A 144179-nucleotide genomic window follows, 5' to 3' on the forward strand; every position below is an offset into this window, starting at 1 on the left:
ATGCTAAGACAAGCTAAGCAACAATACATTGTGATATGAAATGATACATTCAGTATTGAGGGCAAACTAAACAAGAGGGCACAAGTACTCCCATTTGAGTACTATGGCTTCAGAATATTTATCATATATATATATTTTTAACATACTTTATCATACATAAATTGGAAGTCCCAGAAAGCAAGAAAAGAGTTATTTGAAGGAATAATAGCCACAATTACATAGATATATTTATTTGTATATTTATTTATATATGGAGATATATATATATATGTATATACATATATATATATGTTTTCCCACAGCTCACTGAGGCATTTTTAAGTCTTTTTTCTATGTTTCACTTTGCACAGTTTATATTACTATATCTTTGAGTGCATTAATATTCTCTTTCAAATTTTCTAATCTACTATGAATTCCAACCATTTATTTCAATTATTGTAATTTTTATCTCTAATTATGTCATTTTCATATTTTTATCTTCCATGTCTTTACTTAGTATGTTTAATCTTTCTTCTAGATTCTTGAATATTTGGAATGTAGTTATACTTTTCTACTTATGTCTTTGTCTACTAATTATGTCTTATTACAACTAATTATGGGACTATTGTCCTGGTTGTTGTCAATTTTCTTTTGTTTTGATGCCTGGTAATTTTTAATTAGATGCCAAATTGTGAATTTTACCTTTTTCGTGTTATTTTTCATACTCCTATAACTTTCTAAAACTTTGTTCTGAGACATAGTTAAATTACTTGGAAACAGCCTGATACTTTTGGATCTTGCTCCAATACATCAATTACACCATGCTAATTAAAAAAAAAAAAGGATAAATAAGAAATGTCTCTCAAGTTAAAACATTTGGGAAGTTTCATGTGCTCTAGAGAAGAAAAGATAAGTCCCACAAAGTTTCAGCACTTTGCTATCTATGTAAAATGATAGGGATTCAGTGGTCAGGAACATGCTAGAATATCCCCTACACAGTAAGGGACAAATTATTACATCTTATACCTCATTCCACAAAGAAGGAAGCATATTACCTGGTAGATCTCTTTGGGTTCTAGAGATAATATTTTCTTTATATTTACTTATTTATTGACGGAAAGAGACAGCAAGAGAGGGAACACAAGCAGGGGGAGTGGGAGAAGGAGAAGTAGGCTTCCTGCCAAGCAGAGAGCCCAAGGCAGGGCTCAATCCCAGGACTATGAGATCATGACCCAAACCGAAGGCAGATGCCCAACAACTGAACCACCCAGACATCCCTAGAAACGCTATTTTCATTATTTGGATCTACTACTATCTACTACTATCTACTACTACTACTACTACTACTACTACTACTACTACTAGGTCTACTACCCATATACCAAGTATCACAAAAAGCTGTCATCTTTGAATGGTGACCACAGCATGAAAGGACTGTGCAGAAGATCCAGGCTACACTGCAAAACCTCTACCCCTTACAGGATATTTGAGCCAGAAGAACATATGGTTTTTGAGGTATCAGTCATGAAAAAGATGTTGTGTGAAATCTATGACAAACCCAAGAGTAAAAAGTCACAATGGAGACCACCTATGTTTCTGGAGTAGAGGCATGCCATCTGAAACAAAGAATTATAACCCTTTAAAAAAATCCTGGGGCACCTGGGTGGCTCAGTTGGTTGAGCAACTGCCTTCGACTCAGGTCATGATCCTGGAGTCCTGGGATCAAGTCCCACATCAGGCTCCCTGCTTGGCAAGGAGTCTGCTTCTCCCACTGACATCTCTCATGCTCTCTCTCTCTTTCTCTCTCTCTCTCAAATAAATAAATAAAATCTTTTTTAAAAAATCCTGGCATGCTTCTAGACCCCAGTACAGAGAAAAAGTGCCTGATGATGGTGTAACATCATCCATACAACCAAAACACAACTCCATTTTTAGTTGTGTTCATCATGGTTTCATTTTGACCCACAGGGCTTTATGCTAAGACAAGTTAAGCAACAATATATTGTGATATGAAATGATACATTCAGTATTGAGAGCAAACTAAACTAGAAGGCACAAACAAGCTACCCATCTGGCAATCCAGCCTCCCAGGAGTGTACCAATGCTTCAGTTCATGACCAAGAGCCATATGGGGTTTCCACTATGACTAGCTATATATGATAATCAATGAAGTTTAAATGAGAGAAAATAGGGTAGCTGTTAATGGTAATTAGATTGTAGAAAGTTTTTTAAAGATATACAATTTTGATTATTTGCAAAGAGAATTCTATTAAAATAACTGAATCAATGCTCACAGTAACTTAATTTAAACTTTTGACAAAGATCTCAGTAGAAGGGGGAAAATTCTAACATTCCAGACGAATACTGAAGCACCAATTATGTGTCAAAAGCTATGCTAGGCACTTGGTATCTCTTACCTCATTGAATCTATAAAACCAATCCTAAGAGGCAATTATCATTACCACTCATTTCAAGGTGAAGAAGATGATGTTCAAAGGAAATAAGCAACCCATCTAAATATGCAGACTGCTCTTTACTTGGAGGGAAAACTTTGCCTTCAAAATAAATTTTTCCTGTACACCATTCTGATTAATAATGCAAGAATAGTCAAAATATAGTAAGATACATAGAGAATGTTTTGTAATGGCAAGCAGAGGGTTTGTTGCAGGAGCACTTCACAAGAGCATAAAAAGGACCCCTGAGACGGAATCCCCAACTCACTAGTAACCATCAACCTTGGCACTGAACCTGACACCAATAGAAAAGAGCCCTGCTGTCATTAAACAGAACAACTCTACATTTCTAGGGTTTTCCATTGTCACCCCAGCCTGTACTCTTCTTCTCCAATCATACTAACAACTACTACAGATTAAGCTTCAACAGATTATTATTTTAGGGTAAATATCACGACTCCTTTTTTAAAAGAGTTTATTTATCTATTTGACAGACAGAGCACACACAGGGGAGGTAGCACTCAAGGGGAGAAGCAAGTTTCTGGCTGAGCAGGGATCCCAACGCAGGACTCGATCCCAGGACCCTGGGATCATGACCTGAGCGAAAGCGGACACTTAGCTGACTGAGCCAGCCAGGCGCCTATGACTACTTTACATGTGTTTAGAGCATAGAGCTCTGTCATGTGTGATGTGTTTAGTGCATGTTTCTTAGAACAAAATTAATGATTTCCATCCCAGAATATGAAGTTCTCATATCTATGTGATTGTGGAAATTTAAAATTGAAAACTTCTGCATAGACCATTTAGTACAATTTTCATACTTTATGAACATAAAAAAACTCAAATTTAACTGGTCTGTACAAGATCACAGAACTGGGTAGTGGCAGAACTAATTCTGTAAATAAATACTAAACAAGTACCTGTTATGTTACAAGAACTGGGATTATAATGAAGGTCTTCCACTACCCAAACTCAGTACTGAGTTCAAATACCTCGGAACTAGTTTTCAATTACTCTTAGTATAATATAAGCTACATGAGATTTTGTTCTGTTCACTTCTGGATCGCCAGCAAATTGAGCACTGTCTGGTATCTGAATATTTGATGAGTATTTAAAGAATAAGTTAATGTGCCATCAATTTTCAACTACATAAACATCATTTCATGATCTACCGGTTACTTAATATTTTTATCAGTTCATCTTTGGGAATGTCAGTGACTACAATTCAAAGATTGCAGAATTCTGATTATTAATTCGAGTATGTTCATCTGTCTCATAAAAGTGGCATAGAGAGAGACAGAAGAGTTTCAAGTATGTGTGCTTTGTGATTGCATTCAATACAAGCAAGAGTTTGTTCCTCTTTTCCAAAACATTTTCATGTTTGGAGTGAGCTTTTCACATTTCCTTCCCTTGTTTGGGCACAGTGCAAACACAGCCAGAATCTATAATTGGCCAGGCTATCGCTGAGCCCTTACTTACCCAATGGAACATCAGCTTTATGAAAGCAGGTTTGCTTTTCATGTTCACAGTCGTGTGTTGAGTTTTCTAAAATGAGGCTCTTGCAAGCCATTATCAATGAGAAATAATAAAAGGCTAGTGGAGACCAGGTTTGCATTGCTTCTTTTTAAGGCTTTTTACAAAGGTATACTTGGGAATGCTGTTTTTCAAAATCCTGTCCTGACAAGTTAAGTACTAGCAGTTCTTTGTTGAAAGAAAGAACTTTCATCTTTTTTTTTCTTCTTCTTTTTAGGAAAGTTTCCTTCCTCTGAGATAGCCTCCTTTGGTCTATAAAACACATATTGTATGGCAGGCAGAAATTCACAGATTCACTCCCCACCACCACCCTTTTTATTCTGAACATAGGAAAATTGTTAGCTATACATATCCTTGAGTCTGAAGACAAGATGCATTCTTTATGTTTCGTAATAGTTATTTATCTCTCGCAAACATTTCCTGAGTGCCTAATATCTGCAAAGGTAGGCTACACGGGAGACCAGAAGATGCAATCAACCCTTAAAATTATGTACAGTTTATGTACAGTGGAAATGACTTTTACCGCCTGCTTTCTATATTCCAAACACTGAGTGAACCCCTGACATTATATAATTTAATATTCCAAACACCCCCATAAATTGGGCATTACGATTCTTATTCTTAAAAAGAACTCAGTAAGTCTCCATGAGATTAAATAGCTTTCCAAAGGTCACATAGATAAAAGACCCTATACCCTGATTTCAAACTGTCTTCATGCCCACAGTCCTCATGCATATTTCTGCTCTAACAGATTATTCTAACTTGAGAAGAACTCGAAAGGGATATACACAGACACTGTGTCCAGGGTACCACTGGATTACATTCTAAAGTAAAAGCGCAAAGGAACTATCCAAATCAAATGTACGAAATAAATTAAATATGCAAATAAATTAAACTGTGAATAAATTAATTAAAATAAATTATTTTTCACTAATAAAGTACACATGTATAAATTAGTAATATGATGACAATTATTTAACAGGTCCTGATCATTAAACCCCATGGTTTGGGGGTTTATTAAGCTACTTTTAAAGATCTGACTGGGCAAGATGTTAGACACACTGGTGAGAAAGAGAATGGTGCCTGGGAAATACAGCTGAGCCACCTCTAGGCCCCTGTCCTCTGATCTGTAGAGTGAAGAAGCATGCTTTCTCAGTGGCTTTCAGACTGGGCACCTCAGAACCCTGCTTTCTAGGCACCTCGGAGGCCCAAGAGGAAACCAAATGATACAGGACTTGGAGGCGGCCCTTCTCATTCCTCCATCCCATAACACATCTGTACTATTATAAGTTTGATATATTGGATTTCTGCTCAGGATTATCTTTAAAGAAAACATCCCAACTTCTAACAATAAGTTTTAAAAAATCAAGCCTGATAGCCACTTGACTCTAAGTTTTAGAGTCGAAGGCCTCTTCTGAGTCTGTAACTCTACGGCTCATAGAAGTAGTAAAATGTGTCTGGTGCAGCAATGACAAACTCATATGCCATCAGGGGCTAGAAAGAACCAATAAACTTATAAAAAATAAAAATAAACAAAATACCTGGTTTGAGACAACAGGGGTGATGCTATTTCATGATAACATCAGAGTGTATACCCTACCTTAAAAAAATTAAACCAGATATTTTTCCATCTTTAACACTGTGTTGACAAACAAGTATGTATCTCTAAACATGTGACTTCCAGTCTAGATACCACTAGAATGAGAAGCCGTCCCACAAGAACAAGAAACCGTGAAGGGAAAGATAATGTCTGTATTGACCATCTAGGTTTGAATGGGCATCATTATTATCTCATTCAAGAAGAACCTAACAAAGACTTAAAATTCAACTATGGTTTGTTAACCTTGTACCCAAATGTCCACACTGGGGGAAGCTTAGAACACAGATTAAACACAAACATGTGGGAAACTTACAACCTTTCATTTGCCTTCCATTTCCTCATTTGTAAAAGGGAGTCTAAGGATACCAGCTCTACCTACCATTACCATTGTCCAGCCTACAGGGTCTCTCTGCCTTGTTGTGATCCTCTGTAGGTTATTTTCAAATCATAGGTCATAGACTCTCCACATTGTCTTTTGCTAGGATGAAGTGTGTGCACGTGACACCCACGTGCACATGCACGTGCACGCACACACACACACACAGGCATGAAGTGGATGTGGGGAGACTTAATTCCTGCTGTTCATTGTTCAGTGCATCAAAGGGAGCCTGCCAGCCACTTCTCTGTGAATGCACTAGTCTCAGAGCAGGGTCAAGAAGAGCCTACTTCCTCTGGCTCTCAGCATTAGCTGTCTTATGTTTGACACCTCGTGCTGAGAGGACTTACTTGGCTGGAAACTCTGCACTAACTCAGCTTAATCTGATGAGCCACTTGGAAGAACCAAGTTGAGGCTGTCTTGAAACTGCAAAAAGAGCCAGAGGGTCAGTGTAGTCAGTTTGTAAAGAATCAACCTGCTAATGAAGGGGCCAGGAAAGTCCAGCTCACTAGTGTAAAGCTGTCTTTTGATGCTGCAGGGGGAAGGAATTAGCACGTTTATCTTCCAACAAATATGCTTAGAAACTCTGAATCTAATTTCTTCTCCATTCCATTTTATTCCCCCTTGGAATGGCAGAAGTTGGCCTGGAACATCAAAAGATTGGTAGGTTATCCTGAGACATTAAGCAGAATAGCCTTCAAGGAATAAGGAAACTGGGAGCAAAGTTGTGAAATGGGAGTGTCAAAAGCACGTTTGAGAAGAAGGGTCTATACAGGAAGGGTCAGAAAATACGTCTCTTACTATTGTTTACTCCTAGAGTAAAATGATACTTACAACACAGGATTGTCACTGATTAAATCAGAAACTTCAAGGAAAGTGTGTCACAGTGTTCTTGGTTCATACTAAGTGCCTAATAAATGTTGGTTATAATTTGTTCTCAGTAGTACTATTATTGGAAGAAAAGGTATTAATTAACACACTAACAAAATTCATGTTCTACAAAACTTACCATGTGACTATGCAGAGTGCTTGACATACATTAAATTGTTTAATCCACATATAAGGTGGATACTACGTTAGATGAAGAAACCGAGGTAGAGAGAGGTGAAACAGCAGGCCCAAGATTATCCAGTCGGTAAATGTAGTGAGACTCCAAACCGAGACTATGTGCTCCTGAATGTAGGTTTTGGTCACTGGGCCTTACTACCTCTCCAGATCTTTAGTGGCCAGGAGTGCCATAGTAAGAAGTATAGATCTCATTCTTCCTCCCGTGAGAAGCTATTTGTGGTTTTGAGGGAATTGAAATGGACAGACCATGCCAAAGTAGAAAAAGCACTGGAAAGCAGAAAAACTATAGATTTCAGAATGTTTTAAGAGGTTACAACAAAGCAAGAGAAGGCACTGACCCAAGGCAGTGATGAGATGGAAACAGAAGAAAGACACAACAGAACCACTGCAACTGACAGGAAGAGTCAAAGAGAACCTCAGCTCTGAAGCTTGGATTCCATGCAAAGAGAAGGAGGTGGAACTATTGTCCCCATGTCCCCAAAAAGGAGAACTGAAGAAATAATCAGGATTAAAGAGAATACATTTAGGTGAAGTGGAAGTCCTAAAAGGGTACCATGGAGTGAAATGAAAATACTGAATAAAAAGTAATTATCACTTTTTAAAAAAGTGATCTGAGTATTAACACTTTTGTTCAACTCTATGGAGGAGGAGGCTATAGATAATCAAGTAAGGGAAAAAAAAAATCCCAAAGGCATAAGGACTGGAAATGATAAAATAAAACTGTCACTTTTCACAAATAACATGACTGTAATTTATAGGCAAACTATTAAAATCACCCAAAAAATTAAATGGATGTAGCAAAGTGGTTGGATATAAAGTCAAAATGTAAAAATCATATAGTAACAAAAATAGAAAAGTGAATTTGTGCAATAATATCATTCATAATTGGTTCAAAAATATTAAATACCTAAAGATAAATCTAATGAAAGATGTACAAGATTGCCACACTAAAAACAGTAAGTATTATTGAGAGAAATTAAAGAAAATATAAAGAAATTACAGATAAGCAATGTTCATGGACTATAACACTCAATATTATTAACATATTAATTGTCCCCAAATAAATCCATGAATTGATTCTGATCCCAATTAAAATCCCTGGAGGGGTGTGTGTGTATGAGAAAGAGAGAGAAATTGTGGAAATTGACAAAGGACAGTACAGGAAGATTTATCAATTTACCAGAACTGGAAGATTTAGCATATCAAAATTTAGATGTAGTATTAAAACAATGCCATACTGGTATAAAACTAAACAAACAAACCAATGGAACAGAATATCAAAAAACAGACCCATACATAATCATTTGTTTTCTGAGAATGTTTATACATTTCAGTGGGGAAAGAAGAGCCAATAATTTATGCTGGGTCACTTAGATATCCATAAAGGAAAAAATTTAATTTTAACTCCTACCTCAAATCATAACAAAAGCTGATTCCGAATAGAGTGTAGGCATCTATATAAATCTATATAAATGAATAAAAAAATCAATAAACTTTTAGTAATACCATATGAGAATAACTTCATTACTTTGGGAAAGACATATATTTCTTTAAAAATACCCCACTATTCCTAATCATAAAGCGGAAAAAAATAAACTGTACCACATTAAAAATAAGAAATTTCATTCACCAAAAGATATGACATGAATGTGACAAGGCAAGTCACAGATTGAAGAAAATATTTATAGTATATATGTAACAGATTGAAGAGCATATCTCAAAAATATATATCCAAATCCTAACCACTGATGCTACAAACATAATGTTATTTGGAAATAGAGTCTTAGAAGATAAAATTAAATTAAGGATCTTGCAATGAGATCACCCTGGATTTAGGATCCAGTACCCAAAACCCCATACTGGATCTATGACCAGTGTCCACATAGGAGAAGGGAGAGGGAGATTTAAGACAAAGACACACAGGGCAGAAGACCATGGGAAGGTTCATGTGCACATAGAAGCAGAAATGGGAGTCATGCATCCCCATGTCAAGGAATGAATCCAGCGACCAGAAACTGGAAGAGGCAAGGAAGGAACCCCCTCTACCAGAGCTTCTAGAGGAACTGCAGCTCTGCTGATACTGTGATTGCAGATGTCTGGCCTCTACAATGGAGGGAATAATTTTCTGTGGTTTTAAGCCACCAAGTTTGTGTAATTTATTAAAGAAATGCTGTAACAACACAACTTGCAGCTTGCAAAGGACTTGTATTCAAAATACATGTTCTTTTAGATGTATCAATAAGAAATTAGAAAAATGGGCAAAACACTTGAACAAGAAATTTACCTAAGATGGTACTCAAGTGGACAGTAAATATATAAAAGATGCTCAACTGGGGCACCTGGGTGGCTCAGTAGGTTACAAATCTGACTCTTGATTTTGGCTCAGGTCATGACCTCAGGGTTGTGAGATCGACCCACAATCTCAGGCTCCATGCTTAGCAGAAGTCTGCCTAGGATTCTCTCTCTCCCTCTGCCCCTGCCCTGGCTCACACTTGAGCTCTCTCTCTCAAATAAATAAATAGATCTTTTTTTAAGGGGGGAAAAAAAAAAGGATACTCAACTTCTTTTGTGAAAGGAAGAATTAAAATTACAGTCAAAATGTGATAAAACCATACTGGACTGGAATGGCATGAATTTAAAAAGGAGGCAATAGAAATGCTGAATACATACTCTATCATTCAGCAATCCCTCTCTACTAAGCACTGTACATCAATTCTCAGTCTATGCTCATAGTAATCCTATGAGGCATATACATCCATTTTACAGATACAGATAAAGGGGGTTCAGATGAAGTAAAATAATTTCCCCAAGGTCTAGGACACATGGCCAGGTTTGTCTCACTCTACCCGGCCTGTACTTTACACAAGAACACATGAGACATTTGAGACCACAGATCTGGAGAAAGCAAAAAGTTCCAGAAGCAGAAGAAGCAAAGCCAGAAAAACACACAGTGTATGAAGTATGAATAAAAATTATAAATTCTTTTTATTGGAGGAAATCTCTAGAATCATACTGCCCAATGCCCCCAATTCATAAAACACTCACATCACTTACATGGCTAACTAGCAGAAAAGCTAGGAAAAACTCCAGATCCTTTGGTTCCCAGCTGCATGTGTTTGCTTTCACCCATACAGTCTCCTAACACCCATTCTTCCCAGCACCTACACCTTGATTAAATACCTACTCACACAGAATTGTCATAAAAGTTTCCCCACACATTCATCAAGATGGACCAAGCAAGCAAGCTGACAGGAAACCAGCGTTCTAATTCCGTTACCCGCTCTAAAAATCAAATTTGATAGATTATATGTAGAGGTGATTGCCTGCTTGTTAACCAATGGTTGTTATAAGTATATTATAATAATTATAATAATTCAGTCTGACTAAAGAGCCTTATTCTTCCTTACCTGGGAAGCCTGTATCTGTTGTACATGTTTCCTCATAACAAGTAATTTCTGTGGATCTCAGAGCACTTTTAAAACATCATACTACTCTCAGGCATTTTCATTGCCATTTCTGTGGACTATTTAAATCTCTTCTAAGTTTGTCATAAATTGAGGTGATCCAACAGCTCCAACTAGAAGGATTAAGTCTAGCCCAGTGGGGGAGCCATTAAACCTCCTTGCAAGTCAGCAAAAGCAAAAGTGACAGCCTGGTAGCAATTTAAAATTACTCTGAGACCACAACTGCCAATTAAAATAGACTTTCATGGTAACAGATGAACATCTGGTATCTTCCATTTGGAAAGAAAAATTAAAAAGAGTTTATATTTCTTAGTAATGAAAAACTTAGATATAAGCCTGTGATGTTTCAGTTTGGGCTTTGCTGAAATTATATACTTTCATTATGCCTGCCAACAGTACAATGTTTCTTTTTTTGTTGTTGTTGTTTTTTAATAGCCACAAAATGTTCATAACAAAACAAACTAGGCAAAAGTCAGAATTCATGATTCATTCATAGTCATTCTAAAAGCTGCACATTATCCTCCTCTTATCCTCTACAAAAATAGATTTGGAGGAGATTATCCTAAAGATGCTATTTTGATGAAATATATGTGATCTGAATTCTGCAAAAGCATTCCTGGAAAAGGACTCTCAGATCTGAGATGAGGAGAGGTGGGGGGAGGAACCTAGGGAGGGAGGAAGAGGGAGGGAGGAAGAGGAAGGCACAGGAGGAGAAGAGAGGAGGAGAAGATACACACACCCAGCCTAGTGACTGAAGCTTGATCCTTACTTTATGCTCTTAACCCCTTATATATGATCAAGTTTTTTTAACCTATAGATTCTTCAGTAAGTTGTATTTGATTAGAGGAAACCATACCAAGCATTTTAAGATGAGGATTCCAGGATAACTCATATTCCACTGAAAGAAATACATCTATGTTCAAATGTTACAACTTTTGAGAAATCCACTTTTACGATCTCAATTCATCCATGACATCGACTTCCTACAATGCCCATCTATGCCTCCATGGTAGTAATGAGTACTGAGTCATAGGGCTTGTTGCTATGTGTTCCTAAATAAGCTCTGACATATTTCTTTCTACTTCTTATCCACAACCCAAACTAGTATCTAACACTGAAATGAATCAAATAAAATCAAATAAAATTTAGATGAGTAAATGCTATCATGAAAATCCAGTGGAAATATTATCTGGAAGTGAACCTCCATCATTTCTGCCAATCAATTATGGACTAATTTCTTTGATTTTACCTGTAAAACTCAATTTTTCCTCATGCTCAAAAGCCTATGTTTTCCAGATTGTAATTATGTTGTTTGGTGACAGATGGTGACTGCATTTATGGTAGTAGGCAGCGAGTAATATGCAGAATGACTGAATCATTATGTTGTATACCTAAAACTAATATAACACTGTATGTTAATTATATTTCAATACATAAGTAAATGAGCTGTTTCTCATTTTTCCATGTCTTTAACAATGTGTGAACTAGAAAAGTTCAGTAGTACTAGTAGGTAGTAGTATTCACACATCCTTGTCACACACGTAATGTACAATGTACTCCTCTAGACAAGCTGGACTTGACCCATCTTATATAACGACAATCTCCCCTAAATCTTTTGCTCACCGTCTGGTCAAAAACAGCTGCTGATGTCATTTCCTTCCCAGACACACAATCCATCTGTCTTTATTTTCTTCAATAAGCTCAACCTTTCTTCACACTGATTCTCAAGCCTGTGTTGAGATGAGAAGACAAGGTCTGGGAACCTGAGGAAGGAAAGGCAGCCAAGAGAAAAGCAGAACTTTTGTGTGGTGTGAAGTTCCTAGTGGCGGGCACTGTCCTTCCAGTCTATGAAGTAAGTTAAATGACATCAATCCTATCTTTGCACACGGTAATATTAAAATATGGAGAGAGCAGGTAATTTTTCTATACATGAAGGTCTCAAAAATCTGTCTTTTAGTGAAAGGAAAATAAGTATGAAAATGTATCTGCTTCTATTAGGTCTTAAGCTCCTTAAATTCAGGGGCTGTATCTTATTTACTTTGTATCATATCATATCAGTCCATCCATTCAGTATTGTTAAATGAATGAAAAAAATGTGCCTAGCACAGGAATTCCCTAAGCTGTCCCACCTATAAACTTTACCTTCCCATCACCTCCTTCACGGAAAATGCAGAATTATGATGTCAACAAGTATGTTCATATATTATCAGTTTCTCCATTTTTTAGATAAGAAAGCTGAAGACCAGAGAATTTATGCAATTTGTCTGGTGTCACACAGCTAGTAAATAGCAAAGAGAAGACCCAAACACCAGCTCTATCTAAACTTCATAATCTGTGCTCTAACCATTATGCTTTTTTCTATTTATCATCTGAACCACTCATGCAAGACATTCATAGTGCCTAAAATTGCATACCCAAGATAGATGGACCCTATATACTTTATCAATCTATTATACAAAACACACACAGTGAGAAGTTAACCTATTACGTCCTACTCATTGGTGGGTATCCAACAAAACAATGGAGAGAAATTAGTCCAATCTCTTTGCTTTACCCATACAGAAATGAGGTTCCTGAAAGAGCATGTGATTTCCTCAAGTCTCTCTAGCAAGTGGTGCTAGAAATAAAATTAGAGCCTAGTGTCTGTCAACAAGTCGAGTCCTCATTCTGCCACAATACTCTGCCTCTCTTAATTAATTGCTGCCTCTATTATTATTTTGTCAATACCAGAATGGCCTTTGATTTAGTCATTCAACAAAGCTTTTATAGGACATTATACGCCAGTCCTTGGGATTGCTTCTAGGGGAGGCATAGATAAGACATGCTCCCATTTCATATTTAACAAGCCCCCCATCAATGGAAAGGAGGTCCTTTGTGAGACAGGCAAAACATATGTACACTCACTCCTTGGTATTTAAAGAAACTTCCCATTTATGATTCTGTCTCTTGCCTCCTGCCCATTGCCTTCCTTTTTATTCTCTCTGGCCAGAGTGATTAGGTTATGAAGCTGAGCTAATCCTGTTAGTGCCGGGATGACTTTTCTCACACTTGCGTGTCCCATAGCTCTTAGAAAGTCAGAAGGAATTACTGGGCATTGGATTCACCTTGCCAGAAAGATGACAAATGGGGGGAGGGAGGAAATGAAAGCGTGGATGCCCAGCTGACCTGTTCTTTAACCTCTCCCTCTGGAAGCCATTCTTCCCTCTGTGTGTGTCTGCACAGGCCAGAGGCATATGCCCTTGAGATACAAAGAGAGCAAAGTTGACGTCAGCTATTTCTTCCTGAGCAAACATTCCACTAATTCCACAGCCAGACAGCTTGCAAAATTGCCTTTGTAGGACTGCTGAGGTCTCCTTTCCCGTCAAGTTCACTTTGTATTCTTTCAGCAAAGATGCACCTACCACTGAGTGCTCCAGGAGACACCGTGTCAGAGTCGTGGTGAGCCCACTTCATGGATGATTAGCATTCTCTGACCCAGCCACCATTTTCAATCACTTGCAACTATAGACTTCTGGTTGCAGCAATTACTTCTATCCTTCAAAACCTTCTCCTTCTCAACAACAGCAGAGTAACTTTGTTAAAGCAGTCTCCTTCAAATGGTGCCTTGCTTGGAGTAGTTCTCTTTGAGCATGGTCTCTATCAAAATATACATATCCTAAATATACTTCACGGAAATCAGAATTCTGTGCATACCAGCATACCCCCAGTTAAGAATCACTGAATGAGATGAGTGACCCCTTGTCTAAAGCAGAAGTCCCAAAATTAACTCATCTGATTTTTATTGAGCATCTACTCTGTCCCGGGCTTGGTGTTAGACCAGTGTTCCTCAAGGTACAGTCTGGCAGCGTTAGCAACTCCTGATCCTTGCTATAAATGTAAGTTCTCAGGCATCACCCCAGACCTACTGAATTAGAACCTCCAGGAGTAGAGGTCCAGGTTTCTGTGTTTCAATGGGCTCTGTAGGTGATTCCTATCAGTGTTTAAGAAGCACTGTGGTGAACTATATATAGCTCAATGCCAGTGGGAAGGCTATCTGGCCCCTGAGATGTCAATATAACTGTTGAAACCTGGAGTCCATGGCCCAGGTATGCTAGTTTGCTAGAGTTCCTAGAATAATCAGACCAGGGGGCTTACACAACAGAAATTAACTGCCTCACAGTTCTGGAGGCTGGAATTCCAAGATCAAAACGTCTGCTAGGTTGACTCCTTCTGACAACTGCAAGGGAAAGATTTTTTTTTTGAAAGGTATTAAAAATATATATTTTTATTTAGCTATAAAGCTGATCTGAGGATAGGTATACACTCAGTGTCACCTTCTATAATGTCTCCATCAGTATTACTTTCACAGTTACCTCTGTGAAATAGAGAAGTTCTTATGAAACCCAAAGTTCTAAGCAAGTGAAACTCTCTTCTAGGGATGCCTGGTGGCTCAGTCGGTTAGGCATCTGCCTTCAGCTCAGGTCATGATCCCAGGGTCCTGGCACTGGAATCGAGCCCTGCATCTGGCTCCCTGCTCAGTGGGAGCCTGCTTCTCCCTCTGCCCCTCCTCCGCTCAGTCTCTCTCAAATAAAATCTTTAGAAAAGAAAAAAAAAAAAAAAAAACTCTGTTCTACCAGAAAACTTTCCTTCCTTCCCCCTTTCCCTCTTCCTTCCTCCCCTTCTTACTTTCCTTCCAGGACTTTCCCCTTCTGTAAAATGGGGAAAGATCTTTTGTAGTCCTCTCTCCTGGATTTGTAGATGACTGTCTTCCCCTGTGTCTCTTCAAATCATCTTCCCTCTATGTATATCACTATCCAAATTTCCCCTTCTGTAAGGACACAGGTCCTATAGGATTAGGGCGCATTCATCCTAATGAATCCATGTTTACTTGATTACCTCTGTAAAGACCCTGAAATACTAGAAGTATGGAATACTAGAAGACATGCTGAAATACTAGAAGTTATAGAATTTCAACATATGAATTTGAGGAGCAGGGAGTGGGGTACAATTCAACACATAGCCCCGAGGCACTCCCTAAGTTTAAGCATTCATTACTTTACAAACAGTCAGCTTTGGGCTAACACGTTGGTTTTTGCTCTCACACACAGCCATGTCACCCTGGGTAGGATATTCATCCCTCTCTTTAGTTCCCAGGTGAACTCTAATAATGCCAAGTTTTGGTAGAATTTACTGTATCCTCCAGATGATTGTCATGGGGAGACAAGTGTTGCTTGTGGCTTAGCATCTGCCCCCTACTTTTCCCTCCTTACTCCCTCTTCTGTTCTTGACCTAACTTTTTAAGCACAAACTCTTTGCCTGCTGCTGTGCTAACTACCAACGACTCCAAGGTGGAAGAGAGACCGCCATGATCCCTGTCATGTACATTGAGAGGCGGTACTTTAATGTTCTCACCCCTGATTTAAGATAACATGGTTAAAATTAGTATAACATTTGCTTCTGATTTGCTTTAAAATTCTTGATACAGACATTGTTAATTATGCCTCTCATTTCAAAAACAACATTCTTCCTGATGCAAATGGTTTGTGGCTTTCTGACTTTCAGATGCTCAAATGTTGTGAATGATCCTCAGTTTTTTTTATGAGTAGTGAAATGTAAATCACACACTCTATCAGAGCTCTATTAATCTTTATTGTTAGGAGCTGACTTTCATCCTTCTGTGAACATTGATCTTTTATTGCTAGTTCAGTAGATGCAGTGTCAATGTTAATATCAACTTTTGGAGGGGGATTGCAATATTTAAAAACCTATAGAGCACCTTAAATGCTTATTCTTTTATTAATCAAGCAGCATCTTTTATCAAGCATAACACCTCAAAGTTCAAATGTTCCAAGAGAACTCATATCTCCCCCTCAAAACCCAACTTCATCCTTGTCTTTCCCAATAAATGAGGCACCAGCACCAACTTCTCACCTTTTCTTCACTGCCCACATCCAATCCATCAGCAAATATGTCCAGTATTACCTCAAAAATAGATCTTGAATCAAGTCACTTCTCCCTGCCTCCACTTCTAACCATAGTATTAGCTGTCACATTTATTGACTGACTATCTGACATATGCTCCTGGCTGTTCCATTTCAACTCTCAATCCCCACTTTTCATTTAAATCGCAACAGCCAAAGTGGTTGTTTTTTGAAACTTAAAACAGTCATTTCTCTAGGTAAAACCCTCCAATGCTTTCTTAGTGTGCTCAAATAAAGTCCAAACTCGGCACCTTGACTTACAAAACCATGCACATTTCCCATTCTGACTTCATCTTGTGTAATGCTCATTAGGCCAGATACAGTGGCTTAATTCCTCAACAAGGAATGTCACCTTTCCTCATCACAATAGTGCCTTGGCACAGTGGTTGGTAGAGAGAACACTAGGGATGAGGATTTAATAAAATTAAAGAACTTTTCCCAAGTGCACATAGCTAGTAAGTTCTACAGTTAAAATTCATACCCAGTTTTTGGTATATATTACATGCCAGACACTGGGCCAAGTCCTTTAGACATATTTATTTATTTGGTATTTATATCAGCTCTGTAATATAAATATGTGTGTGTGTGTGTGTGTGTGTGTGTGTGTGTGTGTGTGTGTATCCTTCATTTGATGGATAAGGAAACTGAGATTCAAAGAAGTTTAGTAACTAGCTTATGGCCACACAACCAGTAAATGGCAGACTCGGGATCTGAACCCAGGCAGGTGGCTCCTTGTTCATGCTGTTATCACTCTACATTCGGTCACTGTCTTACTACCACTTGGATTCTCCACATTCCAGACTCTTTTTATCTTTAAAGTGCAGTTAAGCTACCTACCTACCTTAAAAAGTTGTTTAGGGATTAAAGGAATGAATTATACATGAAATTCAAAAAAAATTAAAAACAAGTTCCATTTAATCACTACAGTGAGAGGGAGTCTGGCCCAGAGCTCTCAAGTGTATGAGATAAATAAGAAGTATAAACTTCCGTGCTTGACAGTAGATTAAGACAGGGTAAAGGAAATAGAAATAACATCATCAAGAGGATAAATACAGATTCATGAAAAATGCATTGGCATCCATGGCCCTGGGGATATAAGTAGTCAAACTGAAGACACAGATGACGTAAAGTCCAATTTCTTAAATATACTAAGCCCAAAGCAATTTGGTAGGCGTGAGATCATAATTCCACAATGTTCATTTTCACCTCTTCTGTGTCCTTTCCCACTGCATTCAAGACCCAGCCTTCTCGGTATCAACCCAGCAGCCAGAAAAGTGGTGTGATCCCTGGAGGAGGCCACTTGGCGTCTGACTCTGACATGGTGCGAAGCCCACGTCCTGCTGTCTTTCACAGTTTTATTTGGAGACGATTCACAGGATGGTTCCTGTGGTTCCTGATCCAGCCAGGGGACACAAAAGTGGCAATTTGACTTGAAAGAAAATTAATGTTTCTCTCTAAATTGGCAACTACCGTGACCAGTCAGGGTTCCCCACCATCTCCATCCCAGCTGCACTCCGTGAACTACAGAAAGGAAAAGACAAAACTACGTGAACAATCTCTCTGTGTCCCTCAAAATCTACTGCTGCAGGTATTAGTAGCAAAAATGAATGAAGTATCTCTATTGATGTTCTTAGAGTTGCCAAAGGATTTCCTCTCTTGGTTCTTCCCTGCCCACTCTCTACAGACCACCAGCCTTCTGTCTCTCCCACTCTCCAGGTTCCATCTAGCTCAGGAACGTGAACATGTGTTTCTTCTCCATGGAACAATGTCTGTCCTGCTTGTTATGAGTTGAATTGTGCCCCCCTTCCTTCCCAGGCGAATTCATATACTCAAGCCCTAGGACTTCAGAATGCAACCTTGTTGGAGAGAAGGCCATTATGGAGGTAACCAAACTAAAATAAGGTCATTAGGTGGGCCCTAATCCAATATGAAGAATGTTCTTGTAAAAGAAGGAAATTTGGACAGAGGCACACCCAGAGAAGACAAGGTGAAGAGACACAGGAAGAAGATGGCCATCTACAAATTGAGGAATGCCGGCAGCTACCAGAGGCTAGGAAGCTGGGAACAGATCCTCCCCCAGGGCCTTTGGAAAGAGTAAGTCCCAACAGTACCTTGGTTTTAGACTCCTGGCTTTCAGAACTATGACAGAATAAATCCCAGTTTTTCTAAGCCACCTACTTTGTAGTACTTTGCTATAGCAGCCCTAGCCAACAAATCTACTGATCTCCGTATAACGATCTTCTTTCAATCCTTCAGACTAAGATTAGCATTCTCTGACCCTCCTATCTGAGGTACCTCTGGATGTCCTTATGCTTGCATCCTTTGTTTCGTTCAAAGTGCTAAACACAGTTCATACCTATTCAACCTCCCTCACGTGCTCTCTCCCTCTGTGTGTGTGTAAGATAAATCTCCTCAGAGAAAGAACTACAATTTTCCTGTTAACGTTTATATTCCAACCATCTGGCATAGTGTCTGGCACATAGTAATTGCTAAAGAAATAAACATATTTAATAAATGGAGAAGAATCTGGAAACAAAACTTCAACAAATGTTTAAAAAAAAAAATAGAACAAATGCAAATCGTACCTTCTGAGACATGTCCTACGAGTTTGATGACTTTGTCCCACCAGAATGCAATTTGAAAACATGGCCCCAACACAAAGCCACTCTAAACTCTTGATAAAAAATCCTTCCTTTTCTCTTGCCATTTGCCATCTCAGAACTTTTTGACTCCTGTTAAATTTCACCAGACTGGCGAGTTTGTAGGGAGCCACTCAATATTCATTTGGAGCCTCTGGGAAGTCTTGCTAAGGCAGGCCCTGTAGGCTTCTTCCTTACTAGGTGGGAAAGAATTGATCAAACGAGAGAGTGCTTCATGAGATGTCCGGGAGGTGAAGGGAATAGGAGAAAAGCTTGGCTCTGTTATTTGCCAGCCCCTGCTGGCACCTTCATGCCTGGAAAATCAGCATTAGGAAAGAAAAACTTATAAAAGCTGCCTCTCATTGCCTATAGCTCAAAGGTCAGAATTGAACAAATGCTAATACTGCACAGAAAATTGCCTCTGAAAAGTTCTCTTCCTAGATCTATATCCAACATGCAAATCTAGTAGTGTCTTATTTTTCCTTCTTAACTCCTAAGGGTTATAGATGTCTCCCTTTCATGCCAACAAGGGGGAGAATCTTGATCTTGGACTCCAACTCTGGATCCCACAGTTTAAAAGGCACATGACCAACACAGGACACAATCAGAGGAAGGGCAGAGGTAAGGTTGCAGAAACAAAGGCAGAAGGCAGATATTAAACCAGGGAATAGCATTAGACTGAAGGGCCTAGTGATACTGACCCTGGAAAATAAAATGCATTATGATCTGTGGGGATTGGGAGGAAAGAAGTAGGGCCAGTGAGCGTGACAATTAGATTGGACAGAACTTTAGCTCCATCTAAAAAGACCTTATATTGAGATGTGCTCTTTTAAAAGCAGCTGAGCTGCCTGTAAGAAGAGGCCGCTGTGTAAGAAGAGGCCACTCCCTGGCCTGTTGATAGGGGAGTCTTACAGAGGAATTGCACGGAGAAGTCTAAACCTCCTTCAGCACTAATAGTGGTGATTTCATAAAACTTGCCCCAAAGTCCAGCCTGTTTCACTTACCCAGTTTTGACCTGGAAGGAACCACTAATACTTGTAGAATTTATCATTTGTAGAATCCCTAAGATGTCTATGTGAACTGATGAGAGACATTGATGAGAGGCATCTCGTTCCTTTTCTACTAAGACTCCCTTGCCCCAAAGACTTGCCATTCAGCATAAAGAAGTAGCTGCTTTGTCAAGTTTTTCTTTGCCTTTCCTATAATTACCAGTCCCTAGGAAGCCTACAAGGCTCCAAGCAATGTGGTCAACTCTCCTCTGGCTCCTCATCATCTACAGGGTAATGCCCAATCTTGAAATCTTCCATAATCTGGCATCTGCCTCCCTCTTCAGGCTCAACTACTTTTCTTTACCCTTTACCCTTTTCTTTAACCCTTTCTCTACATACTCTATGACCACTCTGCCAAGATGTCATTTCCTCCCTAAAGCTTCTGGAGCATACCTGAAGGATCTCCTCTGAGATTCCTGCACAACATGCAGTTTGCATAATAAACATTTCTCTAATGCTACTTATCACACCATACTCTGAATATCCTATTCCACTGTGTCCTTCTTGGGAGCAGGGCTTGAACTGTTCACATCCAAATGTCCACTATCTAATGTATTACCACGCACAGAGGAGAACCTCAGTAAATATTTTAGGTCCATTATATATACCTATGGAATCAAGAAATTGAATTTACAGCCATAGACAACAGTCTTTCTATAAATTCTAGTAAAATATATGGAGTAGAATTTTTTAAATACTGTTTGTGATTTAGTAAATGAATATACTGTCCCTGGCACAAATATTTTGTTCTTCTCAAATTATATTAATACATTTAACTTAAACAATATTGTTCATTTAACAATACCAACATTTTTATTCACGTATTTTGTCTTTCAGCTTTTTCTCCTCTCTCCTTGATTTTCGCTCTTTCTTTCACCCTTCACTTTCAGCCCATTGCTCACCTCTAACAATTAATCTAAGCTGTTCTTCACCTTCCCTTGAAGTCTTCCTTTCTTTTCTAAGACATTCTTAAAGTACATATTAGATACCAGAAATAGTGAGCTTTGTGCTGGAGACCCAGATATTAAGATGACATGCTTTTCATTTAATGATTTTTCATCTGGTGGAAAAAACAGACCAGTGGAGCAATACTAAAATAAAGCATAGAAAATATGAAAATAGGCAGTGGTAAGGCTAGACAGCTATAGGTGTTCAGAAATGGGGTACCTTCCTTAACAGAAATAGCCTGGAATGCTTCCCAGAGGACATGATGCTCAATTCTGTTTTAATATCTTACCATAAATGGACTCGCCCAAACCCCAAAGCTGGAGTCAATATATTCTATAAATGGAAGACTAAGGAAAAGTCAACTTTTATGTCTTGAATGAAAAAATTCCTAAAGCATTGGTTATCGAAGTCCTAAGTCACTTCTATTCCTATAATAGTTGTCTTTTCCTTCAAATCATCTTCATAATGGGTACCAATTGCTAATGGGCCATATTGATCTTCTGGGAATTCACATCAGCTGTTAGGAATGGCTAGAGAGAGTGAGGGTAGATATTAACATGGACTGATTTCCATAGCTTAAATGTTCAAAAATTGAAAAATGAACTAACTAAATAGCAACATATTCATAAGATGAAATATTCAAAATTCAATAAAAATAATGGCATAGATCTATATTTACTGACTTGGAAATAGGCCTATTACATATATCTGAGTAGAAAGGCAGTACATTGTATGTACTATTTTATTTGGGTGAAATGTTTGCAATCATTGATGTCATAAAGAAACACAGAAAGGTACCCAAGTAAAATATTAATCCAAATGAATCATTTTTTGCACACCCTAGATAGGGAATTTGTGTTGCTTTTATTTTTCTTCTTTGCACATTTGTAGGTTTATTTGATTTTTTTAAAATTAGCATGTCATTGGAAGAGCAGTGATAGCATTTAAGAAAAAGGCTCCAGAATACATCCAGATAGCTAACAGACACATGAAAAGACGCTCAGCATCACTCAGCACCAGGAAAATACAAATAAAGACAACAGTGAGACACCACCTCACATCCATCAGAATGACTAAAATTAATAACTCAGGATAACAGGTGTTCAGGAGGTTGAAAAAAGGATGGGGTACTCTCCTGCACTCTCTTGTTGGTGGGAATGCAAACTGGTGCAGCCACTCTGGAAAACAGTATGGAGGTTCCTCAAAAAATTAAAAATAGAATTACCCTGTAACCCAGCAGGTGCACTACTAGGTTATTATCCAAAGGACACAAACATAGTGATTTGAAGGGGCATCTGCACCTCAGTATTTAAAGCAGTAATGTCCAAAATAGCCAAAATATGGAAAGAGCCCATATGTCCATCAACTGATGAATGTATAAAGAAGATGTGGTACATATATACAATGGAACTACTCAGCCATCAGAAAGGACTCAGAAATGGGCACAAAATGCTTGGTCATTTTGGTTACTTTGCACCACAAAATGAAATGGTCCCTGGAACATTGTTTTTAAGGAATTTTAATAATTATTGCAATGGTTATTTAACAAAAGCAATAAAAATATAGTTTAAATTATAGGGCTTACTCCTTCAGACCTTGAGTCAAGTTTCATCTCATAAAGCACTTCTCTGGCCAATGAAAGACCAAAAACAAACAACCCTTGCCCCTTTACCACCAACAGACACTCCCATTCCCTCTTTTTCCTCCATAATGTCTTTCCCTACTTTATTTTTCTCATTGGCACTCATTACCATCTAACACACTGTTACTCGTTTATTCATTCATTCATCCATTCTGTTTGCTCTAGATCTCTTCCCAATAGAATCTCAGGAAGAGGATTCTTGCCTCGTTTATTAATGTATCCTCAGCAGTATTGGCACATGGTAAAAATATAAATATAAAATAAATTTAAATATATTTACATGTATCTATTTATATAATACTAATATTTATGTTGATGAATTAATAAAATATTAATGATATGCTTGTTACTAGATCATTAATAATTATATTATATAATAATTAATAAAAGATTAATATGTTTATTACTATATCATCAATAAGTAATAATATATTAATAAAATATAATGGCACACTTGTATAATATTAATATTTATATATTTATTTATATTAATATATTTATATTATATTAATATAGCATTATATTTATTATAAAAATATAAAATAAACATCCACTGAATGAATGAATGTTAATAAAGTTTACACTGACATGGTAAATAGTATATGTTGGGCATATATATCTATTCAACTTGTCCTTTCAGTAGAAAGTGATTTGACCAATAATGCCAACTTAAGTGAAATCAACTGAGGCTGTTGTACACACTTGAACAAACTAGAGATGGAGCCTGATCTGAGCGAGGCTGGCGGAGCAGGGGAGAGGCAGGAATCGGCATGAACCAGCTAAGAAGTAACACACAACTGGTATCTCTCTTACTCAATTAAAGCAATGGTAAACAATTATGCCAGACTAAACTGGCTTCTTTTGGAGCTTCTTCTAGAGACTACAGCAAGGATGAGCCAGGCGATGAAGGAAAGAGTGATTTACAGAAGGAAGGAGAGAGACCATAAAACAAAGTCAAAAGAGACAGCGAAAAACTGACCAGAGTTACTGCCACCTCTAACAGTTCTCAGTTCCAAATACATGTCAGAATGGCCGTTCAGGAATGAGCAACCTCCTGTGTTTTTTGTTGGTTGGTTGATTTCCCTTAAAGGAACTAAAATAGCTTTTTGTCTTTGCAACCCAAAGATCTATGCTAACAACTGAAAACTGGTTAACTAGAATAAGTAGTATGCAAATTATGCGGTGAGTTTAAATCACTATTATTATTGCTATTGTTACTATTTTTATTACACTCACCAAAACAAGACTAGAAGGAAATGTTCATCATGCCATGTCACTGTTGTCTTCTGATAGTGGGATTAAGTTATAATTATTTTTGTTTCATAATATACTTTAATATTTATCTTTAAAATCTTCCATAATCAGTATGCTAAGAGCAAACATTTTAGGTATTTAAAAACCACTATGTAGTAAGTATTCAATACTTATATCATTGTTTGTCCATTTATTCATCGAGAAAACTCAAATGAAGTGCTTACTATTTGCCACCTATCTCTGTGGAGCAGTAAGGAGGATGATGTCATTGCTAAGTTTCGAAAGTTATTTTGAATCATTGGCCAGAATATTCCTGCAAATTAGTATTATATTTTAAAACTATTGCGAATTCTAATAACACTTTCTTATGTGGAAATTAATTGCTTTTGAGAAGAACTAGTTGTAGAAAAGCCTTTTTTCAGCTATCCTTTCAGGGATGATGCTCAGATTTTGATGTTTTTACCTGCGGAAGAAGATGAAGGTCAAAGTGTTAATTCCACTATCATTAATACCATGATTCTAATTATTATCATTATACGTTTTTATAGCACCTTTCATCTTAGAGACTTGCAGGAACTAACTGCTTTGTCGATGAGCTGATTAACTCCTCACTGAGTCTGATGAAAATTTCTAGATGAAAAATAAAGTAGATCATCATAATGGGGTTCGGATATCTCTCCCCACGAAGTGGAATAAAACTATCGTGGTTGGTTTCACCTTCTTTTAAATTCGATATAATTTGAGTTGAACAGAGACTAACTGGAAAGTCCTGGAATTATCTCCCTCAGAATGTGAAGAGTGACAGTATGTGATCCAGCGGTTTCAGAGAGTGCATTCAATTTTGAAAGGCCAGTTAGATAAGGGAATCTTGGCACAACTCTCCAGATATCCGTTCTCCAATTAACAATGTCATTTTCTGTTTTTCTAAACGGAGTCTGGGAAATTTGTCTTGGCAATACTGGTCTCTGCTTGGAGCTTATGCTTTTCACAGATGATGACTGCTCCAATTCCACAGCCTTGGAAAGATGTGGGCACAGGTGATGGAAGGTGATGGAGAAAATGAGAATAATAATATAATAATATATAAACACCACAGATTATACTATCCCTTCATGCCCTCCTGTGGCCAGGTTTCTACTTTATAGAAACCTATTTTTCAGTAAGAAGAGAGACACCTGACTAGACACACTAACAGAAGTCAACTACATGGGTTTGACTTTGCATGGCATAATGAATGGACATCCAAGAAACAAAGGAGATAAAAGATCAAAAATATTGTATCACCTTACACCAGTTAGAATGGCCAAAATTAACAAAACGGGAAACAACATGTGTTGGAGAAGATGTGGAGAAAGGGGAACCCTCTTACACTGTTGGTGGGAATGCAAGTTGGTGCAGCCTCTTTGGAGAACAGTGTGGAGATTCCTCAAGAAATTAAAAATAGAGCTTCCCTATGACCCTGCAATTGCACTCTTGGGTATTTACCCCAAGGATACAGATGTCGTGAAAAGAAGGGCCATCTGTACCCCAATGTTTATAGCAGCAATGGCCACGGTCACCAAACTATGAAAAGAACCAAGATGCCCTTCAACGGACAAATGGATAAGGAAGATGTTGTCCATATACACTATGGAGTATTATGCCTCCATCAGAAAGGATGAATACCCAACTTTTGTAGCAACATGGATGGGACTGGAAGAGATTATGCTGAGTGAAATAAGTCAAGCAGAGAGAGTCAATTATCATATGGTTTCACTTATTTGTGGAGCATAACAAATATCATGGAGGGCAAGGGGTGTTAGGAGAAGGGAGTTGGGGTAAATTGGAAGGGGAGGTGAATCACGAGAGACTATGGACTCTGAAAAACAATCTGAGGGGTTTGAAGTGGCGGGGTGTGGGAGGTTGGGGTACCAGGTGCGTGGGTATTATAGAGGGCACAGATTGCATGGAGCACTGGGTGTGGTGAAAAAATAATGAATACTGTTTTTCTGAAAATAAATAAATTGGAAAAAAAAGATCAAAAATAAACTGAATGTTTCTGTTGAGAAATTTTAGACTTGGAGAGACTTCAGCAATCCTGTTGCTCACTCCACTGTGGTAGTTCACAGGTGTGTTCAGATGCTTGACAAATTTTAAATGTATGTATGTGTATTTATGTGTGGTGCAGGGAATTCATGGATATATATGCTAAACACTTATATGTGTAAAGAATTTAGGATGACACATCCACTCTGCTCTTTACCTTTTCCCAAATTTCTTTATAACCAACAACAGGAATGAGTTCCTAATGTGGAAGATGAATTCAAGAATTACCTCAAGAAAAAAAAGAGTGAATATTGTTAATCTACAAAGGTTATTCTAGCCTACAGGCTAGAATAAATCCCAATTATCTGTCCTCTTGTTATACCAATCAACAGTTCAGACATATGCCTTCCTCAAAGCTTACCAGTCATTTGAGTTCTAGCCAATAGCCTACTTTTCCACTCCTTCTTTTCTTGATATTTATTGGAGGAACAACTTCATTTTACACCTAGACTGATTTATGAGTACATGGCCCGTGGTCCTTTCTGGTGACATGGTTTTTCTACTCTGTAGTAAGATTCTAACAAAGAAACTGGAGTCAGAAACTCTGACATCAGTTTGCATGTGCCCATCAGACACCAGCCCCTGAGCTTACTTGGGGCTTTTGCAAGAAGGTCAAACACAAGCCATCAATAACAGGCAACACTGACAAGAAGATAGAGCTACCAGACCGGGGACTCAATGGAACCAGTCACAGGAAAGAGCTTATCTTTGTTGAACACATGCAGTGCTTCTCTTGTAAAATATGTCTTTTGAGTGAAAAGTAATCATGTCCACTTGTTTAATTGATGCAGTGTCCATGTATTCTAATTTTATCTGGACAAACCTAGAAAAAGGAGAAGACATTGTCTGAGTGTTGTATGGTATTGGGGATGGGGGTAAATATGCCCAATATCCAACTGACCAAAATTTTAGAGGTCAGATAAAATTAAGTTGAGGAGGCATTTAATGACTTGCACAGAAATATTCAGAATAGTTTTGTTTCTAGTAGCTGAGAAGTAGAAACAACCCAAATGTTCATCAAGAGGAATATGGCATACTCATTTATACATGAGTATACAATGTATGGATTTCTTATTGATTCACACAGTGATTCATACATTGTGTGGATGGTAGATTCATACAAGGTGATATATTGTGATTTATTAATACAGAATAAGACACTGTTCTTCAATTTAAAAAGTATCAAACCATTAATATAACAGCAGCACAGATGAATCTCAAAAATTTTATTTTGAGAAAGTAAGTCAGAACCAAAGGAGTACATACTGTATTTTCACTGAGCTCCAAGAACAGGCAAAACTAAGGCAAAAACATTTTGAGTAGTGATTCTACTTGGAGTACCCAGTAGGGCCCCCTCATTATACACATAATGAAAACTGAGGCTGCCAAAGCAGACTAGCAAGGTTATGAGAACAATTAGCAACAAAACTGGGGTATAAATTCCCAGACATAGGCTGTGTCCTCTTGGCTCAAATTTATTCAGTCAACACATGCTCGTACACCCTACCCTTTGTTCCAGGTGCTAGGCATGAAAATCAAATGATAAAAATAAACTCGGCAGGTGCCCTAACTGGCAATAAAGCACAGAAGATAAGAACGCATTTATTGCAAACCAAATACATTGGACTCGTCGTACACAGAATAAAACTGCTTAATAGAATATAGGTTGTTCATCTCACACCTTTAAGCCTTCACCCTTCCCCTACCTAGGAAGAGAGGAATCTGCTAAGCCATGACTTCAGTCCTTGGATGCTAATTTTCAGTCCTTGGATACAGAAGCTACAGGTCTGTTCTTGAAGGCGGCCATGTGAGAGTATCCTGCCATTTCCTGCCCTATCTCCTGTACCTCCTCCATTCTGCAAAGTGAGGTCGCCCCTACTTTACTACTATGGTAAAGCTGTAGTTGTTTTAGATCTGATTGTTTTCTTCACAATATTGTGAACTCCTTGTAGGCAGCATATTATTTCATTCGTTGCTCTACCCACTGAGCATACACCCTCGTGTGCCGACTGCCTGAATTCTACACTCTGCCTAGCAGTCTAGACCCTTCCCATCACCCGCTGCTATATTCTTACTCCAGAGGCTGTGGGTCTATCTAATATATAGGTTCTACAGCCCCGTGTATCCTTCGCTCTGGAGGGAAAATGGCTCCACCAAAGGCTTAGATCTACTGTGGGACACGTATGTATTGATCGTGAGTTAGAACGGAATCCCCAGACTTCAGATGTTCTCCCATGGCCTCAGAGTCATTCATTCTAGTTCATCATCAGCCCCACTTCATCCAACCTAAAGGTCCAGTCAATCCTCAGGCTTTGAAAGAGGGAGCAAAGTCGCAAGGATGAAACCCTTACCTGATTCAGCTCATGGTCCTTGGCCTCCCAGCACTGGAAACCTGAACAAACAAAGAAGTGAGTATCCCTCAGGCCTATATCCTAAAGTTCTGTGAAAGTTATGTGACAGAGAAGAGGAAAAATGGAAGATAATTCTTAGAAGATACTACTTGGAAGAAAAGTCTCATATACGTGCCAAGTACTGAGTATACTATGACAAAATACACAGCAGAAAAAAGACTACTCAAAATCCTACTGTCAGAAAGAACCCCCCCCCCAAAAAAGCCTCATACCTGATTTTTTTTTCTTTTCTGTTCTACAGAGTTCAATGTGTAAACAACAGTTCAGAGAGAAATAACAGAAATGATGCATGTACCTACCTAGCACCATCAACTTCATTTGATGGGAAAGGATATGGGGCACAGAGCTAGGGACCAAGCTAGGGACCTCCTCCCCTCTGCAACCTTGCTTTTATCATTCTTTAACCAAAAAGTTAGATACGGCATGAACAACCTACAATAGAGCCTCAATCATGATAAAAATAAATAAGGTTTTAATATTTTCTTGTTATTAGTTATTTTTTGTTTGTAATTTCTTCAAAAGCATTACATAGCATTGGGAGTCTATATGAATTTCAACAGAGCAGAGGAAAGAAACTTTTAAACCCAAATGTATTATTGCTCTTTTGCCATGACCATGTGTTCAGCTTAAGAATATTTATTCAGGCCCCCAAAATAGCTCTAGGCTTTTCTTTTTTTCAAGTTCAGTCACGAGTTACAAAGAGCCTTCATTATGAAAATTTAATTGAGCCACGTGGCTTTGTATCAATGTGCACCGTGAAATATTTTGCTTCTGCCGGTGGGAAAGATATTATTCTTAGTTAGGTTTCTAAAATCCTACCACTTTAATTCTTCCCTACCATTCTGAAATAGATCTGGTTTCTGGCAAATTGAGTCAGTAAGTAGAATTTATTTTTTTCCTTATTAATTGTTTTATTTTCCTAAAAAAAAATATGTGCAACATGAAAAATGAAGCAGGACTAGAATAAATGGCTGTCAACTCAACAAACCTTAAGTAAATTTTATGCCTGGTGCTGCCATTGGTATTCAATATCACTAGATATTTTGCCTTGAATCATCACTGATGGACATTGATTTTGTCTTTGCTCTTCACAGCACAGCAAAATTAATGTGAAAGTCAGACTCAAATGAGTCCCAATGGTGTCCTCCAATCTCTGCTGAGAAGCACATTTCAAATACAGAAGAAATGGCAACCAGCTGAGACCCAGCGTATCTTGTATTGTAACAATTAATGGATATGAATAGCCCTCACAGGAGAGCTCAGGTTACCTTTATATCAACTTTGGAGGTGAGAGTCTGAAACAGTTCATTGAGGTTAATATGTAGTGGTTTTATGATTTGATTAATCCTCACCAATTAAAATGATGATGTTTCTCTTTTTTTCACATTATATTTTCATAATTATTCTTTTGGGTATGTGGATGTAACAGTAAAATGCCAACAAGGGGGCAATAATTTCATAGGAGTTTAGAGTCAGGGAAAAAATGTTTTCCTGAACGTAGTTTCTTCTTCTTCTTCTTCTTCTTCTTCTTTTTATTTTTTTTAAGAGAGGAAGAGAAAGATAAGCGTGTGTAATGTAGTGTTTAAGGAAAGTTTAAGGAAAGGGAAAGTACCAGTGAATGTAGGGCTTAGAGCACAGATCTCTATCCTTGATTCAAGAAGGTATGTGGTGACCTCTCACAATGACAGCGCCTAAAACTCCACGTTCCCATTTCTCTGGTTCGTCCTAATTCCGGTGACATGAGAGAGGACTGAAGAAAACACGAGAAACCACGTGAGGTGAGCTTTGGACTATTAAAGATGATAGAGGAGGTTTGTTCTTTGTTTTTACATCTCTCAGCACCTAATTCAGTTCACAGGGCAGAAAAGGTAAGTAGGTGCTTAGAAAATTTTGAAGCATGACAAATAAAAGCCTGCCTGACATTATTATGTTTGTGGAGCAGGTACAGTTGGTGGTCCATTCCTAAACGCTTGGCTCTCACTTCTAAGCTCTGTACTCACCAACGGCATTTGACAAAGAACACAGGCAGCGCTCTGCCTAAAGTTTTCTCCCATTATCCAAGCATTCTCATCCCGCAAAGGGCAAGCCATCAGTGCTAGGGATTTTTTTTTTTTTAAGATTTTTTTTATTTATTTGTTTGACAGATAGAGATCACAGGTAGGCAGAGAGAGAGAAAGAGAGAGAGAGGAGGAAGCAGGTTCCCCGCTGAGCAGAGAGCCCAATGTGGGGCTCGATCCCAGGACCCTGGGACCATGACCTGAGCCAAAGGCAGAGGCTTTAACCCACTGAGCCACCCAGGCGCCCCCAGTGCTGGGTATTTAACAGCATGAGAAACAGCCCTCAGTGAATGATGGACAGGAGGAGCTGGTGGATTAATGACACATATCTTCATCTCTTGAGCAGAATAACTCAGGAATACTCAGCAATGTCACTCAGAGTTCCTTAGTGGAACTGACATCAGGGCTCACAGAAGTAATCATCTGAGTCATGCTCCCTATATTTTCTGCCTTTCCTTCCCTATCTTACCTTTGCCCTCCCCTTCTAGCACCTCCTGGAATCACATCCCAGGTGCTAGCTACATTTTGTCCTAGGTCTGCTTCTAGGGAAATTCAAATTAAGACACATTGTTGGAAAACATCCCTCAGGATGCTTAAAAAAAAAAAAATGATAACACATGGCATCCTATGCCACAATGTGTTTTAAAAGGCAATGCAAATAGGTAGCTGTCCTGCTCAGATCTAGTACCTGCAACTTAACACCTTTTCATTACACTGAATGCTTCATACACGTGAGTTAAGTGCACACCTCCTACAGGTGTCTGTATTCTACTTTTAGCGCCTGCTCTGACACTAACACAGTAATCGTAGAAGCAAAAATGTTCTATGCAGTTAACTAGATTGCTTCATGGACAAGGGAAAAAAAAAACAAATCCAATCATTTATCTTCAGTGCTTTTCTAGTCCAATGTTACCCTTTCAGCTGTCTGTGCAACATACAATGAAGAGAAGATTTGGCAATTATTTGGTATAATTTAATCAAAATAGATGGCAAATCAAATAATGCAAGGCATAAAGTTACACAGAGACTAGATTTCATCTGTGTTGATGATACAACTGCCAAATTACTATTTTAATTTCTCCTGAATCTTTATCTCCCTTCATGGAACCAGTTGTAATACCACTGGATTTTCATTTTACCCTTTTCACATTCAACATCTTGATCAATTGGATTGATTTTTTCATTCTCAGTCTATCTCAACGTTTTGAAATATATTGTGTCAAATATTAAGACTAGATTATCTCTATGCTCAAAGTGAGAGCTCCCATTGATAACCAAGCACAAGAGATAGTAAAGAATCCTTGAAGCTATATACTGCTAATTAAATTTATTACCGATTGTGTGACCTTGAACAAAGTTCTTGATCCCTCTAGGCCATTTTTTAAATCTATATAATAAGAATGACAATGCCTAATTTTCAAGGACTCCATGAAAATTAATAATAATAGACTTGATGTTGCTAGCACAATGAAGGTGCTCAGAGCTATTTTTGTTTTGGTATTATGGCTAATTTCTTGCCCAATTGTATTAATTGCCTCTGAAATTGATTATGCTTCTTTGGAAAGCTTTGCATTTCATGTTTCCCTCAATTCACATAGGACCGGTTTTAGCCAAGGCTTTCATATGCTTACAATTTCATCAAGTCAACAAATAAAACTTTGCATGGTCAGCTCATGAGGTAGAACTGGAAGGGCCTGTTTAGATAGTTTCCATGGAAAGGAAATACAATTTTAAGATAAGCCTCACAATGTAATTAAGTGTAATGTGTCACTAAGCTAGGAAGAAAAGTAAATTTGAAATTACTATTTTGGAGTTTACGCTTTAGAATTTAGCGTTCCAAATTGCCAGCTCTAACAAATACTATTACGTATTGCAAAGATTAAATGAGATAACATAATTAAACCACCTAGCACAGTAGTTGGCACAAAAGCCATTCAAATAAGTATGACAACATCTTAACAAATGAGAAAAACATGAAATTGTATTACAATCCTTGCACTATTGTGGTCCAAGATGACTTGGATTGCAACATACTACTCTATCTTAATGTTACACATCAGCGATATTAAATATGCAACAAACATATCCTTACACATTTAAGACCCAGAGACATGATTTATGATGAAGCAGAATTTTAAATGACTTCTTCACTTTTTTTGCCCATAAACTGCATTTCCTTTCTGTCTTGAAACTAAACAGCTGGGAAATATTCCCAAACATTCATTCACAATGATTTAAATTTAAGATTTTGGGTTTTAGGAAAAATAAAGTACGCCAGTTCTTGGGCTTGTTTCTTCCTCTGAACTCAGATTGTCAGAACTGATGCATCCTATGGCACAGAGCCCAATTTGTAAAAAATGATTCAGATTTACAAAAAAAAAAAACCAGTCTAGGTCTAGAGAGCATTTCTAAACTTTCCATTTGGGAATCTGTATTCCCAGGAGGCATGTAATCCGAGAGATTGGTTCTATCCTGTTAAATATCCAAAAGATCTAAAAGACATTTTAGATCTGTGCCATAAGAATGCAATGTTGTGCACACATATGCACAAGATTGGAGCCAGCCCATTTTAATTTTCAAGCTTTCTACCAAACAACTCATGAGAAAATTAGTGCTATGTGCAAAGAACCTTTTCTTTTTCTTTTTTACGGTAAAATCTATGCATCTTTCTTTTGATCTTTTCACGCACACTCTTGCACTGCTTGTGTAAAACAACAGAAAACTGGGCACAGTGTGATGGCATCACCAAAGTCTCTTTAATTTCCGGAAGCATACATCACTTACAAAGTGAACCAATTCAGTCAGATAAATCCTGCCACTGTTTTGTAAAGGGAGGTCCTAGAGTTTAGTTGCTTGATAAGCTATGAAAACGTTTTACTAGGTTGAGTGGGAGAGCTAAGTGGAAAAAGCAGAGTTTGCATAAGATTTTCCTAAATATCTTTGTATTTTCATGATTTGTTTAATAACTGACCCATACACTATGTCTTTCCAAACATACTTTCCTCTTATTCAGGCCTCTCCCTTTACATTCTTAGCATAACTGGACATTTATAAATATTACATACAGTGATCGTGTCCTACTACATACTACAATAACAGTAGAGAATCTTCACATGGACAACTTTTTATTTTCACTAGGCATGCCCATTAAATAAATGGATGTGAAGGTCTGAGTCCTTCCCACCTTCAAATTAGCAGGTATGTTAACTAAATTTGGATGGTAAGCCATTGAATAATTCATAAGAAAATAAATATGACATAAAAGACCATTGCAAATTTGTACTGTTTGCTTTCCTCTTAATTATAACTGAAGGAGAGAGTTGGCTCTCTGGGTTGCTAATTGGGATGGAAATGGGAGTGGGGAGCTCATTTTCTGGAAGCACAGTTCCTGGGCTTGGTCAGCTTGAACTTCAACACTGGAAACAAATCCAACAATCATGATCCTAAAATGCTCCATCCTGGAACCAGGATGGCAGTCAGGTCTCCTTTCCTATTTCAGTAATAACCTATTGCCTGGCACATACCAATAGTACCAAAGCCAAGTTCTTTGCAAGAAAATGAATATTAGGTCTCACTGCTTGAATAATAATTAAATTTGGACAGTTAACTACACTAGATATGACAGTCTATTAGGGAATGTTCCATTAGAGAACTGAAGTGTTTGGATATATTACAGTCACAATGGAATTGAAAGCCCCTTCTATATGAAAATGCAGATAGAATTATCTTTCAGAGACAGGCATCCACGGACATGCCTAAAGGTCCAAATTTTCTGGAAATAAACTGGATTTTGTGGTCCCAAATAACCGTATAAGTGGTCAAACTTTTCAGAGAAATGTGTTTAGCAAACATTCACCTATCGATCAGACTGTCATAAAATTCCCTACAAGTAATCACCACTTTAGGGCTGAGGAAACTGAGGCTCAAAATGCATCAGTAACTTAGTAAACGTCTCAGGCTATGGCATATTGCATTTTCCAAAGACAGTCACAACAATGCCTCCACATGTTTTTCTACAATGCAACCTTGAGGTGGAGTCTATGTCTCCTCCTCTTTTTTCTGGGAACTCTTTTAACAGCTCTAACCAACAGAGTATAACAGAAGTGATGCTATTGGACTTCCAAGGCTAGGTTGCATGCAGCTTCTGCCTTGCTCTCTTCGGATACTAACCCTCGGGGGACTGTGTAAAAGCTCCAACTTCCCTGAGACTGCCACATTGGAGGGGTCACATGTAGGTGCTTCTTAGATAGCCCTAGCTGAGCTTCTAGCCAACAGCCAACATCACTGCCAGTCATGTGAGTGCACCATCAAGGACATCCAACCCAGCTGAGCCTTCAGATGACTGTGGCCACCAACATCCAACTGCAACTGCAGGAAAGATCCCAGATGGGAACTTCTCAGCCAGACTCTACTTAAATTTCGGACTCACAAAATCATAAGCAAAATAAAATAGGTGTTTTAAGCGATTAAAGTTTGGGGCAATAATAACTGAGAGATGTATCACCAAGCTAGGCTTTGGAGCTAAATGTGTCTGATCCAGGAGTATTATTTTTCCTAATTATATTTTCCCATTATTTTTCATAGTAAGGATGTGGTGTTTCAGTGAAGAGAACATAGAGCTTTCAAATCACCTTTAATGAACTGAGTGGTCAGATAAGTAGAACCAATAAAGACTGAGTTACAAGAAAGGTAAAAGAAAATATGGGGTAGAATGCTGACATTCATTAAGCCATTATGCTAAACCAAAAGCATTAAAGTACTCTTTAAGGCATGGAAGCTCTGTTCTTGCGCTTTAGTGATTAGTTAGGAGACAAAAATGTACCAGAATAAAAGCCTCTACCTTATCCCCACTCCTCAAAAATATCCTCTGTTCTCTCTCTCAGAAATCAAATACAAGTAATTGAAAAATAGACATCTATTAAGAATTTAGCTTTAACACAACTCAAAGAAGGGAGGGGACAGTTAATGGATGCAGCATTCCAGGGGAGGCAAGCATCTTTCATAAAGGTGAAGCAGAGCAATTGAATTTGTACTTGTCAATCATCATCAAACAAGGTATATTGAGTATCTGTGTAGTACAAAGAATCCTGAGATAGGGAAAAAAAAAAAAAAAAGGAACAGAACATAATTTCTATCCCCGGAGAGCTTCAGCAAGCTCTCTAGGGATAAGACAAGCATATGTGAAGTGATAGCACAATTTACTTACTTCTTGCTTAAACACATGTACATTCACAAAGGACCCAAGGGCAAAGTGAAAAACAAGAAGGAAAGAATACTGATATGAGAGAAGTCATCTAACATTTGAGAGTCTGAAGCAAAACTATAGGAGTATTCATATTTTTCTCATTTGGATATAAAAGGACGGAATTAGAGGAGTTGGGTGATTTGCTCAAAGTCACCCAACAGAGCTAAGTTTATTTTTGGAGCCTGTTAATTTAGAAGCACACTTTCTACTCATTTTGCAATGAAGGTGAAGGGTAGAGTAGACACAGAACTCTAGGCTCAAGACAGCTCTTAACTGTGATTAAAAAGAATAATATACACAAAAACTGATGTACATCCGTGTTAATCCATGTCCATGTTCCCTGCATCTCTTGATTTTCTGCATTCTTTGGTTTTTTTTTTTCCTACCTTTGAATTGGATTGAAACCAGAATCCCTACCACCTGCCATCCCAATTCCTGGAAGCATCTTTATACATGCTACCTTTCTGGTCTCTAACTTGCCTCTAAGACACAAGTGTGTCTTGGCACAACCAAATCAAGTGCATTTTTGAAAACTTTTTGCATGCATTTGTCTTAATTCCTTGATGATAAGCTAAGCTGCCTACCTTACCTTTGCATTTTCCTATGCTTTACAACAGCTTTCCCCTTGTTAAAAGGAGACGAGGAGCCCAAAATGGAGTCAGTTGTGCTACCCCCAAAGTCAGCAAACCAGGATTTAATACCTCCCCTAACTGTAGTTTCAACCCCCTAGGAATGTAACCTTCTTTTTTATTTTTTTTCCCCCTTAAGAAGCCTGAGGCAGGGCTCGATCCCAGGACCCTGGGATCATGACCTGAGCCAAAGGCAGCTGCCCAACTGACTGAGCCACCCAAGCACCCCAGAATGTAACCTTCTTAACCAGTCAACGTGGAATTACCTGGTCGGCACTAGTGAACATAACCTGCCCAATGAACCCATTTCATTGCCCTTAGGGAGGGGACCAACCTTGCCTGAAACAATGCATTCCTTGCTACTAATTTCCTTTTTCCATCCCCTCTGCACCTTTAAAAAGCTTTCCCTTTTTGCAGTTTGGAGGAGCTCTTTCCTATTTGCTAGTTGGGATGCAGCCTGATTCATGAATTGTTTAATAAAACCAATTTGATCTTCAAATTTACTCGGGTGAATTATGTTTTTTAACACCTCCCATTAGACTTGCTCATCTGGTTGTTAAGAAACCTAGACAATCATACAAAAAGAGTTCAAGGGAAAAAACTGTACCCGGACCTGAACTTGTCAGGAATGTTTTCCTTGATTAAGCAAGACTTGAGCGTGACATTTAAAATGGTGGAGTAATAAATATGCAATAAACACAGAGAGACTGGTGCAAGGTAAAGGTGTGGGATGGTAGGGAAAGAATTACAGCACATGACATATTACAATCAAATTTATTTCTAATGTTTTTTCCTAAATGGTGGAATGACTTACATTGGCAGGAAAGGTGGGAAGAGTATAATTTGGGGAATGGGTTGAAATACAACTGTCATAAAATGTGATTGCTTTGTCTTTCAGTAAAATGTTTTTTTCTAAAATTTACTTAAAATAAAAATATAAGATAAACATACCAAGCATGGAATCGACCTCGTCATTCTGCTGTGTATTTGTATGTGATTCACATGGATAATTAATAAGGTTTGCATGGAAATAAAAGATGGAGACTCCATTGTGGGCTAAATCCTATCTTTGCAGCTTGGAGGCTTTTTCCCATCACAAGGCAGATGATGTAACCTAGTCAAGAAGTCTCCAGAAGACAATTGTGTATTGAAAACCTTTTCTCAGATGCAAATTGACATCTGGGGCAGTTACCTTAATGGTCCCCTCCATCCTCACACAGTACTTAGTGCTTTCTGGAGAGCTTTTCTACCCTTTTAAAAATGACATTATTGGAATTTTATTTTAACTGTCTTTCAGAGTCACTGAAGTAAGAGCCAAGATGTTTATGGCTTTTAATTTTTTTTTTTTAACCAAATACTTTCTATCTGTGTTGATTATAAGGGCTTTCTTTCTTCTTTCAATTCTCTAGTCTAGTTTACCCTTTGATATCAAATTGATGATGGTCAACATTAGTTAAGCAAAAAGCTATTTTCCCCCTATTTGCCTTTTCAGCAAATCTGACTGCTGTAAGTCATGTACATAGAATAATAGCATAAAAGCATGGCCCTGGAACCAAACTGCCCGAGTTAAATTCTCAACTGTCACTCACAGCCTCACAGTGGATCTTGGACACCATGCTTGGTCCGTGTTTCAGTTTCCCTATTTGTGAAAATGGGGAGAATAATACAATCTCCTTCATAATGAGGTAATATATTTTATTGGATAAATCTGTCATATTGTGTACATGTAAGGTGTAAATCCCGCTTTCTCGATACTGGAGAGAATAATACAATCTCCTTCATAAGGAGGTAATATATTTCATTGGATAAATCTGTCATATTGTGTACATGTAAGGTGTACATCCTGCTTTCTCATAATATGGCTACCATTGTAATGATATTAACCTTATTACATATTTAAAATAAAATATTTTTTTCTATGTTCAATATACTGTACATTAAGTCTTTATGGCTATTTTAGTATTTGTTACAAGTTTGTACCCTTAAACACTACTAATCTTATCCCTCCGCACCCACGCCCAGATAACCACCATTTACTCTGGGCTTTTTTTAATGTTTCTTTTTCTTTCTTTCTTTTTTTTTTTTTTTTAAGAATCCACATATAAGTTATATCATAAATGGAGTGATATTTATAAAGAGCTTTGGGAAATTCCTGGTACATAATAAGCCCTTTACACATGTAAGCTATAGTAAGTACTGAGATGTAAGATCCAAGAGGGCAGAAGTTTTTTTTTTTGTTTTGTTTTGTTTTTGTCTATATTATGCAGTGTTGTATCTTGGGTAACCACGCTGTGCCTACCACATAACAAATGTTCAATATGTAATTGTTGAATAAGTATATAATTTCACTTGCTTTTTATATTTTCATAGTAACAAGGGACACACTACTAGAATTCCATTATCCCAGATAAATATAAATAAAAATTTAACTAAAGAAAAAACATTAAATCCTGCTGCTGACCAAAAACTTAGATATAATGAATTTTACCATAGAAGAGCCTCTGATGTCCCAAGAGAGTGAACATATAGTCCAGAGAATTTTAAGAGGAGTTGCAAATGCAGATGTTGAGTTGTAGCAAATATTTATTAAGCATTTACTATACACCAGGCATTTGACGTGCAAATCATATTGAATGCTAGCATAGCCCTGTGCTTATAAAAAGGCGATTTTTATCTTGATTTTACAGATGAAGCCCTTGAAGCTTAGAAAAGCTAAATAATTTGCCAAGGTCACCAACTTGGTGACAAATAGTAGACAAATAGTAGAGCTGACAAATAGTAGAGCCAGGTATGGAACCCAACGATTCCAGAGAACAACCATTTAAACACTACACTAACTGCTAACATACTCATTTAATAAAGAATGTGTTGTTGGGAATCTAAAATATGTCTGGCTCTATGTTGATTATTCTGCACATGAAAACAGGCTGGAGGAAGAGTTCCAATGGAAAAAAATGGCAGAGGTGCACCAGGAAAACTAAAGAGAAGATGAGCGTCTGAGTTAGTGACTAATGTAAAGGGATGTCTATGCTAAAGAACATGAGGAATACTGAGATCTTTCTACAAAAGCTGGACTACAAAGCCAGTGACTGGAAAGAAGGGGAGAGAGTCAGTCACAGGTCTGGTGAGCAAACAAAGAGGTGGTCCTCAGTGAAGCTGGTAGTTTGTCTTTGGCTTTTTCCCTTTCTCTCTGACTTGGCATAGATGAAAGGAATGAGGTTAGATGGCCCTCTCTACTGAGCACACCCTGTCTCTCCATGACTCCTTACCCTGTGTATACAGTGGCCCCTTACTATGATGCACGGTTCTAGTTTGTTTAAATGTTGCCATCTCTCACTAAATACCAACTGTTCCTGGACAAGAACCCCTGTCATTACTGATTCTAGTGTCACTTTCTCAGCTTCTTTCATTAGCACAGTTTACATAGTAAACGTACAAAACAAAACTGAATGAAACAAAACTTGCTTATTCCAAGTCCGGTGAACTCTGGAGAAGAGGACCCATCAACCCAAGAAGGTGTGGGATATGGTTTGGGGTTGAGATAGTGTCCTGGCCAAGGGGAGCAATCACAAAAATCCCTCAACTGATGAAAAAGCTTAAGTGGGCAGCAGACTATCAGATAGATGGGTCAAGGCAAATTACACCTGCGGCAGCTGAGGTAAGAACATGTAGGTACTTTTGAGGACACTTTCCATGAAGTGATTCAGCATTGCTCATATGAGCATCTACATATTGTACTCCTGGTACAGATTAGGTCGGGCAACATAAACACTGATCTCATCAGATGGCAGGGGTATGTGCTCCCTTGTCCACTGTCTTCTGGGAAGCTCAAACTACAAATATAAGTCTTAACCTCAGCGGCAATGTATATGTTTATCTTGAATTTCTGTTACATTGAATTTCTCTTATCTTTTATTCATCAGTGTCTATTCAATATTTATTTCTTTACTCCTTATTATTCTAGTGGGGAGAATACTCAAGTTTGCATGATAAGCATCTCCCTCTATTTATTAAAAATATAATAAATAGTGGTTTTGGATGGGCATGGGTGCTATGAAAGAAATAAGAAAACTCCTAATTATATCCAAGATCACATGAAAATCAGCGCTGTTAGTTCTGCACCTATGTTGAAAAGTTTGACTTCCTCAACCCCGTTAAAGCACAAAACTACATACTACAACACAGATGAACTTCTAAAAACATGTTAAGTAAAAGAAACAAAATACAAAAGGCCACATATTATATAATTCCATTTATATGAATAATCTTAAGTAAGCAAACTCAAAGAGAAAGCAAATAAATGGTTCCCAGGGGCTGGCGGTGGGAGAATGGAGAATGACTGCTTGATACATATGGGGTTTCTTGTTAGGGACAGGAAAATTTTCTGAAATTAGGTGGTAATGGTGGTTGTACAACATTGTAAATATAGCAAAAGCCAATGAATTGTACACTTTAAAATGGTTAAAAAGGTGAATTTCATGTTATGTGAATTTCACCTCAACTTTTTTAAAAAACTGGAAAACAAGATCTTTTGTCCACAAAAGTACTTTTTAACTTCGATTCCAAAGCTTCAGGATATTCATCTGAAATCAAACACACTGAAAGTTGACAACATTTACTCTTACAGAGATCGAGAAATTGAAAAACTGAATGGTTTGCTTCTAAAATAAGAAATTACCTCTTCCCCCAAAATAATCACAATAAAGGAACAAATCCTGAGCCACTTTTTCCCCCTAATCACTTCCAGCAGAGCTGCCCTCACACACGGGTATGTCTTCATTGCCACAAAAAATTGCTTTTTTCATGGGCGCCTGGGTGCCTCAGTCTGTTGCATGTCTGTCTTAGGCTCAGGTCATGATCCCGCTGTGCAGGGATCGAACCCCATCTCGGGTTCCCTGTTCAGGGGGTGCCTGTTTCTCCATCTCCAGCCTACAGCTTCCCCCTGCTTGTGTTCTGTCTCTTTCTCTTTCTCTTTCTCTCTCTCTCTCTTTCTCTCCCTGTGCCTGAAGAGGAAAATTACCCAGAACAGGCCCAGATCAGAAGGCACCAGAAAATGGAAGTTGCTAACAGTAAGCTGGAGATAACCAGAAGCCCTACTGGGAGCAAGAGATAACCAGCCACTTCTGCTTCTGTAAACAGGCTTCCCGCCATAGGCTTCCCACACTACTGTCCCCTCCTAAAGCAGCCCCTGCTCCCCCAGGTTAAACCCACCCACCAGCAGTCAGCAGAGCCCTTGGAACCTGACTACCTGCAGACCCCTATAAAAGCCCTATAACCCGGTTGCCAGGAACCCAGAACTTTGAGCATGAGATCTGGGTCTGCTGGCATAAAATCCATCTGAGTTCTCCCACTCCTCCAAATGTCACTTGGTTTCTCACCACTCTGATTATTTTCCACATTATGCCAAATAAATAAATAAAACCTAAAAATAAATAAAATAATTTTTTTCATGTCCATAATAAAATCTTAAAAAATACTTTAGGAAAACTAATTTCAGATGGCATAATAATATTATTTGAGTACTTATTAACCCCCCCAAAATAACCAATTTTTTTTTTTTTGGAATTTTATTTTTTTTTTAATTTTTTATTTTTTATAAACATATATTTTTATCCCCAGGGGTACAGGTCTGTGATTCACCAGGTTTACACACTTCACAGCACTCACCAAAGCACATACCCTCCCCAATGTCCATAATCCCACCCCATTCTCCCAACCAAAATAACCAATATTTATTTATAGTGAGTAAACGAAGGAAAGACATTTATAACCTAAAATATTTTGGTTTTCATTATCATTCTTTACTCACTTTAAATAGTCCAATCTCCCCACCGCTAAATTAATCAAGCTCTTGCCAATTTTCCCAAATACTACCAACATCCTTCCATCCATCATGTCCCAACTCTATTTAAAGTATTTTGCAATGTCCTCTTCCAACTCCAAGTATTCAAATGCTCCTTCAAAATAGACAATGACGTTAGAAGCAAACAAAAGAAGAAAAAGTGAAGCTCACAGAGTAAAGAGATATGAGACCGGGATAGGAAGCATGGAGATCATGGAGCTGAGATCAGAGCTTGATGCCCAGAAAGGACCAGTTGGGAGCCTTGCTAGTTACCATTGATAACATGGGCTACCTTCCATAGTGCATCACAATGCAGGTTAATGTGACAGGCTTGTGGTCAGATATCCCCGGGTTTGAATCCATGTCCTTATTTGTATAGTTAAATTTTTATCTACTCTTAGTCGCAGTTAATTTGTATGTGAAATGGGATTAATAATACCTATTTCATGAAATTATCATGATGAGTCAATAAGATTATGTTAGCAAATCACCTAGCACTGTATAGTTCATAGTAAACTTTAAGCATTACAGGGGCACCTAGGTGGCTCAGTCAGTTAAGCGTCTGCCTTCAGGTCAGGTCCTAATCCCAGGGTCCCTAGGATACAGCCCCATTTCTACCTCATTGCTCAGCAGGGCGTCTGCTTCTCCCTCTACCCCTCCCCACTGTTCATGTGCTTTCTTGTGCACTCTTTTTCTCAAATATATAAATATTTATAAATTTTATCTCCACATCCTGATGTGGTTTTGGGTTATATGTGAGGTGAGGTCCAGAGCCAACAACCAATCTCAAAAATTTGAAAATAGAGCTACCCTACGACCCAGCAATTGCACTATTGGGTATTTACCCTAAAGATACAAAGGTAGTGATCCAAAGGGGCACGTGCACCCATAATGTTTATAGCAGCAATGTCCACAATAGCCAAACTATGGAAAGAGCCTAGATGTCCATCAACAGATGAACGGACAAAGAAGATGTGGTATGTGTATACACACACACACACACACACACACACACACACTATGCAGCCATCAAAAAGATGAAATGTTGCCATTTGCAACAATGTGGATAAAACTAGAGGGTATTACACTAAGTGAAATAAGTCAATCAGAGAAAGACAAGTATCATATGATCTCACGAATATGAGGAATTTAAGAAACAAGACAGAGGATCATAGGGGAAGGGAGGGAAAAATGAAACAAGACAAAACCAGAGAGGGCAACAAACCATAAGAGACGCTTAATCTCAGGAAACAAACTGAGGGTTGCTGGAGAGGAGCCGGGTGGGAGGGACAAGGTGGCTGGATGATGGACATTGGGGAGGGTATGTGCTATGGTGAATGCTGTGAATTGTGTAAGATTGATGATTTACCGACTTGTACCCCTGTAACAAATAATACATTATATGTCAATAATAAATAAATAAATAATTTTTAAAAATTAAAAAAAGAAAGAAGAGGAAGAAGGAATTCTTGAGAGGTCTGGTGCAAATAGGTGGCTTATTAAAGCACAGGGATGGGACCTGTGGGCAGAAAGAGCTGCGGCACTGAGGTTGTGAGGGGTGGCTGATTATATACTATAGGGTTGGGGGAGGTAAGGAAAAAGGGAAGTTTCAAAGAATTTCCATATGTTAAAGAAGACACACAGGATACCAGAGGCCTTGCCATTGTCCGGGTTAAGGTTGTTTTTACCTCTAGCAAGGTTATTAACATGAAGATAGTTGGGAACTTCCTGGAGGAACATTATACTCTCCCTGCTTCAAGTATCTGTCAATGAGCTGCAGATTATAAGGACATTTAATTGTATTTACATTCTCTTCTGGAAGCTATTGCTAAGGCTTTTCCAAGTAAACTGAAGGAGACTCCTGTCTTGCAGGACTGTGATCTCTACAAGTTAACTGTTTTTCCTTTCAGGCAGCCAGGAGTGCCTGAGGAATGGCACATTTATCTTATGGGGGGGTTGGGAGGGGGGGGTGCTGTCAGCTTCTGCTTTGTCCTCCGCTTGCCTTCTGTTCCCTCATCAATCCTGATTATTTATTTTTTACTTACTTGAAGGACTTTTACATTTATTCCCTGTTCCTCTTGGATTGTATCATTCCCCTGACCCTTTTGGGACCTTCCAATGTCCCACGCTTGCCTGTGAGTAGTCTCATTTCAGTTTCTCTTGGTTGCCACCCTACAATTCCAAATCACTACTGAGACAAGCATCAGTCAACTGAACAACTGAAGAGGACCGTCCTTCCACTGCGTTTGCCTTCTAGACAAGACTAATAAGTTGATTCACAGTCCACAGCACAGGGATGAATCTAGCGAGTCTGTTCCCAGCAGGCGGGGCATATGCCTTCCCTGTAACAGCTGTCTCTTTTGTGCTGTAACTTCAAGTGCAGGATTGTGCTACGACAGCAAGTAATGTAATAAAAATGGGACAATTCAGCCTCCCCTCTATGCACTGGGGTGTGTGAATAGGAGAAATAAAGGAAAAAAAAAATCTGACTTTTCATCAGTGAAATGGAGGAACTGCCTAAAATACAGCTGGGGTGGAGAAATGGCCTGGGAGATGATCCTTCTGCATCTCCTCTGCTAAAGAGAAACCCCAGTTACTCTCTTGCTCGCCTTCTGATGTCTTGCCAGTAGCATCAGGTCCTCTGAAATGAAGGCAAAGAGATGCCAACAACTGTGCCCAGCGTGAAAACCACCAAACTGAAGCAGGTCTTGTGGCCTATCACGTGGCATCAAATGAGATCGGGCACGTTCAGGGTGGTATGGCCGTAGACTATCATGTGGCATCAAGCCAAAGGAAAACATCAATGGTGCACTTAATGAAATCTAAAAACAACTTGCACCCATCAGAGTATTTAGGAGAACTAGAGGGAAGAGCATCTGGAAGCACCATGGGCTCTACAGTAAATTTCTTTTGGGAAAATATGAAAATCACAGGATTTCCATGAATGTGCTGGGTGAATGGATGCAGTAAAAGAACTTATCACTATGCATGGTACCAGATGAAATTCAAGAAAAAAAAAATAGTACCTTTTAAGTAATCATAGTGCCCCACTATTTCACATGTATCATTCAAATGATCTTCATGCTAACCTTTTGAATTAGGGAGAACTTTTTAGTTGATAGAAACCAATTTCAAACTAGCTTACACAATGAAGAGAATTTATTAGCTGGTCTGGCTTCATGAATATCACATACCTTAGAGGATACTCCTGTCAAACTTATATTATTTTGTCCTTGGACAGAATTCCTCCTATTAGAAAGTGGAGTTCATTAAAAGAGAAGGAAAGTTTTGAACTTTCTCTCGTACTCAATTCCCTCCATTTGTATTTGTGAGCCAGCCGTCACCCTTTCTTCCATATGCCCTCAAGATCTTCTATTCCCACACCGCTAAACAAGTGTCAAAGACCTTGTCAAGAGGAAAGGAGGGAAGAGCAATAGAACAGAAGAAAGGAGAAATTATATAAATACTGTAGAAGAAGGAGGGCACAATCAATGGAATATGAAAATAGATTAATGTTCCAGAGTGCTCCCTTTTCTCTCTAAATATAATAATAAGTTAGGATTTTATTAACCTACAAAGATATACTAAATCTATACCACCTAATATGGTAGCTACTAGCCACATTATGTTACTTTCATTTAACTAAATTAAAATTAAATAAAATTAAAAATCCAGTTCCTCATTGCTTGAGCCACATTTCAAGTGTTCACCACATACTGGACAGCATGAATATTAGAACATTTGCACCACTGCAGAAGGTTCTCTTGGACAGCACTGATCTCTAAAAAAAAAAAAAAAAAAACCTTTTAAGCTTTCTTAAGCCTTAATTTTGATGAGGGAGCAGGAGGCTGACTGAGGACAAAGCAAAAGTTGGCACATTGTATTCCCTCTCCATCCGCTCCCCTCAGTAATATGTGTAGCTTTCCTCAGGCACCCCTGACCGCCATAAATGAGAAACAAATAGTTAACTTGCAGAGATCACAATCCTGCAAGACAGGAATCTCCCAACTATCTTGATGTTAATGGCTTGCCAAAAGACAACATTGATCAAGCCTGGAGTCCAGTCTCCTGGCACCTTGTAGGCCCTCTTTAGCATATGAAAACTTTGTTGAAACCTCCCTTCCCTTCACCTTCCCCCAACCTCAGGGTACATAACCTGCCATCGCTCACAACCCTGAGCAGCTCTTTCTGCCCACGGGTCCTCTCCCTGTGCTTTAATAAACCACCATTTTGCACCAAAGTGGTCTCAAGAATTCTTTCTTGGTCATCGGCTCCAGACCTCAGCCCACTGAACCTCACCTAGGTTCTAGAACTTCATCAACTTGGCAGGCAAAATAATGAGAAACATGATCCATACTGGGAGAAATAGAATCAGAATTGAAAAAAAAATAAGATTTCTGATGGGGGCAGGATAGATCGGCCTTTAGTGGATAAATGGCTCCATTTCAGGAAGAAGAGAGAAGGTTTGAGTGGGGAAGTGAGAAAACAGGATCTGTAATATGGGGCCTGATGACAATATATAGAGTCAAACCTCATACTTGAGGATCAGAGCTACATCACTCAAGGTGAGGAATTTTCATCTGCCTAAAAAATGTAGTTTTTCTTTCAATGGAACTGCCATAAAATATACTATAAATCGGCTAATCGATCAGGTTGCTCTATCAGTTTCATAGAGCAAATGCTAAAGGTCGCAAATTTTATTGTGAATTAAATACAAAATAATGCATTCTTTCTTAATTTTCTTAGGGGAGCAATTACACTCAAATGGTGTTGTTTGAGTCAACAGATCATGGATACAAATAACCATGATCTTAAAATGGAAACAATAAAATATTTTTTTAACTCCAGATTTAGCATGAATTGTGACACCAGATGTCACTAAGTATACATAACCTGAAATTTTTGTAAATCTAAGCCTCTGTGATCCAAGGCAAAGTTTGTTCTTTCTCTAACCTTCCAGATAGATTAGTACATTGACCCTGGAATCAGAATGTCCTATGATTCTTGGTATACCAACTGAAAATGAAGATGAAAGTCAATATTTTCTCCTTTTTTTGCAAGTATAGAGTGACCTATAAATCAAAGAAAAGGATTTTCAACTTAATAAAGATAAAAACATGTTTCCAATGTCCTTGACAGGTATTTTTTAAACTGTCAATGTTTAAAAATATATTTATTATCTCTGTAACAATATACTCATTATAATAGAAAAAATAGAATAAAGATACTCAAACATATTTTCACAACTTATATATAATCCCTATTGACATTTTGATTTTTCTTTTCCAATTTGTAGCTTAAATAAATATGTTTTTATGCTATATTTACATTTAGGATTATTTTTTAAAGCTGTCAATAAACGAATTTTGTTTATATAATTTTACATAGTATAATTTACTTAACCATTCTCTTTATTTATTTATTTATTAAACTTTTGAATCACCATAAATACAATGGCAACTAATACTTTAGGAGATAAAATGTTGCACAACATTCAGTGATTTTTGTGTTTAAACACAGATGTTAATTAGATCCTGAAGGCTGAAGACCTGATTCTTTATTTCCTATCTGTGGGATATCCCAAAGCTGTTAAAACTCTCTGTGCCTCAGTTTCCTCATGTGCAATATTGAATTCACAGAGTTGTTTTAAGAATCAAAAGAGATGACTGCACGAGGCATAAAATAATAGCCCATTCTCTTCATAAACAATAGTATCTCCATAGGGTAGATTCCCAGAACTGAAATTACTGGATCAAAACTATAAAAGGTTTTAAGTCTTTCGAGAAATTTTGCCAAGTTTGTTTTTTAAAGATGTTTGTCCATGGCTATGCCACCAGTCATGTTGGAGCATGCCTCTTCATTATCTAGTCAACCAGCCCTGCTTCCACTGGCTTTCTAACTTGAAGCAAGTAATCATGTAAACAACAGCCTTTTTCAGCCAAAATATAAAATAAACTAAAACTCTACACACACACACACACACACACATACACACAAGTCAAAGTTAGAGTCTTACTCTAAAACACCTGGAAGGAAATAATCTAGACACCTATTTAAAAATATTCACCACATATGTCTCAGGAGACCTTTGTTTACATTCTCAGAGGGGAAAACAATGTCCTACCAGTAAATGGAATATTACTGTTTATAAGTAAAAGCAACAGTTTGCAAGGGATTTAGAAGGGATGAATGGAAATGATAAACATCCAAATGATAATAAGAGTTTCATCCTTCTCCCCTGTTGCAGCTAAATAAAGCTTTACAGTAGATCCCAGGTGAGGGAATCTACTGGCAGGTTTTGACTATCCAGATTTTCTATCACATTTCCCAAGGTTAAATGCGTTGCCTTGAGGCAGCTGCTCAAAATGATAAAGGGGACACTGTAGGACAGTGGTGCTCTTTGTAATGTTAATAACCCTTGATTCTAATATCTGATGCAACTCTGGGGAAATCTGCCAGTTCCGGATGTTAAAATCTAACTCCGTTAAATGCACGTTATTGCAAAAAATAAAATAAAGTAATTTTTTTTTTAATTTGGCAGAAGCAGGAAGATAATTTGAGCTTTCCACATATTTAGATACTTACTTTATTTCTATCACTGAATTGAATTTGCACAGTATAACATGTTATGATATAAAATTAATGTGTGTTTTTTTCCTACAAAAGCAGATGGAATTTTATTTCAGAATTCACGTATATTTATAAGCTTATTGAATTCACTTTTATGGTATAAACTAACCAAGATAGTGATCATTTATCATACGTTTTACTTATTTATTGATTTAAGATTTATGCCCCATCTGGCTTCAAAGGGGCATGAGAAGTCTGTAAATGAAAGCATAGGTAAAATGAGACATAAACCTGTGGTAAGTTAATCAAAAAGAGCAGAAGGGGGGCGCCTGGGTGGCTCAGTGGGTTAAGCCTCTACCTTTGGCTCAGGTCATGATCCCAGGGGCCTGGGATCGAGTCCCGCATAGGGCTCTCTGCTCAGCAGGGAGCCTGCTTCTCCTCATCTCTCTCTCTCTGCCTGCCTCTCTGCCTATTTGTGATCTCTCTCTCTGTCAAATAAATAAATAAAATGTTAAAAAAAAAAAAAAAGAGCAGAAGGAATGGACACATTCAGAACCAGAATTAATACCACATCCTGCTTTGGGGGGAGAAGTTCCTCTATATTTTCTAATTGCTAATTCAAAAAAACAAGAAGATAAAAATGAATATTTTTAAGCACATAATTCTCCATCCCCCACCTTTTTTTTTTTTTGGATAGGAAGCATCCTCTGAATCTATCTAAAGAAATTAATGTGATGAAAGTATGGGGCCATAGGAGCCAAGAATAAAGAAGATAAAGAGAAACAGTACAGGGGATGATTCTAGAAGCAAAGGAAAGGGCCCTTCTTCAGTATGGCACGCACTGTGATTGGTTCAAGGAAGGCAATAATGAATACACTGATGTCACGATCATGGGAGGAGGTCCGACGAATAGTAATTGTTTAGTAAATGTTGAAAGAAATGAAAGTGGGTACTTTCTACATGGTTTTTGTTGTTGTTGTTTTGTTTTTGTTTTTAATTAATACAGCCACCGTTTAGATTTCCTTTTGAAGACATGGAGTCAATCAAGTTGATGAGGGAGCAGGAGGCTGGCTGAGGACAGAGCAAAAGCTGGTGCCTTGCACCCCCTCTCCACCTGCTCCCCTCCATATGTGTAGCATTCCTCAGGCACCCCTGACTGCCATAAAATGATAAATAGTTAACTTGCAGGGATCACAATCCTGCAGAACAGGAATCTCCCTTGCTCTACATATGTCCTAGAGACCTAAACAGGGAGGTTACCTTATCAATAGCACAAATTTCCAGAGGCAAATAACTCTCAGTTCCTGAAGCCCTAATGTCTCCCTCCCACCATAAACTGGAGGAGACTGAGGTAGAGGGAATGTAAATGATAGCAGGATCATAATACCCCACCAAGAATCTCCCAACTATCTTGATGTTAGTGCCTGACCTAAAGACAACATTGATCAGGCCATAAGGGCAAGGCCTCCCCCGGCACCTTGTAAGCCCTCCTTAACATGTGAAAACTCTGTTAAAACCTCCCATCCCTTCACCATCTCCCCAACCGCAAGGTATATAACATTCCGACCCTCACAACCCGGGGCAGCAACTCTTCCTGCCCACGGGTCCTGTCCCCGTGCTTTAATAAACCACCGTTTTGCACCAAAGATGTCTCAAGAATTCTTTCATGGTCATCGGCTCCGGACCTCAGCCCACCGAACCTCACCTAGGTTCTAGAATTTCATCAAAGTCATAATATACTTAATTACAGTTTTATGGAAGGCATTTTCATATTATTCAATTTGCTATCACCTTAACTCTCAGTAAATGCTAAGGATGAAAGGAACAATATAATTTGTATTCTAATGGTCTTTTAGGATAGAATTTGGAAAAAGCTGGAGAAATTCATAAACAACAATATTGACCTGCTCAAACATCAATCCCCTTACAAACAATAGTGCCACACACTAGGGCTCATTCATTTACTTATTAATTCATGGAATTTCCGAATTCTGTATACATATATGCTCAGTCATCATTGTCCCCTCGCTATCAATTCCCCACTTGTATGTATGTAGTGTGTAATTCTAAATTGCAAACTACAGCCATTAGGGGTATGTCCGTTGAGTTTTCAGTAGTCAAATAAAATGACATCAGAAGATTTCAAGCATAAATAGCTACTAAGGCAGAGAAAAAGATGTTAAGACTAGAATACCTGTGATCCAGCAAGAAGAAAATTACAGGCCATATTTTAAAAAAAAGTCATAGCTGATAGATAACATAAAATTAACTTGGTTGCATATACCCCTCTTCCAGAAATCACTGGACAGGGGAGAGAGATGGGCTGAAAATCATAAAGTAAGAAACAAGGAATGCGGGATTTACAACTGAGTTAGGCATTGTATCTGCCCACAATCGTGACCTTTGCATTTTGCCTTTCTGCGGTTCTAGAATCCTTTGGGGGCTAAAATAAGGGAACCTACTGCTAGACACAGGGATCTGCAGCTTGACAGTTTCCCCTTCTTAAGTACGACTTAGGGACAGAAACAGTTGCTTCTGAGGCACCTCAGGGTGATACTTGAAAGAGATGCCCCATAAATTTCTGCTTCTAATGTCCCAAGAGTTCTCCAGGCTGTTGACCTTCCTGAGATGCAAATTTTAGTATTGTGGCACCCAATCTCTTTTCTATAAATTCCCTTGGGGCTTCAGATAGCCAGAGCTACTTTTGCATCCTGCAAACAAAAAACATTACATAAGATAAGGCCTACATTTGGTAACTCCTAATTATCTTTTTCGCAAAATGTCAGAGGATACTGAACATGAGGTACATCAAACAAGTCCACTACAGTATTTTGATTGAATCTAAGGACTTCTGTCTTAGCTTCCACGGTAGAGGTTGGGATAGGAGCTTGTATACAAGTGGCTTATTTGGGAGGTGATCTTGGGAAGCAGGAGTCATGACTAGAGAGAAAAAATAGAGGAGGAAGGGAAACCAAGAAAAAAGTATATCATCAAGTTGGCCCTGATGATCCCACTGGCCCCTTTAAAGAGTGTTTAGAATTAGTCCCTGGAGGCATGAAAGGAAAACATAGGCTATGACCCCTGTTCCTCTTTTGTCGAGGGTTGCCTACAGACATTTACTGCTTTTTCTACAGTTCCTTGACTTCCCAACAGACTCTCTCAGGTATTCCCCGCTAAGCAAAGGCATTGGGAGAAAATAATAGCTAAGGCAAGAACTAAATAATAAAAGAAACTGATTAAGGGTAGTGGTGGTAGAGAAATACAGGAAAATATTCCAGGCCTACACATTACCTAATTTAATACTGAGATGTGTGATATTTCCATATACTGATGAAATAACTCACATTCTGAAAATTTAAATTATTTTCTCATAACCACAGGTCAATAGGCAATGAAATAATCACTTTATTATTAAATTTGGAAAGTCAATCTCAGTTTCCTCAGTGACTCTTGAAAACTGTTTTTAAAATCGGGGCACCTGGGTGGCTCAGTTGGTTGAGTGACTGCCTTCAGCTCAGGCCATGATCCCAGACTTCAGAATCGAGTCCCGCATCGGGTTCCCAGCTCCCTGGGGAGTCTGCTTCTCCCTCTGACCTTCTCCTTTCTCATGCTCTCTCTCACTCATTCTCTCTCAAATGAATAAATAAAATCTTTAAATATATATATAAATATATATATATATTTAATCTTTTTTTTTAATCTTAAGTACACATTCTCCACCTTTGCCTCTGATCTTATTGATAGGTATGTGTGTTATTTTTTCCCCCTCAGTATTTTTAGGCAGGTGCTCTTGTTTTATTTAACATGATTTTTCTCACTGTATTAGCTGGGAAAGAAAGGGGCAAAGAATAATCATAATAAATGAAAAATTTTAATTAAGCTTATATTAGATCTAGGCAATGTTCTAAGATTAAACATGCATTTGCTAATTTAATTTCCACTGCAACTCTATACCATAGCTCTATCATGATATTTACTTTATATATTAGAAAAATGAGGCACAGGACTTAAGTGAGCTGGCCAAGATTACCCAACCAGTCCCATGCTGAAGTGGTGCCTTAACCACTGTCATACATTGCCTCATATTGTGTTATGTGTCTGTGTCATTCAAAGCAATCCAATCATGAGAAGTTCAGTCAGAGACTGGGGAAAGCTGGGGTGTCTTCCGAGTTCATTTCCAAAGTTATTTAATTTTTGACCTCTGCATGATAGTTAATATTATAAATTCATACTGGAAATAGAAACTTTCAGCACTATTTTTGATCTATTGTTATGTGCTAAGTGTTTTACATAATGACTTAGTTCATCTTCTCAGTAGTATTAAGAGGTAGGATTTAGTTGGGGGATGAAGTCTGAGGCTCAGAGACATTCAATAACTTACCAAAGGTCACTCAGTTGCAATGATAGACATAATTAAATTAGCATTCTGGCTGAGACTTCAAAGCCTATATTCTGTGACCTAAATATGTAAGGATATTTATGGGAAGGATGGCTCTATTCGAACATCAAATATGGAGTTCGATGCTATAAAGTACAATGGCTTGCCTTTTTTTTGTTTGTTTTGTTTTTTTTTCAGTCTTTCCAATCATATCTAGAAGTACTAGAAGGACATTTATTTTTTACAGTGATAGCTTTTGAACAAAAAGCTACCTACATATCAAATCATCATGTTGTACACCTAAAACTAATACAATGTTTTATGTCAGTGATATACAAATTTTTAAAGAGCTACCTATATAAATATCACCATTAGTATTTAAACAATTTTATTTAATTTTTAATTAAGTTAAGATTTTTTTTTATTTGACACTGAGAGTGAGAGAGCACAAGCATGGCGGAGAATGCTTAGAGAGAGGGAGAAGTGGACTCCCCATGGAGGAGGGAGCCAATGTGAGGCTTGATCCTAGCTGAAGGCAGATGCCCAACTATCTGAGCCACCCAGGCACCCCTAATTTTTAATTACTTTAAATACAACCACCACTCTCTCAAAACATGTTTCAATTTGTTTCCTGGGCAATCTACATAGCAAGAAGATCTTCCTAGCGACTCACTGAAGCCTGAGGAAGCCTTAGTCCAGGGACTAAGAGGAAAATTTTTAGGAGAGACAGACAGAAATTACTTGATACTGGTAAGAGTAGGAGTTAAGTGGAGTAGTTCTAAGGTGTGGGAGAACAAGACACAAGCAAAAGTATCGGGAGAAGTTTGTGGAAACTTATACGGAAAATGTCATAGGTTCATTTTAAAAATTAAATGAGATGCACCATATAGTACTTAGCTCAGCATATGCCCTATAAATTTTAAAGTCTTTTACCTCTATCATCATCATCACCACCACGAATATTGTCATCATCATTATGATCACCATCATCTTAATCATAATTAGGCCCCTGCCTACCATTCAATATCAGCCTCCACTGCCCCCAAATTTTCCATAGACTTATAATGCAACATCATTTTTACTGTGAGCAGAAATTAATGGAAATATCATGAACTTTGTAGACCTTGGTAAAACTACATAGATTCTTTTTTTTGTTTTGTTTTTTGAGATTTTTTTTTTTTTAATTAGAGAGAGAAAGTAAGAGACAGGGCAGGAGTGGGGGCAGAAGGCAGAGGGAGAATCCCTGCTGAGGTGGGAGCCCAGCACAGGGCTTGATCCCAACACCCTGGGATCAAGATCTGGGCCAAAGGCAGACACTTAACGGACTAAGCCACCAAGGCACCCCAAATTACATAGATTCTAATGAGAAAATTATTATTTCTTATCAGAAAATTAAAAGGGAAATTTTACATAGTACTTGTATTGGCTGACATACAATAAATGTTCAATACATGATTGCTTAAAGTAACATAGCACTACAAGGTGATATGAAGTAGATATAAAATAGAAAGTCTATAAGCTAAAAACATGGCACTACAAAATTAAGATAATTTGAGGAGACTTTAATAAGGAGGCTATTTTAAAATGTGAGAAAGAGGATACAGAACCCATAAAAGATATTATAGTACCCTGGAGTTCTATTTTGACCCCTACTACTGACTGGGTAAGAAGACAGGAGGTTTTGCTCAAAGTGGACAGGACTGTGTAAAGAGAGCCATTGTATGCTATCAGAGAAGATTTGTTGAAAGATGGAACAAGGCTGCAGCAGGTCACAGAAAGGATCCAGTGGATTAAATACCCCTAACTCCATCTTCATCCTCCTTCTTTCCATAGATATAATATATACAGGTCAGCCTCTGACGGCACAAAACAGAGAGGTAAAGGGTACAAAGTGCATCTGAAAAGGCAAGAGGAAAATGTTCACTGAAGATCTATTTAAATAATTAGCTTCTGGAGCACCTGGGTCACTCAGTCAGTTGAGCCTCCAACTCTTGACTTCAGCTCAGGTGGTGATCTCAGAGTCATGAGACTGAGCCCCACACCAGGCTCTGAACTAAGCATAGAGTCTGTTTAAGATTTTCTCTCTCCATCTCCTTTTGTCCCTCTCTCACTGAGGCTCTCTTAAATAAATAAATAAGCTTCTGTACATATGCATAAAACATATAAACATACATATGCTCACTAGTGAATTAGGCATAAAGCTCTCTTCTATTACATCATATGTGATAACAGGTTTCCTTTAGCTTAACAGTCAAACAAGAATTCATATATTTATTTTTCTTGTTAATTCCTTAATGGCATGAATTTATTCCATTTTGTATCTGTTTTCACCACCTTTCAAAATGTACCTAGTTCGGTGTAGTTACTCCATAAATTGCTTATTGTATTGAACTGAATTAAATGTCTGTTGGAAGCTACCCTTTCCTTCAATTTGGAATCTCACATTGAACTTCAACTTTACATCTGGAAAATAACCTTATTGAAAGGGTTAAAGATTTTAGTCAAAGTCACAGAGTTGATTATCCATAATACTGGTAACAGCCTGGATCCCAATTTTTAATCCCGTTCTTTTCCAGTATGCCATTCTCTACATATAAATTCTTCCTATAAACTTGACACGTCCATCAGTTCAGCACCCTGGACAGTGCTCAGGATGTACAAATAGACCCTTTGTTGTTGTTTATATTCTTTTTCTTTTCGCCCTCCTGTTCTTTGATCTTACAACAGTACTAGGAACCCTGTAGGTGCTCCATAATGCTTTGTTGAGGAAGTAAAAGCATTGATGAATGAGTAAAAAGAAAGGAAGGAAGAAATTTGTTCCAAGCAAACAGCATATCTTCCTATTTACAAGTCTTTTCCCCTAGGTACTTTGTTTGGGCACCTTACACATATATGCAAATCAAGCAAGCACATTGCACCAACAGCTGTGTGCTTGAGCAATACAAATTATTAGGGCTATTCCTCAACAACAGCTGGTTTCATGGAGAGAAAACCGAAGGACAACCAAAGTAGAATTTTATGTAAAGAGACGAGTCATTTTTCTTTGTTCTCTTTCACAGCATTAAAATGCTATTCCTTATTTAAATACCAAAAAAGTATTTTATGTGCAGAGCTCATTCTGGACAAATTTCTCAATCTATGGGTGGAATGACGGAAATCTAGCTTTTCTCTCAATGAAAAATTATTAACGGAAGAGCTTTAGAGATCATTTCCTTGTGAAATATAAATCTGTCTTGTTGAATAAAGCATTCTGACAGGCAGAATAAAAAGCATTAATACAAGGTAACAATCTATCTATACTATGGGACTTTATTTGACTGTGAGAAAAACAGTATAAAATTCTATTATGGCACATCAGGAAGGCCCGGCTTTACCCAGGCCTTTGTATTTCTTTTACAGAAATCCTCATAAATCATTTAAAATCATTGACCATATCTCACACCTCCCTTTCAGCCATAGTTCAGATGGAAGCTGTGTTGTACTCTAAATGGCTTTGCTTCTCAGATGTAAAACAGAATTTATGTTTACTATTCTTCCTCAGACACCCACACTTTCCTTCTGCAAGATAAACCTTATAACTGCTTTAAATCATCCATTTTCTTCATGTGATTACTGAAAGACTGGCAGATTTACAGGCCTAAGACCATCTGTGCCAAGAAAAGAAGATGATTTTTTTTTCTTAATAGAAAAGATGGCATTGTTTTATTGTCACTTTTACGATCTTGCTTATCTGCACACAAGAATCCTCTGTTTGACCTGCAGGTACTCACTGACCGTCTCCTCTGCTCTCCTGCTCTCCCATAGGAAACTAGTGAAATGCAGCCAGATTTATGCTAAAGCAGGGTTTGACATTTGGAGAATGAACAATTTGATAATTCTTTGCTGTATGGGGGAATACCTTGTGCATATTAGGATGTCTAGCAATGTCCCTGCCTTTTTTTCACCCACTAGATGCCAGTAGCATACCCATCCCCTAGTCGTCAAAACAAAAATGCCAGATATCATACCGCAAAAAGTCCCCTGGGAGACAAAATCACCCCCAGTTTGAGAACTACTATAAAAGCATTCCACACCTGTTTAGTAAATTGTGGGGGGAAAAAATTAAAGATAAAGTACACCTACTGAATGTCTAAACAGAATTCATTATACCCGTTCATACATCTGTTCATTCATTTGCCAATTCTTTCTCCCATTGACTTTCTTTCCTGACCGTTTGGAGTTTCCACAGATTTTATCCCCAAATAAATAACATTCTCATGTAGAATTGGCTTTACAGTTATTTGAAGGGTATAAATATGCAGGAAGCTCTGGAAAGGACTTGGTGGTAAGTCCAGGAGAGAGTAAAATTGAATAAATGTGAAGCTTATAAACCCATGAACTCTGACAAGAGTAGTCGGCGCACTCTCACTCACCAAGATTCAACTTTACGTAATGGAGTTAGAAGAAAACATAATATAGGGTGCCAGTGCTTCTTAGGATACCTAATGCTTCAAGTGCCCCATCTCCTTTAAGAAGCCACTACATCTTAGTAAGCATTTAAGAGACAGACTTCAGAATATTTCCTAAAACCCATGGAGTGAATTATGCAATAATATAAGATAAAACTTGGATTATATTCTTTTTCATTTGCTTGATACTTGTCTGTAATTTGAAGTTTTTCTATAATGAGTGTGCCTTTCTTTTATAATTAGAAAAAAAATCGATAAACTTTATAAATTAAAGTTCATTAACATTTCTGGCTCCTATACATTTGAAGTTAAGCCCAGTGCCGTGAACACCTTACAGTACCTTTCAGCCTCAGAGGGGATTATTTATGGGTAACCACCGAGTACCCCTAGAGAGCAAGGAAATAAAGTTGACATGACAGCATTTTCCAAATTGCTTCTGAATGTACAAAACAGCAGCAGGTCTTTGAAGAGCAGGCCTGCAGTGCCTGCCTGGGAAACAGTGGTCCATGTAACAAAGTCATCTCTCTCCAGTCCTCCTGACTTCTTCCCCAAGTGATTTCTGCTGTGGCAGCTAAAGCCTCTAGCACCCCCATGCCCAGGCCTCTGGAAGGTCACATTTGCATTGGCTAGAAGGACGGTCCAGGTGGTGCTGCCCGTGGATACTGTCTGCTATTGCTCGTTTGCTTAATTACAGATTCTTCCCTTGCCAGCTTTTCCTTCCTGATCACCTCCTGCTGTGTGCTGTTTGGATGTTTAGCAGGAGATAGGAGAAAACGAAATATAAAGCTGGGGATCAAGCTACGATCTGTGAGAAAGACAATCTGCAAGTTGCATGCAGAAGGAAATGGGAGAAAGAGTCACTTGATGAGAATTTATTCCCTTAAGGACATGAATAAAATCTTTGTTGAGGTTGTTAGAAACACTGACTTGAATGCCGGGTAGACAAGGTTCCAATCCCAGCTCTGTGGATTATTAGCTATGGGACTTCTGTTAAACTCCCCGAATCTACTTTTCTTCTCCTGAAAAACAGACTTAATAATACCTGTCACAATCTGAAAATTAAATAACCACTACAAACCGTATTTAAGATAATCTTACAAGTCATTCATAAATTCATTCAATTAGTTGAATGCATAGTATGTGTCGGAAACTACTACATATTGAATAAGACATAGCCAACAAAAGTAAACACAGTCAGCCCCTCCCCTCAGGGAGCATCCAGTCTAATTAGAAATTCATAATCTAGGAAATAAACACATAAGTATATCATTCCAATGGTGATACATACCACAAGGCAGAAGTTGGTGGGGGCCATTTGAGGGTATGGAAGGCTGTGTTGAGTATCCTCAATCTAGAAGATAGAAAATTTACCAGGTAAAGGAAAAAAAAGTATTCAATATTGACAGAACAATATCAAAAAGTGTCTTAGGATATTACAGAACATATGGGGCTCCAAAAACAATCCCCTTTGTACACTCAGTACATGGCACAGTGCTTTGCACACAGAGGTCAATAAATATTTGTTGAATGAGTAAATTAGATTTCTAATAACTATTTTGTGAGTGTTGATTCAGTTACTTGCTAGAAGTACAGTCTTTGCCAAATGATTTACTTGTCTAAGAATTAGTTTCATTATTTTTTGGCTGCAATGATTCATAATACTGCCATCTCTAGATTATTTTTAGGATCACATGAAAGAGTGAACATGAAAGGACCTGCTCGGTAAACTACTGCACAAACTTCACTTAAGTCTCCCATTAATAAGAATTTCCCTCTAAAACTATCACTAGATGGCAAACCTCTTGAACCAAAAGCCAAAGCTACCTTGTTTATCCCTGCATTCACAGCATCCATCAGGGTACCCGGACTGAAGCAGATATTCACAAAGTATCTGTTATTAAAATATCCATTGGTAATAATTATGCTTTTATTTTTCAATGTGTATACAACTATGTGTACACATACATCCCTTTCATTTAGGATCCTGCATAATTTCTGTCAAAGGCATCGAAACCAAGATGTCAATAGTATATCAAAACAAATGTGATGCCATGATCTCTCTCTTGTGCTTCTTTTACTATCCACCAAGTCTATGCTTACCAACCAGCCTGAAAAGGCCTAAAAATATTTTTAAGCAGAGTTGGTGCCTCTACTAATTAAGCTTGTTCCCTTTCTCTCCAATTCAATTTGCTTCTGACAAATAAGAGTAGGGCACAAAAAGAAGATGTGGGAGATTTATGTTGTAATTTATTGGATTATCAATATGACCACCCCAATGTTTGAAAAGCACTAGAGCACAATAAGAGTTGGGAGAAGAAATCTGCCATGGACCTTGAGCATCTCTGCATATTCTTGCGGGGTATGTCATGAATGCTAGACCTTGAGCTTTATGTACACCATTTCTCAGGGCTATGTTAGCATAAGTAACCTGGAGGGATAAGGTAACGTCTCCTCCTCCTATATCACCACCACTCCCTATCAACAAATACCAGACTTACTTCCACTTACTATAAAAGTGGTTAATCCCATAATCTAGAGATTCTGTCCAGTAATACACTCCTTGGAAATGGCAAGAGGGGGACCAACCCAAATACACATAAAGCTCTGGTTACTGCTTTTACTGGGAGTAATAACTTTATTTGTCTCTGAGCCAGGAGTTTCATGTCTTCAGCCAGTGTCCATGGCACTATAGCAGACTAACCTGATAGCTTGTTAAGTACAATAAAATGAAAAACTTTACATTGTTCTGGATACTGAGTAATAATCTAATGTATCTTGGTCTATCTTTCCATTTAACTTTTCCACACTCTAGTTTTATCTTCTAACCTGAAATCAGAACCCCAATCACAAGTACTGAGCTGGAATTATATTCTTTCACTCACAACCAAATAGGTCTAACTACAGGATTGCAATAACAACAAAACAATAAAAAAATAAAATAACCACAAACTTAATGGAAATGAGTGGGAGAACTTATAGAGCCTAAGAAATAGTTAAATAACTATGTTACAGGAAAATCAGAAATAGTTCTGAGTGTCTCAGACAAGGGAACTCATGAACCATTTCTAGGGTAATTCTTAATGACACAACTCCAATTACCTTCAATCTTTTTGTTCAATATTCAAATGCCTAGATGAGGAATATTGATTATTTGAGCTTGGGTCATGTATTTTCCTTGTAGCCAACGTAATGTGAAAGGGAGAGAGAAAGAACAGGCATTTTACTAAATAACTGGACTAACTAGAGTAGCAAATTCCCAAAGAAAAAAGCAAAAACCACAGATACTCTTCAAATTTCACTCCTGACATATGTCAATGCTCAGTACATATTAAGTCTTTTTATGTTGTTTTTTAATGTTGCTGTTGTCACCATTATTAATAATAATAAAAATCATGTTACAAAGCGGTCAGTTACAGATAACATAAGCTCATTAAAAAAATATCTTCTACTGTTAGAAAATTCAGCTCTATGAGGGAGAGTATCACAGAAGCAAATTTAAGAAATACCAAAATTTTTTCAATGTTAAGTTTATACTGGTCTAGCACCCAGTCAGTGTGAAACCCTAAACTAACAATTCGTCTTCAAGTTGATAAGAAAATGAAGAATAGAACTGTTGGTTAAGAGTATAGATTCTAGGGATGCCTGCATAGATCAGTTGCTTGAGCATCTGACTCTTGATCTCATCTCAGGTCTTGATTTCAGGGTTATGAGTTCAAACATCTTTACTGGGCTCCATGCTGTGTATAGAGCTTACTTAAAAAAAAAAAAAAAAGTCAATAAATAAACAACGAATAAATAGGAGTATAGAGGCTAGCTGATTTGACTCTTAGCCTACCCACTTCTTAATTATTTGATTCTGGGAAATTAAATTAATCTCTCCATAGTTCAGTTTTCTCACAGTTAATTCATAGAGTTAACTGAAGCAGACGATCATCTTAAAGCATTAACACCATCCCTGATACTTAGTAAATGCTCAGTAAGTATGAACTACAGTCATTATTCAGTAAGCTATAGAAGTCCATGTCTTCACTCTTTCATCTATCTGCTCACTCCATATAAATAATGGGTAGATCTGCAAACTCAAGCATGGACTCCACTGGACATGTTTATAAACAAAAATAAATAATTATAACAACTCTGTATATGGATGATAAGGGCTTATCTGACAACATATTTTTCTGAGAAAAAGAAAAAGACCCAATAAGATTTTAAATTTGCCTGTAGAGAAAAAAAAAAAAAAAGTACACCTAAAGAGAGAGTTAATTATTTGGCAATAATATACTCCTCTTTTATTGTGATTTCAGGGGGTAATTTAAGCATGCTTTTTGATTCATGCGTATCTACATTTTAATCATTCAACTGTTTTAATTTAGCCATTTACCTCCTTTGTCTTAGAAGTTGCTTTGTTTTTTTGCCCTGAAACAAGCTTTCAAAAATTACCATAAATATTTGTTTTATATAACCACTGTTAAAGGAAAAGCCCCTTCACTTCCATTTAATTCTAAAAGGTACAGAAAATATCATGTTTTACTCCTCAAATGGCTAGGCTATAGTTATATAAATAGGACCCCTGAACAACTGAGCTTGCATTCACTGAACACTTGGTCAAAGTAGGACCCAGGAATTATAAAATGTGTTGATTTATTGATCTGTGGCATCTTTCCCCCATTTAATCTATGCCTTTTTAAAAATGCATAACTAACTAGGGATTTACCAAAATGTTAGTTATGTAATACCTATTGATCTCAATTGCTAATCACAACTTTTGAAGAAAAAGGAAAAAATTATCATTTTTGCATCTGTCACAATTGGGAATACCGACTCCTGTGGACCTTGATCCAGACAAACTTGGGCCCAAAGTCTATCTTTAACGTTTACTCCCTAACAAACGTCACACTTCAATAAACTTTGCTGAGCTCTAGTTTGTAGGGATCCTGGTCTTTTATATTATTGGGTCTGTGGGGAAATCATAGAATAATTTCCCCAAGTTTGTGGTCCCAGTTATATCAGAATGGTCCTCTCTCTCAGAAATGATTTCATTATTAACAATCCTCTTGGCCTGTATCTTCCTCAAACTTTATACCCATGACCAAAGAACTAGGTTTCCATTACAAATTCCTATTCTGCTTTTCCTTCTGCCTCTTTAATCATTCATTTGTCCCATCTACACTTCTTCTTCCTACCACCCCATGCATGGAAAGGCCCATAACACAACTGAACCCTTGGCCCTATATTCCCTTGCATCTTCATTCCTAGAAACAACTTTAAAAAATTCTTATCCCACCAATCAGTACCAGCTAGAATGGCAGGCACCATTATTCTTGGAACAATTCTACAAGTTAGTTCTAATATTTGTCTCTTAACACATTGCTTGTATTCCCAGCCTTAAAAAAAAACAAAACAAAACCTTTAAACCAGATTTGTCTGACTCTAACAATCGTATTCTTTCAGGTATACACACTGCTTCTTTATTTATATCTCTCAGATCTAGACTTGGCCACCTGAATTCCTGGCTTACGTGTTCAGCTAAGTGGGTCTGAGTGTTTTCAACTGGTGGGTGATCAATTTCCAACAGACATACTCCCCTATGCCTATCTCAGTTTCTGTCCATTAGAATTACTACTATCCTTATAATTCCCTCAAATGTTGGGGTATTATAGTACCTACTTCAAAGGGCTGATCATAAGAACAAAATAAATAAATAAACAAACAAAATAAATACGGATGGACAGTATCTGGAACATAGTGTATTCTCAAGAAGTTAGTTCTTATTATTATAATTTATATTATACTAATACTTCTACAGCAAAAACAATTACTACTACCCACTACTACTACTAAGAAAATGCCCTAAAATGTTAAAATCTAGAAAATGAGTAGATAGAGAGTAATAATTCAAAGAATTAAGTGCTCTAACAGATATTTGTAGATCCTCTATCACCATGGCAGAGAGTGCCTAAATGTACAATGTCTGTACTTTTAATATTTAGTCACTGAGGACACACACACACACACACACACACACACACAGACTATATGTGTGCCCCATACTTTGGGAAAGGAAAGCACACTGGTAGGATTCCTCTGTATCATCCCCAAGGGGAGGAAATTCTTAGTGACTACCACTTTGAGTTAAGAATTTCTATCTTCAGTTACCAGATTGTATCCCAAAGTAATTGAAACCTGTAAGCCTTAGATAGAAAGCTGATTGGTGCCATTAATTATAATAGAGTAACTTCAGTTGAGGTAACAATACTGTTTTTGAAGTGGGAGGGTTAGCTTAGCCTATGAAAAATATATAAATACATATTTATTTAACTATGCATATTTTAAAGGATTTGTATCTGAATACTGCAGCTCCTGAAACTAATTACATTTAATATAATAAGGCAGCCTACTCATTTCTTCCTGGCCCTTCCAACAAGAATCAAAATAATATTCACAGTGAGGTTCAGAAGGGAAAGCACAATGGCCCTGTCTTTCTCTGGAGAATTCTAAAACAACAGAGCCTGAACTTGGTCCATGTTGCTGCTGATTGGACAATTCCTTGCTGGCCACTATCTGAAGGGATGAGATTTCTTTTATCTTATTGGGGTCTGGAGTAGGAAGTAAAGCTTACTTCTACTTTTGCCTGTGAAATAATCAGAAGATTAATTCCTATTCAGAGCAATCGAGAGAAGGAAGTACATGGATAGACAAGGAATCATATGCCTCTTAATAACCTCCAGTATGTACCTGATGAAGTCACCAGTGTCCAGCAATCATGTGAGAGGCAAGGGAGATAGTCCTTTCATACAGAGGCACAGTGCTGAAGTACAGTGATACTCCAAAGAAGGACAAATGAAGGAATTCTTGAAATAGAACTGCTAGTGCTTAAATCCTAGCTATACCATATTTACCAGTTCTGGAGCCTTCAGCAAATGATTTTAACACTTTGAATTCCAATTAGCTCATTTGTATAATGGAGAAGATACTTATGTTAGATAACTATCGATAGAATTAAAGATGATATAAGTATATGGTGTGGCATGTAATATCCAGTCAATTGTGATTTTCTTCTTTGTGTTGCCTATCAACTCCATCTCCTCCAATAATACATTTAAGAGTTGAATGTTAATATCAGAATCAAATAATCAAGAAATGTTAGATTATTTTATGGTTAAAAAATAAGTAAGAGTGGGACAGCTGGGTGGCTCAGTTGGTTAAACCACTACCTTTGGCTCAGGTTATGATCCCAGGGCCCTGAGATGGAGTCCCACATCAGGCTCCTTGCTCAGCGGGGAGCCTGCTTCTCTCTCTGCCTCTGCCTGCCACTCTGCCTGCTTGTGCTCTCTCTCTCTCTCCCTCCTTCTCTGACAAATAAATAAATAAATAAAATCTTTTAAAAAAATGAGTTGAGAAAATATTTTTAAATTTTGTATTGAAAAAAATATTCTGAGGTCAAGTTAAGACCCATGTGGGTAGGGTATTCTTACTGGTTAACAATATCTACACAGTCAAAGGAGGAGGTGGTACCTACTTACATACTATGCAGTTACAGTCTCTGAACTAACATGTTTCAGAGATATCTGCAGCGTAATATATCAGATTTTGCTCACAAAGTCCAAAATATTTAACTACAAAGAACATTAAAAGCATGACTGACTTTCGCATTTTATTATATCTTATTGGCAGTGTAAAGAGGAATAAGACATAGTCCTTGTCTTCCACTTATTAGGTGAATAAAGATATAAAAGGTGTTCTAGCAAAGAAAACACATAGTGAGCAAAGGTATGGATTTGTAAGAGTATGTGAATTAATAAATATGTGTAAGGAACTACAGTTGCTCCACTTTAAAGAGTATGTAGTTTAAAGGGATAGATCTTTGGTGGTTGTAAAACACAGGAAGAGAAAGCAACTTGTTACATGGAAGAGAACTTCCATAAGACTCTTAGCAGATTTTTTAGCAAAAACTTTTCAGGTCAGAAGGGAGTGGGATAATATATTCAAATTGCTGAAAGAAAAAAAGACTGCCAACCAAGAACACTGAATCTAACAAAGATGTACTTCAGAAGTAAAAGAAAAATAGAGCTTGCCAGACAAACAAAAACTGAAAGTATTCATCACCAGGAGAATGACCTGTAAGAAATTAGAGAGAGAGAGTTCTTTAAACTGAAACAAAACAAAACAAAATAAAAATTATTAACATGAAAAGATATGAAAGTATAAAACTCACTGGTAAAGGCATATATAGTTAAAATCAGAAATCCATAATGTTATAATGGTGATAGTAGGTAAGTCACAGACAACTCTAGTATAAAGGTTAAAAGACAAAAGTATTAAAAATAACTATAATTATAATAATTTGTCAATGAATACACAACATCAAAAGATGTATATTGTGACATCAGAAACATAAAATGGGGAGAAAGAGTATAAAAAATGTAGAGCTGCTGTATGCATTTGAAATCATCAATTTAAAATAGACTGTTATGGGGCATCTGGGTAGCTCAGTGGGTTAAGCCTCTGCCTTCGGCTCTGGTCATGATTTCAGGGTCCTGGGATGAAGGCCTGCATCCAACTCCCCACTCAGCAGGAAGTCTATTTCTCCTTATCCCTTTGCCACGCCCCCTGCTTGTGCTCTCTCTCTCTCTCTCTCTCTCTCACTCTCTCAAATAAATGAATAAAATCTTTGAAAAAAATAGACTCTTTTTCCCTTTTTCTATTAATAATATGAAACCAGAATTAATTATAAGAACTAAACTACAAAATTCAAAAATACATGAAAAACAAACAACACACACTTGAGCAATGGATCAAAACAGAAATCAAGAAGAGGGTGGGATTATGGACATTGGGGAGGGTATGTGCTTTGGTGAGTGCTGTGAAGTGTGTAAACCTGGTGATTCACAGACCTGTACCCCTGGGGATAAAAATATATGTTTATAAAAAATAAAAATTAAAAAAAAAGAGAAAAAAAAAACAGAAATCAAAAGGGAAATCAAAAAGTATCTTGAGACAAATAAAAATGGAAACACAACATATCAAAACTTATGAGACTAGCAAAAGCAGTTCTAAGAAGGAAACCTGTAACAATAGATACCTACATTAAGAAAACATAAAGACTCAAATAAACAACCTATTTTTATATCAAAAGAATCTAGAAAAAGAACAAACTAAGCCCAAAGTTAGAAGGAAGAAGTAATTGAAATAAAGACTAACAGGCAGTAGAAATGATCAATGAAACTAAAATCTGGTTCTTTGAAAAGATAAACAAAATTCACAAACCTTTAACTAAACTTACCAAGAAAAAAAAGTGAGAGGACTCAAATAAATAAAATCAGAAATGAAAGAGACGATGTTATAACTATAACAGAAATTCAAAGGATCATAAGAGACTACAATGAACAATTATAGACCAATAAACTGGACAACCTAGAAAAAATGGGTAAATTTCTAGAATCATATAACCATCTAATTACTAGTAGGGAGATTGAATGAGCAATCAAAAACCTCCCAACAAACAAAAGGCAAGGATCAGTCAGCTTCACTGGTAAACTCTACCAAACATTCAAAGAATTAATACCAGTCCTACTCAAACTCTTCCAAAAAATAAAAAAGGAAGGAACACTTCTAAACTTACTTTCTGAGGCCAGCATTACGCTCATACCAAAGCCAGACAAGGACACTACAAGCGGAAGAAAATTTCAGACCAGTACCCCTGATGAATATAGATGCAAATATCCTTAACAAAGTATTTGCAAGCCAAATTCAACAGCACATTAATGATACACTGCTATTAAGTGGAATTCTTTCTGAAACAAAAGAATGTTTTAACAATGTAAATCAACAAATAGGTTACACAGCATTAATACGATGAAGGATAAAAATCATATGATGATCCCAACAAAGATAGCAAAAGTATTTGACAAAATTTAACAGCCTTCCATGATAACAACTCTCAATGAACTGGGTGTAGATGAAATGTACCTCAACATAATTAAGGCTATATTTTAGAAGCACACAGCTAACATCATACTCAATAGTGTAAAGCTGAAAGCTCTTCCTCTAAGATCAGAATAAGAAAAGGAAGTCCACTCTCACCATTTTTATTTAACATACTACTAGAATTGGGCAAGAAAAATAAATAAAAGACATTTAAATCAGAAAGGAAGGAATAAAACTGTCACTATTTGCAGATTACATGATATGTATATAGAAGACCCTAAAGACTTCACCAAAAATACTCAGAACAAATCAACAAATTTGGAAAGTTGCAAGTTACAAAATCAATATACAAAAGTCCGTTGCATTTCTGTATACTAACAACAAACTACCAAAAGAGAAATTAAGAAAATAATTCCATTTAGAATTGCATCAGAAAGAATAAAACCCTAGGAATAAATTTAACCAAGGAACTAAAAAACCTGTACACTGATAATAAGACATTGATAAAAGAAATTGAAGAAGACACAAATAAGTGGAAAGATTCTCCACAGTAATAGACTGGAAGAATTAATATTGTTAAATGTCCATACCGCCCAAAGCAACCTACAAATGAAATGCAATTCCTATGAAAATTTCAAAGGCATTTTTAAAAATTAATTAATTAATTTATTTTTTCAGCGTAACAATATTCATTGTTTTTGCACCACACCCAGTGCTCTAGGCAATCCGGGCCCTCTCCAATACCCACCACCTGGTTCCCCCAACCTCCCAACCCCCGCCCCTTCAAAACCCTCAGATTGTTTTTCAGAGTCCATAGTCTCTCATGGTTCACCTCCCCTTCCAATTTCCCTCAACTTCCTTCTCCTCTCTAACTCCCCTTGTCCTCCATGCTATTTGTTATGCTCCACAAATAAGTGAAACCTTATGATAATTGACTCTCTCTACTTGACTTATTTCACTCAGTGTAATCTCTTCCAGTCCCATCCATGTTGCTACAAAAATTGGGTATTCGTCCTTTCTGATGGAGGCATAATACTCCACAGTGTATATGGACCACATCTTCCTTATCCATTCGTCTGCTGAAGGGCATCTTGGTTCTTTCCATAGTTTGGTGACCGTGGCCATTGCTGCTATAAACATTGGGGTACAGATGGCCCTTTTTTCACTACATCTGTATCTTTGGGATAAATACCCAGTAGTGCAATGGCAGGGTCATAGGGAAGCTCTATTGTTAATTTCTTGAGGAATCTCCACAATGTTCTCCAAAGTGGCTGCACCAACTTGCATCCCCACCAACAGTGTAAGAGGGTTCCCCTTTCTCCACATCCTCTCCAACACATGTTGTTTCCTGTCTTGCTAATTTTGGCCATTCTAGCTGGTGTAAGGTGGTATCTCAATGTGGTTTTAATTTGAATCTCCCTGATAGGTAGTGATGATGAACATTTTTTCATGTGTCTGATACCCATTTGTATGTCTTCATTGGAGAAGTGTCTGTTCATATCTTCTGCCCATTTTTTGATATGATTGTCTGTTTTGTGTGTGTTGAGTTTGAGGAGTACTTTATAGATCCTGGATATCAACCTTTGTCTGTACTGTCATTTGCAAATATCTTCTCCCATTCTGTGGGTTGCCTCTTTGTTTTGTTGACTGTTTCCTTTGCTGTGCAGAAGCTTTTGATCTTGATGAAGTCCCAAAAGTTCATCTTCACTTTTGTTTCCTTTGCCTTTGGAGACATATCTTGGAAGAAGTTGCTGTGGCTGATATCGAAGAGGTTACTGCCTATATTCTCCTCTAGGGTTCTGATGGATTCCTGCCTCATGTTGAGGTCTTTTATCCATTTTGAGTTTATCTTTGTGTACGGTGTAAGAGAATGGTCGAGTTTCATTCTTCTACATATAGCTGGCCAGTTTTCCCAGCACCATTTATTAAAGAGACTGTCTTTTTTCCACTGCATGTTTTTTCCTGTTTTGTCAAAGATTATTTGACCGTAGAGTTGAGGGTCCATATCTGGGCTCTCTACTCTGTTCCACTGGCCTATGTGTCTGTTTTTATGCCAGTACCATGCTGTCTTGGTGATCACAGCTTTGTAGTAAAGCTTGAAATCAGGTAACGTGATGCTTCCAGTTTTATTTTTGTTTTTCAACATTTCCTTAGCGATTCGGGGTCCCTTCTGATTCCATACAAATTTTTGGAATATTTGCTCCAGCTCTCAAAGGCATTTTTCACAAAAATAGAATAATCCTAAATTTGACAGACAACCCCAAATCACCAAAGCAATGTTGAGAAAGAAGAATGAAGATGTTAGCTTCATGTTTTCCAATGTCAAACTATATTACGAAGCTATAGTAATCAAAGCAGTATCATATTAGCATAAAACACAATCAAAAGAACAGAATAGAGAAATAAACATATATATATATATACATATACACACACACACACACATACACACACATACACACACACAATGGGGAAATGACAGTATCTCCAATAAAACAGTGCTCAGAAAACTGGACAGTCACATGCAAAATAATGAAACTGGACCATTATCTTATACCACACACAAAAAACTCAAAATGGATTAAAGATTTGAATATAAGACCTGAAACCACAGAACTCCTAGAAGAAAATACATGGTAAGGTCTTCAACATTGCTTTTAGCTATGACTTTTAACTTAACACAAAGACAGCAAAAGCAAAAACACACAAATGAGACTGTATCAAACTAAAAAAGCTTTTGCACAACAAAGGAAATCATCAACAAAATGAAAAAGCAACCTATGGAATGGAAGAAAACATTTGCAAAGCACTTATCTGATAAGGGGTTAATATCCAAAATATACCTGAAACTCCTATGACTCTGTAACAAGAAAAAACTAATCTAATTTAAAAATGGGCAAAGGAGCTGAATAGACATTTTTCCAAAGAAGACATAAAAATGGCCAACAGGTATGGAAAGGTGCTCAACATCACTAATATCAGAGAAGTACAAGTGAAAACCACAAAGAGAGGTCACCTATACCTGTTATGATGGCTATCATCAAAATCACAAGGGATAACAAATGCTGGACAGAAGGTAGAGAAAAGGGAAACCTTGCACACTGTTGGTGGAAATGTAAACTGGTACAGCCACTGTGGAAAACAGTATAGAGGTTCCTCAAGAGATTAAAAATAGAACTACCATATGATCCACCAATCCCACTCTGGGAATATAGCAAAAGGAAACAAAGTCACTATCTCAAAGACCTGTACTCCAATGTTCATTGCAGCCTTATTCATAATAGCCAAGGGATGGAAACAACCTAAATGTGTATCAACAAATGAATAGATAAAGAAAATGTGAGATTTCTCTCTCTCTCTCTCTCTCTCTCTCTCTCACACACACACACACACACGCGCGCGCGCGAGCGCATGCGCGCACAAGAATATTATTCAGCCTTGAAAAAGAAGGAAATCTTACCATTTTCAACAACATGGATGAATCTGGAAGGCATCATGCCAAGTGAAGTAAACCAAACAGAAAAAGACAAATACTGTATGGTATCACCTATACAGAGAATTTTTTTTTAAGTTGAACTCATAGAAATAGAGTGGTGGCTTCTAGGAGATGGAGGAAGTAGGGAGAGGCTGATAAAAGTATGTACATTCTATTATAAAATAATTAAGTCCTGGGATGTCTGGGTGGCTCAGTCAGTTAAGTATCTGACTCTTGATCTTAGCTCAGGTCTTGATCTCAGGGTCATAAGTTCAAACCCTGCATCAAAAAGAAGAAAAAAGGGAAAAAAGGAAGAAAATAAAAAGAATAAAGTCCGAAAATCTACTGTATAACATGGTGATGATACTTTATTGTATAATAGAAATCTTCTAAAAGAATAGAACTTGAGTGTTATCACCAAGAAAAGGGGAGATGTAAATAAATATATGAAGTGATGAATGTGTTAATTAACTTGATGGCAGGAATTCTTTCACAATCTATATGTATATCAAGTAATCATGCTGTAAACTTCATAAATCATAATACAATCTGTCAATTATATCTCAATATAGCTAGAAAAAAAATGATAAGAGGAATATTGATACTCCTGTCATCAAGAGGTCCATGACCCTACCTTGAATCTGGGTTGGGCTGTGCTTTCCAACATCAATTTTCTAAAACCAACTGGATGTCCTATAATTCAATTAAATTCTATCTACCCAGATTTAGCACCAACCCCATGGGTTAAGGGGCTCAGTGCTATGAGACTGTCTCCCTTTCACACGATAGCCACAAGGATTACCTGCAGATTACCACACTTTTACCACAAAGGGCTTGGCTACAAATTCAGAGGTTGCCCTGAACCCCTGAAGTTTCAATAATTCACTGGAACAATTCACAGAACTCAAGAAAGTGCTATAACTGACATCACCATTTTATTATAAAGGATACGAAAAAACAGACTGGTGAACAGGTACATGAAGCAAGGGTCCCAAGCCCAGGAGTTTCTGTCCCTGTGAAGTCAGAGTACATCAACTTCTGGCACATCTGTGTTTCACCAGCCAGGAAGCTCACCAGCCCCTCTCCCCTCCCTGGAGGTCAGAGGGTAGAAATGAAGATTCCAGCACTCTAATCATATGGTCGGTTTTTCTGTCAATCATTCTGATGCAAAAGATACCCTGAACCCTCAGAAGAGGGTTTTGAAGGGTTTTTGAAGCTCTGTGCCAGGAACCAGGGACAAAGACCAGAATATTATTTATTATACCACAGCTTGTAATTGCTTTGACAAACAGAGAACTGCCTAAAGTGATTGTGTGGGATTTACAAAGCTTCTGCCTTTTTCAGTGAGACACTCATGCTCGGAGCCCTGAACCATACCATAAAAAGCCGAACCCTAAGATGTTGCCATGCTATAAACCAACCAAACTACGTGGAGGCAATCTGGTTGTGTCCTAACCTCTGAGTTATGCCAACATAGATATGAGATGAGCCTTTAGATCCTTGCTGGGCCTTATCTGAATTCCTGACCCACAGAATGTATAAAAAGGATATTCTAAGTTTCTTAGTCACAGGGTAACTTATCGCTAGAACAAGTCCTAGCAAGCACAGCTGGAGAAGTAGGTGGGAACAAAGTCATGACATGTTAAAAGTGCTGGGCTCAGTCCCATAGAAAACCAGTTTTTAGAGTGGGGAGGGATGCATCAGAGTTGGATTTCTTTTCAAGATAATTCATTCTGGCTGCTCCAAGAAGGTGAAATTTAAGGCAAGCAGGACTGGAGACAGGTGAGAAGAAAGAAAGACACTGAGGACACTTACTAGGACAGTAATGATAGAAATAAAGAAAAGAGGACAGTTTTAATGAGAACAACCCCCCCCCCAACAACAACAACAACAACAAAGTTAGGAAGGAAAAAAACAGCAGAACTCAATGGAAAAAAATCCAATATAGAATGGGGGAATAGGAGGGAGAGGGAAGAACAGAAGGGAGAAGGAAAATATCCCCATGTTTCTGAAATGAATGGCTAGGGAGGTGACAGAACTCTTAGTAGACTTAGGATAATAAAAAAGTTCACAGTGCTTGAGGATAAGATAATAACCATCCAGTTTCTAATGTACTGAACTGAAATTTCTTGTGGATTCTACATGGATATACCCAGCAAACTCCTCACAAGCCCAAAGCTTGAGAAAGAAGTTAGAATGGATGACCGTATAATTAAGAATCAACAGTCTCTACAATTAAACCAATGAGACTAGATTAGGTCATTTAAAGAAATGACACAAAATAAATAAAATGGAGAGTCAAAGATAAATCCCCACAGAACTCCAGTGTTTAAGACTTGAAGCTGCTTGAATCCATGAATCAGAACTTTTTTTCATACTTAAAACCTAAGGACCACTACTTGGAGTTCAGAGGGTTCATCCACATGTTGGTGCAACTTCTGGGAAAGTCACACAGACTAAGATGGATAATATGTATTCATTTTTTTTTTAAGTCCCACCCAGAGAAGCAAGGGGACTGCCATTCACACCAGTCCCCAAGGGAAGCCAGACCCTTCTCATTGTTCAGCATCAGTACAACTAATCGGTAAACGGCCTCTCTGCACAGAGGACCTCCCTGCTATTGTTCTGACCCTGCGCCATTACACCGAGTGGAGAGCAATTGAAAGAAGCTTTTATTACTGCCTTGAATTGAAATCCAGAAGCCAGGATTGTTCGGGAGCTAAAAGCAATTTATTCTTAAGCTTTCATTTTTATAAAGTTGAGATGATTCCCACATCCCATCCCCCACCCCTCCTGTACTTTCCATCTGCAGGTTCCAGAGCAAGGATGTCAGGATTGCGGGAGGGGGGTGTGTGTGCCGGGGTTGGGGGTGGGGGGGGGCTTAACTCCAGATGGTTTTAAGCTTTTGCAAGGCCTAAGAATTTACACAACCCCAGGTTTTGTCTTTAAACAGCAAGCCGTGTATTTTTAGATGTAGAAGATTTTCTTCCATAGTCAAACACACAGAACAATGCAAGTCCTATGCCTACTACTGGTAATTTTAGTAAGAAAATACCTGTCCCTTCAACGTGCTATTGAGGCGTGTGTGGGGGTGCCTGTGTGATGAAAAGGAGAGAGGAATAAGATCAATGATTTCAACCTGGGTCTGTTTCACCTTCCAGGAAACATCTGACAATGTTTGGAGAAATGTTTTGGTTGTCACAACTTGGAGGTATTACTAGCATCCAGTGGTTAGAGGCTAGGGTGCTGCTCAGCAATCAACAATTCCCAGGACAGCCCCCTTCCCCCACAAGGAAGTCTGCAGCCTGAGCTGTCAATAGTGCCAAGACTGAGAAAACTTGAGAGAGAGGAAGAAGAGAAATTAAGCAAATATTCCAGTGATTTTTTTTTCCCCCTTACACAAATTAAGCCTTGTCACAGAACCATCACTTCTCAGGGACAAGAGAGTATTCTAGTTAGGCAGTCTCATGAGCCATAAAATAAGGTGTGAGGATGGTAAGATTGGTTTGGGCATTATAATTCTATTAGACAGACTTGCTTGAATAAAAGAGAAAGCACGGAACATAACTCCATGATAAGGCTGCAAAAATGTCACCCTTGTGCTGTGACTAAAAACAGATAACCCCTCAAGCTAGCAACAGAAGGAAACTGGCTGCATGAGGAGACAACAAGAGAGAAAATATGTTTAATGTTCCATTTGGATAGAGGCGCCTGCTAGCTTCAGCTCTGAGATGGTCTTGTAGATTTAGGAACCAGAAGGGAAAATGGTCTTTGACCTCCAGGGGATGCTGGGAAACAGATGCCTGAAGATCCCAGGGAAGAATTTTTGACCCAACAACAGGCTTCTTGCATGTGTCAACTGGTATTTCTTTTTGTGTGAAAATTTGCTGTTTTTTATTAAAATATGAGAAAACGTCCAAATTCTCAGGCAGCCTCCCTGAGGTTTCAGCTCATCTGGTTGGCCACACTCCCTGTTGGAATTCCTAATACCCAAATTCTCTCACTGCATGTTACTTAAGGATTCACTGTTCTAGGAGATAGCATGGGGCTTTCCCCTTGTCTCATGGCTCACTGGGCAGCACAAGTCTTAGTAGAGATTTTCAATAAGTTAGATGTAAAAAAGTTAGATGTAAAAAGACACAAGCTCGAGGAACAGATGAGCCTGAGTATGAATACTGGCTAGATTTCTCTCCTACAGCACGTGACCTTGGTAACATCATAACGTCTCCAAATCTCAGTTTCTGAATAAGCAAATGAGGAAACACAGCTGTTGTGAGAATTGGGGGTGAGAGCATATTTAATTATGTCAGGACAATGTCTAGGTCATGGCAAGTGTGCATTCAGATTCCTACTATTGTGATAAGTATTATACTTCTTTTCAAATGTAAGGTCTAGAAATACTTCTCTACCTCTATTATTTTGAGTTCCTGCTTAAACCATGCTGAAACAAATACCACTTGAAGAATATGCCTTGTGCTTCTTACTAATCATGCTGGTGACAAAGCAACAAAGGCACAGGCCACACAGGATGGAGAAAAGAGCATTAAAAATTTAGATAGAGACAGCTTTCCTCTTGGAATCAATTTTAGGGTCTACACATATCGGTCCATATTTTTCCTGAACTTTTTCACTGAAATGGAGTCGAATGTCTTTAATTTCAGTAGAAGGACAGGGTTGACTTATAAATGCAGAGCCTCTTAAAAAGAAGATACTTTCTTAGACTCAGGTACACTTAATACCCAAAGGGGCATAGTGTGTATCATTTTTCCCCCTTTGCCACCATTTAGCAATGACCTCAATCCCAAAGTCCAGATCTTCCAGAGGGCAGTGGAAGGAAATGGATACATTGCTCTGAAATATACTGCATGAAATTTCATGGAGGCAGAGACTTCAAATGTGATATATGGTATTAGATGTTATGTCCATGTGGTAATACTAGTTATTTCGATAGTGAAGCCCCTAAAAATACAGAAAATATTTTTCTTTTAGTCCAGGGAGCCATTGGCTCAGCATGAGTACCTAAGTGTTAAAGCTTTTAAGAACCCCCAGCCTCAAGGGTCTTGAAGAGCCAAAGGAATAAAGGAAACACCACAGCAGGCCAAGACAGATGGTGGAAACAACAATATGTTTGGGTGTGATTCCTGATACTGGCAACTACTAAATTCTTCTGAGTCACAGTTTTCTCATCTGTAAACTAGGTACACTATTATCCACCTTGAAGTCTTGTTTGTGAGTATTACATAGATAATGCACATAAAACAGGTGAGATAGCCCCCTGATGATAGCCTTATCTTTGTTACTAAATTCCCATTTCGTCTTTTCGTAGAAAAGGTGCTTAGTGTATCTTTGGATTCATCTCAACTCCATCTGATGACTTGCTGCTTACTGTCTCCTCATTCCCTAACTGAATATTTTTTTTGCACTTTTTCAAACCAGTAAGAGAAATGCCACTTCATTTGGACAGATTCCCAGATATGACTACTGCCCTGTAAGACATTCCAGCCAATGACTTACAGACTATGATAAATATGCTATGAATATTGCAATCACCCTTGACCTTTTCAGAGCACTTTGGATGTTTCATCCCAATACCCTTCTCTGTGTCAGGGTTCTCCAGAAAAATAAAACCAATAGGATGTAAATATACAGAGAGATTTATTTTCAGGAATTATTTCACATGACTATGAAGGCTAGCAAGTTCAAAACCTGCAGGGTAGGCCATCAGGCTGGAGACTCCAGGAAGAGCTAATACTGCAGTTCAAGCCTGAAGGCTGCCTACGGCAAAATTCCCCCTTGTTCAGAGATCAATCCTTTTTCTATTCAGGCCTTCAACTGATTGGATGAGGCCCACCCACAGTATGGAAGGGAACAAAGTCCACCAATTAAAATGTTTATCCCTCCTAAAGCATCCTCACAGCAAAATCCAGAATAATATTTGATGAAATATGTAGATACCATGGCCCAGACAATTTGACACATAAAATTAGCCATCACAATCCTCTCTTAGGGCAGTTGTTGAATTCTCTCAAACCCAATGTAGATTTTCATTCCTTCTGTCCATGTTCTGACAGACAGCTTTCAGTGCTATGATACCAGTTCCTAATTATCAAGTTAGTATAATGTCCCTAGTCATTTCAGGAACTATAATCATGAAAGATATTTGAAAATGGTATTTCTGATAAGGAGTTAATATCCAGAATATATAAGGAATTTATACAACTCAACACCAAAAAAGTAAATAATCTAATTTAAAAATGGGCAGAGGAAAAATATACATTTTTCCAAAGAAGACATATAGACGGCCAATAAACAACTGAAAAGATGCTTAACATAACTAACCATTAAGGAAGTACAAGTAAAACCACAATGGGATATCACTTTACACCTGGCAAAACATAAGAAATAGCAAGTGTTGCTGAGGATGTGGAGAAAAAGGAAACTTCATGACTGTTGGTGGGAATGTATATTGGTGCAACCGCTGTGGAAAACAGTATGGAGTTTCCTCAAAAAAATTAAAAATAAAATTACTATATGATCTAGTAATTCCAACTGGGTATTTATCTAAAGAAAATAAAAATACTAATTCAAAAAGATAGATGCACCCATGTTTATTACAGTATTATTGACAATAGCTAATATATGGAAGCAACCCATTGTACCCATTGACTTACAGACTATGATAATGTACCCATTGACAGATGAATAGCTAAAAATGATATGGAAAAGATAGATATATAGACATATATAGATTTAGATGGATAATGGAATATTATACAACCATGAAAAAGACTGAGATCTTGCCATTGCAACAACATGGATGGAGGTAGAGAGTCTAACACTATATGAAACAAGTCAGTCAGAGAAAGACAAATACCATATGATTTCAATCACATGTGAAATTTAAAAAACAAAACAAATGAGTAAAGGGGAAAAAAGAGAGATAAAAGAAGAAATAGACTCAGTTACAGAAAACAAACTGAGGGCTACTAGAAAGGATAGCATGGGAGATGGGTTAAATTGGTGATAGGGTTTAAGGCGTGCACTTGTCATGATGAGCACTGGGTGATATAAGGAACTGTTGAATCACTACAATGTAAACGGGAAACTAATATAACAATGAACGTTACCTAGCTGAATTAAAGACTGAAAATCAAGAAAAAAATCAAATGAACAAATGAAAAAATAAAATGATCAAAAGACAAACAGAAAACAGACTTTTAAATACAGAGAACAAACTGGTGGTTGCCAGAGAGGAGATGAGTGATGAAATAGATAAAGGGGATTCAGAGTACATTTATCTTAATGAGCACTAAGAAATGTACAGAAATGTTAAATCATTACACTGTACACCTGAAACTAATATAACACTATATGTTAATTATACCTGAATAAAAATAAATTTTAAAAACAACAACTGTAATCATCAAAATCATAAATCTACATTTTAGGCCATCCCATAGTACACAGCATTGCATTCTTCAGACGGTAGTGTGTATCACAAATATTTGTTGAGGACATACCAAATTCTAGGCTTCCACCTGTCTTAAAAATGGCAGCAACAACAAAAAAGAGCCTCCTGCTCACACAAAACATATTTGCTTACATCATAATGAGATGTATGACATGAAGATGACCCCTTTCACTGCATTTATCACAAGCAGAAATCAACAAGGCACTGTGACAGAGTTTAGAGATACAGGGCAGATTCAGTTGTAAACGTCTGGGAAGGTCTCTCTGAAGATGACATTTGGACAGAAGTTGAAGGATCATAAAGAGCTGGGTATGAAAAGGGCTGAGAGCACCTCCAGGCAAAGGAACAGCAGGAAAAGAGATCTTGAGAAGCTCAGAACAGCGTGATGAGAGTACACAAGGTAAGGGGACAGGTTTGGAGGTGAAGAGGCTGAGATCACATAGGGTCTGGTAGGCCATGAAAGCATCTGTATTGAATTTAAAAGGCCACGAGAAGAAATGGATGCACTTCATGGGAGGATGTGGGACAAACCAACTTATATTTTTAAACTTATTCCCTGGGATTTTGGGGAAAAACAAAATGAGAAAGAAGATGGCCTACAATAACTGCCCCCAACTTATCTGTCAATTGTCTACAACACTGGGCCTTCTCATTTATATTTACTCCAACTGGCAGAGTTGGAAGATTTAAATGCTTCCATCATCCTCCTTGTCGTGATGGCTTAATTTCTCCCTGAATCCCATTAGTCCAATAATACAGGCTTAGTCACAGTTTTGGATAATCCCTGAAGCTTGAACACTCTTGGTTTCCACCTTAATCCATTCTCACCATTCTTTTAAGCAACAAGGGGCTTGTATACTTTATTACAGTTAGGGACAGGTTTTGAAAGGAATATAACTAATGAAGACGTTATAGTTCTTCAGAATCTCTTTGTTAATATTCATGTATTCACTTAATTGAAATATTTATTCATTGTGTATGATGAGTTAGACACTATGCTGGTCATTAGGGTTATAGTAATGGATAAGATGGGCTGTCCCTACTTGAATGAAAATAAATGACTGAATGAATGAATCTCAGAATATTCAAGTTGAAGGTCATATTGGCTAAAAGAATTTTTCTTTGAAATAAGAATGTGTCTTCACATGGAAATGGGGATGATAGTAGTAGTGCTGTAAGGATCAAGTGTTTTAAATCATTTGTCACAGTGACCAGGACATAGCCAAACACATTTTCAAATGCCATGTGTATAGAGCCCTTGATAGGAGAAATGGAAGTGCTTAGAATTACAGCGCTACTGTGATTTCCTGCCTATAATCAAGGCTTGTTTGAGCTGTGGATGTCAGTGGATTTTAGGAAGGGATTTTTATGTGATCTGCTATAGATGAGCAATTTCTTAGCAGATTACCTAAACCAGTTGGATGCATCCTTCAGTTATACTGACCATGCTCTTGTGTATTAACACGTGTTTCATCCATCAAAGGGGCCACAAGTTTGACTCTAGAAACAAAATTAGTTCTAAAAAGCTAATTTTTATATATAAAAAATGAGATACAAGTCTGAATCTGATTGATAGCAGAAAAACATCTTGGGACCCACAGAGAGGCAAGTGCACTTTCTTCCTGTTAAGACAAAGGTGAGGGATTGTAAATATTGGTAGTAACAACCACATAGTCTGTATTGTAAAAAAAAAAAAAAAAAAAAAAAAAAAGGCAAACTTTATGTATAAGAATCTTTTCTCCTAGATTGGTAGTAATAAAAATAAATCCCATTTATTGAACATAATCATGATAATAGTTATACTGGCATTTACTGACACTTACTATATGTCTGTCACAAGTACTTTGCATCCAACTTAACCCTCTAACCAAACCAAAGAAACCCTCTGTTATCTCACACACAGTAAAGTCAGGGCTTGAAAAAGTCATCCAAGTTGCTGGTGGAATGGATATTCAAACCAAGGCTTTCTAAATCTAGAGCCACGCTTGTGATGAGTATATTGTCCCAATATAGAAGGACAGTCTTGCATAGTAGGCCTAGGAGTCCAGAGGTGCTGTTGCAGACCTCCTTCTCTCCAGGCAAGCAAAGGCTGGTCAACAGCTCTCATGCTGGAAATGAGCAGCCTACACTGCCAATGGCAATGACACCAAAACCAAGTCCACTGGTGGTAAAGCGGAGCCTTTTGTAACAGCAAACACAGGCTGCCAGGCATTTGCCAATGATGCAGCAGCATCACACTGGCTGAGGAAGTCACATTTTCTGTAAAATCTGCGATTCTGCACACTCCTATTGTACTGTATTACTTCAGAGCATGCTAGATTTTAGAGCATTCTCTAAGGGGGAGGGGGGAAGCAAGCTCAGTAAATCCCCGTATTTTTACTGCCTTTGCCAAATTTGACATCTTTCAAAGTAACTGTGAGAAGCACGCACAATCTCTGCCAACTGCATGATTTAGCAGCTATAAAATCCCTCTGAATCAAACCCATTTTGAAATAAAAAGGAACCTGCTTGAGAATTTCATTGCACTGTTGGATACCTACTCAAAGATCAATCACCTCTCTTCATTCTGTATTCCTGGTATATTTTTAAGTTTAATCTTTCTTGCAGCTTACCCATTTAGTTAAGGGTAGAATTTTAAAAGACTAAAGATCGAGCAAGAAGGAGGAAGACACGAAATCTGAACAAAGAGCTTCTTTATATTCTGCACAATAGAATTGAAAAAGATGGTCTATTTTCTTTTCAGCTCTTTCCCCAATGGTGCAGTACCTAGAGTCTCAAAACTTGAGTGTCCTTTCCCCCAAGGAAAATAGTATCTCTCTGCAGGCTGTCTAGTAGGATGAAACAGCTGTGTTTCCTACTCCACAGGGAATTTCTTCAGATGAAAGTCTATTTTTTAGGCTAAATATGATTGGGTGAGGAGAAGACTAAACATATTGCTTATGGCTTGGCCTCCAATGACAACTGGAAAAAAATGCATTCATAAAACATAGTACAAAAGGAATTAAACTAACTACCTTAAAACTGAAATATACATTGTAAGGAAAATACTGATACAAAGAAATATAAAGGGTGAGTATCACCAAGCCTCAAAAGAACAAAAATAAAATGGTTTGAATTTAAGTTTTTATAAAGGTTTGGTGTATAAAGAGCAGAAAAAAAATCTTGGCTCTCTCTTTGAGTCTCAATGCAAATATTTCAATTATGACATATGTACAGATACTTTGCTTATGTAGATACATACACACTACATGTTTAAAGGTGACAGAAACAGAGGAAGACACTTTTTTTTTTTCACAGTAAGATGTTTACAAAGGACTGGTACATGCTGTTCTATAAAACTACTAAGAAAATTCTAAAAGCCTGGTATGAGCTAAATTCTCCTTATGGGGAAAAAGTATGTTAGAAATACCACATATCCTATATCTTCCTCTTTCTCTTGGAACAAGTCCCCAAAAGAATCACACTTAGAAACCATTCATAGGCCATAAATGACTATGAGACCACATTTTTCTAGTCTGGACAACCAATAACATTTTATTAATAGGCCAAATTGATTTCAATGGTAGTAAGTTCAGGGTGTATCCACTCATATGGAATTGGTGTGGCACTCCCAATATCAGGAATAGATTTGCAATCATGTCAGTATAAGACAAGATTTTTTAAATGGCATGTGTTCACTCTGCATAAGCCATCAAGTTACTAAACTGTGATTTATAGCTTGAATGCAAAGTGCATTACATTATTTTATCACATAGTACCCACAACTTTCTTATAAAATCCACCATAAACTCTGCAGTGTGTGTGTGTGTGTGTGTGTGTGTGTGTGTGTGTGTGTGTGAAAGAAGCTGCTCCACAGGAAAATTTAGAACTGGAAATAATAATCTGCCACAAAAACATAAATAAAAATGTTGGTTATTAGTAGGGAAATTATATAATTTATCATCAAAATGGATAATCATGAGAGTTAAAGGGGACACTATCAATGATTGTTCAGTGAGAACAGGCATAAACCAATGTACACTGTACATTAGCAAAATATTCTCTCCCTCATCAGAGCACAAAGTAACAACAGCAAAATTTGGGGGGGGTGTTATTTCATGATCTTGAGAAGCAGCTAGGCCTAAATTTAAATCTAAGCTCGAACATGTATTAGTCGTGTGCATTTGTTTCTATGCATCTCCATTTCTTCATTTGTAAAATAGCAGGGAATATATCTAACTTTGACTTAGGGTTTACAATGTATAAAAAATATGCCAAGGCATAAAATATAACAACTAAACCATGGTATTACTATTTTCCCTATTATACATATGAAACGATGGATTAAATGAAGTCAAGTGACTTGTTCACTGTCACTCAGCAAGTAAGTGGTAGAGCTGAAATATGAATGCTGGCAGTTGGTCTTTAGTATTCATACTCTTATAGAGTGTGATATCCAGAAGATAATAATACCAATCTTTCAAAGTTTTTGTTAGGGCTAAATGAGATACTGGATGCCAGACACCTAGCACAATGCCAAAAACACAATAGAAAATAAAGTCACTATAGACATTGGGGTACAGATGGCCCTTCTTTTCACAACATCTGTATCTTTGGGGTAATACCCAGGAGTGCAATTGCAGGGTCATAGGGAAGTTCTATTTTTAATTTCTTGAGGAATCTCCACACTGTTCTCCAAGGAGGTGCTCCAAAGTTGGTGCACCAACTTGCATTCCCACCAACAGTGTAAGAGGGTTCCCCTTTCTCCACATTCCCTCCAACACATGTTGTTTCCTGTCTTGCTAATTTTGGCCATTCTAACTGGTGTACGGTGATATCTCAATGTGGTTTTAATTTGAATCTCCTTGATGGCTAGTGATGATGAACATTTTTTCATGTGTCTGATAGCCATTTGTATGTCTTCATTGGAGAAGTGTGTGTGTAGTGAAAAGAAGGGCCATCTGTACCCCAATGTTTATGGCAGCAATGGCCATGGTTGCCAAACTGTGGAAAGAACCAAGATGCTCTTCAATGGACGAATGTATAAGGAAGATGTGGTTCATATACACTATGGAGTATTATGCCTCCATCAGAAAGGATGAATACCCAAATTTTGTAGCAACATGGATGGGACTGGAGGAGATTATACTGAGTGAAATAAGTCAAGCAGAGAGAGTCAATTATCATATGGTTTCACTTATTTGTGGAGCATAACAAATACCATGGTGGACATGGGGAGTTAGGAGAAGGGAGTTGGGGAAAATTGGAAGGGGAGGTGAACCATGAAAGACTATGGACTCTGAAAAACAATATGAGGGGTTTTAAGTGGTGGGGGGGTGGGAGGTTGGAGGAACCAGGTGGTGGGTATTAGAGAGGGCACGGATTGCATGGAGCACTGGGAGTGGTACAAAAACAATGAATACTATTATGCTGAAAATAAATAAAAAATAAATTTAAAAAAAAGAAAGAAAATAAAGTCACTAATAACAGAATTTTTTTAAATGATTATAGGTATGCCTGGTTGTTCCAGTCAGTTAAGCAACCAGTTCTTGCTTTTGGCTCAGGCCATGATCTCAGGGTCCTAGAATCAAGCCCCATGTTGGGCTCTGTGCTCAACAGGGAACCCTCTCTCCCTCTCCCTCTGCACCTCACCCTGTTCTCTTTCTTTCAAATAAATAAATCAATCTTTGACAAAAAAAAAAAAAAAATAGGGCATCTGGGTGGCTCAGTCAGGTAAGCATCTGCCTTTGGCCCTCGTCATAATCCCCAGGTCCTAGGATTGAGCCCCATGTCAGGATCCTTATTCAGCAGGGAGTCTGCTTCTCCCTCTTTCTATGCCCATCCTCCTCCTCATATTCTTTCTCTCAAATAAATAAAATCCTAAATAAATAAATAATAAATGTTTTTAAAAAACAGCTGTAAATGTTTTTTTGAGGTCACCCATATGGGACTACTTTGGAGGTAACTGTCCTTTGATGATTCTATAACTAAAGCTCTCACTTTGACTAGAAACCTCTACTTACCTGATTTATACTAAATAATAGTTTATAAATCAGAGGGTGACAGTGAGGGTACATTCATTTTATATTCCTAAAAGTCTGGGATTACAGCAATTACTGAATTTTTTTATTCAAGGCACTCAGTAATTTTTGTAAAAGAAGTACTTCTTCTCAAGAAGTAAGAAGAATCAACCAGGTTGAAAAATGTTTTGTCCAAAAGCATTTGACAAAGTTCAACATCCATTCATAGTAAATAACTTTCAGCAAACTAGGAATGGAGGAAACTTCCTTAAACCTAGTAAGTGGCATTTAATCAAAAGAAATGAAATCTTGCCATTTGCGACAACATGGATGGAACTAGAGCGTATCATGCTTAGCGAAATAAGTCAAGCAGAGAAAGACAACTATCATATGATCTCCCATATGAGGAAGTGGTGATGCAACATGGGGGCTTAAGTGGGCAGGAGAAGAATAAATGAAACAAGATGGGATTGGGAGGGAGACAAACCATAAGTGACTCTTAATCTCACAAAACAAACTGAGGGTTGCTGGGGGGAGGGGTTTTGGGAGAAGGGGGTAGGATTATGGACATTGGGGAGGGTATGTGCTTTGGTGAGTGCTGTGAAGTGTGTAAACCTGGTGATTCACAGACCTGTACCCCTGGGGATAAAAATATATGTTTATAAAAAATAAAAAATTAATAAAATAAAAAAAAAAACACCTAGTAAGTGGCATTTAGAAAAAAATCCTTCAGCTAACATGATACATCACAGTGAAAGGCTGAATGTTTTCTTCCAGAGTGGACAAGAAAAGTTCATTCATGCCTCTGCTATTTCACATTATACTGAAGGTCCTAGCCAATGCAATTAATTTTTTTAAATTAAACAAACAAATAAAAGGTATATATACTGAAAAATAAGAAATAAAATTATCTCTATCTTCTATTTTCAGATTATAAGATTATCTACATAGAAAATCCTAGGGAATCTCCCCAAAAAGCCACTAGAACTAATAACAAGTGAGTTTAGCAAAGTTGTAAGATGGAAACTCAATAAAATGAAAATCATATGAATTTCCTCACATAGCAATGAACAATTGGAAAGTAAAATTTTAAAGCTACCTTATTTCTCCCTTAGTATGTAGAAAGGTGGAATGAGTATCATTTTCATCTAACTGTTTTTTTAAAAGTCAGATAATCAATAAAACTATAACATTTCTCAAAACTACACAAGCTGGAATCTAAGGAAAGACAGACATCTCCAAGGAGAGATGCAGACACAGTACTGTTTTACCCACATCAGAGCACCAGAGAAAAGGCAAAGCTACTATAGAAGCAGGTCAAAAGACTGGTTAAATTTTTTTAACAAACTGCTAAAAGTCAGCTGTGGCCAGTGTGAGAGAAGAGAATCTGCAAGATCTACAGACACAAGGAGAGTCTACACCCATTTCTACACTTGGGGTGCTTATAATGGGTTGAAAATTTTTATGTTGAAGTCATAATCCCCAATACCTCAGAATATGACCTTATTTGAAGATAGGGTCTTTACGGAGGTAATCAAGGTAACACGAGGTATTTAGGGTGAATTTCAAACCAACATGACTGGTAGCCTCATAAAAAGGAGGTATACAAACAGAGATAGACATACAGGGAAGATGATGCAAAAGGACATAGAGAGAAGATGCTCATCTACAAGTCAAGTAGAGGCCTGAAATAGTTCCTTCTTTCACAGCCGTCATAAAGGACCAACCCTCTTGACCCCATGATTTTGGACTTCTGGGCTACAAGATGATAAATTTCTGTTGTTTAAAGTTCTTTGTTATGACAGGCCTAGTGAACTAATACCATGTTCATGAGAAAAATGGGGTGGAGTAGGAAACCATGAGACAGCTTCCTTCAGTAGTGTTGGCCAGGGGGTAAGGAAATAGCTTTTTTCTTCCACTCACTGTAAGACAGGTACAAAATCCCAACTGGATCCTTCTCTCCTATCTCCTCTACAGAGAAAAAGTCATAAGCAGCCAGGGCATAGGAGAAGAACCACTGAGGCAAATGGAAGGAAGCAAAAAGTAATCCTCAGCCTCTGGAAGAGAGACAAATCCATCCTGCATCCAGACCGTTAGAGATACCCTAACACTACCCACTGGGTAAAGGCTGGATCACAGAAAAATCTATATTCTCAAGACCAAGAAACAAGGCATGCCTAAGACGGAGGCGTCAAGAAGATAAGACAGAATGCCCCCATGACACATATCATCAGGCAGCAATTAAAAAGAAACATGTAACAGTAGTCTAATTCAGGGGAAAGGTTACAAGAGTGAGGGGGAAAAGCCTCATTCTTGATGTTCATATAGATAACAAAGGTCTAAATTTGAGAAGCATATTAAGAATCTTCCAACATCTTTTTGCCACCCTAAGCAAAACAATTTTGCCTATACAAAGGAATTGGAAGTCAGTGCTCAACTGAGAGGAACCACAGCAACAATAAAAACAAGAAAACACAAACCCAGCTCACCTCTTGAGTAAATTAACTGAACTCCACACAATAACAGCTTAGCAGAAAAAGAGCTGTGCCTATTTCGACACATAAATCTTAATCTCTGCTATTCTACACAGGATGTCTACCATTCACTCAAAAGCTCTGAGAAATATAAAAAAAGAAACCCACTGTCAAGACACAAAGTAATCAACCAAATTTAGACTCCTATAATTGGGACTATCAACAAGGAATTTAAGATTCCTTCAGAAGTTCCTTAAGACAGGGGGTGAAAATTAACTTCAATTATAACTCCAGTGGTAAAGGTAAAAAATATGCATGAGTAGATGGACAATTTCAACAGAGAGATGGACACTATAAAAAAGAAGGAAAAAGTATATTAAAAACATATACATACACACACAGTAACAGAAATGAATAATGCCTTTGATGGGTTCATCAGTACTCTACACAACTGAAGAATCAGTGAACTTGAAGTTAGGTCATAGAAACTCTCCAAACTACAATGCAAAGTAAAAAAAGTTTTTTTTTTTTTTAAGGAATATGCAAGAACTTTAAGGAAATAATAAAAGGTCTAGTATACATGTAACTGGACTCCTCAATAAAAAAAGAAAAAACAGGGCAGAAGAAACATTTGAAAAGATAATGGCAAAAATGTTCCAAAAATAATTATAGATGTCAAATCAAAGATTCTTGAAGCTCAGAGAACACCAAATAGGATTTTAAAAACAAATAAATAAATGCCACATTCAGACTGCTGGAAACCAAACATAACAAGAAAATCTTGAGGCAACCAGAGGATAAAAAGACATTACATAAAAGGAAAAATGATATTAATTATAGAACTTCTTATCAAAAGCTATATAAGTTAGTAGGCAACCAAGGGACATTTTTTAGATGCTAAAAGTAAAATAAGATTCTCAACCAAGCACTCCACACTTGGGGAAAGTATCCTTTAAATATGAAGAACCTAAAATGAGAGATACTAAACGTATATTAAAATGACTAAAATCCAAAACACTAACAACACCAAATGCTGGTCAGTGTGTGGCACAACAGAAATTTCAATTTATTGCAGTTGTGAATGAAAAATAGTACAGCCACTCTGGAAGGTAGTTTGGTAGTTTCTTACAAATCTAATCAATAGTCTTACCATAAGACCCAGCAATCAGGTTCATTTCCAATGGAAATGAAAACATGTCTACACAAAAATCTGGACATTTATGTTTACCATTGCTTTATCCCTAACTCCAAAGAGTGGGAAGAAACCAAGATGTCTTTCAATAGGTAAACAAATAAACACACAGTGGTAAACACAAAATTTGTCAGAGACCCAAAGGTAAACTCTAAAACTATAAAATTTCTAGAATGAAAATAGAAAATATTTATGATCTTGGGTTAGGCAAAGATAACTTAGACAATATCAAATTCATGGTGTAGTTAATTCATCTATTTAAAAAATTAATAAATTATGATACTGGATAAATCAGAATTATTGACTTCTCTGTAAAAGACACAGTTAAGAGAATGAACAGGCAAGCTACAGACCAAGAAAAAATATTTGCAGAAAATACAACTGAAAAAGTACTTGTATCCAAAGTACATATCCAAAACATATAAAGAAATCTCAAAATTCAAAAATGCAAGCAACACAACGGAAGAATTGCAGAAGATAGGAATAGACACTTCACCAAAGTAGATATATGATGGCAAATAAATCAATCTCTGAATGATGTCTGACATTATTAGTCATTACGAAAATGCAAATTTTCAAAAAACATCATGAGCCACTTCACATGTGCCAGAATGGCTATTATCAAAAACACAAGAAATACCAGGTGTTGATAAGGATGTGAAGAAAAGAGAACCCTCATGCATTGTTGGTGGAAGTGTAAATTGGTGCAGGCACTCTGGAAAACAGTATAGAGGTTCTTCAAAAAATTACAAATAGAATACCCAGATTCCAGCAACTCTACTTCTGGGTATTTACCCAAAAGAGATGAAAACACTAACTGAAGAAGTTATCTGCATCTTCATGCTCACTGCAGTATTATTGACAACAGCCAAGACATGAAAATGACCTGAGTGTTTATGAATGGATGAATGGACAAAGGAAAAAAAAATACACATGTGTGTGTGCATATGTGTGTGTGTATGTATGTATGTATATATATATATATATATATATAAATATATATATATTTATATATATATATGTATAAAATATACATGTATGTAAAGGATATTATTTGGCACAAAAAAAGAAAGAAATCTTCCCATTTGCCTCAACATGAATGAACTTTCAGAGCATTATGCTAAGGGATACAACTCAGAGGGGAAATATTATGTGATCTCACTTATATATGGAATCTCAGAAACAAACAAAAAATGAATTCATAGATACAGAGAACAAATTGGTGGTGATCAAAGGTGGGAAGTGGAGGATGAAAGAAATGGGTGAATGTGGTCAAAAGGTATAAATTTTCAGTTACAAATAAATAAGTCCAGGAATGTAATGTATAGCATGGTGACTACACTTAATAATACTCTATGGCATATTTTAAATTTGCTGAGAGAGTAGATCTTAAAAGCTCCCATTTCAAGAAAATGCAAATTTGTAACTCTATGTGGTGATGGGTGTTAATAACTTATTGTGATAATCATTTTGCTTTATGCCGTATAAAATCATCATGTCATATACCTGAAATTAATGTTATATGTCAATTATACCTCAATAAAACACAAAAACAAAAAAGCATAATGAGAGGGGTGCCTGGGTGGCTCAATGGGTTAAAGCCTTCGCCTTTGGCTCAAGTCATGATCTCAGGGTCCTGGGATCGAGCCCCATACCGGGCTCTCTGCTCAGTGGGTAGCTTGCTTCCCCCTCTCTCTCTGCCTGCCTCTCTGCCTACTTGTGATTGATCTCTCTCTCTGTCAAATAAATAAATCTTTAAAAAAAAAAAAAGCATAATGAGATATAATACCAACTGCTGCCAAATATGACTTGAAACTCTCATAAACTGCTAATGGAAATACAAAATGTTACAGCTACTTTGAAGAAGTTTGGCCATCTAAAATATTAAATATGCATATACAATGTGGCTGTGTAGTCCCTTTCCTATGCATTTACTCATGAGAAATAAAAACTTAGGGGCATCTGGCTGACTCAGTTTGTGAAGCATGTGACTCTCGATCTCGGGGTTATAAATTTGAGTCCCACATTGGGTATAGATATTACTTAAAAAATAAAACCTAAAAAAAAAATTAAAACTTATATTCACACAAAAAATTAGACATGAATGTTTAGTATTTTTTATTCATAATCATCTACTCTAGAAACAAGTGACACACCTACTGACGAATGGATAACTGTGGTATATCCACACAATGGAATACCACTCATCAATAAAATGGGTGAACTACTGATTCACATAACATCATGGATAAATCCTTTTATTTTTTTATTTAATTTTTAATTTATTTTTTAAATTTTAATTACAGTGTAGTTAACATACAGTGTTATATTAGTTTCAGGTATCCAGTATAGCGATTCAACAATTCTACACATTCCTCAATGCTCATCACGACTATGTACTCTCATTCTCCTCCACTGCTCCACCCATACCCTACCCACCTCCCCTCCAGTAACCATTTGTTTGTTCACTATGGTTAAGAGTCTGTTTTTTTGGTGTGTCTTCTTTTTTTCTTTGTTCGTGTGTTTTGTTTCTTAAATTCCACATATGAGTGAAATAGTGTGATATTTGTCTTTTTTTTTTTTTTTGATATTTGTCTTTTTCTGACTGGCCTATTTCATTTAGCATTACACTGCTCCATCCAAGTTGCATACTGCAAGGTTTCATTTTTTTTTTTTATGGTGAATCATATTCCATTGCATGGGGTGCGTTTGTGTGTGTGTGTGTGTGTGTGTGTGTGTGTGTACCACATCTTCTTTATCCATTCATCTATCTATGGATACTTAGGCTGCTTCCATAGTCTGGCTATTGTAAATAAAGCTGCAATAAACATGTATGCGTGTATCCCTTTAGATTAGTATTTTCATATCCCTAGGGTAGATATCCAGTAATGTGCTTACTGGATCATAGGGTAGTTCTGTTCTTAATTTTTTGAGGAACTTCCCACCATGGATAAATCTTAAATGCATTTTACTAAATGAAAGACCCAAAGGTCATGAAGGCAATTTGGAGGATGATAAAGCACCTGTCTTAACTGTCAGAGTAATTACATGACTACACGTTTTATCAAAATTCAGAACTCCAAACTAAAAACGAATTTTACTTTTAAATCTTCTCTATCTAAATTTCCATCTAGTTAAATTACCGATTTTCTCTCAAATTCTTTCAAATCAAACATTTACATCATCTACTTATAATGTTATAGAACTGTAATTAAACATCTGATAATGATGGATACCATTTGAAGTACTGTGCAAATAGAGAATTTTTAGAAAATTTGTTGATTCATTCTCTCAAAAAAAAAAACATAGAAGACAATCTATTAAAATGATTAATTAACACAGCATTCATCTGACCAAGGAGCCAATAAATTAATTGAAGTACATTCATTCTACTAGCTCATCTGATAAGGAAGAAGTTGACTAAATTGAGCATAGTCAAAGATTTTTTTATCCAATTTGCCTTCAAAATAAATTTTACATCTATGTATATAGACTTTTTTCATATGCTTATAGGAGATTTAATAACTTGGAAAATGTACCAAAATAACACTTAGGAAGACATTTTAACAAAACTCCCCAATCAGACTTTTTAAATCTTATGAGTATGATTTAGGATGCTAGCGTAGATAAAATTATTTTCCATCACCCATTTAGAATATTTGATTACTGATTTACATAGGCAAGGCATCAGAATATAATGAATGTATAAGTCACCTTTGAGAGAGAGCCTTTTCAGAATTGAAAGTGAGTACCTTGTTGCTTTCAACCTAAGAATACTAATGGTTCAAATACTTTTCTGTCCTATCGGGTGAAAGCACCATAGAGCACTAATATGCTGGGAAGTTAGACGGTTAATACAAAAACGTGTGGGTAGATGAAGCAATCTTTTATTATTTGATTATGAAGTACCGCTTTCACCCTTCAACTCTGAGTGATTTATTACAAGATGGTTAAGACCAGGTGCTGACACCTCAAAGGAACTATTTTGATTTACGACAATTTCACACAAAATCACGATTGGCTTGTTTAAAGGTATTCTAAGTTGCAGCCCATGTTTGAGTACAGAAAAATAATTTAAAAGTTTACCACAAATAATTCAATATTTCCATCACAGTGTAGATTCACAGGGAGTTTCTTCTTGTATATTTCTCTCCTGATGGCTAGGAGGCTTGTTCTTACACAGGGCATTATCGGACTACAATGTGAGAACGGTAGCTGGGGTTCTGGTCTGCTTAGCTTCTCATCCTACTTACCATGCTGGGAAGACAATTGTTGCCAAGCACAGTCCCTTTTCTAAGATATCTTATCAATCCCTAGCAAATAAAAATCCAGTGGCATTTTTAATGAGACGTTCATTAAATATTATCATTCTAAGTATTTCTTATGTGTAGGAGTGACCAAGAGATTGAGATGAACATTTAAATACTTGAGTTACATTAAACTCTGCTAAGAATAAATACCTCTATATTGATGGATAGATGGTAGTGTGGAGTATTAACCAACGAAAATAGACTTTAAAAAGGAGTTCCAGGGATGCCTGGGTGGCTCAGTTGGTTAAGCGGCTGCCTTCAGCTCAGGTCATGATCCTAGCATCCTGGGATCGAGTCCCACATCAGGCTCCTTGCTCGGCAGGAAGCCTGCTTCTCCCTCTGCCTCTGCCTGCCATTCTGTCTGCCTGTGCTCGCTCTCTCTCCCTCTCTCTCTCTGATAAATAAATAAAATCTTAAAAAAAAAAAGGAGTTCCAGACCTACCTCACCTAAAGCATGGGATCTTGAATATGTAATATTGGCCAAATGCCTGGAGCAATGTGCCAGCTATTCTGAAGCCACAGAACAGATCACTTGAGCTTTAAAAACTCACTGATTTTTCTTAATGTCATTGTAGTTTGAGAAGTAGGTGAGTATTCTTGCTCCCTGCAGCAGCATGGTTAAATTTGTTTCTGCCTTTCCTCTATCTTTTATAAAGTCTTTGTAGGAAGTCTCACACTATCTCATTTTTCCTCTACAAACCAAGGGGTTTTGTCACATCAGCACTAAGGTTTTTAAGCGGGTGGGCCAGGGGAGCGGGCAGTACTTCCCGGTCACTAGCATGGTGACAACATCTCACATCTTCCCCATCCGACTTTCCACTCTGAAGGTTTTTCTTCTGCCCGAGCTCCAGACATCCCTATTATTAAGGGAGGTGACTTTTCCTTTTCAGAACATCAAACTGAAAAAATTTTATTCTAGTGAATTAGTAATGGTAAAGAACTATCAGAAAAAAAAAATTTTTTTGAGAAAATAAAGTAAAATAAAAATAAAATAGTATTGCATCTGGCAGAACAACCCAATTATTCACAAGACCCGCAGATGCTTATGTTACTTGTAACTCTGACTTCATGTTAATTCAACAAACATTTTCCTATCCCTCCAATGAGCTCAGCCCTTGATCTCAGCCTTCTTTACCTCTGCAAGGCAGTTTATAGTCTATGACGTATTATCATATACTCCTAACTCATGTGAATTGGTGACTATTGAAAGGAATATTCTTTATTTAAATCAAGACAACTTGGGCGCCTGGGTGGCTCCATGGGTTAAGTCTCTGCCTTCGGCTCACGTTATGATCTCGGGGTCCTGGGATCAAGTCCCGCATCAGGCTCTCTGCTTGGCGGGGAGCCTGCTTCCCCCTCTCTCTCTGCCTGCCTCTCTGCCTACTTGTGATTTCTCTCTGTGTATCAAATAAATAAGTAAAATATTTTTAAAAAATAAGTAAATCAAGACAACGTCTCACGAGTGAGTAGGTAAACTTCAGGGGTTCTTTTTGTTCGTTTAATTGTTCTGGGCTTTTTCGTTGTTGTTTTTGTTTTTTCTGGATGTGTGTGCTTTTGCAAGTAGTACGGATAAGCCATGCAGTTATCATTCTTCTTGAGTTTTCTTGGGTCTTCAAATATGAAACTTACTACCCCTCTCATATTATTCCTCTGTCGGGGAGTTCTGTTAGCCTGAGATTGGCCCAGAGGGTAAATCTGAAGGTCTCTCAGCTTTTTGGCAGGTTTTAAGAGCCAATCACATCCCATTCTATAATCTCAAAGGGCAGAAAAGAGGAAGAAGCTGCTTTGTAGCACACACACTCTCCTGCCAGGGGTGGAATCAAGATCCTATTGCTTCTTTCCTCCAGTCTACTATTGAAGGGTGCACATAAGCTGTTTCTGGCTACTGAATGATATTGTCTCTACAATGTGACTGGGTATTTCACAGAGTCCTGGCAGGCCTCATCTTACTAACAGACCTTCACACCTCCAAGAGGCCACATGTCTGCATGACATGTCGTCTTAGCTGGAATTTAACATCTATTATTACTATCTTGTTTTGTGACCTTTGGCAAGTCTCTTAACCTTTCTGAGAATCTCTTAACATTTCTTCAGTTCCACACTTTGAAAAGTGTGGATAACAATAGACATAGCACTTGCCTTTCAGAGGTGGCATGAGGATTAATTATCTCGTGTTTGTTAAGAGCTATATAAATGCTAAGTATTATGATTATTCTTTGCTCATGTTAGCCCTACAAAATGTCAGTGTGTTGAGTGGGAGAAGATGGGGTTATAGGGCCCTGGTGGAGTATGTCTCTCCTAGAATTTCCCCTCTCTGATGAAATTACTAAAACTATGTTTAGTTACCCTGATTAACGGCTTCATGATTACCAGGAGATAGGAATTAGCTCATTTGAAATGATATATGCAACTGTGACTCACACTATTAAACAGACCAGAAAACTCAGGGAGGGACCCCACAGGATAATCTCCAAATCAGTGAGTTATAGAGGGATGTGATTGCTCTGTGGGGCCCATACCTGACTGCTTAGAGTGAAGCGTGCTCTGCACAGGATCAAGACAACATCATATGCCCCAAAGAGAACCGGGTTGTTCTACTAAATGATTGCTTATGTTCAAGTAGTTAGCCTGGCTGGTGGCTCTAGGCCCATTAATCACTCAGAATGTAACTCTCTCTTTCTCAAACCTGAGTGTTGAGCAGTAAGCAGATAGTTTTAAACAAATAAATACATAAATAAATAAATATACAAAAGCAAGAAAACTTTTGAGCCAATAATTCCACAAGGACGCATAACAGTTATTGACTCTGATGAATCTTTAGTTCCCTCTACCATGGCGTATAGTTAGTCTCTACTATCTGGATACCTGGAAGTGTAAATAGAGCCAGTATCTGGATTGCATAAATATCTTCACAGTGGTGTAGTCTTAGTTTAAAAGAAAATATTTTATCACTATTATTTGGATCAAAATAATTATTTTTTTCATGGATATGAAAAAAGGGCCTGCGTACAGACTCTAGTGTTAATATACTTCCCTGCATACAGACTCTAGTGTTAATATACTTCCCTAAAAATACAAATCAAAATCACTAAGAGATACCAACTCACACCAGTCAGGATGGCTAAAATTAACAAGTCAGGAAATGACAGATGTTGGTGAGGATATGGAAAAAGGGGAACCTTCTTACACTCTTGTTGGGAATGTAAGCTGGTGCAGCCACTCTGGAAAACAGTATGGAGTGTCCTCAAAAAGTTTAAAATAGAGCTACCCTATGACCCAGCAATTCACTTCTAGGTATTTACCCCAAAGATACAAAAGTAGTGATCTGAAGGGGCATGTGCTCCCCAATGTTTATAGCAACAATGTTCACAAAAGCCAAACTATGGGAAGAGCCTAGATGTCCATTGCAGATGAATGGATAAAGATGTTGTACATATACACACATACACATGCACAATGGAATATTATGCAGCCATCAAAAAATGAAATCTTGCCATGTGCAACAACATGGATGGAACTAGAGTGTATTATGCTGCGCAAAATAAGTCAACTAGAGAAAGACAATTATCATAAGATCTCACTGATATGTGGAATTTGAGAAACAAGGCAGAGGATCATAGAGGGAGAGAGGTAAAAATGAAATAAGACAAAACCAGGGAAGGAGACAAACCTTAAGAGACTCTTAATCTCGGGAAGCAAACTGAGGATTGCTGGAGTAGAGGGGAATCGGAGGGATGGTTTGGTTGGGTGATGGATATTGGGGAGGGTATGTGCCATGGTGAGCACTGTGAATTGTGTAAGACTGGTGAATCACAGACCTGCATCCCTGAAACAAACAATACATTATATGTTAATTTTAAATTTTTAAAAACGTTTTAAAATACACTTCCTTAAGAGTCTACATTATATTCTTAGCATCCCATAACAAATGGTTCCCAACCCTGATGGGTTGCTGGAAGCCACGGATATTTCTCTTTAATTTATTTGCATTCAGGACTTGAGAGACAAGAAGACCAACCTCTCATTCTTTATTGATAAGAGTGCTCTCAACACCCTGCCATCAACATGACCACCAAAAGAGAGTAAGAGAAGAAATATGCAAGGAGGCTTATACACAGAAGTGAGGTTAAGAAACCTAGTACTTCCTCTCATCCATGCTTTCTCATACAGGTCAGTTCCCAGATTGAGGCAGATGATCAGACATCTTCAAATGTTCACATGAAAATCCTCTATCTGACCATTCAGAGCTGGATAATAGATAAAACCAATTTCTGCAGAGACTATAGTATGCTTTGATGCTGTCTTATATTCCACAACACTTTTACCCTGACACAAAACTGTATTACTAATTGGCACTGAGTTATATAAAACCCCAGAACAATAGCCATTGGTTAGCAGATAGAGGTAAGGAATCCCCCAATAGATACACATTAATAAGAATCCAGGGTGAGTCTAGCAAAAAAGATGAACCTGCCCTGGACAGAAAGGTAATAGCATTAGCCAAAATGTCACATAATATTTAGAAGTCAACGACTTACTCTAAGATCGGACAAATGTTTCTCTCATTCATGCACTTAAATGTCTCCTTCCTCAAAAAAAAAAAAAGAAAAGAAAAGAATGGTGTTTGTCTTTTTCTTTTTCTCCTACAGAATGCCAGATTATTATAAGAGCATTTTGTATAGGTGAGTACGGTACATCAATTGAAATACAATTGTATCATCATTTCAAGCTCAATAGGTACAAAATACATCTCTTACTTGGCAATTCCCATATTGTTGTCAGGAAATAGATACAAATCAACTGTAAAGGTTGTATTTATTCATACGTAAGAAAGGTTTTCTTGTCAATAACGGTGTATGGATTTTCCCCTACTGATTTAAACAAAAGGAAGCTCTACAATGTTTTGGTAATTTATTCTTGTCTTCATTTGTATTTCTACAGAAGTAGAGTTAATATTATATGATGCCAATATATTTTGAGCAAAGTAATACTCTCAGTACAGCTATGACCTTTTCCCCTGTAATTAGTTCCAACTGAAATTAGATTCGGTAAAAGCATCGCTCCAATTAGAGCTAAATCAAAACAAAACTCAGGGCTTGATTTCATATAGCAAAATTGTTGAGGAAAAAAAAAAAAGGTGGAGGAAGAGAGGATCTTCTTCAAATTTAGTTCAGCAAATTGAACCAGATGGTAAATCCTTTGAACTCTAGAGAAAATGTGCATTTATTTCCAAACAGGCCTATGTTAATATTGTCCATGATTCATAGGGATTTTGCAGTCTCACCTGATTGACCAGCTTTCCCAAACTGTGTAAATAGCAAATCTGAACTGTGATTTGAAGCCTTCACACAGTGAAGAAGTCTTCACAGCTCTGATTGAGGAAAAGACCTAGTTTCTCTAGGAGAAGGAGAAAGAGAACTCTTCCAGCTTTCTTGGGGGATAACACCATAAAACAGAAAGCCATTATGAGAATTACTGGAAAGCACTGACTGATTGTCTCATGTCAAATAACTCTACATAATTTCCTAATATATAAGCTATACCATAGGAGAATTTCTAAGTTCAGTTTTCCTATCCATAAAACAAATACACAACCAAGAAAGCCAATAAACAAAAAGGAGATCAAAACTAAGTCCTCATTCATGAGACATATTATAAATGTGAGTTACATTTACTTCTCTTATCAAACTGGTGTTGAGGCATAAAGCATCAAAATCCATGTCCTAACCAGACAAGAGGCTTCACAAAATACAGTAGGGGAAACATTAGCCTTAAAAAAACAAGGTTGGGACTAAATCATTAGGAGCTTCAAAGTCCAGGTTAAGAAGTTGTAACAACTGTAACCATGAGCCTCACAGGCCTACAGGAAGAGACAACTATTATAGATATGGATTTGCCTTTTATTCACAGAAATCTATCCCAACAACCATTATCTGAAGACTTATGGAATTCCTGGTCCACAAGCATGAAATTCCATACAGCACAGCATCCAACCAGGGGACCTACATTACAGCAAAGGAGAGGTAGGCGTGGACCCATGACTATGAGGTTTGCTACTCACATCACATACCAACCAGCCAAAAGCATCCAGTTAGCTTCACAGAACACTAGAATAGCTTCTAAATGCACAGATATATTGGCAGCTTGGAAGAAACACTCTAAAAGGATGGGGTATCGACCTTAGGGGTTGAGATCACTATAGGATGCTAACTCCCCATCAGGAAAAATAGAGGGGTTTGGAAATTAAAAAGTAGGAGCCGAAGTGGCTCACTTACCATCTCTCACTTACCATCCCTTACCATCTCTCTCAATGACCCACAGGGGACTTTGTGCTTTCTGCCCCCATAATTCTCGGCTATGAAAAGTTGGAGGTATTAGACCCAAGACTCATGAGCAGACATCAGCATAGTTCATTCTATTAAGCCAGCAGATACAGCTGCTTCCAGGGCCCTTCAAACCACTTGTGTCCAAAGGCCGGCAGATGAGAAGAGTCACCAAACTGGCAGGGGTATTGTACTCTGATTAGCAAGGGATGTAATGCTACTTTTACACAGTAAGGGCTGGGGAAAATATATATTGAACCTAGGCTCAAGCAGGCACCTTGGTACTCTCATACCTTGGAATAACTATGAACACACACACGTAACAATGCTTAACTGAGAGAGGTATGATTATCGAATGTTCAGATCATTCAGGTATGGGGGTTTGCTCACACTACCAGATGAGCTACCCAGGTCTGCTGAGGTGATAGTTCAGACTGAGGAGAATTTCAGCTGCATAGTGGAGGAGAAGAGAGAATATACCAGTAGCAGCCCCAAGGTCAACTGTAGTGATAGGAGCCATAGTCCACCCCTATAGTCTCCTTCTTTATGAAATTCCCCTCAAAAAGACCCCCCGAAAACTATTGAGGAGCTCTTTCCTGAATCTTTGTGAAAAGTAGAAATGTGACACAAGGGTAGACAGTGGCAAGTATGAGAACGTTCTGCATAGACCTCCTATTACAACACCATCTTTTACCAGTGCACCCGGGTGGCTCAGTGGGTTAAGACCCCTGCCTTTGGCTCAGGTCATGATCCCAGGGTCCTGGGATCAAGTCCCACATCCAGCTCTCTGCTCAGCAGGGAGCCTGCTTTCCTTCCTCTCTCTCTCTCTCTCTCTCTCTCTGCCTGCTTCTCTGCCTACTTGTGATCTCTGTCTGCCAAATAAATAATCTTTAACAAGACCATCTATTACCCTCTCCCAAAAGGGGGAGAAACTCCAAGGACCTCAGTTTTAGAGGTTGATAGACCTCCATCTAGAAATCTGCCATTGCCCTGGATCACTGCCCACCTCAAGTCTCTATTTTTCACAGTATAAATTATCAAAGAACCTGACTGATTCAACTTGAATTAAGGGTCTAAACCTAGTCCAGTTGTCTCTTCCCAATGAGGTAAGGTTGTCTAACACAAAATGGCTGTCAGGCTCAGTCCTAGAGAAAGCTCCCACTGCACAGACCCCATCTGCTAAGAAAATCAAAAGCAATATTCTAAATTGATATGACAAATATACCCTCTACAATTCCTCTGATGTAAAAGAATCCACTTTCTTCAGAAGCAGCTTTTCCATCTGGGGATAGTTCTAAATATTTCTCTCTGTCCCTGGGTATTTTTGGAACTGCATGAGGCCACTGCCTCTTAAGGTAACACAGATGATATCTGCTGCCTCTCAGAATTTCAATAAGTGACCAGAAATCTGTAATCTCTTGAGCTTCTGGAAATTTCATCATTTGATGCGATTTCAACCACTTTTTCTCGCCATTCACTCCATGCCCCCAGCTCACCACTGCAAATGAAGACAATAGTTTAAAAATTTGTGTTATTTTCTAGTATCTCTTCAGGTTACTCGCTTGCAAGTGTTCCAATATCAATGGATGTTTTGAACAGAGCAAATCTTCATTTAAGTCATGAGGGTGATGTAGGAGAGAGGTTCAAATCTGTCATTTTTTTCTGCCTACTTTTCCATTTTGTTTTCTAAACCTCAACTCTCCATAACGCAATGTTTATCAGGATTCTGTATCTAAAAGAATTTTTGATGTTGAAAACTTTTTATCTTCCGTTTTACAAATGAAACACATCTCCCTACCTTGCACAACACCACTTAGAGTGAATCCCTTTGGGAAAGACATTAAAGTACTATTCAGCTTTAGCATAAGGAGCTCCATATGCAGAGAGCAAACACAAAGACATCCTCCTCTCTGGCCACTTCCAGAGTGTATTCTGAGAAATTTCTGGGAATTGGGCTACAAAAATTGATAAAAACAAAAAGAGCCTAACTGTTCGCTGTGAAAAAACTGAGATGTTTTTTCAACTCAGGCAAAGGAAAGAAATGCTTAGGGGTTCCTCTGAAGGCCAGACATGGGGCCTCCGAGGGCAGTAAAACATCTGACATTTACAAGGTGTCAGATAGATGGGCTTTATCCCCATTGTTTCCAAGGGGGCTCAGAAAGGATAAACAATTTGCCAGTATGGTCACACAGTTCATATATTAAGGAGATGGGACTCAAAATCACATCACCCTTTCATCAAAGTACATATTTTTGAAAAACCTAACAGTGTCCATTCCCTAGTCCTACATCAACATTACTCTTCCTCCTCCCTTGTCATTGATTATAAGAAGAAATTTGACAAGAATTCACATTGAGCGGGCAGTCGCTGTGCCTTCATAGCACGGTCTGTGAGGGCAATAAAGACAAAGAGGGAATAGAAAAATATAGTTTAGGGGTGCCTAGGTGGCTTAGTAAAGCATCCGACTTCTGATTTCGGCTCAGGTCATGATCTCAGCATTGTGAGATTGAGGAAGGGAGTTTGCTTGAGATTCTCTCCTTCTGCCTCTGCCACTCCCCTCCCCTAAAAAAGAACCAAAAAAAAGAAAGAAAAAGAAAAGAAAATATAGCTTAAAAGCTAACCAAATGAGTATAAAATGTCAGTGGCAATCAAAGTCATCTAATGTCCTACTCTTAGCCCTATCTACCATGGGCTAAAATAGAGAAAGTTTATATCCACATGGTAAGGAGAAGTAGAATTTACTGAATAACACTATGTGCTTTGTGTTTTATATGCTCTATTTTCTTTTATCCTAACAGACCGCTCATTCACAGAACACAGTTCTCATTTGACAAATGAATAAACCGGAACCCAACGGGAGTTTAGCAGAATCATTCGGGTATGGGCTACAAAAAAACCTAAATGTGGCTTGGGCAAGTAAAGCATCATTTCTCAGGTAATAGGAAGTCTGGGGTGGTATCAGAGGTTAAAACAAAGGGTCAACATTGCCATCAGGGCCTCAGGCTCCTTCTGCCTCCCTGATATGCTATCCCCAGTACATGGGGTTTATCCCTACTCTTTCAACGTGGCTGCTGGAACTCTGGACGGGAAGTTAAAGAACAAAGAATAAACAGGAAAGGGCCATGCCAGCCAAATCTCCCTCATTTTATGAAAATGACAGTGGATTTTCTGGAATTTCTATCCAAAGCTTAATCTTCTTGTTCGGAGCTCCATCCATCCCATAACCACCTGTCTCTGTAAGGGAAGCCAGTGAACTGAGTATTCTAAACTCAAGTGCAACCCTGAATAAAATCAGGGTTAATAAAGAAGTGATGTACGGGGGCGCCTGGGTGGCTCAGTGGGTTAAAGCCTCTGCCTTCAGCTGGGGTCATGATCCCGGGGTTTTGGGATCGAGCCCCGCATCGGGCTCTCTGCTCGATGCCTTCCTCCTCTCTCTCTGCCTGCCTGTCTGCCTACTTGTGATCTCTGTCTGTCAAATAAACAAATAAAATCTTAAAAAAAAAAAAAAAAAAGAAGTGATGTACGTAAAGTGCTTAGAATAAGGTCTGACATAGAGTGCTACGTATTTACTAAATGAAGAAATGAAGGAATTAAGGAATGAAAGGATGAAGAAAGAAAACTGGGTACTGAGTAAGCAAATAGAATAATTTCACATGGAGACAAATGACTTGTGTACATTGCCCAGCTAGCTTATGAACAGTAGTCATATAATTCCAACCGGATGTTTTCTGATTTTGAGGGACCTTTTCATTATTTTATTTTCTTATTGTTACATAATAACATCCCCCAAATAATAATAAGCAGGCCTGTCTAACCAATTTCATTCTCTAGTGGGCTCCTTAGTTCTTCATGTCTCGGTCTGGAAAAAGGGCATTCACAGAAGCCCAACCTTGGCTTAAACTTAAGAATCCCAGGCTAGGGGCACCTGGGTGTCTCAGTGGGTTAAAGCCTCTGCCTTCGGCTCAGGTCATAATCCCAGGGTCGTGGGATTGAGCCCCACATTGGGCTCTCGGCTCTGCAGGGAACCTGTTTCCTCCTCTCTCTCTCTCTCTGCCTGCTTCTCTGCCTACTTGTGATCTCTGTCTGTCAAATAAATAAATAAAATCTTTAAAAAAAAAAAAAAAGAATCCCAGACTATTGTAATTTTGCCACTTCATCTAGTGCCACAGATAAACTGGAAGTGAAAGCAGCACAGGACTCCCCAATAAATACTGACAAATGAGCACTTAACTGTAATGTGGGGGCTGCCTTTTATTAGCTAGTTGTCCAACATTTCTAGGTTTTAGGCGTTAGGATAGTGAGTGACCCCAGTGTGTTATGTCAATGACTGACAGTACATCTATATTATCAACACAGTTGGTAACCTTCTTTGTTTGACCTTAGAAGTCCTTAAAAGTCATATATCATCCTCCAAATACAGACACACCAGGTCGACATGAGTTTATCCTAAATGACAGAAGAGAGACTCAAAGATCAGCTCTTATAAAAATTCATTACTGATGAATATTGAAATATTACTGGGAAATTAATCAGTATTATTAAACATCGAGAGATTAATGCTGGCTTGTTCGATGGCAGACAGAATTAACCACTACGGAAGAGCTATTAAAAGTGCTGATATAAAACATTTAAATATATATGTATAGACTGTGAAAATGACTAACTTTTCAAAGGTCAACCAAGACAGAAAGCAAATGGGAAAGCTGAGAAGGAAGGGTTCAGTGGTATAGAGTATTGTCTGGGACCCTTCCCAACAGTCCTGTCACACCCCCAGAGTTCATACTGACTTTACCTGAAGTACCTCCTTACTAATCAAAGAAAGGGAGTTTGGCTTTTTGCTTTAGCTGAGATCCACTGTGGATTTGGTGGATATCCACTGACTAGGTTGAGACCTTAAAAACCCAATCAAATAATGAAATCCAATCCCTTCCCCCCAAAAGAAATTACTGTTTTCTTTTCATGTGGCTTATGACTAGTTTAAACCCCAATGGCTATTCCGTTTCTCCTCACAGAAGACAAATATTTGCTAATTAAGGGTAAGAACAGATAGAACCAGAAGGTCAATCTGCTTATACCTTGCTAGAAATTATACAAGGAATTTTTTTTACAAGACATTTAGAAATTCTCGTCTTCCACGCACACTGACACCATTATCATACTTTAATCTGCCTTCCTTTGTGAGATTGTGATGCAGTGTGAGCCCCAGAAAGAGAACAAAGAATGACTTCTGTTCCAGACACTCTTGAACTATTCAGCCCTGCATCCTGTATAATCTCCAATCCACCTTCTGAAATTAGAGACCCCAGGTGTGAATAGGGGTTCCACTACACTCCTATTATAGTTTCAAACAAGACATTTCTTCTTTTAAGTCAGTTTCCTCTTCTACAACACGATGATCTTGATACTGTGCATACCACAGACTGGTAGTTAGACTTAAAAGAGAACAAACACGTGAGGTGTTTAACATAATTCCTTGATATCTAACAAATAGCCAATATGTAATACCAGTTATTACTTAAAGCAGAATAAAGTGCTCTGTCTTAGGTAGATGGCATCAAATCTTCTTATAATGGATTTAGAGTACATTCACATGCAATATTTTTTCCCAGTCTATCCTTTCAAGAAATTAATAAGTGGCCTAACTATATGAATACAGTCCTAGAATCCCAATGTATCTTAAGGCAAAACCCATTCTCCAGCACTCAGTGGCTCGCCATCTGATTAATGGGTTAATTCCTTTCCTTTGCTTCTGGAATAGAGTGATACAGTAAAAGGAATGCAGATCTATCATCTGAGTAGGAAGCATCATCTATTCCAAGATGAAAGGTAAGATCTTTAGGGAATGTCAGAGCCCCCTGTTCATAAGCTTCAGTACATAAATGGATATGTATCAAGGTGCCTTTCATTTGCTTTAGTAAAACCTCCCTTTGAGAGACATTAATTAAAATATTTAGGGATCACAGCTGAGTCCACAATTTGAGTAGAAGCCAGATATTGAAAAAGGTCTCTCTTTCACTGTGTTATTTATTGTTGGTAGAAATATTCCAGCTGCTGCTCAGAATGCTAAAACAACACTTCAAAGATGTCATGCATTTAATCTTCGCCTGTCCCATGAGGACCAGAGAAATGAGTCAAGATGTAAAATGGTTCTCCTGCAGACATTCTGATGCAGCAACAGTGGAATGAGGAGAAAGAGACATTCTGGTCTCAAGCACGAAACCCAGAGTATAAAAGGTCTCTAAGAACACAGAGACAGACTGGCCCCAAATCCAAATTATTGTGCCAAATGGCCAATATCTGTGACCTTTCTAAACATCACTGTGTCAAATGCATCAACAAATTTTGATGAATAATTTCACATCTAGAATAATCTTCTAATAAAATGATCCGAGTCGACATATCTCTCACTCTCAAATCTCTATCATTCTACCCACACTCAAATCTCTCTTTTAAATTTCACAAACAAAATTCTTCAAGAATATATCACAGCTTTTAAACGTATCCCTCCTGGGGTGCCTGAGTGGCTCAGTCAGTTAGACGCCTTACTCTTGGCTCAGGTTGTGATCTCTCATGGGATAGAGCCCCATGTCAGCCCTCAGGCTCCTTCTTGGCTCAGAGGCTGCCTCAGGTTCTCTCTCCCTTCCCTCCCCACCCCCTCACTCTCTCTCTCCCAAATAAATAAAAATCATTAAAAACAAACAAAGAAATCTACTCCTCCCTACATCGGCCTCTCTAATCACATGGCACCACAACCTCCCCCAATGAACACCATCTTTGACGGCTTCTCCTTCCTAACTTTCTGAGTAAAACCATCACATCTTATCAGCATTATTTAAGGGGGGGGGGGGACATCCTTTTTCTCCATCCTAATTCCCAGTCTCCTACTACATTGGGTCCAGCTAGCATCCTCTACGCTTTGCTTATGTGAATCATTTCCTAACTAGACTCTGTCTGCTTTGCTCCCCCACCAAGGTAATCCCCACAAAGTCACCAGTAATCTTTCAGAAAGCATTTCTAATTATGTTGTCCCCCTAAGCCCATGGTTTTAAAATATTTGAAAGATTTTCACTGCCTTCAGAATAAAGAACAAATTCTTTCAAATTCTGTAAAAGTCTTTTCTTGATCTGGCCCAAGTTGTCTTCTCAAGAAGCCTATGATCACTCCACGTTGTAGATAGACTGAATTACTTGCAGTTTTTCTAACTCATCAAGTTTCTTTCTTGTTCATAGGTATTTGCATTTCCTGATGACTTACACTTAAAAGAGTGGCTCCTTCCCCAGTATTTTCATTTATCTGGTTAATTCTTAGTCACCTTTCAGATTTCAGTCTAAAGACTGCCTCTTCCTTGAAGTTTTCTCTGACCTTAGAGCGCCTGGATAGCACAGTTGGTTAAGCATCTGACTCTCAGTTTCAGCTCAGGCCCTGATCTCAGGGTTGTGAGATGGAGCCCCTCCTCAGGCTCCGCACTGAGGCATCTGCATAAGGCTCTCTCAGCCATTCCCCTCGGCGTGTTCTGTCTCTAAAATAGATTTTTTTTTTTTTAAAGATTTAATTTATTTACTTGACAGAGAGAGAGACACAGGGAGAGACTGAACACAAGCAGGGGGAGTGGGAGAGGGAGAAGCCGACTTCCCGCCTGGCACAGAGCCAGACGCAGGACTGAATCCCAGGACCCTGGGATCATGACCTGAGCCGAAGGCAGATGCTTAACAACTGAGCCACCCAGAAGCCCCTAAATAAATAGATCTTAAAAAAAAAAGTTTTCTCCGACTTCCAAATTTACCCAGTACTTATCATATGCCCCCAGCACTTTTCACACAATAATGTCATGGCCGTTTCTTCCTATTTCTCTCTAGACTTCTGCTTTTCCATGATTATTAAATTCAGCAACTTCATTTGTGGAGTTTTCAATGCATAAAACAGGGTCTCACACAAAATAAGTATTCAATAAAGAATCTTAAATAAATACTAATATATTCATCAAGGTTTGATTACAAAAACAAAAAAAAATTGGTAACTGCAAAATGCCAAAATATAGAAATGGGTAAACAAACTAGGGCACATATGTAAGGTAAAAACTAGCATTTTTCCTTTTCAAATTTAAAAAAAAAAAAAAAAAAGGTTTTTTAAAGTCTTCACAGATGGAAACACAGAAATGACAAAATACTGAGTAAAAATCAAACAAAATCTGCATTACCAGTATGATGTTAATTAGATAGATAGATAATAGATAGATGATAGACTGAAAAATACACAAAATATGATGACGGTTTTTATATTTGTCTTATGTATAATTTTTATTTGCTTCTTAGGCTTTGAAGTGTATTTCTGATTTCTTGTGATGAATCAAATAAAAAATAATAGAAGAGTAAAAGGGCTGCAGTGAATTCTGATTTCACCTGGGCCAGGATCCATAACCAAAGAAGTCACATTTGCCGGAGCACCTGGGTGGCTCAGTGGGTTAAGCCTCTGCCTTTAGCTCAGATTGTGGTCCCAAGATCCTGGGATCAAGCCCCGCAGTGGGCTCTCCGCTCAGCAGGGAGCCTGCTCCCCCAGTTCTCTCTGCCTGTCTGTCTACTTATGATCTCTTTCTCTCAAATAAATAAATAAAATCTTTAAAAAAGAAAAAAAGAAGAAGTCACATTTGCCAACGTGGAGCAGCACAGCTGGAATCTCAGAGCTAATGCTAAAGTTAGGTGGATGGAATAGAATACACTGGGGTCTGACACCAGTATCGAAGGCAGGAATGAAAACCAGGCAGCTAAGAGCAAGTCCAGAAGGTGGAACTCAGTGAATGGCCAGGAGAAATGTCCCAGAATAGCTCCTAGAATCATAAATTAAAACAATAACAATGTAGTCTGGATCCGGGTGGGCCAACAACGCCAAAATAAGGAAACTCAACGGATCAATTTCTGCAAGCAGGGAGAAATCTGAGCTCCTCCTTGGGAACTGAATCAGTCAGTCTTCCATTGCCTAGATTAGATATGCATGGTCAGAATTAGGGTAATGATTTGAGGGCATGAGGGTAAATATAAGATACATCCACTGATGTCAATAAAATTTATACAGGACCCCACTGGCTAACATAAATTAATTCCTCCATATATCTTCTTCAAAACGTGCCCAAGGCCTAGACAGGGACTAAAGCAGTAAATGACAGAATCATTTTATGCTTTAGAAGGGTGGGGAAGCCAAAGGCAGGAGGCGGGTAAGGGAAGCAATTGTACAACTATTCTTTGATAAAGACAATGTTCCAGCATTCTTCAGTAATTTTCAAAAATGTAACTAAATAATAGATGCTCTCTTCGAAAAGAACAATTACCTGGTTAAATTAAAGAGTGTTTTCTGACGAGGATTGCAATTAAAAATAGAGGGCAAGAGAAACTTGCCTTAGCCATTTGCCATCACCCCAGGGTTTGTTGATCAACTTTATGCTTCATTTATGTCTCCATAAATCATACCGTGGAATTAAGTGTGTGGCTGACATGAATACTGCCCACTCTGCAAAGGAAAAGACAAGGAGAAAGAAAAACTTTATGCCAAAGCATGACGCTATCATACAAAAATTCGTTATAATTATTATCTCTGCTTCCTCACAAAAATGAGATTACTCTCTTGGTGGATGTCATAGAATTGAGGCTTTGAAATGGAGATGCCAAGCTGTAAATTACATTTCTGAATCAATTATGCCTCTATCAGAAAGGCTATAAATAACATGCAGAATTACCAGATGTGTAATTTTTTGTTACACTTGAACATTTGGCGCGTTTAGAATGTCTAAGTGAGGGACTTGGGTTAATCTGTGAATTTCACGGATTCATCTGACAAGACAGCAGAAAAATGTGGGTGAGAATTATGATGACCTTACTTCAAGGAGATTTATCAGAACAAGGTCAACTCAAGAATTTCCCTGCATTTTTCTGAAAAGAGACTCAGATGGGAAACAATCCTGGAGCCCCTTGGTGTTCCTTGGGCTGAACTCTCGAAAGAGTTAGCAAAGGACACATTTGGCTTCAGATGGGTTACTTGAGCAAAATATAATTCATGGGAGAGCCTTTCATCTGACAGCTTTACACTGATTTTATTTTGTCACCTTTTTGAGAAGTCTAAGCAAGAAACTTGACCTGTGTGCTATGACCAGGCTCAGCATCTGAAACTGAAACATCAAACAGTGGGTACATATAAGGGCTAGAGTTTATCAAGCAGCCTCAGGCAGTGACCTTCCCAGAAACCTCACTTATTCCTGGGTCTGTTACATCATAGCATTTTTCCCCCTGTGGCAAGTTAAGCTTTTGTTACACTTATTTGTAGGGGAGCATTTGTGTTATTAAATTTAGAAGCTGTCAGTAATAGGACTAAGGGAAAAATATTCCTCTCCGTTTAGGAGAATTTTATACCTACCTTCTCCTGAAAAATGCTCAGGTCACGTAGGAGCTTGTGACTACACTAAAGGAAATCTGGCTCCTTCAGTGGACTTAGGTAAATACTACACAATCAAATAAATTTTTATCAGTCATGCCTAGAGTTGACTACTGCTTCTTAAAGCTAGGAAATGGAATTAGTCTGCGTTTTTTTTCTTCCTTAGTGCAGCATAATAAAACGAACAAAAAAGATGAAATCTGCTGGAGTCTGACAGATAAAATACATCTCACATCATAATGTTGAAAATGCCATACTATGGTTCCAACCCAACTCAGTTTTCTTATCCATATGATGGATATAATGGCATCTAAATTCTGGCATTATTTTTTAAATTAAATTGGATAATGTTTGCCAAAGATTTTTCATCATTCCCTATGGGTCCTAGAGGAAGCAGTTCTCACTATCATTTAGAGAGCTTTTTTTCCTCCTTCCTCAATTCCACATGCCTCTTCCCACAATTGCCTTCCACCCACAATCGCCTCCTCCCAGGGAGAAACGGTGCTTAACAGTTAAGAGCTTAAACCCCGTCTGGTTTTGGATCCTAGTTCAGACACTCATCAGCTTCTTGAGCTTCAGCTCGATATATAATCGACCTCTGCCTCTATTTTCTCATCTGTTAAATGGGGATAATAACAGTAACTGCCTCCCAGGGAGGACACTTTCCTTACCCAGGGAGTGCTTGTTTTCAGGAATTATTGGGCTAAAACAGGGAAAGCGCTCAGCACGCTGCCTGGCACATAAGAGCACACAGTAAGTGCTGCTTCTCCTACAAATACATTTAACATCTGTTGAACCCATTCTCTCTCCTCTATTTTGTAGGCTTTAAACTTCGATTTGCATGGAAACCCTGTTACGTTCGAGAAATGTGTTGACTTCTTCTAGTTAAAATGGTCATCCCCAGCTTTTGAGTAAGAGGATACAAAGTGGACCAGTGACTGGACCTCAGAGGACATTGGCAAATGTCAAAGCTAATGCACTTAGCAAAAGAAAAATCAGGCTCAGCTATCATAATGGGATGCACCCGAACCATGTAAGGTATGACTAGGAAGGCTAGTAACAAATCCTCCAAAAAAGTAAGCAAGAGTAAATAGGAGATGAAGAGGGGACCACAATCATGTTCATGTGTGTGATATTCTAGAGGGCTGTTCTTTAAGGAGCAGGAGCTCACCCACTGAACAGGCCACTTATATCCTGATTTCAATTATTAGAAAAGTAGCCTCTGTGCCTTTTTAGAAAGGTACTAATAAGGACCTGCTTATGAAGCCTTGAAAGCACTGTGTTTTTTGTTCTGATGGAAAGATGCATCCAAACACAATAGATATCTCCTCAACAAGGATGAGAAAAAAAAAACAAAAACAAAAACAAACCATGATTTGGGCTTTGCAATATGCAAAAGTATAAACAATCTGATTTGTTTTGTTTCTCTTTAATAACTGGCATCTTCTTTTATTTTTTCATTGACAGCAACAAGACGTCTTGCCCTGTCTTCCAGAAAGTGGTAGCTTTTCTGTTCATAGAGTTGCCACTATACTTTTCTTCAATCTCCTGCTGAGTCCTTAGGTGTTCAGAATGGTTTGCTAGCTATCTAGCTGAATTCCTGGGACGAGATGAAATTTCAGTCTCCTTCTCCTCTGCCACCTGAACTACCCCCTGAATTATTTTTCTTTTTACTGGGGGACAAGTTGTCACATCAGAACTTGTTCATGTACTTGCCCTCATAACAGATCAGTGAAGATGTGTTAACTCAAGAGTCAATGTTTCAACCAAATCCCAAAGATCCTGCAATATTCCGATGAACACTCTGCATATGGTTACCCTCAAAATAAAGGATTTTTTTTCCCATTTAAGGATAATAATAGAGTAATATCAAGCTTCCACACTGAAGTATAGTTGTCATATCATATCACATTATACTGATAATTTGCACATTAAACATTCTTATTTGTTTAAAACATGCTGTTTTGCTCCTCTCTGAATGATAGCTTTTTGGGAATAGAAAGAGAAACATTAAAATCTTAGAGTTTATTCTTTAAAACATATAGTCATCAGATACGAGTCATAGAAAGAAAATTGATGGGGTCAAATCTTCTCTTTGGCTAGCAGTGAAATGTGAGTAAATAAAAGGGATAATTGAAGTATTCTACCAGTAAAATACATGATACAAGTTTAGTACAACTCACACAAATTTAAAGCAAAAGTAGGACAGCACAGGAAAAACTAAGTACATTTGTAATTTAATGCTTAGTCAAACAGATGAATTGACTATGAAGACAAAAACAATTATTCTCACAATGTGAACATATTTAAAGATATGGCCTGTGGAGCATAGTAACACATGCGAGGCTATAATTTCTGAGTTAGTTTTTTGCTCTTGTTTCTTTTATAGGATAAATAGTCCTAAATTGATTATAAGCAGAAAATGAAAGGTATGAGCCTTCACTGCTAAACTTATGTGCACCTATTTTTAAAACTTATTAAAAAGATAGTTCTGGTAGTATGTGAGCATATTTTGGATGAACAAAAAAAAAATCCCATTGTTACTGAAAATCTCTGACCCACTGAGGAAAAGTGATTTTGGTAATTGACTTTATTCTCAGCATGGTTTCATGCAAGATGGTGTAGAGAGAGAGGAAGATGAGCATATAGATTTGGAAAATAGGAACCAGTGCTGGAAACACAGCATTTACCCCAGATCTAACTTGGATGAGGAACAGAAGTAAGGCAGCTGATGTGATTCAGGCAATGTTAGCAGAGAATTCATTCCCACGGGTATTCAGATGAACCTATGTAGCTGACCAATAACAATGGCAATCTCAATGCAAAAAAAAAAAATCTGTATATTCTCATTTATTACATTAGTACCTTGTTTGTAGTATTATATCCAATATGTTTTCCTCTAAAATGTAGCTAGGTGACAAAACTAATCCAGATTCTGGCTGGCTGATTTATTCTGTTAGTCCCATATTATATAGTTCAAATTTAAAGAAGTATAATTAGGTTAGTAGCAGGCTACAGATTTGGTTTTGTTTTGTAATATTTATTTATTTTAAAGCAAGAGAGTGTGACCAGAAGGAGGGGCAGAGGGAGAGGAAGAGACTCACAAGCAGACTTGAGAGCTTGACTCAGGGCTTGATCTCACGACCCTGAGATCATGACCTGAGCTGATATCAAGAATCGGTCACTTAACTAACTGAGCCACCGAGGTGCACCTATGGTTTTGTTTTGTTTTTCTTAATAAGAATTGATTTTATAAGGCACTTTCACAAATGCCACACAGTGGACTGTTGAATATGTACTTGTTCACTTATCACATTTTCTTGTAACAAGATCTTTGCAAGATGGGTAAGCTTCTAAATGGGGCTCTTGGCTCCTGTGGTCTCATTCCCCTTCCCTACCTTTTAAGGAAGGATGGTGATCTGGATTGGCCACACTCCAGGATGTCGTGACATGTCACCGACTGAGAGACTGGAAATGTCAAAGGAGTGAAAAGATCAAGCATACGACTAAATACTCTCTCTTCACACGTGTGGCTAATGTAAATAGGCCATGAGAATATTGGGAGCGACCCAGGGTATATAGCAGGGCCACCACTATGCTGGCTTCAGCTTTAAGCCATTTTCCTCCAGTCCTCAGGCAGGCGTGCTCAGACCTGGATGGCAAGAGATGAGGTACGTGTTCTGGCTATACCAAGGTATGGCAGTGTAAGTGTCTAGGGAAGAAGGTCCACATTTATAGATAAAGCCAACCCTCCAACTGGTAATAATGTGTTTCTACAGCTTACTTGTACCAGAAATTCACAAGGAAGAAGAATTTCTAGAGAAGCTCTATTTCTAGCAGTTTCTTTTTCTTTTTTTTAAAGATTTTATTTATTTATTTGTCAGAGAGAGACACAGCGAGAGAGGAAAAACAAGCAGAGGGAGTGGGAGAGGGAGAAGCAGGCTTCCTGCCAAGCAGGGAGACTACTGCGGGGCTCAATCCCAGCACCCTGCGATCATGACCTGAGCCGAAGGCAGACACTTAACCACTGAGCCACCCAGGCGCCCCTTCCAGCAATTTCTACCATATGAGTATATGTCCAGAAAATTTCCTATCTCTGTGGAGACAGAATTCCTAGGGCATTCCCCATAATTCCTTTTCTGAATGAGGAACAGGCTTGTGTTACATTTTTTATTTTCTTTACATTTTATTCACTTCGTATTTTGATAGATGGCTTAAGGGACTTAAAGCAAGGTCACTGTCATTCTGTTCATGATAAAATTATGAGAACAAATGAGAGAATACACACTCATGCTTACACAATCATAACTCACAGATTTCTTCATCTTTTCTTCATGTGCTTAAATTAGACACACAAATCACTTTTCAAAGCACTCAGAGACACCTACTCATAATTTCACAGGTTTTATGCACAGTATTGGCATTATGAAAGAAAATGTCAAAAGTCTTCTACTGAAATAATTGGGCCAATAACAGAATATGATTCATGGCAATAATTTAAACAGAAAATAGATTCAAGTTAACAAACATTTAACAATTTAAACAGTGACCAATTGATAATTTTTGTTGGTGGCCAATAGAAAATTCTGAATTTGTGAAGGGTTCATTATTCCTTGACCAACAACTGTTCACCACAGTTCATACAAATATTTGAAAAGATAAACTGGGCATATTACCCTCTTACAGACACAAGTAATTTCTGGTTTCACTCAAATAAAGAAAATCAGTACTTCCTTTATTCATTTTATTTTTCCTTTTCTTGCTGTTGCATTTTGACAAAGTACAGTGGGATAACTTTTTTAAGCCAATGAGACCTGAGTTCAATTCCACATGAACTACTTATTAAATGTTTGATCCTGACCAATCTGCTTAATTTCACAAGTTTAATCATCTATATAGTGGGGATGCTTATGGATGCTACTTATAAATAAGTCTACTGAAAGAATTAAATGAGAAAATACCCACTAAAGATATTCAACAAACACTGGGTCCTCTGTACTTAAGGTATTGTACAGGCATGAAAAAGTTACAAAGATATTTATGGGACACTTACTACTTTTAAATAAATTAGTAAGAGATTATATATATATATATATTTTTAAGATTTCATGTATTTGAGAGAATGAGTGCGTTAATAGGGGGCAGGGCAGAGGGAGAGAATCTTCAAGCAGAGTCCCTGCTGAGCACAGAGCCTGACATGGGGCTCCATCTCACAACCCTGAGACCATGACCTGAGCCCAAATCAAGAGTTGAGGCTTAACTGATGGAGCCACCCAGGTGCCCCAAAGATTATATTTAAATAATTAATTTTTATTATTTTCAAATAGTATTATTGGGACACAATGTGAAGATTGAATTAGGCTGCTCTTCAACCATGTCTGCCCCTTCCGTCATCAGATTCTTCTTTGCCCTGCTCACACCCTAAGACCATTTTTCTTGACTGACAAATCCATACCAACCTTGGCAATATTCACCACCATGGTGCACATTCCCTTGAGTATGTGTTCCCTGTTATTAGGAAACACTGACATTTAAAGGAACTAAACAGTAATATTTGTGAGAACAGAGACTGTATTTTTGTTAAGTATTTTATTATTAGGAAATAATAAGTATTCAATAAATTTTGGTTGCACGAATGAATGTCTGCTTTGTTCCCAAAACCCCACTAGAAGAAGGTGACTATGTGTTTTCCTAGTCAATTCTCCAAAGAACCCTGAGAGTGAAATAAAAATACTGTTTTACATGAAGAAAATCAAGTTTCAAAAACCCTTTTAAGTAAAGAAAAAGAAGTAAATAAGACTCTTTTTATGTTAAAAAAGAAAGAAAGAAAAAGAAAATCAAAGTTCAGAAATAATTATTGACTTGACAACCTCTCATATATGCTAAAAGATTGTGTTCGTCTTTATGCCAGATCTATGTAACTCCAAAGTTCCTGTGCTATCATCTACTTTAGCATTCTCTCTCCCTGCATAAGGTTCAGTTCATCACAAGAAAACAACAACAAAAAAACTACTGATAAATGCATTAGTGAAAACTTTAATGACCTCCTGTCCAGAGAATAAAAATGGACTGAGCATCCCCACTTAAGAGATGAAGTAATTATAATAATAATGAATATCCATAGTAATAATCATTGATACCTTCAACTTCTGGTAGAGTTCCTTAAAAGTTACAATTACTTGACACATTTGATTTGACTTGCCCACCATCACATGCCTATAAGTAATAGGGCCAGATTTCTCTGTGATGCTGAAGGCCCTCAATGAATTCATTCCTTATCCCCTAAAACATGCCAGCAATGTTGAAGAGGCAGGTACTTTGTCTGGACATTGCTTGAGGGCCCTCTTACAAACTGAATGAAGGACTCTTTCTTAATTGCCCTCCATTTCACTCCTCTCTGACAACCCCGGGACATGAGTAGGAAGGTCCCCTTCTGTTCAATGAAGGCTGGTAATAAATAAGCCTGGAAATGGCCATGGATACTGGTAAGGTTTACTTCTCCAACGTGCTTCACCAGCACGAGTATTCTAGAATATTCCCTCTTTGGATAACAACAAACTACAAACATTATCTTTGGATAACAACAAACATTTCAAAGGAACCAAAAAGTATTAATTCTGTAAAATTCTTAGAAAACATATCGGGGGGCTCCTGGGTGACTCAGTCATTAAGCGTCTGCCTTCAGCTCAAATCATGATCCCAGGGTCCTGGGATTGAGCCCCGCATCAGGTTCCCTACTCTACAGGAAGCCTGCTTCTCCCTCTCTCACTCCCCCTGCTTGTGTTCTCTCTCTCACCATCTCTCTCTGTCAATAAATAAATAAATAAATAAATAAAATCTTAAAAAAAAAAAAAAAAAGGAAAGGAAAGGAAACATAACGGGTCTGATCTAACCACTTTGCAGAAGAAGAAAAAGTCAAGACGGATGAGAAAGTCAAGATTAAGAACATTTCTTTCCTTCCTCCCTGCTTTCCCTCTACAATAATTCATTATCTGTCATTTGAAAGTGACAATGTAGCATTCAAAAGATACCTCAAAAGATAGATTGTTTTCCTATGTATCTGTATGTGTGTATCTGTGTTTGGGGCGGGGGGCGGGGCACATATGTGTGTATATGTTTTCCAAACAGGGCTCTTGCCACTGAAGATACAAGGTTGATCCTCCAGGAATTCACTGTCTATTATTAGAGAAGTCAAGTCATAAATAATCACCAAAAAATACATAGTCACACCTGTCATGATAGTGATATTGTCAAGATTGAGTACCTCTCCTTTGAGCCAAATCAGCTTGTTGGTGCCTTCTGTTTCTTAGTCTATAGCTTGTTTCTTCCCTCCAGATTGATTCTTACTGCCTTGTCAATTGTAGCCCTCCTAGGAGACCAGAGTGGATGACATTGTAACCCAGAGCAGACCTCAGGGACCAGCTCCTGTAGCCAGGACTATGACACTTTCCTTCCATTAACCCTGACTGAGTACTAAAGATGGAACATTTTGGTTTACAATTCCCTAAACACCTCTTGAGTTCAGCTTGCCTCAAGTAGGACCATACATCAGAATTACATTTTCCCTAGCTTCAATGTCTTATATTCTGGTTAGTTCCAGGGGTTCAGGTTTCAAGCACCAAACCTTATTCTTGAAGTCACTCTTTCAAAGAGTCATGATGTTCTATTTGTTTGTTTTTAAACTCAGTGGAAGAGATTAAACAGAAATTTTAATCCATTTAAGAAGAAGCTAGTAGAGAAGCTGGATTATAATTAGTACCATCGCTAAGTATAGGACTTCTGTTTGCCTGAAGGCTAGTTAATTGCCTACATCATCCAATATTTATAGCTGATATGGGCCACTGGTATCCATTTTTTTAAAGACTGTATTTATTTATTTGAAATACAAAGATCAAGCAAGCAAAAGAGGGAAGGGGAAAGAGAGAGAAAGAGCACAAGCAGTTGGCAGAGGCAGAGGGAGAGGGAGAAGCAGACTCCCTGCTCAGCAGGGAGCCCAACGCAGGGCTTGATCCCAGGACCCTGGGATCAATGACCTGAGCTGAAGGCAGATGCTTATACAACTGAGCCACCCAGGCACCCCACTGGTATCCATTTCTGCATCTAGTGAATGCTTTAGAGAAGGGGATTACATAAAATTTTAACCAACATGTTCTTTCCTTCTTCTCAAAATAACAAACCTGTAATACTGTAAAGTATATAGGAATAAATTTTAGAAAGAGCAGGTATACATCAGATTAGGGCTAGCCATTAGCCAATATTTTAAGGAAGTAATGGACATCATAGCACAACAATGATCAACCACAAAACTCACTAAATATACACAAAATATATATATGTCCTATCTGAGTCAATCTTAACATCCTGTCTGTTATGCATACTGGGACTATTTATTTCCATGAAGAAATAACATTAATAAGAAAGAAAAGAAGATTCTATCAGGTTTCTGTTATTGACACACTAGCTCAGGTTTCCTAAGTAGTCAACACACTCAAGGCTTATGCTACATCTATTAACAGTCACTTAGACCCTTCTGGTTTAAACCATAAAAATGCTCCATGGTTGAGAGAAAGAGAAACAAATAAACAAACAAAATAGATGGGTGGTATTTCTAATTATAATCTGTCTTTGCCATGTACTAATCTTTTTATCACATTCTGGAGCAAGAAAAAATTATTGCTGAAATAGGTTAATATCTTAAAAGAGTTGTGTTAGGTAATATAGCAAAAAACCCTCAATAAATATTTTTTTCTGAATCATTTGTGTAATACATATTTTCCAATGACTGCCCTGTCCCATTCACCATGCAACTTCTGAGAAGCCATGGGGTATAAGACTTAAACTCTCTTTCAGAGTCATCCAAGCCTCTCTTTTAGAGCCGTGCAAACAAATAGTTAAATGCCATTGCCAGGACAGTTCTCTTTTCTTTCTGTCACCTCCAGCCATCCAAGATGTAGAAAGGAAAGAAGGCCAAGGGAACAAGGCTGGCCTCAGCCCCTGCTGTTGTGAAGAAGCAGGAACCCAAGTAGGTGGTCAATCCCCTATTTGAGAAAAGATCCAATAAGGAACAGGACATCCAGCCCAAAAGGGACTTCACCTGCTTTGTCCAATGGCCCTGCTATTGGCTGCAGCAGCAAAGGGTTAGTCTCTGTAGACATCTCAAAGTGCCCCCGTGATTAACCAGTTCACCCAGGTCACCTTGGACCACCAAATAGCCACTTATCTGCTTGAGCTGGCCCACAAATACAGATCAGAGACAAAGCAAGAGAAGAAGCAGATTGTTGGCCCATGCTTAGAATTTAAAGCTGCTGGTGAAAGGGCAGTCCCCACTAAGAGGCCAGCTGTCCTTCAAGCAGGGGTTATGACTGTCACCACATTGGTGGAAAACAGGAAGGCTCAGCTGGTAGCAACTGTGCATGATGTGAATCCCAGTGAGCTGGTTGTCTTCCTGCCTGCCTTATGTTGTGAGAAGCAGCTCCCTAGCGCCTTATCAAGGGGAGGGCCATGCTGGGCTTCTGGTCCACAGGAAGACTTATACCACTATTGCCCTCACACAGAGTAACTCAGAAGACAAAGGAGCTCTGGCTAAGCTGGTAAAATCTATCAGGACCAATTGCAGTGATAGATTGGATGAGATCTGCCATCACTGGGGAGGCAACCTTCTGGGTCCAGAGTCAGTGGCTCACGTTGTCAAGCTGGAAAAGGTAAAAGCTGAAGAATGGGCCACCCAACTGGCCTAAGCGTACACTGCTGAATTGTCTGTACATAAAAGTAATCAGAAGTTCTCTTTAAAAAAAAAAAATGCCATTGCCAGAATAATAGTATAGGTGCAAACAAACATGATGTCACAGAAGAAAAAATAAATGACTCTGATCTGGGGAGAGTCGGGAAGGGTAATAGGAGGTGACAGCAGCGGAACGAAGAGGAGCATATGAGGTGCATGTGTGGGGAGAACAGGAAGAGACAGGTGGAAAGTGGGGAGGCTAGAGAACCCTGGTGGGATTAACCACAAGTTGCCGAACCATGAGTGCAAAGGAGAGCAGAAGTGGAGGGAGAGAACTAATGCTATTCCTGTTCCCACATACTGGTACCTACTCCATAGATACAGCTGTTCAGAAAAAAAAAAAAATTTTTTTTAATTAAACTATTATTACTTTTTGGGCTCCTGGGTGGCTCAGTCGGTTAAGCATCTGCTTTCAGCTCAGTTCATGATCCCAGGGTCCCAGGATTGAGCCTCGCATTGGGCTCCCTGCTCAGTGAGGAGTCTGCTTCTCCCTCTGCCCCCCTCCCCCGCTCACTCTCTCTCTCTCTTTTAGTCTCTTTCTTTCATATTTTCTCTCACAAATAATTAATAAAATTTTAAAGATTTTATTCCATTTTATTTTTATTATTTGACCCAGAAAAAGGGATCACAAGTAGGCAGAGTCTAGCAGAGAGAGAGGGAGAAGCAGGCTCCCCGCTGAGCAGAGAGCCCGATGTGGGGCTCGATCCCAGGACCCTGAGATCATGACCTGAGCCAAAGGCAGAGGCTTAACCCACTGAGCCACCCAGGTGCCCCTCATTAATAGAATTTTTAAAAACCTGTTATTACTTTTGGGAAATGTAAGTGGATGCTTCCAGACTGGAAGAGATTCCCAGTTCTTCCTTTACCTGCTCTCCATTACAACTCATCCTTCAGCAGCTCCCCTCTTCCAACACGAGCCCTCAAGTCTGTTCTCCAGTACTTATTATGCAGAAGGCTGAATGATGAAAAGTTATCCAAACAGCACACTACAAGCTAACTATTCCTAGCGTCTCTATTGACTGAAGAGATTTGCATTATGAACTAAGTCAGTGCAAAAAGACAATGGTAAATAGCAGCAAAAACAAAGAAATAGATCATTTAAATAAAAGAAAGGCGCTACCACCACCACGTTATCTGTTTCTCCTCTGCGGTTGAAATTTACCCTGGAGGAACCAATATAAACTAATATGAAAATATTGCTTTTGTTGTATAAAGGAAATTCTGTGGAATGGAATGCTAATTCTGTGTGTCTGATAGTCAAACAGGAAAATGAGAGATGCATTCAACTGCAGTACTTCCAGTTTGGGGCTATATACACACTAAAATGCTGGAGATGTGAAGATAAACAAGCCATAGTCCTTGCTCCCAATGATGTAACAATTCTTTAAAGGGCACAAATAGGTAATTGCAATGCCCATTGGTCAAATGTACAAAAAATGATACACAAAATGTCATGGGAGGATAGAAGAGGAAGGAATTATCCTACTGTATTTGGATGGCATTATGTGGGGGAGGGAAGATCATTAATCAGGAAAACTTAAGAGGTTACATTTAAGCCAGGACGTGAATAAGCAGAAATGTTGATAAGGGTTACAGATGACGTGGGAGATGGAGTGCCCTGTCAGGAAGAGGGAATAATGTACAAAAGCCTCAAGAACATGAAATAATATGACCATAGCAATTATTTCTATCATGAGAAGAAAAAGGGGTATCAGTGAGACCGATGGAAAGCAGTTACGTTTTGGGATGGGAGTTTAAGCTGAAAATATTGCATGGAGCCAGTCTGTAAGGCCTGCTTGTTTTATACCAAGAAAGCTGTAGCACATCAGACACTTGGAAGATAAGATTTGCTTTTCAAGAAGAAAACAAAAGTAGGGACAAGATGAAGCAAAGAGATATTACTTAGGAAGACCTGGAAAGAAGTTATTTTAATAATTTGGCGTGGCAGATGCTGTAACCCAAATCAGAGTTTACATGGGCTGGGGTAATTTTTATAATTCAGTAGAAAAGCAACAACTAAATAACACTGAATAATGATAAAGTGCTTAGACTTTCTCCCAGCCTAAAGCAAACCCCTCCCCTTTTTTTAAGTAAAACCAGTAAGGAGCTCCACAGAGACCTCGCTTTCAGAAATCCCAAGAATCCCAGTATATTTTCAAGACTTTGAATAGTGCCTAGCAAAGAGCAGGTGAATGAGTGAATTAATGAATGAGTGAAGAAATGAACAGAGTTTTAACTGGCTTCTGACTTAGATCAGGTTCCCAGGAACTAGACTTTGAGGCAGAGACTGGAGCTCAGGGTTTTGGGAAGCACTCTCTGGAAAAACACTTGCGGAGATAAAAGAAGCAAGACTGGGCAGATAGAGAAGATAAACCACAAAGAAGCCTCAGTTAAAACTAGGGGGAGATCTGCATGGCTCCTCGGTGTTAACCTGTGCTTGAACCCTAGGTCAACTAGTCATTGAATGAGGACCACCCAACGGGCTAACGGGAGTTCCCAGAGAGGGAGTCAGCTCTACACTTTTGTTAGCAGCCAACCAGACCAGCCTCTGGGGAAAAGAATGCCTCATACTTAATGAGAGGTGAGTCTGCATTGTGCACTGCAGTTTGCCACCACATCCCAATTTATAAATGAGGAAGCAAATGATTGCCCTAAACTGACTGGAGGCAGGGGGCATCAGGAATCAAAATGGCGGTTCTTCCAGGGCAATACCAAGTGCTTGTAAGGCACCTGGGCTACAATCCTATACTTACCACATTCCATTTGCACTTTCCCCAGTCTCCCTGGGCATTAGTTTCCTGATATAGAAATGGAATATAACAGCAGTGCTCGTCTCACAGCATTCCGGAGAAATAAGGCAATATGTTTCATGGTGTACGGCACAGAGGTAGTATTCGTTAAATGGTGAAATAGTGTTATTTAGGAAACCCTGAGATTACAAGAGTGATTTTCCCCATGTTTCTTTCTTGGGTCATCTCCAATGCACTATGTTCAGGAATTAAACTTTCCAAGTCTCAAGTACCCGCAGTTCAAAGCTCCCTGCTGTTAGGACCCCAGAGTTTCTTCTATAAGGTCAAATGTCTTCTATGGAATGAACATGAAGTAAATATAAATTAATGGCTACAGTGGGTGCCTGAGTGGCTCAGTGGGTTAAGGCCTCTGCCTTCAGCAGGAGTCATGATCCCAGAGTCCTGGGATGGAGCCCGCATCGGGCTCTCTGCTCAGCAGGGAACCTGCTTCCTCCTCTCTCTCTGCCTGCTTCTCTGCCTACTTGTAATCTGTCTGTCAAATAAATAAATAAATAATCTTAAAAAAAAAATTAATGGCTACAGAGAATATGTCCATTCCCCTACCAAGCATAGCTCTCCTGTGCAAGCACGTCACAAGACTAGGAAGACCCGGGAGTACCTGTCAGACCTGTAAGTTTAAAGAAGTTGCTTAAACTCCCAGAATCTAAGTTTCTTCACTGATAGTAGAACCTTCTTCAAAAGGTTGATCTGAAGAGTACATGAAAGCGTATCCACATGTAAAGAGCCAAGCAAACTGGCAGGGGGCACTGGCTCTTTAAGGGCTTCAAATTCCAAATAATAACTTCCTTTTTGTTCCTGAGACCCTGGTCCTAGTTCTAGTACTAAATTATTCTTCTCACAGACCTGTGTGGAATTATACCCCCAGGGTTTAAAAATCAAACAAATAGGGGCGCCTGGGTGGCTCAGTGGGTTAAAGCCTCTGCCTTTGGCTCAGATCATGATCCCAGGGTCCTGGGATCGAGGTCCACATCAGGCTCTCCACTCAGCAGGGAGCCTGCTTCCTCCTCTCTCTCTCTACCTGCCTCTCTGCCTACTTGTGATCTCTGTCTGTCAAATAAATAAATAAAATATTTTTTTAAAAAAATCAAACAAATAAGATATCACAAAACCTCTTTACCTTATATAAAGAGGAATGCAGTTTTTTTTTTTTATTTGACAGAGAGAAATCACAAGTAGGCAGAGAGGCAGGCAGAGAGAGAGAGAGAGGAGGAAGCAGGCTCCCTGCTGAGCAGAGAGCCCGATGCGGGACTCGATCCCAGGACCCTGAGATCATGACCTGAGCCGAAGGCAGCGGCTTAACCGCTGAGCCACCCAGGCGCCCGGAAGTGCAGTTTTTTAATTCAACAAAAAAGGACATAAAAATTGTAAAAGAAAAAAAACTGTGTACATTATATGAAAATAGTTATAATGTGCTATATTACTTATAGTAGAAATAATGCGCCAAATCTTTGATTTTGCCATGTTAACGTCTTTGAACCCTAACCTTGTACCCTGCTACACTGTTGTACTAATATTAGTATGGCACTTGAGGGCAGGGATTATAACATCAGACAATTTACATTCAAAACCTAGCTCTGCCACTATGTGATGAATTAAGATCCCTAAGCCTCAGTACCTTATTTGCAAAGTAAACATGAACAGTAGCATCTAATTCATAAGATTTTTTGATAAACAAATAAGATAATGCATGTAAAGCTGCTTTATGCAGTAGCTGGGATTTGAGAAGCCTTACCAATATAAGCAGCCATCAATTTTTTTTTTTTTAAAACACTGTATTAGTTTGTCAGAGCTGCTATAACAAAATACCATAGATTGGGTGGCTTAAACAACAAAAATGAATTTTCTCGGAGTTCTGGAAACGTCAAGTCTAAGATTAAGGTGTCAGCAGGTTTGGTTTCTCCTGAAGACTCCTTCCTTGGCTTATAGATAGCTGCCTTCTTCCTTTGTCTTCACAGGGTCCTTTTTGGGTATGTGCATGACTGGCATCTCTTCCTTTTCTTATAATGACACTGGTCATATCGAATTAGGGCCCCATCATAATAGCCACATTTTAATGTACTCATACCTGTAAGAACTTATCTTCAAATACAGGCACATTCTGAGGTACTAGAGGTTGGGACATCAATATGTGAATTTTGGAGGGAACCAAATTCAGTCCTTAACAACCACTTACTATTTGTTATCTATGACATGTCAGGCACAATGCCAGAAACTACTTTCTTCTGGACTTGCCCCAAGGGTGTTCTTAGCTATACTTCATAAATTCTTTTACTCATTAAATCAGCTCCTTTAGCAGCTTACTTACCCTTATGTTTTTTTTTATCAAAATAGAATGTCTTCCTAATTATTTTAGATACAACATGTATGTTCACTATAAATACTCAGACATTATAAAAATATACAAAGATAAAAGGAAGCCTACCAATAACCCCACCATAAAGAAATAACCACTATTTCCAATTTTGTAGATGGTCAGAATTTTTTCTTTTTCTGCTCATCCATACAGAAATTTGTTATTTTCCTGTACTAGGATTATATCCCACCTCTGTCCATATTTTTCACTTTAATTATTTTAGACAATGTTTTTCATCTCAAGAAATAAGTTGTATCACAACTTTAACACCACATATTTCATGGTAGCTCTGTTTTCCAACATTAACTTGTCTACAGTCTTCCTCCTATTATTGAAAAAAAGTTCAATGAGCATCCTAGTTAAAGTATCTTTGTCCTGATCGCTTCTTTCATATACTTTCTTATATAAAAGCATAAAAAAAAACCTTAGATTCGCTTATACATATTTCCAGATTGCACTCTAGAAAGATGTTCCAATTATACTCCTAAGTGCTAACAGGTTAATATAATTGCCAGGAAACGTGCTGATTTTGCATCAATCCTTTTCTACCCCCTGCTTCCCCCAACTATAACCATCTTTTTGAGAAGCCATATAATATTAATCGAACCAATATAACATGGCCCTTTCTGTTCAGAGTGAAGGGGCTTAAACAGATGATACAATTTGCAAGTAACACATGGAAACATATATCCAAGTGCTAAATTGCATGTAGTACAGATGCTAAGCACCCTGGGAGGCTCAACTTACTTCTTTCTGCTTTTAGTCCCCAGTCAGGGTTGAAATGAAACAGATCCATGAGCTACAATGTGTTTAATGCATTGTACTGAAGGAATACTTAATCTTCTGACTCAACTTTGGAGAGATTGAAGCAAAAATAGCCCTACCAACTAACTCTCTGCTTTCACCTGGCTCCATGATTACCCTTACCCAGTAAATGCCAGCCACACTGGCTTTCTGTTTCTCTAGTATTAAGCTCGTTGCTAAATAAAAGGCTTTCCACTTGCTCTGTCTCATCCAAATGTTCTCCAGCCAAGTCATCTCCAGTGGTTTCTTCGCACTATTCAGGTGTTGGTGCCATTCATTGCACTCATGACATCCTCAGGAAGACCCTCACTGATGACCCAATCAAAGGCACCTTTAATCGACTCCATTAACTATCTTTATAATACATACCATGGGTGAGAATTATCTAGCTTATTTTGTACTGGTTTTGCTTTGGCCTGTACACATTAAAATGCAAGCTCAATGAGGACTGTAATCTTGGCTACTTCACTGTATAGAATTCTATATTTCTATTTAACATATACAGTATTCCTTAGACTTTAAGATACACTTTTTTTTCACATTTAAACATCAAGGTGTATATTACACTTAATGTCATTCAGACAGCAATTTAGATATAATCGGTATTGCTTACACATGATCAGACTTGGTCATAGCAGCTCATATTTTCATCTCTTCATTGGAGTTCGGATAGTGTTGAAACTACATGTGTAGAGTTTAACTACCATGTAAAATAGCTTTGAAAATATGTTACAACTCTGCATTGACTTGAAAGATTGAATAACAGAAAGTCATAGAAAAAGAGTACCAGTAACAGAACATACATTTGATATTAGTCAAACAAATAATTATCACCAAGAGAAAGGGTTACATCCTCATATTTTCCTTCAAAATAAAAAAAAAGTACATTATGGGGCTAATGAAAAGGAAAGATACAAAAGTAGATTAAGATGTGTTACATGTGAAAGCTGTGTCTATTATCTGTCAAACAGAAAATATATAAATCATAAACATTTATACATCCAAAAATGGAGCAGAGAGAACTTCAAGTAAAAGTAGACATATAATTTATAGAAAAAGTAGAAAGAATATCAGGAAAGACATGGAAGACTTGAAAATCACAACTTGATTTCATTAAAATTTAAGAACATTCCTCCCAATAAAATCAGAGTATATAGCCTTCTAAAGTGTACATGGAATAGTTACAGACAGAGCATATTCCAAGCCATAAAAAATTCAGGTCATATACCACTGGCTTACACCACACACAAAGATAATTTCAAAATGGATTAAGAACCTAAATGTGAGATCTGAAACTATGAAAATCCTCAAAAGGAGCACAGGCAGTAATTTCTCCAACATCAGATACAGAAACTTTTTTCTAGATATGCCTCCTAAGGTAAGGGAAACAAAAGCAAAATTAAACTATTGGAACTACATCGGGGTGCCTGGGTGGCTCAGTCAGTTAAGCATCTGCCTTTGGTTCAGATCATGACCCCAGGGTCCTGGGATTGAGCCCTGCATCAAGCTCCCTGCTCAGCAGGAAGCATGTTTTTCCTTCTCCCTCTGCCTGCCACTCCCCCTGCTTTCTCTGTCAAATAAATAAATAAAATCTTCAAAAAATAAATAAATAAACAATTGAGACTAGCTTCTGTGCAGCAAAGGAAACAATCAACAAAACTAAAAGACAACCTACTGAATGGAGAAAATATCTAAATAAACACAAAGGACCTAGAATCTCCAAAACAATTTTGAAAGTTGAGAACTAACATTATAATTATAAAGCTACAATAATCAAAAGAGTGAGTTATTACCATAAAATTTGAGGAAGCAGTATGCAGCTGCCTCAAAAAATAATTCCTCAAAAAAAAAAAAAAATTAGGTCCATATAACAGAACAAAGAGTCCAGAAATTAGACCCAGACATACTTAAACAACTGATTTTCAACAAGGTATAAAGACAATTCAGTGGAGAAAGAAAAATCTTTTAAACTTGCTATGGAAGGGAGCCTTGGTGACTCAGTCAGCTGGGCGTCCAACTCTTGATTTGGGCTCAGGTCATGATCTCAGGGTCATGAGATAGGGCCCCACATGGGGCTCCACTGTAGGTGTGAAACCTGTTTCAGATTCTCTCTCCCCCTCTGCTTCACACCCCCCCACGCCCATTTGCTTGCTTGTGCTCTCTGTAGAAAATAAAATAAACACATGGTGATGGAATAATTGGCTATTCATAAGCAAAAATAATAATATTATTATTTATTAAGTATAATTAATAATAAATGAGCAAAAGATTTGAACAGAAATTCAACAAAGAAAACATATGAATAGAAAAGAAGCATATGGGACAATGTTCAATATCATTAGTCATTAGGAAAATATAAATTAAAATCACAATTAGATACTACTGTGCATCTACTTAAATGGTTAAAAAAATTTCTAAATGACCATACCAAATGTTTGCAGGAATATGAAGGAACTGGAATGTTCCTATACTGCTAATGGGAAAGTAACATGGTAGGATCACTTTGGAAACAAATGGGAATTTTCTTTAAAAGTTAAATATGCACCTACCATATGATCCAACCATTCCTCTTCTAGTTATTTACTTAAGAGTATATGTGCATTCAAAGATTTGTGCACAAATGTTCATAAAAGATATAAGTGTAATAGCTAAAAACTAGAACAACCCCAAAGTTCATCAATAGGTAAATAAATGAATAAATTAGTATACATACAATGTTCTCCAATACTACTCACCAAGAAATGAATTATTAATATACAGTACAAACTTGGATGAATCTCAAAACAAGTAAGCTGAATGAAAGAAGCCAGAGCATGAGGATGTGGAGAAAAATTGTTCTGCACTGTGAGTAGGAATGCAAATTGGTGTAGCCACTGTGGAAAACAGTATGCAGCTTCCTCAAAAAATTAAAAATAGAACTACCTTCACATCCCTGGGTGGCTCAGTCAATTAAGCCTCTGACTATTGATCTCAGCTCGGGTCTTGATCTCAGAGTTATGAGTTCAAGCACCACATTGGGTTCCACACTGGGCAAGGAGACTACTTTATAAAAAATAAAATAATCACACTACTGAGTTTTTACCTACAGAATAGGAAATACTAATTCGAAAAGATATATGCACCCATATGTTTACTGCACCATTATTTGCAATAGCCAAATGATGGAGACAGCCCAAGTATCTATCAACAGATGAATGGATAAAGATGCAGTGTATGTATATATATAATAAAAAAGAATGAACTCTTGCCATTTGCAACATATGGATGTATCTAGAGGGTAAAATGCTAAGTGAAATAAGCCAGTGAGAGAAAGACAAATATTATATGATTTCACTCATATGTGGAATTTAAATAACAAAACAAATGAACAAAGAAAAGAAGAGACAAACCAAAAAAGAGACTTAACTACTTAACTACAGAGAACAAACTGATGATTACCAGAGGGGAGGTTGGTGGGGGGATTGGTGAAATAGGTGAAGGGGAGTCAGAGTACACTTATCACAATGAGCAGTGAGTAGTGTATAAAATTGCTGAATCACTATATTGTACACCTGAAACTAATATCACAATGTACCTTAAAGAAAAAGAAACCAAAAATAGTACTTATTGCATAATATCATATATGTAAAATCACAGAAAACATAAACTAACCAGTAGTTAGCAAACAGATCAGTGGTTGTCTAAGAACATGCTGGAAATAAAGGAAAGGTTTGTGCAGCTGGGGAGATAGGGATTACAAAAGGACCCATAGAAACTTCTGGGGATAAGGAATGTGTTCAGTATCTTGATTGTGGTGAGGTTTTCATGGGTGTAGCATACATCAAAACTTATTATATACCTTGCAGTTTATTGTATGTTATTTATACTTCCATAAAGCTATTATCCAAAAATGCATGCATCTCTACTTAAAAAGAGAAAGTACAGATTAGTTCCCATATCATATATAAAAACATGTTATATGGAGGAAAATATGACAATAGAAAAGAGACGCAAAGAGTATCTTATATGAAATATCCTCACTATATCACTGCCCTATGACATAAATTTCTCTTCAAAATTAAAGATATGGTTCATAGGTTAACAAAAGAGAGTTCCCATTTTCTGAATTTTTAAAAAAATATGTTTAAACTTGTAAGATTAAAATCACATTGATTATAAATACATTTTTTAATATAATTTTTTATTTTTTATAAACATATATTTTTATCCCCAGGGGTACAGGTCTGTGAATCACCAGGTTTACACACTTCACAGCACTCACCAAAGCACATACCCTCCCCAATGTCCATAATCCCATCCCCTTCTCCCAAACCCCCTCCCCCCAGCAATCCTCAGTTTGTTTTGTGAGATTAAGAGTCACTTATGGTTTGTCTCCCTCCCAATCCCATCTTCTTTCATTTATTCTTCTCCTACCCACTTAAGCCCCCATGTTGCAACACCACTTCCTCATATCAGGGAGATCATATGATAGTTGTCTTTCTCCGCTTGACTTATTTCGCTAAGCAATTTAATTGATTTTTTTAAAAAGGTAAAAAATGTGAAATACGTAAAGCTACCCAAAATTGTTAGAGATTTTTTCAGATAATTAAGAAAATATATAATCATATAAAATTTGTAAAGTATAAACGTGTAAAGTATATAAATTTAAAAAGCAGAAATAAAATAGTAAATAAATCCATATCCCAAGGCAACTACTTCTTGTTTAAAAAAAAACTGGTGATTCACAGACCTGTACCCCTGGGGATAAAAATATATGTTTATAAAAAATAAAAAATTATATTTAAAAAAAAAACTAAAAAGACAGATATCAAAATGTATTTGAGCAGATATTTGAAATCATAATCTCCACACAGTTTTGTATTATGATTTTTTCTTAATATTGAATCAAAATATTTCCTCAATCACAATAGAAACTGCAATAAATTTGTCACCTTGACTATTTGATTTGAGATGGTTTTAGTACATCCTAGGTATGTGGCTGTTGTTCTTTGACTTTTTTAAAGCTTTGACTGCTCTTAATAAATAACATAGATTGGAAAGATAGAGGCATGATCTTAATTCTACATTTTGTATGCCCCTCACCACTCAATAGGACTAGAGAAAGTTTCTGGTATTTTCTCTGCAATTTGAAGTCTTTTGGGGGCTTAGTATAAATAGTTGTAGGTCAACATCTCAGCAGCTTTCTATAAAACACAAAATAGAATATGTCCAAAATGCTATATTTTTCAGGACTATTAAGTTCCAATGTTATTAAGTTCAAACTTGAACTAGCCCTGTAGGGTGAACTGCAAGAAACACACTCATAAATTCTCTGTGAATTCAGTAGCATTGACTTGGACAGTCTGCATACTTCTTGAATATTCCCAAGAGGCTCGTTTCTGCTTTGAATACTTCTCCTAATGTACATACACTTATTTATAAATTTTATATATATGTTATGAGTACAGGATAAAAGACCTTTTTAAAATATGAACTAAAAATGAAATGACCCATATTTTTAAAATAATTATTCAATGTATTATTGGAATAAGGAACCTTTTCACTGTCATTAAAAATATGTAACTATGATCCAAGGTCCAGATCTTAGTCCAACTTATTTCAAAACTATGTTTTAGCAAAGTTTAACTGGCTATCTCCCGCAATGCAGAAAACTTTAAAAAGGAAAAGAAAGAACATCATCAGCTTGCTAAATAAGTCATAACACTCATTTACCAATCACATAGAGTTTGCTTCATGTTTTGGATGAATCATTCTTAAATATCTTGCTAAGGGTGATGATTTCATACAAGCTTTCGTCAATATCTCAAGGCAAACTAAACAGAATGTGGTATATTAATAATCATGTCTGTAATGTATGTATTAAGTAGTTTCCCAGAAAATTTCTTTTTTTTTTTTCGGTCTACTTCTTGTTTGACTTCATTAGCTTGTTGTTTTTAGCCTCACTGTGCATGCCAACAGGCTTGTAGGGGAATAAAAAGGAATGTGACTATCATTTTCCAGTGTTTGATTTTTTGCTTGCATTATTGACATAATTTGAAATTCATTATTCTTCACAGTAATCCTTTTTAACAGTTTTATTGAGGTATAATTGACATACAATAAATTGCATATATTTAAAGTGTACAATTTGATTCATTTTGACATATGTACTCAGGAAACCATCTCCACACTATCTTGATTATGCAGCTCTATATTAAGTCTTGAAATCAAGTCAGATATTCTTTATTCTTCTTTTTCAAAGAAGTTGTAGCTATTCTAAGTCCTTTGTGTTTCTATATGAATTTTAGAATCAGTTTGTCTATTTCCACACACAAAGACTGCTGGGGATTTTGACTGGGACTCCACTGGATTCATAGATCAATTATGGGATAATATACATCTAAACAATTTTGAGTCTTCTTGACCAAATACCCATTTTCCTATCAAGTATTGAGAGAGATGTATTAAAATCTATGACAAAAATTGTAGAGTTGTCTATTTCTTAGTTGCAGATCTGTCAGTTTTACTTCATGTATTTGAAGATCTGTTATTAGGTGCACACACACTTAGAATCATTAGGTCCTCTTGATAAATTGATCCTTTATCATTATAAATCACCTTTTTCCCTGGTAAGAGTCTTCTCTGAAATCTACTTTGTCTGATTTTAAAATAGTCACTCAGTGTTAGCATGGTAGCTGTTTCCATTGTTTTACCTTTAACCTGTTACATTACATTTAAGTACATTTCTTGTAGACAATGTACACAATGTCCTGTATTTTTTAACTAATCTAAAAATCTCCACTTTTTTTTTAAAGATTTTATTTATTTATTTGACAGACAGAGATCACAAGTAGGCAGAGAGGCAGGTAGAAAGAGAGAGAGGAGGGAGCAGGCTCTCCTCAGAGCGGACAGCCTGATGCAGGGCTCGATCCCAGGACCCTGGGATCATGACCTGAGCCAAAGGCAGAGGCTTTAACCCACTGAGCCACCCAGGCGCCCCTAAAAATCTCCACTTTTTACTTGATATATTTAGAGTACTTATATCTAAAGCAATTATTCATATAATTAGGTTTCTGTCTTGTTGTTTTCTATTAGTCCTTTCTTTCACGTTCCTTTCTCCTTTTTTTCTGTCTTCTATTATATAAATTAAATACTTTTCTGAATCCAATTTATTTCCTTTGTGGATTTAGGAGCCATAATTCTTTGTCTTGTTATTTTAGTGGATTTTTTAATTTTTTAGTGCTCTAAGGTTTATGGTATTTACCTTTTTATCATGGTCTGCCTTCAAGTAATATTATACCACTTCCTATATAGTATAATATCCTTATAATAGTATGGTTCCTATTCTCTGCTTCCCTCTTTATGCTGCTGTTGTCATATTTTCTGTTTTTACATATATTATAAAGCCACAACATGTTGTTATTTTTGCTTGAACACCCAATGATCTTTTTTTTTATTTAAATATAATTTTTTATTTTTTAAAAACATATATTTTTATCCCCAGGGGTACAGGTCTGTGAATCACCAGGTTTACATACTTCACAGCACTCACCAAAGCACATACCCTCCCCAATGTCCATAATCCCACTCCCTTCTCCCAAACCCCCTCCCCCCAGGAACCCTCGGTTTGTTTTGTGAGATTAAGAGTCACTTATGGTTTGTCTCCCTCCCAATCCCATCTTGTTTCATTTATTCTTCTCGTACCCACTTAAGCCCCCATGTTGCATTACCACTTCCTCATATCAGGAAGATCATATGATAGTTGACTTTCTCTGCTTGACTTATTTCGCTAAGCATGATACGCTCTAGTTCCATCCATGTTGTCGCAAATGGCACCCAATGATCTTTTAAAGGTATTTAAAAACAAGAAATAAGTAAAATTTTAAATTGAAATCAATAAAATTCTGTATTTGCCCATAGAGTTATATTTCCAGTGCTCTTCAAAGTCTTCAAAGTCTTGTACAGCTCATGCATGATGCTCCATGCATTTTTTATTCTCTTTTGTCTTTTTGCTTTGTTCAGTTTCTACTGTTATCTTTTCATGTTTCCTAAAGTTTTCTTCTACAATGTCTAATCCGCTGTTAATCCCATCCAGTGTATTCTTCATCTCATGCATTGTGGTTTTCATACCCACAATTTCTAGTTGGATCTATTTTAGATCTTCTACGTGTCTACCTTTTAGAATATATAGAATACAATTATAATAAATGTGTTAGCGTTCTTGCCTATAATTCTAATACATGTCAATTCTGAATTGGTTTTATTTTTTCTCTCATTATGAATCACATTTCCCTGCTTCTCTGCATGCCTCATAAGTTTTCACTGAATGCCAGAAATTTAGAATTTACCTTATTGGGTACAGGACTTTTTGTATTCTCATATTCTTGAGCATGGTACTGAAATGCAGTTAAGTTTCTCTAAATGGTTTGATCTTTTTGAATTTTCCTAATGATATTCATTAGGTAGCACTGAGACATGCTCAGTCCAGGGATAATTATTCCTCACTACTGAAGTAAGAGCCCTCTCTGTACTCTACCAAATGTAGAGGATAGTAGGTCCCATCAGAGCTCCAACATAGGCAAGATAGCACTATTCCCTTGGATAGTCTGTGGAAATTTTGGAAAATTTAAATATATAGTCCAATTTATTCCCTACCCATGCAGAAGCTGGGATCTTGGGTTTTTCACCTGCTTGCTTGATGTGGAGCCTGAAGGAGGGTTTATGGTGACTGTTTCCATGCTAATAGAAACCACCATCTTTGTTCTCACTGATCCTAAGGTGCCTAGAACATGCCAGGTCCCATCAGTGTGCCAAGACAGGTAAGACAGAAGCAGTATCTTGAGAAGCCCCCAGAGAAGTTGGAACATTGACTTACAGTTGAGCTCTTTTCTCTCTCCCAGGGAGAAGCTAGGAGCTGGGGGTTTCTTCCGGTTGTATGGTGCTGTGTCAGGAATAGGGTTATGGTCAGAGGGGGGTCTCGATTTTTCCCAACCACTTCAGTGTGGCTGGTTTTGCACTCTCCCCAGGTACAGGAGTCTTGCAACTAGTTTCTAGATTTCTCACTAAGGGAATGTGTCCATATATTGTTGAACCAATGTATTCAAGAGAGGAAGGAGGGCCCCAGGCTTCCAATTCCATTACCTTGATGAAGTCACCACCTAGTCCTCTCTTAAATGATAATTTAATGTGGATCTTTTGTGTGATGTTCAATAAATGCACAGAAAACACTATGAATTGAGCTAAATGCTACAAAGCAATATAATGCTTTTCACTTAGAGCATTTAACCAAGGAAACTGACTGACTGTTTGAAAAGGAAACATTTCCTTGAGAAAGTTAATAGATGATGAGTAGAGAAAAATGTCTCCAAGAAAAGGAAGAGTTCCTCTAAAGAACCTGTAACAGGGAGAAGTGGGGAATGTTGAAATCTAGAGCAAGCATGAGGCAGGACGGTGCCATGAAGGTAGCCAGGGTCAGACCATGCACAGTTTGAAAATCATAGTAAGTATTTTAGACTTTCTTCTGAGAGCAATCAGAAACCACTAAATGATTTTTATCAGAGACAACACAATAACATTTGTGCTTTGAGAAGACTGGGTTTTTTGTTTGTTCCAGAAAATCAAAAGGAAAAGAAAGAAGGAGGGTGGAAAATCTGGTAACCTTTGACCTAAATTAGTATACCGGAAGGGAGATCAAAGAATATACCAAGAATCAGCCCACAGAAACATAGGGTTGGGATGTATTACCCTCCTTGCCATGAAAGGGTAATACACTAGGCAATATTGTATGTGATCAAAAGTGCCCTAGATTATAGAGTACAACACACTTGGGTTCAATTTCTGACCACTTCTTAGTTGTGAAATTCTAGACAAGATAATTAATTCTATTAATTATCCCTATTTTACAGATGACAAAACTTAAGCTTAAATAGTTTAATCATATCTACTTCACACAGATGCAGTGTGAGAGGAAAAACCTTTTAGTATACTCCTAGCCCCATAATAAGTGCACAAAAAAATATTAGCTCTTAGGGGTAGTAGTGTTGTAAAACAAGGCTGGCTCAAAAAGATTAAGTGATATATGCTCCAGATCACAGAGCTGATAGATGTAAAATTGTTTTTAAAAAATTATCTTTCAGCTCCCACAGATTATTTAGAAAAAAAAAAAAAATATATATATATATATATATATATACACACACACACACCAATTTATACCACCACCACACACACACAAAAATGCCCTTTTCACACTCTGGCACAAACATTTTTAAAATGTCATTTAAAAAAACATTATTTTCTTAAATGAGATTTTAAATGATTGTGTTCTATTTCTGGATTTTCTAGCAAAAAAAAATTATTTCAAACATAAATGTTAACATCTGTGGTACTATATAACAGTAAAAGTCTAGGTCAAAGATTACACTGAGAAACAGATTGTAGTCTACAGTATTATAAAGTGAAAATATCTGCTGTTGTGTCTTATTACCTATTACCATTTTGCTTTTATTCTTCATATGAGTTGATAAGCGCTATATTGCTATTCAAAATAATCTATATTGGCAACTTCAAATAGGGATCCTGGCGATTACACCTACAGAAAGTCCTTTTGAAAAAGCACATGCATGTTCACTGACCTCCTAAGAAGCCAACGTACGTTTCAGTTTACCCTAAAAATATGCTGACCACCATCACATTGACCGTCAGTGGAAGATTTTAGGGAGTAGCAATTTCAGGCTGTGATCCTCCTCACTGTTTATCTATCTCACCCTTATATAGTGTGTCAGTTTCCTTGGAGATTTTCCAGAAATTGAATACTATGAAAAAAATTTTTAGAATTAAAATTAAAAATGTTTAGACATTTTTTAAAGTTTCTTAATCCTACATTTCCTATACTTGAACTGATGTAATAACAAAACTGAATGATAGCTAGAGAAGTCCTCTTATTTGAGTGTAAAGACCAAATACTATGAGGATGAACAGCACCCAGACAGAACCCTGTTTCCACTTCAATTCATTTTGCTGCCTCTTTAGACAAATCACATGAAGCCAAAAAAATCACCCTGTCTGTAATCAGCAGCTCAGTCTTGAACACTGTCACAGTTTTCTCTGAAAATGTTGCCTGAGCACTTGAAAAATCATCTTAAAATGTATTTTTCAAGTGGCAGGCGTAATTGGTATAACATGAATTAGTCCGACTAATATTCAGACTGATGATGTTTATTTTGATCTTGTGCAGACACTTACCACACTCTTCTCTGTAACACAAATATGGGAAAAGCTGATTAGTGATTACAGGAGATCTAACTTAACATGTTGACACTGACCCTTGAATTTTTCTTTTAGTTTGAAAAACTGAGTTCAGCTCTTTGAGCCAGAGTTTGGTAAAATGGAGCTATTCTTTGGATGAGGTACTATCTAAGGAAGTTTTCATTTGATGTTTTATGAGTCTGTGCCCAGATCATGTGGAAAGAGATGTGCCCCTACAGTGGAGGTAATGTAAGAGTTTGCAAAGACCAATCTCATAGGTGTTTTGTATGCATAGCAAAGGAAATACTAGTATATTTTTTTAAGGATTTTATTTATTTATTTGTCAGAGAGAGAGAGCACAGGCAGGCAGAGTGGCAGCAGAGGCAAAGGGAGAAGCAGGCTCCCCACAGAGCAAGGACGCCCCCCCCACCCCGATGCGGGACTCGATCCCAAGACACTGAGATCATGACCCGAGCCGAAGGCAACCACTTAACCAACTGAGCCACCCAGGCATCCCAGGAAATACTAGTATATTAATGTGGATAGATCCACAAGATGGAATTCAAAGTGGACAGGTAATTATTTTTTTCCTTCTGATGTTTATTACCCTGGGTTTATAATTCTGAATTAAACATGCTACTCAAACCCTTCTCTAGTTTTACTCTGTTTTTATTTTCCCCCAACACCAGTGCCCATTTCCTTTCTCCTCACTACTCTCAACTGTGTAGATAACTTTGTAAAACATTCAATGTTATTTTATGTGTGTTTGTTTTCAGCTTACATAAATGATGCTTAATTTATAATGCAAAACTATGCAAACTAAAATCAATCCAAGTTTTATTACATAATTACATATACCCAGTTCATTGCTTGTGATATTTTACTTATATTACCAGAAATGGGCACATAGGTTACCTCAAATTTTTCATTACCACAAATATTATATAAACAAATTGAAATCTAAAGATCAACAAAAGAACCATGTTAGCAGGAAGAGACAGTCCCCTGAAGAAGGAATGATACAATTATCTTGTCTATAATCCCCTTTATAGACATACATAGTTATTTTTTTTTTAAGATCTATTTATTTTGGGAGAGAGCATGCAAGTGGGGGAGGGGCAGAGGGACAGAGAGGGAGAGAATCTCAAGCCGACGCCCCACAGAATGTGGAGCCCAGCACGGGCTTGATCTCTCAACCCTGAGATCATGATTTGAGCCAAAACCGAGAGTTGGAACTCAAACAACTGAGCCACCCAGGCACCCCAACATTCTTTTAAAAGATTTATTTATTTATTTTAGAGAAAAAGTAAGAGCATGAGGTGGGTGGGGAGAGAAGGAGAGAGAAAATCTCAAGAAGACTCTCCACAGAGTGCAAACCCAGGCACAGGGCTGGATCTCACAATCCTGAGATCATGACCTGAGCCAAAGCTAAGAGTCAGATGCTTAACCAACTGAGCCACCCAGGCGCCCCTATGTAACATTTTTAATGGGACAGATAAGGAGAAGTGGGGACTGTTAGTCTACAGATCTGTCACTCCTAATTTTATTACTGTCAAACTCTCCAAAATGGCTGTATCATTTTTTTTAATATCTTTGCCAGCAATACAAAAAGGTTTCCATTTGTCCATATTCTTCGTCAAATTTGGAACTTTCTGACTTTCTGTTGTTTTTCAATCTCATAGGTAAAATAGTACCTCACTCGTTGTCTTAACTTGCCTTTTTCCCATTACAGTAAGCTTGAATATCTTTTCTCATACTAGTTTGGCTATGTAATAGGATACGCTAGGCCTTGTTGAAATATCAGTGACAGAACTCAACAAACTTCTATCTCCTGCGTTGGTCCGCACTCCAGAACAGCCCTCCTCCTTGAGGCTACTATTGGCAGCTTACGTCTCACGACTCTGAGCCATCATGAGGGGAAGAGAGGACAGAAAACACACATCAATTCTTTCCCACCTTAGCCCAGACATGACCTATGTCACTCAGAGACCATTTGCCAGAACAAGTCACTTAATTCCAAGGAAGCCTAAGAAATGGAGAACACTGCATGAATATTTTGTGAGTACTGTCTGCCACAGTGATTTAACTTTCCAAGAAGTCTGTATGCTTTAGCTTGCTACAATATTTTTTATGCCTTCATAATAAAAGGAAAAAAAAAACATGTAAGCAATGATCAAGGAATCAATTTTCTCTGTCACTGCCAGATATAATCATGTCACTCCTCTGTTCACAAGCTTTCAATGGCTCCCCACTGCCTAACAGGCTAAACTTCTTGGCCTAGTTTTCTCTCCAGTAATAGCAGATCAAATTTAGAATGACTTTTCAATCCCATAAATTTTTGATCAGTTTTTATTCAATCTTTGCGTAAATTGGAGGATAGTGATGGTCCCTTAAGAATTGGTACAGAACTGAATGAAATTTAATAAGGCTCCTGACAGTTATGTGATTGTGATTTGTAGAGCTTTCATTTTATAACCTTAAGCAATATTGACCTCAGAGAAGAACAGATAGAATGAGAGACAAAAAGAATAAATATGTTATTCATCTTTGTTCTAGTCTTCCTACTTGATAACCGCCCCAATAAAAGTCTAAATTAATTTCTGAATTAAACTCACACCAATTTCCTTTTGAGAAAGCGGACTCATTGTTAAGACATTTCTTAAACAGTATGCAAGAAAAGATGACAGGTATATGGATTTTACAATGAGCACATTGACAGGTAATATAAAAGGCACTGACAGAAACAAACAAACAAAAAATAAGAGTCATGGGTTGACTCTCAAAAGGACAGCCTAGGGAATTTGGGAGGTCCCTTTAACATAGCCAGTTTTACTTTGAACCCCAAGAGATGGCCCTGATTCTCTCAAGCAGAAAGAACACATTTTGAAACTATGCTCTTCAATTATTTCAGTTGAGCACACAATACAAATAGCTCTTAGGGTGAGCTGAAGTATCTGAAAGTTTGTAGGCCTGCTTTAAAAAAAAAAATTACCTCTGCTAGATTTTGTAAAATGTCATTTCAATTATTTTTGCACAATAGCATTGCAGAAACAACGCTTCCTCTGATTAGTTTGACACGTGGTAATTTGGGAAGAGTTTAACTTTATTTATCTTTGACTAGAACAAATTGTCTCTCTGCCCTTGTTTATACAAAATGCTGTTATTTTTGTTCCTTTCATTTGTTTAATCTGTGGCTTGGTTTCATCTTAAATGCTTATAATTGTACATTAAGGCAGGCTTTTAACTGCATCAAACTCACAGCTAAGAGAGCAAATGGTGTGCAGAGGAGAGGTGGGGAAGATTCAGTACAAACATGAGACATGTTACACAAAAGCCAAGGATAATTTTTTTTTTTTAAATACTCCAACAGAACAATGAACAAGCAAAGAGTTTCAAACTTAGAAAAGAAAAGAAAAAGGAAAACTGAAGAGGAAACATTTCTAATGCAACTTGGTTCCAATTCTACTTTACACTGATGAATATTTCCTGACTCACGAGCTTATTTCCATTAAGTTTAGATCAAGGGGACTCCAAAAGGCTGGCCTCGCCCTCATAGGAAAAGTTCACATGTGAAGTTAGACGTCCTCCTGAAAGAGCGTTGGCGTATTAAATGATGTTCAGAAATGGCAATCAGCCTTGAGAACGTTTAAAAACATACACTATTATGAATATAAATGTGAATTTTATTCCCTTAATTATGCTACATTTAATTGGACCCTACTGGAGTCGATCACAGAATCAGGCAAAACCCAGGGTTTAAAAGTCACCTCCGAGGCTACTTCAAACCACAAAGCTTATTTATTTTCTCTCTCCAACACACTTTATTTTAGTTCTGTTGACTTACATTAAATTCTATTCATTGTCGATCTGGCCTTTGTATGCAGTATCTAGATGGATCTTTTTTTTTATTATTATTCTTTTAGAGGAATATATTTTAAAAGATGCCTTGGAAAGAATGCTTTTTTCATGACACCAAATGATTAGGAACCATTTTCCATGATTTTTTTAAATTTATTTATTTTTTATTTTTTATAAACATATAATAGATTTTTATCCCCAGGGGTAGATGATCATTTTATGTAAATTCTCAGGACTGAAGACAGAAAATGAAAGAGAAGAAAACTGACTGAGTACCTACAAATGGTCACTCTTTTAAGCCTTTTATATGTATTAAATCTCATAATCCTCACAATTATCACAATTTATACCTATTTAATTTAATAGCCTTAATGTTTATTGCTTACTTTTGGCCTTTAAGCTTTATTTTTTATAAACTTAATGATGTCCCTCATAGAAGCTGTGGCAAGATATTCAGAGGAAACTATAAATCATCCATAATCTATGGTCTAGATATTATCACTATTGAGTTGCTATTCATTTTCCACGTGGAAGTCTTCGTTTTCAATGTAATTGGAATCACACGGGTTATACAGTTTCTTGCCCTTCAATTTCACTGAAATTATATCATCAACATTTTCCTATGTCATTATAAATTCTCCATCTATGATTTTGAAGGGCCCATTATGTTTCATCATTTGGATGCACCATAATTAGTCTGACCTCTCTGGTATTTGGTGGGGGAGGGGGCATTTAATTTGCTTAGGATCTTACTTTCTGTGAAACCAGAATGCATCTACAATAGTGATACTCTGGATTGCTGTGGCCAAAGCCTCCCTTTTGAGGTTATTGCTGTAACCTAGTCGAAATTTAAAGGTCTGCACAAAAAAATGCACTAGCATGGGATGAAGATGAGGAGAGAGTTCAGAGAGATAATTGAGAGTCAGCAGGACAGACAGTGCTCTACTCTCTTATGTATTCTATTTTTCCAGCCAAATTTTAAAAGGGTTAGGTTCAAAACATTTAGACATTTATGTACTGGGCTCCAGATCTTCCTAAAGTCTAGTCAAATCTGTGCACAGCTCACTAACTCCTAATATAAATTTGTCTTTTTGGTATTTGTTTTTGGTTGTATTATTTTACAACTTGCAACCAGAAGAGACCAATATATATTTATTAGTGAACAAGCATGTTTAGGGTCCATAACAAAGATAATAACAGGCTCGCTCTATTCCAAGAAGGCCACATTGGGATTAAAGGTCATTAGATCATTTAAACCAGATATTGAAAAAGTAGGGTTCTTCCACCCAAGACAAGAGACAAGGATGTGGAAGTTTCCAAACAAGTTCCTACAAGGACTGGTCAAAGGAAATAGGAAGAGTTAGCCCCGTGAGAGTTATTTATAAATGTTGAAATACTGTTTTTTGTAAGAGGAAATAGAATTTGTTCTAGGTAGTTGCAAAGAATTTAGACAATGAAATATAATTTTGCTTAATATTAGGAAGAGCATTCCCAAAGAGTGAAATAAAAAACAGATTGGGCTTCCCTCAGGAGGGAGTAAGTTCTCCAAGACTAGAATGCTTAATTATATACTTAGTCATCTTTTGATGGATATGTTAAGAAAGGAAGTCAAGATATTGGCAAAGTAAGAAGGAAGGAGGGAGGAAAGGAAGAAGGAAGAAAGAAAAGCTCTATTGTATGACATTCCAATTGACTTCCAAATATAATGTTTGTTTTCTTGCTATACGGTAGGCTATTATAACAAAAAGCTACAATCTTAAAGTATGAAGTTCTGTTTTTTTTGTTTTTTTCAGAATGAATGCTGCCTGGTTTTCCTTTGAGGGGCCAGGACAAAAGCTTGGTGGCAATGTTACCAACTCCTGTGCCACCAAGATTATTTCCCCCCCCCAAAAAAAAGGAATGAGAAAGTGTCATTGAGAGTGAACACAAATTATGGTTAGAGGGAAGAAAGTCAATATCCAGGGAGACAGTGTCAAGTCTGGGGGTGAGAAGAGACAAGAAATTTAAGAACAAATAACAAGATCAAGGAATTGTGAGAAAGAATTAGAAAGCAATGGAGAGAATGGGGCAAAGCAAGTGGGTCCCAAATAGCTTCAGTGAGCACTGAGCAAGGGTTAATATTCTCTGGCATTTTGTGTTAGGCATGGACCTTAAAGGAACAGTAAATGTCTTGAGAAAAAGGAAACGTGTTTATGGAGAACATAGCACGGTAATATTTTTTACCTCGGGCATTTACATAAAAGTGCAAAAATCAATTTTAAGAATTTTGATTCATTCAGGAATATAGAATGTATGAAAGAAGTTCAAAAAGCTCAGGGAAAAAACACTGAAGTTCTTAAAATTTCAGTGGAAGTGCAAACTCACTTAGAGAAATAAAAACCTAGATTAGGAAAAACAATCACACTGCATTATTTAACTCTTAAGCGCTCAACAAAAGAATGTGTTGCTAGATGGCGTAGCATGTGTCCTTCCGCCAAATTGAACCCAGAGACTTGGAGACAAAGGACATGAGCTTTGCAATGATAGAGACAGGAGGTCAAATTCTAGCTTTTCTTTCAGCATGTTATACCTTGTAGAAAATGGCATGATTTCTCCAAGCTTTACCTTTCTCATTTGTAAATTGAGAGTTGTTCCAGAGGTTAAAGGAGAAAATATATTTGATGAGTTTAGCACAGTTCTTAGAACATTGTAAGTTGCATTTTAAGTGTAGCTATGATTATGAGTTTTTCAAAGGTCTGCTGCATGCACCTGCTCGTTAGTTAAAAGCTTACTGGCTGTCAAAGCTTGGCCTGATCTTTTCAGCCACTACCATTACAGAGACTAGAGATCCTCACAGACTTCCAGCCAAAGGTGAAGTTGATGATGGCATCCAAGTAAGAAGGAACATGCCAGGTTAGAATATGAACTTCTCATTCTGCTTTCTGAGGAGCAAAACCAAAATGTTCTTTGTTGTAAAGAGACCTCTATGTGTTGTAACAGTGTAGTGGAAAGTGAGTGATGACATTGTCCAAGGGCTCATTAGCATAAACCAAGAACCCAATAGGATTTGGGCTTCTCTAGACCAGGTGTGTTTCCTCTAAACCTGTTTCCTACAACACAGTTAAATAGCAGCCAAAATTATTTAATTCAGATCATTTATTTTGATAAAATGTCTTGTAATTCAGCTTCCCAGGGTTAAGACAGTCACTTTACTTAATTTACAGCTCTTAGCTTGACAGCATACCAAAGATCTAGCAGGACTTGGCAGCTGACCAGGGAAACTGTACACACATTGGGTCAATTTTCAAAAAATGTTTTCAAATTGCAATGACTCCAAGGTGTGCTTCATGACATATAAATGATTGCAATGGACTCATAAATAGGAAACTTGGGAGCAGAGAAATAAAGAAAAGTTGGAATGGGATTAGAGAGAAAATTTTTGACCTTCCAAGGAAGGGTGCAGTGAAAGAGTAGAGGAGGTACAAGAGGCACATTTCTGATTTCTTTTTTAACATTGTTAGTTGGATGGCCTTGAGAGCTTTGCTTATCTTTTCTGAATGCTGCTTTGGTTTCATTTTTTCATTATTTCACAGAGATTTGTGTATTGACTGGCAGAAGGTTGGTGAGGTATAAAAACACCAATATGCCCAGTTATTGTTACAATAATATTACATTAAATAACAGATATGCAAAGTACTTAGCATAGTCCCTGGCACATAAAGGGTATTTTGTAAAAGGTCTTACTCTAAAAGTCAGAGTTTTGAGGATATTTTTCTAATCAGATTTTTAGATCTGACAGACCCACCTTATTCTAAAATAAACACTGAAAACCTTAATGAGACAAAAAGATAAAACATGATTATATGTCCATTGACTTAAAGAAGTATTACAAATACAATATATTCATTTTCATACACAGATGAGGTACTAAAGTGGACTGAATCGAATGTTCCGTGTTAGGTGAATATTTGGTTTGATTTTTTAAACGTATATAAAAGCTAAGATTTGAGAAACCTTCTGAGGAAAATGCAGAAAAGTGCTGGGATAGATCATGACCCATTGGCAGAGATCTTAGTTATGTTTGCTGATGACCATGCAGAAAATGGAAGGTCAGGAATCTTCCAGACTCTTTCTGAGATTCATTACTA

At 37.7% G+C, this 144179-nt stretch overlaps 1 pseudogene across 1 annotated transcript; it reads left to right on the top strand.

The window, feature by feature from the left end:
• The first annotated feature begins 18360 nt into the window (after positions 1-18360).
• On the top strand, positions 18361-118957 carry LOC309853921 (large ribosomal subunit protein eL8 pseudogene; annotated as a pseudogene). Its single transcript has 2 exons — positions 18361-18527; positions 118071-118957. The product of its transcript is annotated as a large ribosomal subunit protein eL8 pseudogene (transcript).
• The last annotated feature ends 25222 nt before the right edge of the window (positions 118958-144179 follow it).

This window comes from Mustela nivalis (assembly GCF_964662115.1).
Source record: "Mustela nivalis genome assembly, chromosome: 18".
Taxonomy (NCBI): domain Eukaryota; kingdom Metazoa; phylum Chordata; class Mammalia; order Carnivora; family Mustelidae; genus Mustela; species Mustela nivalis.